Source organism: Zosterops lateralis (genome assembly GCF_965231275.1).
Source record: "Zosterops lateralis genome assembly, chromosome: 4".
Lineage (NCBI taxonomy): Eukaryota > Metazoa > Chordata > Aves > Passeriformes > Zosteropidae > Zosterops > Zosterops lateralis.
The window spans coordinates 15192424-15336602 of record NC_139765.1 but is presented as its reverse complement, the minus strand read 5'-3'; the positions used below and the strand labels follow the sequence as shown (position 1 = coordinate 15336602).

Genomic DNA, 144179 nt, shown 5'->3' with positions numbered 1-144179 from the left:
TGTCAGTGGTTAGTAGCACCAGGAACGGTCCTTCCCACTGCGTGGCGAGAGGGATTTCTTTCCAAGTTCTGATCAACACTTTGTCTCCCGGCTGAATCTGATGGATTGCAAATCCAAGAGGGGCACTTTGGGGAATGAGTCCACGCCTTCGAAGCTCCTGTAAATTTTTATTTAAAGTGATGAGATAAGGTTGCAATTGCACATCCTCGACTCGGGGATGTCCCACCGGCATTCCGTGTTTGTATGGCATCCCATACAACATTTCAAAGGGGGACAGCCCCGTATCAGAGTGGGGCATGGTTCTCACATTCAACAGAGCAAGGGGAAGGCATTTCACCCAACACATTTTTGTTTCCAGCATGAGTTTTGCCAATTGTGATTTTAGAGTTTGATTCATTCTCTCCACTTGTCCTGAACTTTGAGGGTGCCAGGGGGTGTGATATTGCCATCTGATTCCCAAAGCCTCAGTTAATTGTTTCATGATTTTTGAGGTGAAATGAGTCCCTTGGTCTGAATCTATGCAATCCACGATTCCATACCTGGGGACTATTTCTTCTAATAATACTTTGGAAACTGTTTGAGCCGTGGCTTTTGCCCTTGGGTATGCCTCTACCCAATGCGTCAATTTGTCCACTATCACCAATAAATACCTATATCTTCCGACCTTTGGTAAATCAGTGAAATCCACCTGGATCCTTTCAAACGGCCTATATGAGAGAGGACGACCTCCCCAAGCCGTTTGTCTGGATCTGGACTGGTTCACCTTCTGGCAAATCACACACCCCTGTACCTCCTGTTTTGCCAATTCAAAGATTCCCTTGCACCCGAAGAACTTCAGAAACTGGCCAGCCAATGCCCGTGTTCCCCAGTGAGTCTGTTCATGCAGACGTCTCAGGATCCCTCTGGCTGCACCTTTCGGGACCAATTCCCTCCCGTCTGGCAATTTCCACTTTCCCATCTCCAATGCCCCTCCCATCTCTTTGAATCCTTCAATGTCCTTTTCTGAGGGACATATTTGGATTTCGGAGTCCTCCTCCCCAATCACCTCGGGGATGCTCACTGTGAGCAACGCTGCCCTTTTTGTCTCCTGATCAGCCAGGTTATTACCGCGGGTTTGAAATTGCAGTCCGGTCTGATGCCCTTTCACATGCACCACCGCAATCTCTTTGGGTTCCCTGATCGCCTCCAAGATTTGCCGAATCATTTCCCCATGGACCAAACCTTTCCCCTTCGTATTTATCAAACCTCTCTCTTCCCAAATTTTTCCAAAAGTGTGAACCACCCCAAACGCATACCGAGAATCAGTGAATACGGTCCCCCTTTTTCCCTTCAACCTTTTGAGAGCCCTTAGGAGAGCATAAAGCTCACAAGCCTGGGCCGACCATTCGGGTCTCAGGGGGCCCGATTCCACCACTTTTCCCGTTCTGCCATCCACCACTGCGTACCCCGATTTTCTTTTCCCTTCCACTACTCTCGCCGACCCATCCACAAACCATTTTTCTCCCCCCTCCAATTCCTGGTCCTCCAAATCGGATCTTACTTTTGTCTGGAGTTCCACGATCTCAGCACAGTCATGCAACAGTTCCTCGGAGGGGTCTCCAAACAAGAACTGTGCAGGGTTCCGTGCCAAGGTGGTTTTTAACTCCAATCCCGAGGAGCTGATCAGAATGGCTTCATATTTCAGAAGCCTGGAGTCGGTCAACCACTTTTCTGCCTTTTGTTGTAGAATGTTTCTCACATCGTGAGGGGTGTAAACTATCAGAGAGGCCCCGAAGGTGATTTTCCTCGCCTCCTCTACCAGGAGCGCCACCGTGACTATGGCCTGCAAGCACGTAGGCCATCCCTGACTCACAGGATCTAGGATTTTAGATAAAAATCCTATGGGTTTTCTTTTGCTGGCCCATTCCTATGTCAGGACTCTCTGTGCAGTTTGCTCACTGACATCTACAAACAATTGGAACTCCTTATTCACATCTGGAAGGGTCAGTACTGGAGTCGTCATGAAGACCTCTTTCAATTTTTGAAAATCCAATTCATCCTGCTCAGTCCATTTCACTCTGTCGGTGTTCAACCTTTCATAAAGAAATTTCACCTTTTCACTGAAACCTTCAATCCATTGCCTGCAGTATCCCAGGAGCCCTAATACTTGGCGTATCTGCCTTTTAGTTTTTGGAGCGGGCAATGCTATAATTCCCGCGACCCTCTCAGGGTCTAATTTCTTTTTCCCTTGGGATAGCCAATGACTCAAATATTTCACTTCGGGCTCCGTGAACTGCAGTTTGGATTTTGAAACTTTCAGACCCTTAGCTCCAATGAAATTCAGCAATTCCACAGTACATTCCCTCACATTTCCTCAGAAGATCCAGCTATTAGCAGATCATCCACATACTGCAACAATTTTGTCCCTTCCTTCGGGGTAAATTGAGTCAAGAGGTGCTCCAGAGCCTGCCCGAACAGATTAGGGGATTCCACAAATCCTTGGGGAAGCACTGTCCATCTCAACTGCCGTTTTCTGTTGGTATCGGGGTCCTCCACTGAAAAGCAAAGTAATCTCTGCTTCTCTCATCCAAGGGGCAAGTCCAAAATGCGTCTTTTAGGTCAATCACACTATACCACACATCCTCGGGTGTGAGCCGATTCAATAAAGTATATGGATTGGCCACTACCGGAAATCTAGTCCTGGTTCAAGCATTCACTGCCCTCAAATCCTGAACTAGCCGGTAACTTCCATCTGCCTTTTTCACAGCCAGTATAGGGGTGTTATGGGGGGACATGCATGGCTCTATTGTTCCTCCCTTCAAAAGGTCATCGATTACCCGTTTCAATCCCTTTCTCCCTTCCAGGGGAATGGGATACTGTTTGACCCGTATAGGGTCCTCGGGGTTCTTGATTATGATGTGAATGGGGTCTGTTTCTAGCTTCCCCAACTCTCCTTTAGAGTGCCATACCTCCGGATCGATGTCTGCCTCATCCTTCTCGGTGAGCTTAAACATTTTCACCACAAGATCGGAACTTTTTACAACTATGCTAATTCCAAGAGCGATAATCATATCTCTCCCTAGCAAGTTGTAATCGGCTTCCTCCACCAACAACAAATTCCCCAAGCAGACTTTGTTTTCTGATTCAATTTCCACATTTTCTATCACTGGCACTCTAAAAGGATCCCCTTTTGCACCCACCACCATAACTCTCTCCTCACTGGCCGTGCGTAAAGTGATCCTTTCTGCCCCAGTATCCACCAGAAAAACGGTCTCTTGATGCTGGGGACCTACTTTCAGTTTTACCAGGGGCTTGTTAGATGTCCTGGTCCCCAAGGTGAAGAGCCCCTGACACCCCTAATCCTCCTGAAAAATCTTTTCATCTTTCATCCTTTTCTTGCAATCCCTCCGAAGGTGTCCTGCCTTCTTGCAATAGTAGCACTCAGGCAGTTCCCTTCTCGTGTCTGGGGTCGCCTTGCGGGGGCCTTGAGGCTTTCGGGGTAAGGTTTTATACTTACCCGAAGCCTGCTCCTGTCTTTGGACCTCCTTCACAGCTGCTACCAAGACCTTAGCCTGAACTTTCTGTTTTTCGTCCTCCCTCCTCATGTACACTTTCTGTGCTTCCCTCAGCAATTCTTGCAAGCTCTTATCCTGCCAGCCATCTATCTTTTCCAACTTTCTCTGAATGTCCTCCCAAGATTTCGCTACAAACTGTGTTTTGAGCAGCACTTCCCCCACAGGGGAATTAGGGTCTGTCCCAGAATATATCTGCAGACTTCACCTCAATCGCTCAATCCGTTTGGTGGGGGACTCCTCTTTCCCTTGACATTCATTGAAGGCTTTACTGATATTCTGACCCCTTGGGACAGCTTCCCGAATGCCCTGGATTATGATATTTCTCAGGTCTATCATGCTCCTTCTTCCGTCCTCTGTCTGAGCGTTCCAACTCAGGCTAGAGCTGGGCCACTTTTGATCCACAGGTGTCCTTTGTGGGTTTCTCCTGTCCCAGTCTCTGATACCCGCCTGTTTTATCATCTCTCTTTCCTCATTGTTGAACAGAGACCTCAGGATTGCCATCAGATCCTCATAGGTATAGATGCTGCTCCCTAAGAATTCATCCAACCTATCTGCCACACCAAAAGGATCATCCAACAATCGTCCCATTTCCTTTTTGAACGCTCTTACATCCCCTGTGTTGAGAGGTACATTCACAAACCCGATGACCCCAGGGGCCGTTGGTACCTCCCTCAGTGGAAGTAAACTGTGCCCCTCATTCTCACTCTCTCCCCATTCATCACCCATCATCCTTGCTTTCAAGCGGGTCCTGCTAGCAGGGGGAGAACTGGTAGCTGTGGGCTGTCTCCCTTTCCCGGACTGCGAGGGTGGAACTGCCGCTTGTGCGGCAGAGGGGAGTCTCTCCTTCACTCGGACCAACCCTGGTTGCGGCAGAAAGAGTGAACGAGAGTGCTCCCGTGCTTGCACAGACGGGATCTCAGAGGGGGCTCCCGCAGTCATGGCGTCTATCGACGGGGGCGCCGTCGACGGACCCAGGCCGGACGGAAGAGGTAAGAGAGCGGGTGGCAGCAAGGGAACTGCCAGTGGGGACAATGGATGGGAGACCTGGTTCCCTACTTGGGATGCCTGTGCCCCCAAAAGCTGGTTTTGAGGGTCCAAAGGAGCCGTGGGCACCACTTGCTCTGGAGAGGGTGGGGAATTCAGCCCATTGTAAGGAGGTGGGAGGTGATCCAGGGGGTCCCAGGGCTCGGTCCCAGTTCCGGGCCGCCCTTTCTGTTTCATCGGGAACAAACTCGCTCGGGTGTTTAGCCAGAGCCGAGCGTATTCCCTCTCCTCAGGGTCTGAGGGGCTCTTGTTTTCCACATAGCGATTCAACTCACTACATGTCCAGCTTTCAAATGATCCCATCACTGGCCACGTAAGGTGGGTCCTCAATTCTTCACCACCCCACACATCCATGCAATAGTATATCATTTTTTCCTTGGACTTCCCTTTTCTCTGAGGGCAATCTCCCCAGTGTTCCAACATCCACCCCAAGGGACTGTTTCGAGGGATTTTCATGGTTCCCTTTCCCTTACCGGAGGGGAGTTTTTCTGAGGTCTTTTTCTGGGGCTTACTCTTTCTCTGTCCCGTGTTTCACGGATTTCCTTACCAAGTCTTCAAAATTCCCTGCAAGTCGACTTTTCTGCCTGTGCGTTGTGTCTCTGGTTCCTTCTCAGGGGATGGGGGCTTTTCCGATCACTCACCCCTCCAGTGAGCTGTGCTGAGGGGCCCCTGATCGGTACTCAATCCTTTTCGGATTCTCTTTGGACCCTTACCTTGGTCCGCTGGCAAAAAGGGTTTACCAATTCCCGAGCTCAACAGGACGTATCCTTCCCCTTTTTACCCACTCTGTGATCGGTCCCTGAGACTTCCCTAGTCCCAGTTTTGACGAGCAATATGAGAGAGTTTTCACACGAAATCGCTTCCTTCGCGGCCGACCGTTCCCCTCGCGGGAAAAATGGAAATGCGACCTTGAAGTCCGCACTCGCTTCGTGATCAGATCACGTCTCACACACTCGGCCGATCACCCGCTCAACCAGCAGTACTTACAGCTCCTTTTCCTGCGTGGATGTCTTTGTGCACTTAGACGTTTTACGAGCAATTGTCAGCCACGGCTTTTTCGAAGGCCCTTTGCCTTCCCGAGCTCTCTTTGCCCCCGGATCCGTCCTCTCCCCTGTCCTATTTTGTGGTTTTCTCGTCCTAAATTTGGTTCGGAGGTTCAGGTGGAGCCGCGGGGCCTCCTCACTCACCAGGCCGCCAAAATTGGCGGGGGTACCCTCCTGGATCGCAGGTCCCCGCAGCTTCCTCCGAATCCGAGTCACGGCACCAAATCTGTTATAAATGCAATGGCAAATATCAGATTAATAAAAGACAATTTATTAATAACACAATATCGAACACCAGCAAAATGAGAAAGCCACAAAGTAGGACAATATCAGCGCTGCGCCGGGTGGGTAGGGGTCTGCACACCAGGGTACAAGACGCCCAAATCCATGCCTGTGCAGCTTTCAGTCCACCATTTTATAGGATTTTTCTGCCCTTAGGCAGTCCAGGTGTCCAGGGTGGGCTGAATAGTCCAAATTTCTTTTCGATGGCCTTCCCGGATCTTGTCAAGTCCCGTTGTTTCATTCTGGGAAGGTTCTTTCTTATGTCAATTTCACAGGTCAGTCTTATGTTGATTTCAGTTTGCATGTCATGCCAGGGCGTTGATGAAATCTGCATCATCGTCAAGAAGGAATTTCTCCTTGAATTGTCGAGGAAGTGATTCTTATCGAGGCTGGCTAGAGTCTTTGTCTAGTCTGATGATTTTTGTTCTGTTTTGCAACTGAAGCCGGCAGGCTGAGGGGGGGAACGGTTTGCTTCCTACTGGATTTTACATTTTATTAACATTGTTCTTATACATCGGATTATTCTTTCATACACTAATTTTTACCCCAAATTTATCACAGTGACTATTGATCAGACCCAAGGGAATGGCCTGAAGTTGTGTCAGAAGAGGTTTAGGTTGGATATCAGGAAAATATTCTTCATCTGGAGTGTGATTGGGCACTGGAACAGGCTACCCTGGGCAGTGCTCACAGCATCAAGCCTGACAGAGTTCAAGAAGTATTTGAACAATACTCTTGGGCACATGGTGTGACTCTAGAGGATGGTGATGTGCAAGATCAGGAGTTGGACCTGAGATTCTTGAGGGTCTTTTCCAACTTAGCTTATTCTGTGATTCTGTGGTTTCAAAGGAATTCCTGGATTTGAACTGCTCTAGGAAGAAAGAGGGATAAGTTTCATGCCTTATGCACAGCCTTGAGCAGTGGCCAACCAGAGACGTGTACCAGGCTAGAACAAGCATAAGCAGGTTTCCATAGCATTTCACAGAGAACAGGAATGACCATGATTTTTGTTCTGGGCATTCTTGGGTCGTAATCCAAAGCATAAAATCACCATGATTATGCTCTTATGAACACTTATAGAGGTGCTCCTCTAATACCAGGGACTCTGCAAAGAGGAACAAAAGGGAGGGGTATATACTTTAAAAGATACCTGCTAAAATATGTGTTAATCCCTTGGCAGACACAGTTCAGAGTTGAAAGGGCTGAAAAGTGAAAGTCAATGGTGTTTGCAAAGAACTGTGAAGCCACAGCAAGAAATGAAGATGAGGCATGTCACGCTTCATCTGTCAAAAGTAGGACACCCTCCTAGGGGCAATGTAGAAACATAATTTCCCCTTATTTAAGGAACCTTATTTAAATGGGTGGAAGACCTCTTTGGATATAGTTTTTCCTGCCTATACTGATGATGGGGAGAGCCAGGGCAACAGGCTTAGATGACCTTCTTTTGAACAGCTACAGTTAGACAAGATGCTTCTCAGTCCACATGTGCACAGCCCCAGGGTGTCACAGGTCTTATATATGCAGCTGTAACAATAATTATAATAACTGGTGTTGTGCTGGGAAAAAATGAGACAAGAAGTAGAGAGGGGAGGAAAGAAGAGAAATCCATTATGCAAAGCTGCAAACTGTATGGGGAGAAAATAAAACTGATTGATTGGTTCTTATGCTTTTGCTCTGTATTCAGGAGCATCTTTTGTTCTGGGAGAGCTTTTGGTCCTTACAGAAGCATCTGTTATGTCCAGTTTTGCATGTCCTTGAGCACAGTAGAGCCAACTTTGAGATAAGTTTCCTGAGGCACAGGAGAGCAGCCTTCCTTCCTTACCCTGGGTGCAATGGTCGTGGCTGGCATGGACCTGCCCCTCTCATCCCTCACAAAGGCTCTTCATGAGAAGTGAACAAAGCAATAAGGCAGAGAGCTCCAGCCTGGTGCAGTGCAGGCTGGAAAGAGCAGAGCAGGACTGCTCTGTTAACAGGGTCTGACATCCCCATCACGTTTTCTCTTCTCCATCCCTCCCTTTTAGCATGCACACCACAAAGGTGCCAGCAAAGCCACTTCACAATAACATTACCCCACATGAATACTAACCTGAAATGAGAGGAGCCTTACAATGGGAACTGAGAACCTGACTGCAAAGGCCCAATGTGATAATCACCCTAATGGCTAGGAAGGGACAGACAGTAGTTTACATGCATTTTTTCCATTTCCATCCACTCCTCTCTCTCTAAGTTTATATTTCGTGCAGAAGGGAAAAATAAAATAACAGATTTGGATTCAATTCCATACAAGTTCCTGCTCTTTCTGTTATGCTGGACACAGGTTGTGACTGTGATGGATAAGTAATAAATATACTGAATAAAAAAATACACCTTTGGCTGTTAATTTGCCAGGAGAAGCCTTGAGACTCTGGTTTAAAGTAATTTCTGTTGCACACCCTATCTCCTGCTCTATTGCCTTTTGCCTATTGTTCCAGGAAACCTCCTCCAAGGGGCTTTCTTTCTATTAGGTTATGGACTTAATCATGAAACAGTAATTCCTCAGGGGCCCAGACAGTGCTGATTACCTTCTAAAGAAATAAAGTACCCCTCATCTCTAGGTCACTGCCTTGAAATCATCTCTAGTTTCTCCATGGCTAGGAGTGATCCCAATCTGTTGATAACAAAATATGTTAAATGGTAGTGGGTACTGCTGCCCCAAAGCAAAGCACTTAAAGGAAGAACCTAGACAAAATGTTGAATTTAGGGGAGGAGCATTATGAGTTTTTCTTTAATTTCTGCTGGTTGTCATCAGGTCAGTAGTTTATCTGAAAATAAATTCAAAATTAACCCTCAACTCAGAGCAAATATAAGACCAGTGACCATTTGTGAATACATCTCACTCATAAATTTGTCAGTAAAATATTCTAGAGTGAAAGTGGCAAGGGGCAGGAGGGGTGTAGTTTTATACCTGTAGTGACATAAGCATCAGAAAAGCAATTCAAAACTAGAAATGAAAAGTTCAGCAAAATGAAAACTTCGTTTAACACAATTCCACCATTTATTCTTTGATTATTGCATGCATTTCTAAATGATGCTGTAATAAATCAATGAAATTCATGCACTCTATAACATAAAATTTTGAAAGCGGTTTTCAGGATTTCCCATTTCATGGAAAGTTGTAGAAACAAGCTTTTGTTCCAAGCCTAAACAAACAAAATAATAATTTCCTAGTTGTCCATGTGTTGGAAAACTGTATTTCAATGTCCCTACAATTTGTATGTCTGCCTCATGAGCATAAACAGATGTACAACTGAAAAACCTGAAGGCCAGGATGTGGACATACTAGATATCACAAAGGCAGGCACAGAAGCTGAAGTATAAATAACTACTCTCTTCTCAGTACAAATACATTTTTCAATATTTTAAATTTGTATTCAATGTAATTGTGCAGTGAGTGTGGTTTGAGTAGAGCAAAAGAAAAATCTGCTATTTTCAACCTCAAAAAAACCTGAAAAACAGTATTTTTCAAAATCTGGTGGTGTTTGCTGTCCTGTCGAGTTCCTCAGCTGGGAGGAGGTGGTGCAGCACCAGCACACAGTCTTTCATGCCTGGTACAATCACGTCTCTCCAGACACCTGGGATTGATGGACCCTTGTAAAAGTTTAGGCCTGCTGAGCAAGGGCAAGAAGTACCTTTGTAGGCAAGAGGCGAACTCTTCTCTCCCTGCACAGCTGGGTGCCAAATTCCTCTTACCCCTGTCTCAGGAGCAGAGCTCTGTGCATTGATCAGCACAACGTAGCTGTCCACCTACGTGGTTATTAATGGCTAATTAACAGCTCAAGCACCCACAAGCTGCATTTTTCTTAGCGCCAGCTTGCAATTAATTAAATAACCAGAAGGGCTGCAAAAGGTGCTATCAATTGCAGAAGTTATTACACTCTCAGGGTGTTTCACTGAAAACTCTGACACAAAGCAATGAGGTGCTGTGTCTTCATCAGGAGTTTTCAGTGGGATCGGGGCCCCTCGTGGGCACTACCTGGTGCAGTGTGGCAGTGCTGCACAGAGCCCTCAATTCCTGGGTCCCTCTGTGTTCAGCTACATGGATTGACTACTCTGTGGTCCTCAGGAATAAGAGAGGAAATTAGAACAGCTTGAAAGAAGCTTAGAGAACAAAACACAGAGAAAATTATCACCAGCTGGCTCCCATTAAGGAGCAAAGCCTGTTTGTTGGTCGGAAAGCCCCAAAATATTGGGTGCATTCCAAGGGAAATATGAGAAAACTTGAATGAAGTATCCCATTTTCAGTGGTTAACAGTTTGCTGTTGGTGTATGTGAAAAAGGCATTGTAGTAAACAAAGCAAATAAACCTGATTTTAAGGCCAGTGGGGAAAAAAAAAAAAAAAAATAAAAAAAAAAAAAAAATAAAAAAGACTTAGATAACTTAGATATAACATTTATGTTCAAAAAAAGCAAAACAAGATTTCTTGTCCTAGTTGCTTTTCCTAATAATATACATGTTATTTTACGTCATCTTGTGTTCTGGTAGTGTAAAGCAACTTCCATCCTGGCTTTATGACTTTTTTCATACTGAGACTGTAGTGAACAAAGCAGAAGAGAAAGGTGACTGACTCCAGGTCACCAGACCACAGCAAGGAGAAAAAGTGAGCTAACATCTTCAGCAGAAGTCATCAATACCTAACAGGTCTCATTTCCCCTGTGCCCACCCTTCTGACATAAGAAACAAATAGTCCAAAAGTTGCAGCAGAAGTTTGAATACAGTAAGACAACAAAACATTCCTCACATACCCAAGCTCTTAGCCATAAGGACACAGAAACAGCCATACAAAATGGCAGAGAAAAACACTTTAATGAGCTAAGAACAACTTACATAGTAGCTGAGCAAGGACTCTGAGTTTGCAAGGCTCCCTGTGCAATGACAGGAGCAGAGGTAGAGGAAAATGTAGAGAACTGGTAAAATATCCCCAGTGCCTAAAAACTGGCAGCTGCAATGCTAGATTTGCCTCTGCCTGAGGAGTGCTGACCATGGAGGGTCTCTGTTCATCCACAAGATCTACTGGGATTCAAAAACTCATAAACAAATACTCTTCTACCTGTCTGCCCTGCTTTCAACCAGGACAGAGTTAATATTCCTCTTAGTAGCTGTTACAGCGCTGTGTTTTGGATTTCGTGTGAGAATAAGGTTGTTAACACACTGAGGTTTAAGTTGTTGCTAAGTAGTGTTTACCCAAACTCAAGGACTTTTCAGAAAGCAGGTGCACAAGAAGCTGGGGAATGAGCATATCCAGGATAGCTGACCCAAAATAACCACAGGGATATTCCATACCATAGAACATCATGCTCAGGATATAAACCAGGGGGAAACTGGCTAGGGGTGGCCAATCACTGCTCAGGGATGGGATGAGCATCAGCTCGTGAACACTTCTACTGTGCCTTTCTTGGGTTTTATTTCCTCCTCTCTCCTTTCCACTACAATTATTAGCATTGTTATCATTAGTATTATTTTATCATATTTTACTGTGTTTCAATTATTAATCTGTTCTTATCTGTGAGTTTTCACTTTTTTCCCAGTTCTTCTCCCAGTCCTGTGGTCAGCAGGGGCTGTCAGCAATGTCTCCTCATATCTCCTGGCTGAACTTTTCCTACTATTCAGGAACTGTAAGTGTGGAACAAAATAATGACTCCTTACCTGCTGAGTACCTGCTGGGTACCTGCTGTTAGGACACTCATCTGTGGTAGAAGATGCCTGTGGGTGCCTCAGATATTATTTGGGACACCTATCAGCACTGACTTTCCCCCTTTTTTTTTTTTTTTTTTTTTTTCCCAGTGCTCTAAATAGAAGGTTAGGTGGTCACTCTGTTGACCATATATATATATATATATATATATATATATATATATATATATATTTAGCTGAATCTGTTGCTCTTTTGGATTTAAATGGAAATAGATGTTTCAGCTTTCTTGGACAGACATATATGAACCAAGGTTTTCTAGTGGTAGACAAGCCTTCCTGGGCTACTAAAGTACTGCTTCAAGCCTGAGAAACTGGCATCAAGCTGGGAAAAAATTGAACCTAGAAATACAAACTAGAAGAAAGTGTTCAGATTTCTCAAGCTGTCTTTTATTCCTCACTGCCTCCAGTTAACCAAAAATCCAGCTCCTTCCCAGCAAGCAGCTCTCAGGTCTTCCTCTCCAAGGCACCCAAGCTCCTTACAAAAGGAGGTTTTCAGTTCCCTGTCATTAAAGGGAAGCATACCAAAAAGTCTGGCATTGAGTCCCCAGCTCCTTATGTGACTCTGAGTTTATTCATGAGGCAGATGGATGTTTGGAAGCTTCTGCCTCTGGAGACATCCTATAAGGTCCATTCCTATTCATGACATACATTGGGAGTAATTCAAATACAACAGAATAATTACAGCAATGGGCTAGAAAAGAAAATGGCCATTTCTTTCAATGTTTGAGAAGGCAGTGTATTCCCCATAGCACATTCATCCTTACAAAGACATTTGCTGAAGATGATGGTTTCCTGCTGCTTAAGCAGAGGGAAATGCATTGGTGTGATAAATCATTCCCATGGATACAGTGTTGCTGGCTCCAGCCAGCCCTGGCACCACCGTAACACAGGGGTCTTTGAGCCAGTGAAGCAGAGTCACTACTAAGGCGCGGATGAATTGAGAGACGGGACCCTCCCTTGAGACAGCAACTGAGGTTTATTCCACCTCAGGGCCGAGGCTCCGAGAAACGAGGAGACGAGGAGATGGGGAGATGGAGAGACCTTGAGAACCTGAAGGTTACAGCATTTAAAGGGGGAAAGGAACACACAGGACGGCAGAGCATGGGGACCAATGACAGGGACTCAGGGTGTGACTCAGGGAGCATCAATCAATACAATAACCAATAATATAACTTGTAGGAGGGGGAAACCCTGACTCTAACCAATCACCCAGGACTCTTCCCAGAAGCTTCCAGACACTGGGAGAGGTCTCTGGTTGACTGGCAGGGCCAGGTGCCATGTAAACAACAAGATTGACAGATAACTGCTTTATGGTACTAAGAATAGGGAGAAAAAGGGGTAACAGGGCATGAACTATGCAACATTAACATATAACATATCAACAAAGGATAACCATTAGCACTCATCAACCCACTGCCACACATGGAGGAGCTTCACAGGTTGCTCTTCCAGCTGGGGACCCCAGGCTGTCATCCACGATGCTCTGCCACCTGTCCGATGCTCCAGGCTCTTCAAATCAGAATCCAAACAGGTTTATTCTCTCCAGCTCTGGAACTGCTCAATGCAGTAACTCACCACTTGCTGACTGATGCAAAATCCCCTTTCCCCGGGCCAGATCAGACACCCTTCTGAGTAACTCCCGCAGTTTATATACTGGGCATGACATTCTGTGGCATGGAATATCCCTCTGGTCCTTGATTTACGATAAACATGACTTAGGAAAAAAACCCAAAACATCAGTGTATTATCAGCACCATTGTCATCCAGAATCCAAAAGCTGTAACGAGAAGAAACTAACTCTGCCCTGGCTGAAACAAGGACCCATATGCAGTTCTGTAACCTGAACCAACAGCCGACCACAAACACAAAGACTAATTAGAATTACACAGAAATAGGCCTTGGAGCTGAGATGATGAATCTGCTCAGGTTTCATTGCTCAGCAGTATTTCTTGAATAAAAATCAAGCTCCTGATCACACCCAACCTTCCCCAGCCCCACCCTTCCTCTTTCCTCTCCTTCTACCTCTGAGCTGTCACCTTCAGGAAAGACCTAGTGGCAACCCTTTGCCTTGTGCTCAGGGCCACAGGCTTCTGAAATCCTGGAGATCCCTGTGGTGATGAGCTCGCTGTGCAAGAGGCTGCATTTGAACATGAACTCCTTTCCTTATAGGCAGGAATCTTACTTGAAACAAAGCTTAAGGGGTTATTGGAATCCTGTTCATTTTTAGGACTGTCTGAAAGGTGATTCTAATACAAATAAAGGTGGATTCTGAACCCTTTTTCTCTTCTGAAGTCACAACATGCAAATTTTTAAGAGTAATAAGATGAGGTAATTATTACAGTCATTCAGCTGAGACGTTTTTTAGATGTCCCTATTTCTTTTAGAAATAAAGTGATTCAGACAGACATTCAGACAATCAAAAGCACATACTGAACTTTCTTTGAAACTTAATCCATTTGCAAGCTTTTCATTTTACACTAAATGAAGGAGTGTTCAAAGAACTGTATATTTAACAGCGTGTTGGATTCACCACACAGTAAGAAAGCAAAAGGGATGCCACTTCAGAATGCCATCTCTGTGTTTTTAGGTGCACAACTTCTACATATCCCTGAGAGCTTTCCTCATCTATAGCATGCTCAGTAGAAAATGAAGAAGAGGATGTTTTGAAAACAAATCATCAAATATTCATGATTAAAATCTTCTCATAACCTTTGCCTTTCATCTCAGTGGAAACAATCATGGGCACAGGGAACTGTCCCTTAAAACAAAATTCTAGAATTCTCACAGAAAAAGAATGAAACTGGGCAGGATAATCTATTTCTTGGGCCAAAATGATCACTTATAGTGTTGAAATGCAGCATTTGTGTTCTCTTTTAGCCATCTATAGCTCTATTTAGCAACAAAGTGGTCTGACACTAATTAACCTTCATTAGCTACTTATCTGCCTTTATCATGGCATTTTGCTATTCTTTATTAAGCATAACTACTGAACATCCATATAAACAAGAATCTACAGGGTTTTTTCTCTCTAGAACTGTCATCTCTGTCATCTCTCTAGAACTAAGATTGCTACTTAACAAATCCTCAAGGGAAAAAAGTGATATGTCAGCCCAGGGCTTGCGTGCCTTTCAGTATGGGGAAATATACCAGTGTGAGCTCAGAGTCTTTTCTCAAAATCCTAACATTTCAGCTCAGATGATAAGGCATAGATTCTTTTAGTAGTGGGATAAATAAAACACATATTTGAGTCAAGCAGAGCTATTTGTCAAATATTTCTCAAAAATTGTACGTAGGAAATAAAGAAAGTAAAAAAATTAAATTAATAATTGATATATTTTCAGGAAAATGTAAAAAAGAAAGGAATATCTTTGAAAAATTGCCTACATTAATAGTTTATTAAGTGGAAAAATTATAGAAAGGAATAGAAAAACAGGCCTTATTTCATTTAAGCAGATTTTAACAGAATGTCTAGTGAGAAAATATTTTATTTGCCCTAGTACTTTTTGTTATCATTAAATTTAGATTAACTTATGGGGCAGAAAATAATTGTAAAATCTTAACTTCAATAGTCATCTACTCTGACCTTCTGCAAAGAGATACCATGAGCTACGATCAAGACATTCCTACTGCAAGTTCAGAAATTCCACTCCAATTAAAACTTGTTTTATAGAAAAACTTTCTGCTGATTCTTGAGATATTTTAAATATGATTATTTGGTTTAGTTTAGTTTTATTATTTGATTATCTGGTTTAGTGATAGCATTTGCTGGCAGGTATAATCTATTTCTCATAAAGATGCTTCAGTGATTGATTATTCTCATCCTAAATATTTGCCGTTGATTTCTGTAATGAATTTGAGTGCCTTCAACTCCCAGCCATGAGAGCCATTTGCAGATTTTTATACTTTCAGAAGGTTTAAATATTGTCTTCTAGTAAACCTGCTCCTCTCATAAGCACTTATCTACAGTGAACAGGCACCATTTACCTTTAAAGATAAATGAAAAAGACATTTTACAGTAAAAAAGATTTTCCATGACTCCAGTATTCCTTGTAGCTCTTTTCTAGACTTCTCAGTTTGTCAGTGTGCTTTTAAAAATATGAAACAGAGCTGATTGAAAATATTGTTTTATTTGAAACCCCTTTCTCAATGTAAAACAAAACTTTCCATGGAAACACATGGAAATTTACAGGAGATTGCCAAACTTTCTCAGAATTAGACCAACAATGCATGCAAATATTTTCTAGGAATGTGGCTAATACATGTGCAGGCCACCCAAATTCAAAGCAGGGATCTCAAATCTTTAATTCTGGTAATCCAAGGGATTGGCATAATCACTAAACCAGCAGTGCTCTACATTGATTATCTCAAGTTGGAGTTATTGCACTTCTTGTAACTCACTGAAGCTCTGTGGATCTAAACTGAGAACACTGTAGTTCATCACACACTGCACAAGAGCTCTCCTGGCACTGCTCCTGGCATGAAAGTCTTGAGCTCAAAACCCTGAACCAAACCCAGCAAAGCAGACACCCTCAAACCTTGCCCCATGGCCTGGTGGGACAACCACCATCTTGGGTGTCCTGAGGGACTGTCCAAAGGGACAAACATGTCCAGGCCCTGCTGCAGCACTTCCACAGGATGGGACCTCTGCTCTGGCTGGGAAAAGAGGCGTCTGTGGCTGGGGACCACCACAGAGGCTCAGATGCACCAAGTGCCAGGATGTACTCAGGGCCCAAGGCACCCCTGGAGTTCGGGACACTCAATCCAGACACTGAATTTAAGTCCACGATGTCCCAGGGGAATGAAACCACTACTTGTCACAGGCTTCTTTGAGTTCTCTAGCTTTCACACAATGAATATCAGACAACTTTGGTTTGCAGGGCTAAAAATAATGACTATGCCTTGAAACATCCTGCAAAACACAATTCCTGCTTTTCAGATCTGGTTTACTTATAAAAGCTGTATGCTAAAATTCTTGCTACATATGATGGTAACAGTGGTTCTGCTTATGGTTGATTTTTATTTACACAAACAAGACTCTTGTCTGCTAATACACCACCTCTAGAGCTCAGGTTGCAAAGATTATTCACTCTGTTCCTTCAGTCCTTTATGTCAATCATGATTTCTAAACACAGTCTTCATCTTATATAAGGCTTAAAATTTTCATTCCTAGATGAACAACCTTGCATTTACCTGTATTGAAAAAAAAGAAAAAGGTGGCTGTTGTTCAGCTGAGCCCCCTATGAAATCAGCAATGTGCAGCTTTGGCAAGTTCCCACACACCTTCATCCTTCCAGCTGGAGACAAGGTTTCCACAGCCAATGTGGCTGAGGGAACTGTGCAAAGGGAAAGGGATCAGGACAAAGAACATGTCAACAAGAAACTCAGGGACATTTGCCCTTACTTGCATATCAAAAGGCAACTCCAAAAATTGCCATGAAAAGATCTCTAGTTCTTAATCATCTACCAGCAATCATTTCAATTCAGGAAAACCAGGCCTCTGAGAAACGTGGAGCATCCCACATCTTCTGAAGTCCTCTCTTGCTCTGGAACTTGGCATTAACACTATTCATCCCTCTTACAGCTTCAGTTCCTCACTGACAGGCAGTCAGTTTTGAAAGCAGTCACAGCCTTCTCCCTCTCTCTATGACAAGAGAGGTGCACAACTTTTGTGCATAGCTGCACAAAAGCAGTCTAGACAGGGGATTTTATACCGCCTGGAAGGAGGGTCTGCCTATGTTTTCCTAAAATATAGATATAACTACTGTGCCTCGGGCAAAGAGAAAGGGGGACAGGGAAAGAATGCATGCTTATAGGCACATAGCACAGCTTAACTAGGTCCTGTACAATCCTTCTAGGTAAAGGCACTTTTCAGCTGCTGCATGCCCCAAATCACATGAGAGCCAGGTTCTTATCCGTCTCAAGCACAGGCTAGCATTTGAGGTTTGGTGTGTATTTTTTTAATGACTATCCAACTTGTGATGTTTATTTCAGTACTTGTTCCAGCCTCCTAATACAGAGCAACTTTCTCAAAAAAATGTTAGGAAGCAGTGAAGTGACTCTATATCCCAGGTAACATAGGTGTAAAAAGGAATCTCTTCTGTTTGGTGTACTTAATGAAATTCTATCCACAATTTCCTCTCTATACAGTGCAGCATTTCAAGGATGTTCACAAGTAGTCTTGTAGGATTACACCTTATGCATGCAAGTTTGTCTGTGGAGTTCTGCTTTTCAATATAGAATCCTACTGGCTCAATTGGTCAAAGCATGGTGCTAACACCAAGGTTGTGGGTTTGATCCCTGGATGGGCCATTCCCTTCAGAGCTGGACTTGATGAACCTTGTGGATCCCTTTCAAAGCAGAATATTCTGTGATACAGTAGAACACCTGTAATTTGTCAGCTTGGAGGACTCCTCTAGTCAGTGTCTCCTTTTCCTGTTTATCCCTGGATAAACAGAAGAATTACTCACACCACATTTTTTCCGAAGAAGAAAACTTCACCACTCAAGAGGGCAACCATTTATTGTGCTGTTGACTCTTGAATTATCCCTCTATTTCAAAAGACAATAACTTTCAGTATTGGGGTTTTTTTGCTTGTAGACACCCAAAATTTTTATTCTTGGAAATGCAGTCTTCTGCAAAGTTCATTTTTGCCAGCTAGCAACAAGCTGTTTATTCTCCTCTGCCTTTTGTTCATCTCCCCTAATAGATTTTGAGGGCCAACAGAGCCAGGCCAGAAGGAGCAGAGTTTATCCCTGCATGGAAAAGCTGTGAGTAAACAAGACAGTGTTTTCAATATATACAAGAGTTGTGATTATAGGTTAATCCAGACAATCCCAATCTCTACTGGTAAAACTGTTAAACTTTTCACTTAAATATGTTCCTGGTTAGCTTTAGAGATTTTAAATTTTAAAGTGATGATGTTTGGGACATTTTTTTTTTTACAAATCCCATAATTAAAATATTTCTATTCAAGCCTCCTCAACACTCTTACCCTTTAAGTGTAGTGAAAGCTCAATCTCTTGGTTTTACAGGTTTCTTAATATATGCAAATAAAATTCCCAGGAAAAACAGACAGCTTTTATGGAAGAAATATTTAAGGCAGAGAGCTAACATACCCATAAAATTGTATTTCAACAGGAAGATTCTCACTAAATATAATAGGGTTTTTTTAAAGGGATAATATGTTCTTGGTCTCACAACCCACTGCACATGCAAAAAGAAAACACAGAGAGCTGTACCTTCCCTGAGGTGGTGGTCAAAGGGAAGCACTTTGATAAAATGCCTGTAAAAGACACCTAGACAGCTTCTATCAAAGAGGAATGGTTCTCTACCCCCTATTTCACAGCCCCGGCCCTGTACCCCCAGGCCCAGCAGCCAGGGGCCATGGACCAGGGCTGCTCCTACACAGCCACAACATCATTTCATACTAGGAAAACAATCAGCATCACAGCAGATTAGCATAAACCCCCTTTCTTTCCCAGAGTGCGTAATTTCTTGATTAGCATAAGCTGTAACCTCATTAAAATATCACAAGGAAAATAAAATTTCTGACATTCACAGTGCTTTTGGTTTTTTAATTCACTCATCCTCACCAGAAGCAGTTATGGGGAGCGTGGGAGGACAACTCCTCTTAACCAGAAGCAGCCTTCAAGGGCAAACAGCTCTGATCCAGGCTCCTGAGGAAGGGGGAAGAGACAATCCCCAAAGGAAGGAAATCTTCAAAGGCTAGCATCAAAACCATTCAGGGAAAAAGCAAAGTGTGTGTTCCTCTCAAGTTTAACATCCCTTTTCCCCTCGATATTCAGCTCCTAAAACAGATAAAAACAAGATTCTTTTTTCCTTTTTTTTTTTTTTTTTTTTTTTTTTATTACTGAAGTACTCCTTTTGGACTCCTTTACAAATTAACCTTAAAACTGTTATTGGCGATGCTGCAGAAAATAAACAGTGTATGAATTGGGCTGGATACAAAACATTGGTAAAATCCTGGCAACGTTGTGAAGGGTGAGGTGGCAGCAGAGCAGTGGAAACTCACACATGCAGCTCCCAGCTCAGCAGTTTGCAGTGGTTATGATGTCCGTGGAGAGCAGCACTTCAGCTGAGTTGAACAAATGAACCCTTGCTTACTTCAGACAGCTTGTTCCAAGCTTTCACAGAAAACAGGTGGTGGCTCAGGGAGAAATGTGATGGATTTAAAGTAGGGAAACAAGTACAGGTCTCACTCCATTTAAAGTAATGCCTGGCTGCTCTTTCTAAGCACTACATAAATTATTGGGCAGACTGAGCTGAGGGGTGGAATCCAGCCTTGAGGTAGTTCATTCCCTCCAGCAATGCTCTCCTGATCAGTAGAATATGTGGGACTAGATTAATATCAAATGAATTGCATTTTTAGAAAATACCTTGTTTTCATTCTGCATTGGATTAAAGGCCAGAGCTCTGTGAGATACTCCGTAAAATCAGACAGATTGTGCTAAAAGATGTTCAGGTCCGTGCTGCGCTGGAATTTGCTTCATCTCAGGCACAAGCACCCCACAGCAAGCTATAATGTCAGTCTCCATGGGGTTATCCATTTGGCAGTGCTGCACATTCCTTGCACACACAGTAATTAAGTTTTGAGCAAAAAAGAACATGAACCAGACAGGTTCTGTTTCTCCCACATGTTGACATTAGCTGAGAACCAAGAGAGTTCAAGTAACCCACCCCAAGCAACTGTAAGAGATAAAAAGGATTTTGGTTTGAAACTGCAATGCAATGACTAAATAAATAAATAGTATCTCTTACATATCCTGTCTCACAGAGATATAAAGGGTATGCAGCCAACAATTACACTGAAAAGTGCATGTGATATGAAGGATTATACAAAGTAAATGTAAAGATTATTTCTAAAGAATTTAATTTACTAAGGCAGAAACCTTACCCAAGAAACTTAAATTCTTGAGCTAGAGTCACAGAGGTATTTTTAAGGTATTAAAAGATGAGAATCTGTTCCTCTGCTGAATGAGCACAGGTTAAGTAGAAGGACAGCATCTTCTCCATGGTGGTCTTTCTTTTATTTTTATAATTTTTATAAACTTGTATCAATAAATACCTTATTTAAGGTGGTAAAAGATCAGAGTACCCTTTTATCTTAATTTAAGCAAGTTATAAAATTTTGATCAGCTGCTTTTTGAACAGACAAAACTCTTTTGACTTTTGTCCATAAAGTCTCAGTTATCTAACTTCCTAATGTAATAAGTTATTCTGGCATAAGTGGCCCCTGTTGTTTCCCATTTATACAAAACTACTATTACCATTTTTATCTTCCATCCATAATGATTTCCACATACTATTTCCTACATGGTCCTGTAGGAAGGTCTTACACTTGGACCTGCCAAAAAGCTTAGTATTGATTGATTGATGGCTTTACTAAAGAACACATTCTCTTTGACCAGAAGCACATTCAGTCTGATGTGCCATCTTGGCGAATTTTCAGTATCCTGCAAGAAAAAAAGCAATAAACAAAAATTACTCTGTTCTGGAAGATCTATCCCAAATAACATTTATTCATATGTATTAACAAATCATTAAAATAATGTTCTCTATTCTGCTTTAGTGAGACTTTGAATTTTTAAGTAAAAGAAAAACACAGAAAGAAATAGCACAAGCTTTTTAAAACAACTTGCTAGCTTAGTGAATGCTTCTAATCAGCAGTTATGACATTTCACTTGGAATTAGTTACCACAAAGTATCCAGAAACACTAGGATCCCTTGGGGCTTTTATTGTCCTAAGTTTACATAATCAAACAAAATTGTGTGTCCCTAAGTTATTTACAAACAATTTCAGGGACAACGTGTGATTTTGCTCTTCATGCAGAATGCATTGCTGCATTAAGTGTGAATGGATAATTAGTCATATTCAAATTCCAAATAGCCCACGGGCCTTGGCTGGTTTTTCTTTGGTCTCTTCCATTAAGCAATCATGAAACTTTTAGAAGCTCAGTTTTGCATAAGTCAGCTCTTTATCAATTAATGAACTGATAATGAATCACCAAGGTACATATGTTACCTCCCTGAAAAAAACATGCATTTACATTTACACTGTCGTGGCTGAGATCCCCAGTTCATTCAGCGTAAGGACAGAGAATGCTTCAACTCTCAGTTTCCTCCAGCACACTGAACAAGGACTCATATCCTGGAAAAATAGGAGTCGTTTACCTCTGATTTAAACTGAACTTGCATCTAAGTCTGTATTAGGCAGATGTAATTCCAGTCACGTATTAAAAGGTACTTTCTGTGTCCTTTTTAAACTGCTGTAAACAAATTCTGCTTCAAGACAGAAACTCTAAGCCCAAAAAGATACATTTTACTGGCAGGGGTACATGGACTGTGGGTCACGCCCTACACTGGTGTGTCGCTGTTAAGGACACGAAAGAACCACACACTCACCGATCAGGTTGAAGTGAGAAAAGAAGGGGCAGTTTATTATGATTTAGGGTTTAAATAGAATTAGTAATTTGGTTGAGGATTGGTAGATGAGAGGAACAGCTCTCTGACCCCAGTGGTTAATTCAGAAGTCTATCATCAAGAAATATGAAAACAATCTACATTGTTTTGAGAGACTCCAGAAGAAATATGTAAACAATCATCAGAAGGCTAAAGAATCAGAGCAACACTGGGGCACCACAAAGGACTGCTGCCTGCTAACCCTTGTGGATAGCTAAGCTCCACACAGCTGCTGCCTCACATCCCAAGTGGGGTAGGGAAAAAAATGAGAATTAAAAATGAGAAAGCTTGTTGGCTGAGATAAGGACAGTTCACTTGGTAAAGCAAAAAGTTGCACACATAAGCAAAGCGAATTAAGGACTTCATTCACTACTTCCCATGTGCAGGCAGGTGTTTGGCCATGTCCAGGAAAGCAGGGCTCCTTCACACCTGAGTAGTTAGGGAAGACAAACACCATCACTCTGAATACATTTCTTCTCCTGGCTATAATTTCTGAACACAACATCATATGGCAAGGAATGTTCTTCCATGGTCAGCTGTCCCCACTGTGATCCTTCCCACCTTCTTGTGCCTCCTTACAGGTGGGCAGTGTGAGAAGCAGAAAAGGTCTTTGATTCTGTCCCTACATTCTCAACTCTGTTCTGATCACAAAACCCAAACAGCAACGTAGAAGCTGCTGTAAAGAAAATTAATTTTTTTCTATATTTTTTTCAAGCTGACTAGATGAAATGGAATGTAGAGGCACTCAAACTTGGACTCAATGGTTTTATTTTATGTTGTGGATCCCAGGCATGGTGCCTGATTCTGACTTGCCTTACATTTGCTCTCCACATGTGTGAGAGGGAAACTGATAAATTGAGATTATAAACATGAACTATTTTCCATTGGAAACAGAGGCATGTCGTAGGAAAGCACTGTGAGCAGATGGCTTTCTGAAGCCAAGCACCATGTAGATGTGAGCTGCTAAGGCTGTCCTGCACAATTCCTCCATCTCAGGCATCTCCATTTTCTGCCCCAGTACAAGACAGAGATTGACAAAAGGGCTTGACTGGGCTGCTTATGCTACAACTCATCTACTGTGTCAACACTGAGGCAGATGTAGGCAATAATTCCTTTCCAGGTTTTAATGAGAAAGATTGAAACTACCTCCACCTTCATCCCTGCCTTTCTTTTTTCCTTTACTGGTGATATGAGGGAGAAATCAAATGCTATTCTTTGCATGCAGTCAGTCACTGATTAAATGCAGTCACCTCCCTCAATGTATGTCCACAGTCTTTTAATACATTTACAAAGTGTCACACAAAACAAATATTAGCCCTAGGCAACAGAGGAAAGGCAAATAAAGTTTAGCAAAATAAATGCGCTTATACTCATGGGTCTCAAAGACTTCTCCTAGCTTATTACAAGATCCAACAAAATCTAATGAAACTTCAAGAGGATTTTAGAAAATAATCATCATGCTGTTACTCTGTGGATAGTCTCAAAAGTATGAAGCTAACAGAGAAGGCACTCGAAAAGAAAATAAAACATCTCTTTTAAACTGAGTGTGCTAAATGTCACAAAGCCAATAGGAGTATCTTATTTCCACTAAAGGCAGGAAGGATGGGAAACACATTTTTCCTGGTAAACGGCCCTGGTGATAAAGCAAGTGAGATAATTACAGGTACATTTGTCTTGGGGATGGCACATAACATGAGGGAAATTAATGGCATTCAAACATCCCAGCTCATTCACACATTCCTTCTATGTTCCTGGAGATCATAAATTACAGGAACCTACTGGGAAAGAGCTCTCTAAGCTCTTCCTTACTTTCCCTCTCTCCTTAGGACATTATCAAGTTCATACAATGCTATAACCCCTTTTAAATCCTCTCTAAATATTAGCAAGTTGCCCCTAATAACACTGACATGATAAAGTCTAGCACTTGCCTAATTGCTCATCCCTGTGTGGATATTAAGTTCAGAAGGTTAGAAAGTAATAAGATTTTATACATTTAAGGTTACAGTGAAACAGGAAAACCTTTGGTTGTTCTTACATATTGTGGGAGCATGTCTACATGTGCCTATATATGGACACAGCCTGATCCCTGGGTGAGGGTTTGAGTGTGGGTCTCTTTTCGTGGCTTACATTTCCAGCAGATTGTCTGGTGGCATCTGATAATTTATGAATCTTTATTTATTGTGCACTAAAACTTTCTTTCAAAGACTCCCATGGCCTTGTTTGGGTTCTTGCCCATAGGAATGCTGCAAGGGAAAGGCAGAGCTTGTTTCCAGTGTCAATTTATCTGCAATAAAACTGCTTTCACTGTCCCATCAGACAAATAAATCTGGAATTTGTTGTTACTATACAGGTTATTATAAAATAGGTCAGTGACACTTTGACAAATGAACTGTATTCATTCCTGCCTTGCACTAGAGCTGTGGGGAACTTCAACTTGCTTGACCTATGCAGGAAATAACAAGGTGGAATTATTTAAATATTATCAGATAAAAACATACAGTGTGGCTGAAATCAATCTTCACCTTCAGGGTCTCCTTTCATGACATCTAAATTAACTCAATTCCCCATCAATTTAGACAAGATTTTTTCTCAATGCAGAATCTAAGGATCAGTGGATACCACTCCATCAGGAATCCTTAACTTGTTGCAGTCTTTCCTGACCAGTTTCAGGAAGGGATTTCCAAAGACAGAGGGACAGACATCATTTAGGATGTTGTGACACATCCCTCTAACTCTGTCACATGCACTCAGTGTAATGACATGTCCTAACACTTGTAAGAGATCACAATCGGGGAGTACAGTAATTGTGCCAAGTATAATTAAGAGAATTTATTAAATCAGAAAATCGAAGTCATTGCAAGATTAATTCAAATTAGAAAAGTTCTAATAAAAGCTAGACTGATCTAGATGATGGATAGTTGGGTTTTTTCTCTCTCTTACAGTTTCTTATTTTATTTCCTCACTTCTGTAGTTAAAGTCTAGTTGACATAATTGAAAAAGATGTTTGTCCAACAGACTCTTAAAAATATTATTTTGAATTTCTTGGTAATTCAAATTATTCACCTCTTTGGAGGAGAAAGAGTTGTAGGTGGATCAGGGAAAAAAAAGCATGTATATGTCTATTTATCAATACAGCACTTCAAAGATAGAAACAGTGACTGGGAATTTTTGCTTTTATCCACAGCATTGTAATTTGGAAAAAACAAACAAACAAACAAAAAATTCTGCAATCATATATTGAAAAAGCAAATTTTCCATTTACCTAAGAAAAGCCATTTGGGGGGACAAAAATATTGTGAAGTGAATATGTCATGCTTTCTTTCCACTAAAGGAGACATTATATAAACCAGCATAACCATGATTTTAGTCATAGCATTTTTCACTTTGAGATTTCAGAACCTTGCCAGTATTTACTTTTCCACTGGGTTCATTCTCGAGCTCTTGCTGAATATGTATAAATAAATTCCTGCCATTTATACTCACCTTAAACAGCAACAGTTTAATTGCTCTGGTTGTAAGAGACTGTAAATCAACATTAACAAAGAAGTTATGCCTTCATTACAAACATTCCTTTTAACAAAAATACTACAAGCACGCAAGAGTAGAAGGCCAGGCAAAATTTTGAGGTATAAGAAAGAGCAAAGGAATTTCATGGACCAATTTCACCTCCAACATGAAAAGCCAAATTTTAGTCCATCCTGAGTGCCCTCTGCAGTAACTTAAAAACCAGAAGCTTTTCAACAGTCTATATAAACATTCACATATCAGCAAAAGTGTGGAGTTGGGGTTGCCCAGTGCAGAGCCAAGAGTAGGACTCAATGGTCCTTGTGGATCCCTTCCAACTCAGACTGATTGTATGAAAAGGGCTGTGTGCCTCTTTGCTCACAGACAGGGCAGAGAAAAGGTGATTACAGAATAATGACTGTTCTCTTCAAACAGTAGCATGTGAGGGAGCAGAATCAACAACAAGGATTTTGCACTATTTCAATTTGCTGCTGGTGTCAGGAACAGAATTTCAAGCTGCTCAACACTGCACTTCCTTTCCTAGCCCTTGTTCTGCTCCCATCAGCAGTTTTATCTGGAGAACAGAGAAACAAACACTTACTCTGAAAAGCTGGAACAGCAGCAAAAAGTATTCTCTCATGCTTTAAACAAGATGTGTGCGCTGCTGTTGTTTGTGGCTGTGACTGCCAGATGGAGCTGCCAAGGCTTCCAGCATGGTGAGCATCCTGAGGCATTCATCACACAATATCACACCTAACAGACTGGGATAGCCCTTGCCTACAGATTTCTGCCTCTCTCATCCACTCCTCTGACTTGCATCTAAACATCTGCACGAAGAAACGAAGACCAACTTTCTATGCTTTTCCCCTACAAATTGGTAATTATAGCTTGGGTTTGCTGCACACTGAGGAAAAAAAAGAGTTAAAGCCAGTCATCAATAAAAATTCATCAACAAGAATGAGCAGCTGATTCCTCTGTAAGCAGTGCCTCACAGATACCTCCATAAATAATCCCAGAGGGCCACAGTGGCAGTCTAGTCTAGTCAACAGTACAACACAGATTACACGATTTTAAGGACTGAATTACCTCTGTTTGGACAAGCATGTCCTCTGTGGAAGAATGATAATTTTCAATGCCACAGTTTTCAAGAACAGAGAATCCATCACAAATTAGTTGAAATTCTTCTATGCCTAAGTACATTCATGGTTAAAATGTGCTTCACATTTTAGGAATTGCCTTTCAGAAATGCCATTTGAAATGTTCAGGTTACTAAATGGCTTCAAGTCGAGAAAAAATCAAATATCCTTTTTGCAGAACAGAACATATTGTTTTTTAGAATACTTTTTATTTATTATTTTGAGCTTTTCAGTATTTCAGTAATACAAATCTCAAACTAGAAGATCTCTCTGACCTTCAGTGTGTTTGAGGTCTATTATAGAGGCCCATAGGGTTTTTGCTTTTCCTTTAGTCTTTGCACCACTTGGAACAGACAACCATATTGTGTGCTGGCTAGCACTCCCCTGAAGGAATCTGGGGTGATGGGGATATTTACCTTGCAAGACAAGCTTCCTGTAAAAGCTACTTCTTCTTCTTCTTGCTATAAGGCACCTACCCTTGTCTGACCCTGCATTTGATGTCAAGATAATATCTCGCTAAGGATTACACAAGCTCAGTGTAATTTTTCTTCTCTAGAAGCTCAGATGCAGTCAAAGGAGGAGATGGCTTCAGAGAAGGCAAGATCCAATTTAATTGTAAGTATCTATAAGATTAGTGTGAGATAAATTGGTTTATGACCTATGATTAAAAAAGAGCTGAGATTTCAGTTTCTAGTTGTTGTGGTTTGAAAGCAAAATGAATGAGAGGCTCCAAGTCAGAGATATAATTTAATAAGAAGAAAGATAAAAAGGTAAAAGTAAAATAAAATAAATGCAATAACACAAAGGATCACTGACAGAGTCAGAATACAACCTGAGCAGGATGGTGGAAACAGTCCAGGTGAGGTGCTCTTCCTGAAGCAGTGATCCTGTAGAAAGGTCTGGTAGCCCTGCTTCTCTGGGAATCCAGTGGATAAGTGCTAAGTGCACTGTCCCACATACCAGCTTATATCCAGGTGAGAATGCTTGGCTCCTCCCCCTGGGCAGAGCATCTCACAATAGTGTGAGAAGTGTGAAGTGGGTCCTTGATGGCCCATTAAACAGAGATAACCCCTGGAGGGAGTTACCTGTGACTCATAGGCCAGGCGTTAATGGGCCATTAGCAGAAGAGGCAGGGGGCTTGGGAAAACACGAGCCCACCTGGCTTCAACAGTTCATGAAGATGGTGATAGAATAAATACTTTGTGTACATCCTACACTGCAACCCAAGACATAATCCACCCCTTATTCTATTACCATCTACATCATATCCAAATCAATACATTCTTACAAAGATATGCATACACATAGAAAATAAAATGTTACACACTGTTCTCACTTAAAATTAAGTCTCCCTGTGGAACACAATGGGTTTCCCCATCTTTCTGCATTGCCCACCAAGTGTGACCAGGTCCTTGAGCAAAGACAATCCCACGGATGGGTCTGCCTTTTCCTGAGGTGGGGTTAATCCAAACAGTCTTTCCTAAAATACCTTTCATATGTACTGCAGGGACTTTATCTCCATCCACTGTGTGCAAGGGTTCAGGCTGGGCAGGACCACCTCGATTAATAGACCCTCAGGTATTGACCATCCAGGTAGCTTTGGCTAAGTTCATTTCCCAATTCTTGAAGGTCCCCCCACCAAGTGCCTTCAGGGTAGTCTTTAGTAGTCCATTGCACCGTTCAACTTTTCCGGCAGCTGGTGCGTGATAAGGAATGTGATATATCCATTCAATACCATGTTCTCTGGCCCAGGTGTTTATAAGGCTGTTTTTGAAATGGGTCCCGTTGTCCGACTCAATTCTCTCAGGGGTGCCGTGTCTCCACAGGACTTGTTTTTCCAGGTCCAGGATGGTGTTCCGGGCAGTGGCATGAGGCACAGGGTAGGTTTCCAGCCATCCAGTGGTGGCTTCCACCATGGTCAGCACATAGCGCTTTCCTTGGCGGGTTTGGGGAAGGGTGATGTAGTCAATTTGCCAGGCTTCCCCATACCTGTACTTCAGCCATCGTCCACCATACCACAGAGGCTTCACTCGCTTGGCCTGTTTGATTGCAGCACAGGTCTCACAGTTGTGGATGACCTGGGAGATGCTGTCCATAGTAAGGTCCACCCCTCAGTCACAGGCCCATCGGTATGTCGCATCTCTTCCTTGATGACCAGAGGCATCATGGGCCCAACGAGCTAAGAACAGTTCTCCCTTGTGCTGCCAGTCCAAATCCACCTGTGATACTTTCACCTTGGCAGCTTTGTCCACCTGCTCATTGTTGTGATGCTCCTCATTAGCCCGGCTCTTGGGTACGTGTGCGTCCACATGTCGAACCTTCACAGTCAGTCTCTCTACTCGGGCAGCAATGTCCTGCCAAATGTCAGCGGCCCAGATGGGTTTTCCTCTGCGCTGCCAGTTGGCCTTTTTCCAGCGATTCAGCCATCCCCACAGAGCATTAGCTACCATCCATGAGTCAGTGTAGAGATAGAGCCTCGGCCATTTCTCTCGTTCAGCAATATCTAAAGCCAGCTGGACAGCTTTGAGCTCTGCAACCATATTCGACCCACCTTGTCCCTCGGTAGCCTGTGCAACTTGTCGTGTGGGGCTCCAAACTGCAGCTTTCCATTTCCGGTTAGCGCCTACAATTCGGCAGGAGCCATCAGTGAAGAGAGCGTATCGTCTTTCAGTCTCCGGTAGCTCATTCTATGGTGGGGCTTCCTCAGCACGCATTACTTGCTTTTCTTCTTCTTCAGACGATAATCCAAAATTCTCACCTTCTGGCCAGTTTGTGATAACTTCCAGAATCCCAGGGCAATTTGGGTTTCCAATACGGGCGCGCTGTGTGATGAGAGCAATCCATTTGCTCCATGTGGTCTCAGTGGCGTGATGCGTGGAGGGAACCTTTCCTTTAAACATCCACCCCAGCACTGGTAATCGGGGTGCCAGAAGCAGCTGTGTTTCAGTACCAATCACTTCTGAGGCAGCTTGAACTCCTTCATAGGCGGCCAAGATCTCCTTCTCTGTGAGCGTGTAGTTGGCTTCGGAGCCTCTGTAACTTTGGCTCCAGAATCCCAATGGTCGGCCTCGAGTCTCCCCAGGCACCTTCTGCCACAGGCTCCAGGACAGGCCGTTGTTCCCGGCTGCAGAGTAAAGCACATTCTTCACATCTGGTCCCGTCCTGACTGGGCCAAGGGCTACTGCGTGAGCAATCTCTTGTTTGATCTGAACAAAGGCTTGTTGCTGTTCAGGGCCCCAGTGGAAATCGTTCTTCTTGCGGGTAACCAGATAGAGAGGGCTCACAATCTGACTGTACTCAGGAATGTGCATCCTCCAGAAGCCTATGGCACCTAGGAAAGCTTGTGTTTCCTTCTTGTTGGTAGGTGGGGACATGGCAGTGATCTTGTTTATTATCTCTGTGGGGATTTGGCGACGTCCATCTTGCCACTTGACTCCCAGGAACTGGATTTCTTGAGCCGGTCCCTTAACCTTACTTTGTTTAATGGCAAAACCAGCTTTCAACAGAATTTGGATAATCTTCTCTCCTTTCTTGAAGACCTCCCCTGGGGTGTTCCCCCATACGATGATGTCGTTGATGTACTGCAGATGGTCTGGAGCCTCACCTTTCTCCAGTGCAGCCTGGATCAGCTCATGGCAGATGGTGGGGCTGTGTTTCCACCCCTGGGGCAGTCAGTTCCAGGTGTACTGCACGCCCCTCCAGGTGAAAGCAAACTGGGGCCTGCACTGTGCTGCCAAAGGAATGGAGAAGAAGGCATTGGCAATGTCAATGGTCGCATACCACTTTGCTGCCTTGGACTCCAGCTCATATTGAAGCTCTAACATGTCTGGCACAGCAGCGCTCAGTGGTGGCGTGACTTCATTCAAAGCACGGTAATCCACCGTCAGTCTCCATTCTTCACTAGACTTACGCACAGGCCATATTGGGCTGTTGAAAGGTGAATGAGTCTTACTGACCACCCCTTGGCTCTCCAGTTTACGAATCATCTCATGTATGGGAATCACAGAGTCTCCGTCAGTGCGGTATTGGCGGCGGTGTACTGTTGTTGTGGCAGTTGGTACCTGTTGTTCTTCGACTCTGAGCAGTCCCACAGCAGAAGGGTCATCTGAGAGACCAGGCAAAGTATTCAACTGTCTGATGTTTTCTTTCTCAACTGCGGCTATCCCAAAAGCCCAGCGATATCCCTTCTGGTCTTTGAAATATCCATTCCTGAGATAGTCTATGCCGAGTATGCATGGGGCCTCTGAGCCAGTCACAATGGGGTGTTTTTGCCACTCATTCCCAGTTAAACTCACTTCAGCCTCTAATACAGTCAGTTCCTGGGACCCTCCTGTCACCCTAGAAATAGAGATGGATTCTGTTCCTACATACCTTGATGGCATCATGGTACATTGGGCCCCAGTGTCAACCAACGCCGTATATTTTTGTGGGTCAGATGTGCCAGGCCAATGGATCCACACAGTCCAGTAGATCCGATTATCCCTTTCCTCTTCCTGGCTAGAGGCAGGGCCCTCCTATTCCTGGTCATGGCATATATTGTTCTCCTCCTGTATGTATGTTTCTGAAGTTCCTTCAAGAGGATCAGTCATATCATCGTTCCTGTACCGTCTGGAGTTCTGAGAGACTGGGGCAACCTTGATTCTAGATGGGCTTCTTGTGGTAGGTGTTCCTCTTTTCATTTCACGTACCTGGGCTGCTAAGGAGGAGGTGGGTTTTCCATCCCACTTCTTCATGTCTTCTCCATGCTCTCGAAGAAAAGACCAGAGGTTACCTCGTGGTGTGTATCCTCTCTCCCTGGCTGGGGGACACCTGCTCCTAATGGCAGAGACTCTCATCGGCTCTGATGAAATATGATAAATTTCTTCCTTAAGTTCTTTTTTTCAGTTTCTGATGGCCTTCTTCAATCAAGCTCCGGACTTGCTCAGCCAGTCTTGTTTCCACAGACGAGACATGGGTGCGAACTGGGGCGATGACAGTGTCCTCATAAATTCTTAATTTATTAGCCAAGACACCCACCTTGTCCTCACCTTCCCTCCATTGCAGTGTTGCCAGGTAACGTGAGTGCATCTCTGGTCCAAGCCGTGCAAGTCTCAGCCATATCTGTGATGTGCACTGGACATCATCTGGGTTTTTAGGAAATCTCTCGTTTTCTGAAAAAATGATCTCCAGCACAGCCAATTCACTCAGGCATTGGATACCTTGTTCTATTGTGCTCCATTTGCCTTGGTGCACTTTGAGGTCTTCTTTACAAAGGTATCTGTCTTTCACACTTGTTAGCAGTCGCTGCCAGAGGCTGAGAGGTTCTTGGGTTTTCCCAATCCCCTGGTCAATGACCACATCCCGAGACAGCGATCCTAGTTGTCTGGCCTCAATTTCATCCAGAATGGTGTCATTGGCTGCAGCGTCCCAGATGCGGAGCAGCCAGGTCAGGATGGACTTGTTGGTCTGGCGAGTGAATTCCCTTTGCAGGTCACGCAGCTCACCCAGGGACAGAGAGCGAGTAATAATCTCTATCTCTGTCTCCTCTGCTGGCTGTGAAGGTCCTGCTGCATTCTTGTCAGTCACTACGCGGACTGATTTGCTCCTTGACTTCTTTTTCTGAGTGGTGGCAACTGCTACTGGTTTAGGTTGTTCCAGTTCAGTGACGGTTTGTGTGGAGATGCTGACGGCACCTTTGGTTCCTTTCTCCTCTGTGACCGTCTGCGTAGATGTGGACACTGTTGCCTCACTTTTGGCTTCTTTCTTCTCTGTGGTGGTCTGTGTAGATGAGGACACTGTTGCCTTCCCTTTGGTTCCCTTTTCCTCTGTGACAGTCTGTGTAGACACGGACACTGTTGATTCACTTTTGGCTTCTTTCTCCTCTGCGATGGTCTGTGTAGATGAGGACACTGTTGCCTTGCCTTTGGTTCCCTTCTCCTCTGTGACAGTCTGGGATTCTCTGGGAATCCAGTGGATAAGTGCTAAGTGCACTGTCCCACATACCAGCTTATATCCAGGTGAGAATGCTTGGCTCCTCCCCCTGGGCAGAGCATCTCACAATAGCGTGAGAAGTGTGAAGTGGGTCCTTGATGGCCCATTAAACAGAGATAACCCCTAGAGGGAGTTACCTGTGACTCATAGGCCAGGCGTTAATGGGCCATTAGCAGAAGACACCCCAAAGGCCATTAGCAGAAGAGGCAGGGGCTTGGGAAAACACAAGCCCACCTGGTTTCAACAGTTCATGAAGATGGTGATAGAGTAAATACTTTGTGTACATCCTACACTGTGGAGGTGTGCTGGTAACTTCCCACGTTTATTATTAAAGTTCATGCAGTTTATTATTATTAAAATTAATATTTACATGAATGGTTTATCCCTGTTCACCCCTTTCCTTCTCCTATGTGGGTATTTTCCTGTACTTGTTTACCAGTTATTCTTTAACTGTCAATCATTGTGTTATATAACCTTAAGTTATGTCCATCATTTGCAGGTCTCTCCTCCCTCTAGAAAGTTCGGTGAGTGGCTTGCAGTGATTGGGTGATTTTAATGTATTCCCGCTCCCTGTTCTATGTTATTGGATAATAAGTTAACTGACACTAATGGAGCCACACCCTTGTTGTACCTGATTGGTTCTTTCTTCACCCACCCCCTGTTGCCACCCCTGAAATAAAAAGTCTGTGCAAGAGCTAGTCGGGGTCTCTTTGGAGCCTTGACCAGCTGGAATAAATCTCCTCTGCGTTGAACTCTGAAGAGTCCCTTTATTCACCTGCGTCTTAGTGGGGACTCCGCTCACCGAGCTAAAAGACCCCCATGTTGCGGTGGAGGCAGGGCTGTCCTGTGCCGGAGCACTTGGGCGACAGCCACCCCTCAAGGGAGGGATGCCGGGAGCGACCGCACTACACTGCAACCCAGGACACTAGTGTGGCCCTTGATCCTGCTGTCTGGCACAGACACACACTTGTGGGCTCCTAATGTATATGATAAGTCAATGAAACAACACAATAGCAACCCTATCCATCCATTTCATAAGTATATTTCTATATCTTATGCCACATACTCTGTACAAGTATACTAAATGCAGTCAACATCAATAATTTTGACTGAAAAATGGCAGTCAACAACTACTGCATACTTTTTTTTTTTAGATTTTAAAAAAGACGATTTTTTTCATGTTTTATTTTCCATACTAAGGAAAAAAATCCCACTTTTTTACAATTACAAGTTATTTTTATTCAAGTTTAATGTTTATGTCTTTCAAACCCCATTTAAAGAGAAGTTTTGGCACGTCAAAAAATGTGAAAAATGAAGTTTTTGCAAAAATTTAAAATAAATAAAATATAGCCCCCCTATGGCAAAACTAAATAGCTTTTGCAAAACAATTGCACTAAACAGGCTTACCTCTCCCAATGCCTTTTAATATTAAAAACGTGACCCATGACAATGATTCCAACCCAAGATTATTGACAAAACATTAATTCAAACAGATAAGATAACTATCTGATGGTTGCTGAGCTTTGGTTCAGCAAAGGATCTTGTGAGAAAGTGTCTCCAGCTCAAGTGAAACAGTGCTGAGGTTTTTTTGCCTGGGGAACACAGGAGGTTAATGTCTTGTAGGATCCAGAGCAATTCAATTAATTTAAGCAAAATGACAACTGAGGCTTCTCTAAAACTTTGCCTTTGCCAGCACAAGGGCTGCAGACAAGATGCAATCACTGTGTTCTTCTTCACAGAAGAAAAAATATTGTTATCCCTAATACAAAGAACTAATAATTGTTTGGAAACCTTTCAGATAGGAGTTAGGAACATTTGCAAGTAGAATTCAGTGTAAATCAGACTGATGGTTTTCCTCTGCTCCCTCCCACTGTCATTGACAGGTGTTATTAGTGACAATGAAATCATCCAGCAGATGCTGTATTGCTTTAAACCCTCAGAGCTACAATGCTACACCATGTACTTACAACATTTTAACATCACTGACATAATTTTCATAGCTTTTCATGGCACAGTGCGCTTCCACACACCCACAAGTCAGGCAGAAATCTCACAGGTTTATTTGCCCACTGTTGTTCTTTATGTAAAGTGAGTGAAAATGTCAGCAAATGGAAGCATGGTGGCTACCGGTGACTACAAATAGTCCCAGTTAAGTCCAAAACTTGTGCAATAGAAGAATTCACCAAGGATCACATTAAAAGCATGCTTCTAACAGAAAATACTATATATTCTTGACAATATTTCCAAGTGAACTTAATTGACATCTCAAGATGCTATCTGTGTTGAAACCCAGCACTGCTCAAATCATGTCTCATTTTCTGAACCATCCTCTTAAACACTCCCATATACTCCTTAGGTATAATGTTAAAGCTCCTTGTACCAGCTCTTCTGGTGGATACCAGAAGATTACCTGTAGAGAAAAAAGTCCTCCAAAGGATAAAACAGTTGTGGTAGAACTCGAGTTTCATTTCACCTCCCAAAAGACTGATTCTTTTATTGTTTCTTTTTTATTTTTCTTCCCTAAATGAGTTCTTTGCTTTTCATCATATCTCTTGCTACTATGAAAGTTCCTTCCTTCCTTCCTTCCTTCCTTCCTTCCTTCCTTCCTTCCTTCCTTCCTTCCTTCCTTCCTTCCTTCCTTCCTTCCTTGCTTCCTTCCTTCCTTCCTTCCTTCCTTCCTTCCTTCCTTCCTTCCTTCCTTCCTTCCTTCCTTCCTTCCTTCCTTCCTATCTCACCCATCTCAGCCACATTTGGTATTGATTCAGTCTGGAGGATTTTGTGATAATGTACAACAAGGATATGACTTTGAAGGTATAAAAGGTTTATCACTATGCTCTGTGGGCCACAAGGCACTAAAAGGCATAAATGCCCGAGGCTGGGGCAGCTTATTTAGCACAAAAGACAATTCATAATAAATGATAGCCTGTTTCTAAGGATGAACCCATTTAACTTGGCTGGCTGTGAGTTTAAAGATAATTATAAATAAAAAATAAACTGACATACTGTACATCCAAATCAGAAATTGAGTAGGGAACAAAACAGCACCATATTGCCTGCACTTCCAACACTTTCTGAATTGCCTTGAGATTACTTTGTTCGAACAAACACCTTTTTTTTTTTTTTTTTTCTTTCCTTTTGGAAGTGAAATCAGGTCTCTTTGGCTGAAGTTTCTTGTCTTCCATCATTACTTTTTGCTACTATTGCAACAGCATGGAAATGCATGGCTACCAGATAATCATCACAAAACTGGGCTGAAGAGCCTGTGCCAAGAGGGAGATGAGGTATTTCCCTGTCCTGGGAGTGATGTGCTGGAGACAGGTATGCAGACAGGAAGAACCAGAACTGTTGACTGATCAGCTGAATGGGTAGAGCTGGGACATACAGGCAGAACTGCTGGCAGCAAGGGAATGTGGCTAGAAGATCTCTGGCAAAAAAAAGTGGACCAGCCTATGGGCCTGTACAAGCTCTTGGTCCAGCTCTGTTTTTTCCTGCATCGTTCTCTTTTTCATTGCAAAGGATTTATCTTCCTTTCTAAATAGACTAAAGCAAAACCTGAAAGAGAGGTTTCGATCTTAAAGTAACCGCTCCTATTCCCTGAAAGCAAGATTTAGTAAAACCAAAAATAGTTATGAAAGCAAATCAAGCCACTAATAAAAATCTGTATGGTTGCATGAATAAACATTATTTATATTGATTTGGCCAAAGTCTATATTAGTGCTTCTAAACTGTCAAAAACCACTTCATAAATTCTCTGTTGAACTTCCCTCTAGCTCCCAGAAGAAGGGCTCCTTCATTAATACCAAGTTCACAGTATTCCTGATACATTAATTCCTCCTTTTCTTTCTGTAAATATCCTGTAAAGGCTAACATCAACACAATATAACTGGGAAAGAGGATCCGCATCTATAAATTTAATTTAGGAGTAGTTAGTCTCCCAGGCATAATCATACCCTAACATAGAGGGCTTACATTTTACCTTAAGTTCAATTAACTGGACTTTCTTCTGCTGCTGCACACAGAAAATGGATTCTGACATATTTACTGTACAATTAGACCACACCTGTTAGTGTTAGTAGTGATAAAAATGAAATTTAAAATGTTTATCCTATAATGTAACACTGAAAAGCCACCTCAGTGGCACCTTTCCTCCCAGACCACCTTAAAAGAACCCGTTCCCGTCAAAGACGCCCAGCACCGTGCCCCCCCCACCCCAGGTCGGAGACGGGGCAAGGGAGCCGCAGCGGAGCCGCCCGCCTTAACGCGGCTCCAGCCGCGAAGCAGTCGGCCGTCTGGCACGGGGAAATCCCGACCTCCGCGGCCGCCGCCGCCGGAGCGGAAAAGAGAGGAGCCGGCCGCTTCCCCCCCAGGCTCAGCACAAAGAGTTCCAGCCGCGGAGCCGCCGGCTCTGCCACCGACGGAGGGAAAAGAAAGAGCCGGCCGCCCGCCCCCCCCCAGTTCAGCGCAGAGAAACCCCATCCGCCCCCCCGGTTCGCCGCGGAAAAGCCCCTCCCCAGCCCTGTCCGCGGCCGGGAGCCGGCGGGGGAAAACCCAAAGCCTGCGAAGCCTCCCGCCCCGGCCGCCCAGCTCGCGGGGCGGCCCGCCCGCGGTCAGCCGCTGCGGCCAGATGGCGTGTCCCCAAGCCGGCCGGACCGCTGCCCCGTTTCAAAAGAAAAAAACCCACGCCCGCCACGTTCCACCTCCCACCTCACAAGAAACCGGCCCAAACCCCCGCAAACGGTGCCGCCGCTGTGAAGCAGCGTGAGACCCTGAGACGCCATGACTGCAACAAAACTGCCCCACGGCCGCAAAGAGCCTCCAACACTCCACCCCGGCTGATCCCGCATGCAAATTAAAGACTCCAAGAGCGTCTCGGGATGAAGTTTAACACCAAAAAACCCTTATCAAATAAAAACCAAGTAAAATTAAAACGGATAAGAACTAATGCTCAGCCGTGTAGACCCTAAAGAATCAGAAGAGCTAATTTCTCCGGTTTTGCTTACTAGCCGTAAGTTAAAAAGACCAAACCAGAGATGAGACCACAGGAGAAAACAAAGAACTGTCAGGACTCTGGGGTTGCTCCCCAGAGAGGGTCAGTCCTCCAGCTCTGTTGAATTGCCTGCAGCAGAGCTGATAAAGCCCTCCTCCTCCATGGGGACCACGGGCAGCCAAAAACCCCTTGGGCAAATATTGAAAGAGCTGATCAATAAAGGCGTTTATGGAGATTAATATTTTCTCCGCCCATTTTTATTCATAACAGTAGGAGTACCATAGCTGTAACTTATTGCTGGTACAAATGAGTGAGCCCACAGATTTACTCCCTGGAGGAGTATTTGTTTCCCTACTGTTGCCTTTGGAGGTGGCAAGGGTTGGCGTGGGATATTTCCTTAAACCTTCCAATCTGACCCTGCAGAGTCATATTTGAAGTTGGGATTACTTTCCTATTCCAGCTGGATAAGACACCACAGTTGTTAGACCAGCAATTCAGACATTTCAGGTCACCATGAAGAAGAATGTACAACAAACCTCATTAAAACCTTAGAGCCTCCTACTGAAGTGCTGTCAAAGACCCTACCAGGATATGGTCTCATGGTTTCAAAGTAGTTCTCCAGTTTGGAAAACCCCTATTTTTTCATAATCAATTGCTGCATGCATTTATTTTTTTCCCTGCAGTGACATAAGCCCTTCTGTATTTGCCAGACTCTAATGTCAACTCTGGCTTCCATTAGCTATGGAAAGGTTGCTATCACTGATCCTACTAATAACAGCAACTTGCCAGGCCTCACTCACTTAATGGACTTGCAAAATGTACACTGCTACCGATTTCCTTCATTTGCTGTCAAAACTGAGGTCAAAAACAATCTCAGGAGACCCCAAATTTGACCTTTTCAAAATTTTATGCTTGTCAAAATTTACTGCAGAAGATGAATTATCAATGCAAGCAGTGGGAGAGAAATATCTCAATGTGTTCAAGGCCTCCCACTGATTCAGATAAAGGGATGTTTGCATGCCAGCACAAATCGGAAAAGAGGGTGATCTGTCAGTGTTGTTCACAGCAGACCTGCCAGCTTCTGTCCAAAATGGACCTATTACAATTAGCATTTCCCTGAATTCATCCTTCATTTTCCATGTGCAAGAGCAATGAGGCACACAGTAAAGTAATGCCATCCGTATTGCCTTCCATTCCTCTACTAAAGGTTTTGACTCTTACAGGCTCTATTCATTGTGGGAAAGAATTGAGAACTGCAGGAAACCTATTTCCCCTCAGGGAAGGAGTGGGACATAATTTCAGTCTTTAACATTAAAAATTACAGGAGTTTTTTTCCTGAGTTTTGTTTGTTTGTTTGTTTGAAAGGTTAGAAAATGCTGTGGAGATTAATAACATCACTGTTATTAATTATAACCCACCAAAATACGTATTTCTGCAATAAGCATCCTCAGTGGGAGATTATTCTGCTGGAGAAGAGAAGAGAAATTACTTAGGAAATAGCCATGCCTGGGTCAACGGACAGAAAGCAATTAGAGCTTTTCCCCAGGATGTAAACAACAGGCAATAGTACAATAGACTCATTGTACTTTTTGAAATAAACCAGTAAGATAATGCAAAGAAAACATAATTGTTATTACTTGTGTCAAACTAGAGTCAGATCCTGGGAAACAAAATGATAGTGAAGAAATACAGCAAGTCTGAGGCAGGTACAAAGAACCTGACATCAGTAACAGATTAGACAGCTAGACTGACAGACCACTTATAAATAATGATGCAGAGTAAATGTCCTTACCATAGCATGTGAAAATATTTCATCTTTTGACTCCACCCCTAGGTACTGCATATTCTTTTTACTCTGGGCATCTACATGCACAAGGGAAGTGACACAGGTATTTTATAAACAGTCTATACACATGGTCCATGTGATACAAGCACACCTGCAATAGAAATAGGATATAATTTCCAAAGAGTTACGTTCTATTCTGGACCTAAAAAAAAGCCCATAGATACCCATAGGGCGAGACTGTAGGGTGATGGGAATCTTTTTAGAGTTCACAGACAGTCTGGAATCCATAATGCATCTTTTCATTGTATATTCGTAGATCTAGAAAAATAATGAATGTAAATTGAGGTGTTATTTCAACAGTTTTTGTTGGCAACACCAGTGGCATCAGCCTTGGAAAGTCAGAAGGTGAGTACGTGATTTTATCCAGAAAATGTGCCAGTCAAACCAGAATTCCTTTCCTTACTACAATCATTTTATGCCCATGCTCAAGTGAGAAGAAAAAATGAGGGGAAAAAAAAAAAGGAAGCAAACACAATACAACTCCATTTGCAGCCACTGCAGTTTCATCTCAGTATATCCTTCGTGGGTTTTGACATTTAATTATATTTCTAGGGGTTTTATGATAATTTTAAAAATAATATTACAATTAAATTAAAATGTATAGTTCTACTGACTGATCTATGCTTCTTCTGTATTTTATATTTCCTGCAAAGTTTTCAGGCCAAAATAAAAATGCATTTTTTGTCACTAGTGGAACTAAGTGATGTATGGACCAGGAGACCAGTGATTTTCAATTAACATTAAATAGGAAACTGTTTAATAGCAATTGTTATTAAATGAGCAAATTAGCATTAAATTAAAGCTAATAGCACAGGCAAATTTTTCCATTAAGCAAGCTGATATTAAGTGTATTCAATCTTTTACAGTATCCAGTATTCCGTTTCCTCAGCTGAGAGATGCTTCTTGATAAATAGGCATTTATCCCATTTATGCCCTACCAACTTCATCTGATCTCTATCATAAAAATTCAGTGGCTAAGGCATTCTTGCAATTTTTTCTGTGCTTTAATTCTATGGCTCCTGCCAACTAATTGCTCTGGTTTTGAACTTGTTCTTTGAGCTTCATCTCACACATACCATTAACAATTTTTTGATGTACCACAGGATGAAATCATCATGTTTGATGCTTCTTCAGTTTAGATGAGGGCCAGCAGCTGATATTAAAGAAACGGTACAGCACAGGAAAGAAACAAATGCAGAAAAACGCTGGACATTTTAAAAAAATTCTCAGAACATATTCTTCATTATATGAGCTGGTAGCTTCTAAGATTCAGGCATCATTTTTTAAAATGAGCAGTGCGTGAATCAAAAAAATGGCCATATCATGATATTTATTTACTTTCTACTGCTGAATAATAAATAGATGTTGAGTTGCACGGTGGGAAGGTACATGCCATGAGTTTTACTCAAACAGAAAACCTAAGAGAAATATATGTGTTGGACCATATCTGAAACTTACATGTTTGGAAAGAGATGAGAGAGTACCAGACAAGTCTCTAGCTCTGAGATTCTGAAGCTCCTCTGAAAACTTGTTTTTTGGATGTGTTAGGATACATCTTGAAATCTGAATTATTCATAACCAAAGAAGCCATGGATTTTTTTTTAGTCACTAGATGGGCCTTAAATCATAGAGTGAACAAGACCTCTCGGAAGTCTGACTCCTATCTCCTGTTGTCACAGAGTTCATGTTCTTAAACTCCTTTAACAATTTTATCAAACTAACTTGAAAGTTAGCATGGGAGTCACACAAAAGAAGAAGCTGTGTCTGGCTTCTTGAGTTAGGAATTCAAATATCTTCCCAGAAGACCAGAGACATGGGTGGTATATTAATGAAATCAAAGTATGAATATATTTACATTTTAAAATAAACTTTTCCTTTTTCTCACCTAAAGATGGGGTGTTCCATAGCCTAAAATGTATTTTTCAGTGAGTTTCTGAAAGCCTCAGCCTGAATGTTCTCACATACATGAGCTGGTTTCCCTGCAATAAGAAGCAATTTTTGCCATCTAAATGTATAAACATTTAGCCTTGCTGAATTGTCTCTGGAGAGGAAACAGAACAGCATTATAGAGGAATTTTGTGCAAAACAACTTGTGTGTTTGTGAAGTGGCAGCATGTTGGAAAACTGGTGCGACAGTTTGATGGGTTTCCATGGAAACTGCTAGACTTGAATGCATGGGTGCACATGCAAGCTTGCCAGGTGCCCGTTATTGGTTCAGAGGAAGGAAAAATTACATTTCCATGACAGCCATAGATTAGCTGAGGAAAGTCCCTTTCCAAAGTGATGTACTTGCAAAAATAGATAACACACACCAAAATAAAATTTGTTTGTGCTTTATGCAGCTGTGCAATTTGATCTCCCCTTGAAAACTGCGAGATTGCAGTTTCTGCCCATTGAGTGTTTCACCCAAGAGGTTATGGTCTTCTTCTGCAAGGTAATTTTATGGAAAAAAAATAAAATTAATAACCCAGCAGGTAGGATGAAGAAACCAAAATCGAAATGGAAGAATTATTCCCTCAAAGAGAACCACACAAGCATTTTTGTCACCAGTGAGATATGTAATAGAATAAACCAAAAATAAGGCTTATTTGAAAATCCTTTACATTCACTGCATTTGTCTGCTGGGCTATTTCTAAAAATCTGAACATAACTAGGCTGCCAGCTACTGCAAATCACTATTGCTTTGATGAAATTAGTGTAATACTGAAATAGTTTTTAAACTGGAGATATAACTGAGTATTCTTCAATGGGAAGGTCTAGATAAGGACCAGGGAAAAGGCTGAATTGTACCTGGTGCCTCCTCTGTGCCTTCTCATTATAAGTCCTGCTGGCTTTTTCATTCACTCTCTGAGCACAACTTTTGACTAAGCAATGCAAATACCAGAATGTCACTGTCACACCAAGCGAGAAAGGTGATGAACAGTTCAGGACATAATGGCAAGGGGGCTTAGACCTCTGAAAAAAATTGTGGGAATATAATTTGGAATCCAACAGGTAAGAAGTCTTTCAGATGCCTCTTTAAAATGATTAATGATATCTGAACAAAATCTCACACATATCAATTCACCAGTTTCAGCTGACAAGAAATTTAGTTTTATATACTCAGAGAGTATATAAAGGCAATACTCAGGGAGGAGAAAAATGGGCTGTATAGAAGACGTGTAAGAGGAATTACAGAGATCTTGAAGCATCTGGCCTAATTCCAAAGAACACAGTGTAAGAGTAAAAACTCAGATGTTTTGCTGGTTTGCCTAGATCCATGAGTTTCTTGCACAGTTGGAAGTGAAAACCTTGCCAGTACAAAAGATTCTTCTAGTACTCAGAGTTTCTGAGAAAACCAACTTTTCAACAGATTGTGTTCAGGTATTGTGCTCTGGGAAACAGCTCTTGTGTGTCCATACACGTGGAGGATGTAATTACATCCCTGGAGCTTGCTTCTCTGAAGGGAGTCTACACTTAGGGTATTTACAAAAGGCAACAAAGACAACTCTGCAACTTACTGAGGGCAAAGAAACCTTACAACTACTTAGGCTTATTCCTACAAAAGCCAGAACAGCCTAGTAAGTCACCAAGATGTCCATAAAGGCATCACTGAACAAAAGGTAAGGACTTTTTATGAATGGACTCTCTGAGCTCCGTCATTGCCCAGAAGGACAACTCTTACACAGCTGTTAGATAATGAGATCAGATTTTGGATCACTATAACTAGCAATTAAAACCTCACCTATTACAAGTCCAACAATTTAGAACTTTTTTTAATGGATCATTAGGCATATACATAAAATGGCTTTGTACCCTCCTCAGCTGCAGTGAAGACTATTCTTCAGTCACTTAGATTATTCATTACACTCAAATTCAGATGTCTGAAATACTACCTGTATGGATTTACCTGTGGTTCAGATGTCTGAAGTTCCAACATAGTCACTGGAGGTCTAGAGCTTGTCCATTTGTCCACACACTGTTATTTCAGCTATCATATGGTTTCCCAACTTTGGTTTATGTGCTGAAGAGCACCAAGTGTTCCTTTGTGCCTTGTGTCATACCTGCCAGTGCAAAGATGATACTTCAGGTACCTTAAAAGAATTTCTGCTGGCTAGATATCTATAAAAAAGCTAAATAAAACACCAATTCTCCTGTCATTAGGATGGGTACTTGTGAACCCAACTTAGACAAATATCTCTATTTCATATTCCTATTGCAGGTGTCTACAACCTGGAGCTGAATATCATCCCCACTTCCAGCCTATCTTTCTAAACCACGCATATTCCTTATGGGTCTTTATCCTTGGCCACACATCAAATGGTATCTCCAGCACCAAGCATTCATGTCAATCATAAGTAACTGTTTAGAGGAAAAATGTATTCTACACAGTAGCCTCCTAATTTTATATGCATATGGCTTTATACTAATTCAATGATACCTGTGTAAAAAGACCAGGACTATCGAGATTGACAGCAATATTCAATGGAAGCCTCTGCCCAAACATTTTTTTTAAATCCTTATTTCCTGTTTAAAGCACAATTTCTTTCCAGAACCCATGGGTCTTTCATAAAGAAGTGGGTTACCATGAAGAAGTGGGTAGCTGCATTCACTTTAAATGTTGATCTCAGCGTCTCTGAAGGGTCCAGCCAGGAGTCCTTCAGAGGCATATCTGCTGAGACACACAGCTCCTGTTCCCAATAGGCCACTTGTGTTTTGGGAGTAGAGGAGGCACAAATGAGTGTTATTACCACACAGAGGACAGCTGGCAGAGGTACAGAGCAGCTTCTGAGCCCCAAATGTTGTCCAGTGGGCTGAAAACAGGACAATGTAACAGCTTCAGAAAAGTCACAACCAATTGTTCAGTACACAAGTCCACTATAGCACATCGTACTTTTCCATTCTTTCATTTGACTAAATCACAGCTTCAGGATAAAATGATATGACAAAGAGAACCTTGTACAAATATATTTAGTATAATGGCTGGATGAGCTGACTCTAGGAGAATCTTGCATGTTCAAGCAATTTTTTTCTGGCTTTTCTTGACACTAATTCTGTCTCTGGCTTCCTATAATACATAAATGATATGGAAATTAAAGCATGAGTGAAGATCAAACAAAAAGTCACAGTACTTGAATGCTGTTATTCTTACTTCCCTGGATGAAGTAATTTATATTAAACAATGCCAATTCAGTTACCCTAAACAAATGTCAATGTTGAAAACTAAAGACACAATATTGGACAACAAGATGCTGGCTAAAGGATTTGCAGGACATTTTTCCATTAATAAGACATATAATTTTTCCATATTTAGAAGACAAAGTTCAAATCAGGAAGCCTCAAAGTATGATACTTTTACAAGGAAGCAAATATACAAGCTGTCAGTGGCACCCCATAACTTCCCTTTTGATTACATGCTTGTAATGTTTACATTGTTCTTATGTCTCAGCTACTAAGAAGCCTTTGACAAGTAGAAGGCTCATTAATTTACCTGCTCTTAGCTGCAAATGACATCCTGAAATCCTTTAAAACTTATCAGAAAGTAGTGGACACATAATGATGTTTGAATATAGCAAGGGCTTGTTCTACACTGGGTATAATCATTCTCTCTGTGGAATAAGAGTATCATAAAAGTACACGAAAATAAAAATTATGGAAACAAGTAGAGAAACATGAAATAATTCTGGGAAAGTACATTGAACTGGGCAGTGGGCATCTGAGTTTCAAGATGTTTAAACTCACATAGCAGGCATTCTTACAAATGCACATATTATCCAACTATTGCAGTCAAATAAGAATGTCTCAATATATGTCATTCCCTCAAGTTTTGCACAGGGTTACTCAAAAATGAGCCTTAGTAAAGGCTTCCACAGGTCTGGAATACACTTTGAATTTAGGTTCTACACTTTTCACTCATACTGAAACAAGATACTGTGAAAAAAATAACTTTGGCTGTGTGACAGCAAATAAATGAGTCCTATGAATAATGCATCAAGCAAAGTGATAACACTCTTGGCTTTAGTGGAACAAGACAGGAATCTGGTGAAAAGCTAAAGCATGTCATGGACTACTTGCAAGCTCTCTTTACTTTTTAAAATGGTCTTCAGCTGTTTTGGGTGTATTTCACAAGGAACAGCAAGCACTCCCAACTGAAATAGTTATCACTTCTGCAGATGTTGGGGGATTTTCCTTCTGGGAAGAACTGAACTCATAAGGTAGGAGCAGCTTGTATTTTCATGGAAATTTCACTTGGAATGCAGATATGCTGCTTTGTGAACCAGTAACCTGAATAAGGGACACAGATGTGCTCAATGTAAAATGTATGTTCAGTTTGTTTGACCTAATTCTTCAGAGTCAGCCACAGCTGAGGTACCTCAGGAACAGAACAACCACCACACTAGGAGCCAGCTAAGGACTTGAAAATCCTCTGATTCATTATAGAATTATGCACATGGTTTTGGAGTTTAACCAAGCAACAAATAGATGTAATGGTTTAAAACAAAGTTTATAATTTGCAGTGGTTCGGCTTTTCCAATGGGTGCAGCTCCGGCCAGCCCTGCCGCCACTACATCCAGGGGGCCCCTTTGCCAGAGGCGTGGGCAAACCCGACCACGGTGCGGATAGTGCGCAGAATAGAAAGGCGGGACTCTCAGGGTGTGCAACCAAGGGGTGCGTGGTCCCCAAGGCAGCGCTCCGAGGAGAGACGCTGGCCTCGAGATGGCACGGCTCTTTATTGAGTGGGTTACAGGGGTGGGATTGCGTGGGACCAATCACAACCTTTTGCCAATGTATAATGAGGGAATGCACAACTTTTGAACCAATAATAAGTAACTTGGGGAGGAGGAATACATGATGAGGGGGTGGGGAAGTTATATAACTTGAAGATTGACACTTAACAGAAAAGTGGTAAACAACTATTATGGGATAGGGTTACCAGGACAACCAAGGTTTTGGCGGGAAAGTCTGGGGGAAGGAGAGAAGGGGAGAAGGAGAGGGAAGGAGAGAAGGAGAGGCCATCTTAAACAATAGTAATAATTACAAAATTATAAAACACAAATTATAAAACCAAACTGGAGCAGTGAAAACCCAATTGGAATTGAATTTAAGCACCACCACAATAATTACATGTCGCCAGTAAGAAAAGTTGCCCCCATCAGGGACTCATTTGCTCTGGTGCAGCTACATGGTGTAACATATGTAGCATGAGTTGGGAAAATAGATTTCCCATTATACATGAAGACACATCTGACTTTTCAGTAACACTTCATAACTGTAGGTTGTTCAATTAAAGCTTGACAACAGAATTCTTTTAGATTGGCTCACTGCATCCCTCAAATTCATACAAGCATTGGAGTGCTGGCTGAAAGAGGTCTCTGGATGCCTGTGGTCCCACATAGGAGGCACGGCTGTTGCCAGCACTAGATCAGATCAGCTGTTGCTTCGCCTAGCTGAGTCCCAGGAACTCCCAAGGACAGAAAATCCCTGACCACTCCAGGTAACCTGTCCCAGTGGTGCACCAGCCCCACAGTGAAGAAGTTTTTCCTAATGTTCAACCTGAACCTGCCAAGTTGCAATGTGTGACTTTTGTCCCTGTTTATAACACTTGCCACTGTTGAGAAGGGTTCGTCTCAGACAAGTGTCTTTAGATTGGAACTTTGCTGTTCAGCATGTTAAGCGTTCCCTCAGTTTAGCATCATCTGCGAATTTGCTGAGGGTATGTTCTGTCCCCAAAGTTGAGAAATTAATGTTAATATGAGCTACAGGAATTAGTACTGATTAGATGTTATTCTGTGGTGCACATCCCAGTCAGGATTTCTAGTTCTCAAGGAACATCCAAGTATGGAAGGCCAGAATCCCCAAAGCAGAAACATCTGCTGAAGAGTTCTTGCTCATTGCAGCACATGTACTCAGGATGAGTGCAAAATTAAGACAGAAAAGGACATGCTCAAAAAGAACTAGTGACAGCAGAACACTAAACTGGCTAATAAAATGTGGATGAGAACCAGCAGAATGGGCAGTATTTGCCATTTCCATTTGTCTATATCAATTTTATTTATCCTCACCGATGCACAACATACCTTTTGGTGCCTCAGAAGTAGAAACTGAAAACAAAAGTTTGCAGCGTCTACTATTTTAACCATAAGTTTCTACATTCATGTAAGGAATCAGTTTTTCACTACCAGAAGAATGCAGGTGAGTGACAGCTGATGATATCTTATTGGAGAAAGAGCAGATTTCTAGGGACCAGGCTCAGTCTGCACTCAGATGACAATCTGATTCAGTCTCCTTTTCTCCTGTAGAAAAGGTATCAAGCAGGCTAATTTCACTTAGCACAGGGGATTTCATTTGATTAGATTAGAAGATATCTCCATTTCGCTTCACCCTGCCTTTCACATAATTTTCCTGATGATGAGAAAGCTTCAGTGTGCAGTGTCACATCATATCTTTGGTGCAGTTTGGTCATGGCAAGGGAAAGAAATATTTGAGATCCGCAAGAGGGCAGTTCCTTTTGATAGAACTGCAAATGTAAATGTCTCCAGAAACAAACTTATGGTTCTTCCGAGCTTGTCTCCTGGCTAGCTTGCTCCTCAGATACCATATAAACAAGTTATTCTTTTGGGTCCAGATTTCAGAGACGTGATCTTGCTTGGAAGAAGGAGCGGACTCACACTTGGTGGTAATTTGGAAGGTGTTTATTCAGGGCAAAAGTCCAGGGTGCCAGAGCATGAGTGTGAGTGAGTATTTTGGCTCTCCCCTGCCCCTAAGTACAGAGGCGTTACTGATGGACATGAGGGGGAGTGACTTAGGTACAGAGGGCATTGACATTGCCATTTTGGGGCAAAAGAGGTGGGGGGATACCTAAAGCCTTGGCTGAACCATCTGGCTTTGCCAGAGCCATCAAGTACCAGGGTGTGTCAATAGATAAGGTACAACAGAAGGTACAATGGACTGGGAGAGGGCTATTGAGGGGGTACAATGGGGAGAGAGAGGCCTATTGAGGACATAACAACAGGGATTAAGGAAAGGGGGGATGAACCATTACAGAAACTCAATAACAAAAACCATACAGAACTTTAGAAAACCCAAAATGCACTTTGCAACACAAACTCACACATTTTTTCTCCTAAAAGAGGGTATTCAAACTTTAACAGGTCCTTCCACCCTGAATGAGAATTTGATGAGTGACCATGACTTTTTTTCAGGGAACATGCTGATCCTAACAGAGTAAGCCTCTCCTGTGCAAAGTCCATCAGACGACACATCTACATGGCTTTACCAAGAGGCTACCATGCATCCTTTAAAAACCTCTATGACCTGAAAATTAGTTTTCCTCACACTACATACAGAGTCCTGCCTATGACTCTGCAGGACCACTGAGGAAGGCCTGCCTGTTCTTCTAGTTACGCAACAGTGGATGTCTCTCTGGGTCCATCAACATCCACTCTGCAGTTGCATGCTCAGAGCAGTGGCATAATCAGCCCTCCTCACACTAATGAACAGTTAGTCCACATAAGTGGAATAGCTACAGCCCTTGAGATAGTTCCTCTATTCAAAGAATCTGACACATGCAGAAAAACAGTTCACTCTGATGTCAATCAGAGCTTATTTAGGCTCACACATAAATCAGCTGACTGGAGACAAACCTGAAATACCTTTTGTGAAATATCCCCACTCAAGCTATGTTAAAAGGCTCAGTGAGCACCTAGAGAGAGAAGAAACATTAAGTGATGGCAGTAATTTAGCCTCCTATGCTAAAATTTGGCCTTCAATATAAAGCCTTGACTACTCTTCAGCCCTACACATCCTCCATCAGACATAGAACTACAAAGGCATTTTATCACAAAGAACAAACCCAGCAAGAAGTATCTGTCCTCAGGATGATGTTTTTCCTTGAAATTCTGAGTCAAGGAGAACCTAAGAAATTCTCCTTTGGCACCACTGATATTTACTTTCCCAGCATATGTTATCTTCACTCATTTTTCCCCTCTCATCCCACCGTGTGGTGCTAAGCTGTGCAATCCTTCCTTGCAGTGAAGAGCATTTACTCAGGTGGGAATTACACACACAGGTGAGAACTCACTACCAAAAGTAGCTGTGGCAAAGGATTGGTTTAAATTTGTTTTCACTCTAGGCTCAGCTGGAAGAGCAGGGCACCTTGTGGACTCCAACTGAAGTGCACAGGGAAGTCACCTACCTCTTCTAGGCCTGTGGCTCACCAGCTGCTGTCAGAGCAGGCTTTGTGTGTTTGATTTGGCCTTCGCCATCAATTTGTACAAATTATTGCTCTGCTAAGTCTCTATAATACATTGCCTCACAGGTCCATTTCCTTGCAAGTGTGTGCTTATCAGAGATTGGTGTATAAAAGCTGCCATCAGCTATTGTCAAATCAGAAACAAGAAATGTTATTAGTGAGAATTGTGGTTCTTTTTTCAACCAGCTATGAATCAATGCTCTATTGCTTGCTTATTGAGTTAGAGAATATTGGCAAAATGACACCATTATACCCAAGGAATATTCTTCTTTATTTTTTATAATGACATTGCATGTACTGTCATTTTGTAACCTCACTTCCTCTTGATTAAGACAACCTGAACTGCAGGACATCTCACAGTTTAAGAACTAAAGTTATGAGAGTGTCTCAATACAATGGCCAGGCAGAAGGGAGAAATGCCCCTTGCTCTGAGATCTGCTGCAAGAACTGTTTCTTCCACAATTTCTGCCCTGCCACCAGGAGCTCTGAGCTCCTGGCAAAAGAAAACCAGAGCTCAGGAGCTGAGGGCAAGCTTAAAGAATGTAGAAGAAAGGGAAAGTACCTCATTGTTATAAATGCAAAGGCAAATTTCAGGTTAATAAATGACAATTTATTAATAACAGAATATCGAGCACCTGAAAAAGAGAAAAACCACAATAATAGGAAATTGTCAGCGCGCGCTGGGTGGATAGAGGTCCGCACCGACGTACCAGATGCCCTAGTCCACGCCGGTGCAGCTCTCAGTCCACCGTTTTATAGGAATTTTCTGCCCTTAGGCAGTCCAGGTGTCCAAGGTGGGTTGAATAGTCCGGATTTCTTTTCGATGGCCCTCCCGGATCTCATTAAGTCTAGTTGTCTCATTCCGGGAAGGCTCCTTTCTTATGTCAATTCCAAAAGTCCGTCTTATGTTGATTTCATTCCGCTTGTGGCACCAGAAGGTTGGTGAAATTGGCATCATCGTCAGGAAGGAATTTCTCCTTGCCTTGGCGAGGAAGTGATTCTTATCAGGGTTGGCCAGTGTCTTTTGTCTAAGTTGATGACCTTCGTCCTGTCTTTGCAACTGAGATTAGCAGGCTGAGAGAGAACGGTTACCCTTCTATTGGATTTTACAATTTTACTTTAGCTTTGTTTCATTATACATCAAATTATTATTTTATACACGAATTTTTACCCTATTTTTATCACACTCATCTAGACACTAACTGGGAGAAAAGGAGCTGTAGTGGATGAAGAGCCATAACAAATTCTCCTGGTGGCTGCTCATCCAGTAACATGAAGGCTGGGTAAATGTTTGCCAGAAAACTGCAAAAAAATCTCTGGAGCAAGATGGCTCCTGAGTGATTTCCTGCTCCTGAGTAGGAAATCTGCTATAACTTAGAAGAAAGAGGAGTTCCTACAGCAGCTTCTGTTTAAGAAATAGAGATTGACAGCTACTGAAAATAAGCTTGGCTCCTATCTGGCATCTAGAAAGGTACCAACTGAGAAAAAAGATAAAAGAAGAGAAATTTTTCCAGTTGTAAACTCAGTTACTGATCCAGATAGTGGCCAAAGAAAGTCCCAGTATAATCACAGTACATTTGTATCCCTGGGTGTTCTGATAATTAAATGCTACTTATTACTTGCTTCCTTTGGCAAAATAAAAGATGTCACAACCAAAGAGGCAAATAAGCTGAAATTTTGCTCTTACAAAAGCAGATTGCTTTCTGCAGATTTCTCATCTTCTCTCAGCTCCCCACCTTGGTTGCATAACCCATAAAATACTATCTTTCATCCTAAATATGCCAACAGTTGTAATTGCACCTGGCAGGGAGCTGGAGACATGCACAAGAAAATAACAAATCTGGGATGCCTCTACAAATCTCTTCAGTTAAGAATTGTCTAAATTAAATGAAAAGGTACAACTAAGAAGGCACTGTCCTGATGTAGTGCTTTCCTGATGCAATGAACGTCTGAATGACATCCCTGGTGTAAAGAGGTCCAGTTCTGCTGCTGAGAACTGACTGACAAAACTTTCCAGTTACCAGAGTTTTGCAACTCACAGGGCAAAGGGAGAAGCTCCCTTTCCTTCACACACCCTGCAATGGGAGTTTTTAGACTCAGTGAAATTTTTTTATCTTAGGAATAGAGCAGTCTGTCGTACCACCTGTTTACCAGGCAGATCCAGGCAGACGATGCAGAGGAGCAGTCCGACTGGAGCCGTGGTATTAATAGTGGTGAAGAAAAGAACATTATCATGTCTAATACACTTATGGACAGATGGCCTGCTTGTAGCACAGTAATCCTTCAATCCAGTTTCAGTCAGTAAAATAAGCCCTCTGCCTCAAAATAAAACACTCCAAATAATGACTCAAGGACCTCCTGCTTCCTTTCCAGGGACAAGTTGCAATACAAAAATAAATTTTCACTTTTTTGGCTATTTAAATCAGCAGCATTTCTTACATCGAAGTATGCAACTTACCATCATATTTTTCTATGCCTACACTGCTTTCCTGTTGAATGTGACTTCCTCTGCTCCATTTTAGCTGCCTACCGTGCCTCAGTTGCAAGGTGTCTGTGAGAAGTGCTGCAGAATGCAGCAGCTTGCAGCAAAACTCTTACAGAAACAATTCCCCTGCTTGCTCCCACCATCATTCCCCCAGTGTCTGTGAAATCTCAGCAGTTAGGACTTGTCAGACTGCACTACAGCTTTGCATAGCTCAATTTGAAAGAAGCCAGACCAGCTTAAAAAAGGAAAGATTTTACCAGGTACTCTCTTTTCTGACAAGTTGATGGTTTTATATGGGAAAGATAAGAACATAATGATTTATTTATTTTTTTTTAAGAAAGGAAGCAATAATTAGAGAGAATGTATGAGGGGAGGTAATCACATGGCAGCTGAGAGGCAGTGAATCACTGCTGTCATGTGTCATGACAGCATCTTTGGACTGTGCTAAAATGCCTTGCATTAAAAAGCTCTATGTATCCCCGAGTTGCTTGGTGATGAGCTAGGCACACTGGCCATTCTGAGACAGAGCTGAAGGCAGCTTGAATGTTTTTGGACTGCTTTTAAATCTCATTGGCTTCCTAGCAAATGTATTCACACTGCACAGTTTTAAATATGACCTTGGAAGGCAAAATTTAAAGCATGCTGTGGCAGGGTGCCCTCCTAAACTGTCACAGCTCCAAGTTCCTCCATGCATTCAAATCCAACAAACCAGACCCTGAATTCCCTGCCTTCCCTACTCCATCTCTACAATGATTAATAATAGCTGAAGTTTCTGTGCTGTCTTCTGTGCTCACACAAACTTGTATTTAGATTGTTGCTAATAGCTGTGGCTGCTGTTTCCCCAGCATCTTAGAAATCTTTGCAGCATCCAAAACGACATTGTCCTTTCTATGCCTACTGCCAAATCCCTTTATTACTGGGGGTTTTTTTGGCTGCTTCTGCACTGTAATTTAGTGACCTACTGTTTAGTGCATGCTCACACCTACATGGACTATAACGTCTCTCAGGTAATCTCCAAGCCATGTTGTTCAGGTATCAGCAGCAGCCTCATTCTTATAAATAGAGTAAATTAATCCATGCAATAGTGTAGCTGAAGAACTGCATGATTCCTTGGCCAGTCTATAAGATACTATGATTAAAATTGTCTCAGCTATCCTTATGATATTTTCAAAGTACAAAACAAATATAATCCTGGTTTACTGGGGAGCACCACACACATGTATTCCCTCCTTCCCATGTACCTTGTTTAGAAATAAAACAAACATTCAGTATGATGCTAGAGCTGAAAAGCTAAAACCCACTAAATTAGAAACAGAAGATACTCATCCCTCAGCAAGCTGTGTCCGTCTATAAGAAAAATAAAGATTTCATGTAATGAAAACTCTGTGAGACTGAACTCTGCATTAGAGTGGTTCATTTTCCTCCTTGCACCATTTCCTGGTGCATTTGGGATTCACGGCTGTGAGGGTTATAATTCCCTCACGGCTGTGAGGGTTATAATTCCCTCACGGTGTGAGGGTTATAATTCCAACCTCTTCATTTTGTGACTACCACTTCTTTAAATCCTCATCTGTGAGGCTGCACACAGCTTCACCTCAGCAAACTCCTCTGCTTAAAAGCACAGCCCTTTGCCCTCTGCCACTCACAGCAGCAGAGTGACAGCAGCGGGGATGAAAAGCAACGGCCACACAATAGGGATCAGCCCAGCCCTGTCAGGCTGCCGCGCTCAGCCAGGATGCTGCTAACAGGGCTCTGACAGAGCTGGCTGCAGCTGAGACTAGAAGGCCATTCTCTCACCTGATAAAGCAAGCAGATGTGCTGCATGTCCTTGTAATCTGTGGTGCTGGGTTCCCCATCTTTCATGATTCAATCAACTTTTGTTGCAGAGAATGGGGAGTGGAGAACAGGAGGGAAGAGCCTGGATAAAAAGCTCTTTCATTCTTCCCTTCTTTGGACAGTCTGGTTTGGTTTATTTTATCTTGGCTGTAGGAAAGGATAAAATAGCCTGCTTTGGGACTTGTGTAAACGTTAGCAGAAAAGGCTTTGTTTGCTCTTCCCTTCATGATTGATAGCTACAAGCTATTAAAATCAGCTGTCAATTTTAGAAATGCTCTTGACTGTGCATTTTAGATAAAGCTGTACCTAACAGTTGTCCCTGTTCAAAAAGCCAGGCACCAACGATAGCCTGGCCAAAGAAGGGTCCAAGACTAACACTAAGCAGCAAATAAAATATTGTCGATGTAACAGCACTCACACCACTCCTTTTCTTCGCTCTTTTCTTTGTTCCATCTGGACCTGGGCTAATTCCTCTTCTCTCCCTGGTAGCACTGAGCATCCTCTCCTCCCTAAGAGATTCCCATTTCCTTTCTCTGTTGAAAACTCTGAGCCTCACTTTTAGTTGTCACTGTGTGCTCTTTCCCAGCAAGTGGGACACAGACCTGCTTCATGCACAGCATGTTTGCTTGATTATGGATGCTGCAACCTCTATTTCTGCTCTTGTGTAAAAATCACAGGAACAAGGCACTGGATAAAGAATTACAATTATTCCAGAATAATTCCACTGATAGAATAGTTCTGGAGCATCACTTTGATCCCAGAACATTCAGTATTTAACTAAAGCAGTTTTTTCTGGAGTCAGTTTGTGCCGATGTAAACCTCTTCTCTATCCTCGAGCAGTTATTGCACAAATGCTTTTTCTCAGTAACGGTTCTTTCAGTCACCCCACACTATCATGAAATAGAAAAAAAAAAAAAAAAAAAAAAAAGAAAATTCACATGAGGGAATTATGGTCAGACCATTCCTCAGGGACGTTGGATTAATGAAGAGGCCCTGCTCCAGCTTCTTTTATATTTGCTGCCCTTTGGAGAGAACTTCCAAATCAAAAAGTGTTTTCTGGATGGCTTTCACTGCCTTGCTGCCAGGCTAGTAACTGATTCTACCACCTCATTACCTAATCCATTCCCAGATTAAATATGGACTAGTTTCAACAGCCACATATACAGGAAGGGGTAAAGTAGACAAGTGTAACAGAAGTGTAATTGGCTTTAATGAGATGTAATGTCACTAAATGCTCTGCATTAATTAGTGTTCCAGGGCAATCTGTCTGGTCTCCAACCTAACTGCTCATAGATGATGGAGCTGAGGGAGAAATACATACAGAGAAAGCTTTTTCATTATTCCCCTGGTATAAATGACAAATCAAATTACATTAGGAGGGAAAAAGGACACTAAATAAAGAAAAATGCTTAGGGTGATAGTGTGGGCCTTTTTTACATAGTCCATAAGATAGATTTGCCCTCACTTGCCTTGGTTTTCTCAGCTCAGTATGACTTGCAGCCCTTTTGTTCTCCCAACACACTCCCTCAATCTGTACTTGATTTTCCAGTAAAGATAGCAAGGAATTTTACTATGACAGTTGCAAAAATGGGATATAAGTCACCACATTACGTGATGGCAAACTCAGCAGTAAAGTCCTGAGGATGGCCAAGCAGAAGAGCTCAGCTACAAGTGCTGCCAGATTAGGGAGGACCAGAAAGGATAAAAGCAACTACGAAGTTGTCCCAGCTAAAAGTTGCCCTGAGCAGTGACCCTGCAAAGCACGGCACAATGTGGCATGGACCCTTTGGAAAAGGTCTGGGGCCTGCACAACAGGCATAGTCTGTCTGGCACCAAAACATCTTCTCTAGTCCACCTAGTAAATGATCTTTTCTAACCTTTTTTCTTCTGTGGAGGAGAAGATGGCTGTGCTGGGAGAGCTGGTCAGCCCTTGGGCTTCCTGCTGGATGCCTGGGAAATCACAGCAAATTGTCTTGGTGTCAGTGCATTTGCAAAAGGAGGCCATCTCAAACGGCAGAGACAGCTAAAAGCTGGGAATGTGTTTTCACAGCTACTGCACTAAGAGGGGATAAATTCACGGAGTTCACTCTGTCTTGAAAGTTGCATGACAATGTAAAGAATTGGAGTATTGAAAAAAAATCAGTAATGATGTATTCAAGATGGAAATAACTGAAGACCAAATAATTTGATTATAAGCTAATGATGTGTCTTTTGATCGAGTTCACTTGCGTCATAGGCCAACTGTATATTTTTTAGCCATAACTGAAGAGAAAATCTCGAAGTTATTGCCAGTCCCCTGAATTGCCTGGGTTTTCTCATTTTCCTGGAAAGCTTATAAGCTTCAGCAATATAAGGACACAATAGTACAATTTTATTGTCTGCTCATGGGGCCAGAGGACATACCAACCCATCAGCAATGGCTGGTTTGCATTCAGAGTACATGACAGCACCTTATAAACAGGTTCAAATTGCAACTACCCTACAGGAAAATAAAAATAGATAAGCACATTCCCTTTGCAGAAAGACAACTTTCCCATTTATGTTTCAGAGTATGAAAAATAATTATCTGTGCAGGAGTGCTCACCTGTTACTGAAATTTCCCAGCTTCAAATAAAGAATTTTGTAACTGTTCAAAATGAGGGCATGACGGTTCAGTTCCTCTGATTGTCAGGCTTCCATGTAGTTCAGCAAGAATTTAGCCAAAAGCAAAAAAGACATGGAGTCTCAGATAAAACCAAAAACTCTCATTAAATCAAGTGTAAAACGTCTTCCATTAATAGTAATTCAGATTATAAGTGGGTTCCCTCTGAATGCACAGATGTTTTCTGCTAGCTCTCTGGAAAAAACCCAGCAGTGTGGTTTGCTGACAAAAAACAAACAAAAAAACCCCAAACAAACAACAACAACAAAAAAGTCAGAATAAATAGCTCATCTATGTGAATTTTTGAATCTGAAAATGTTAATTTCTGCCAGCAAGGCAATTCTAATAGTTTCACTGACTCAGGTAGGGACAGAGGCTTAGTTCATGCCATACTGCTAGTGCATAGCTGAAAAGCCACCAAGAAGTCACACAACAAATCCCTGCAGGAAAATGTTTGCGAATTATTTCCAGTAATGAAAGCACTCATGTAGAACTGCATGTAGGAGCTGTTCAGGAACAACAGACTTATAGAAGAGTGAGACCAAAAAAAAAAAAAAAAAAAAAAAAAAGGCAAGAGCATTTTTCAAACAAGCAAAGAATTATTTGCTCATTTAAAAAAATATTAGCGAATATAGGATAAATATGACATCTTAAAAGAACTAATATAGGACTGATACATGACATGTCAGGCTTTCCACAATTCTTTGACAGGGTTCCAGAGTAGAGGAGGGCAGAAGACATGAAAGAATGGCAGTAACCCCCACCTTCAAGCTATGCAGCAGCAGGACACACTGCCAGGCTCCTTGGGAATGCCTCTGACTGCTGGTCCCTTGGGGCTCTGCTCTCTTTGCTCTCCTTGAGCTCTGTTTCACTGTGTTCACTGACACTAGATTGCTGTGGCAGGGAAACAGAAGGAAATGCTATTTAATAAATGTTGCGGTATGAGACTCAATGTCTTCCAGTTAAACATTGGAAGCCTTACAAAAAACACGAGGGCAAACAATGAGGTAGGTGGTGAAGTCCAGCAAGCTCTGTGTGCTGCCTCTACATGGCCAGAAAGTTTTGTGGTCTCATCCCTTTCTCTTTTTTTGGTTATTGTTCCACAACACTAGATAAACATCTGCTACTTTTCATCTTGTTTTGCCTGTTGGGGCTGGTACTGTGAGGCAGTTTTAGAGGTCAAATGTCATTCCAGCCTTAAGAGTTGTCAATACAGATAGTGGCCAGTGGCGTCAGGGGAAAGAACAAATTCAGGGCAATGAAGACAACAACAAAGACTCTTAATTAACGTGTACTGCCAACTTAACAGCTACCTCTTGGAGATTTCTTCAGTCACAGACAGCAGCTTTGTATTTATCAGTCCAGAAAGTTTTGGGGTATTTTTCCTATTAATTTTTCCAGTCACTATTTGAACCTGTTTAGATTTTTAATTATGATAGCAACCTGAATAGAAACAGTTCCACAACTAAAGCATACTGAGCTTTTCATAGAGAACCCACAAAATACACATATAAGCTTTGTAAAAATACAGTTAGATATAGGCTATATATTGAAATCTATATATGTATATTTAAAAAAGTATAACTGGAATAAACATTTTGTAAAACAGTCTTCTCCAATACATTCTTTACATGGGACAGATAGAAATTGAACTCTGCAGGGCATCATTAACACAAACAGTGGATAAAGAAATAAAGCGGGCTGAAAACATCAACTGTGTTTCTCTTCACCATCCCACCTCATTTCTTTGCAGCCCACTCTTGGGGAGAAATGGAGATAAAAGCTGTTCTATGCTTGTAAACATGATGCTTCTTGGAGAGCATCCTGCCCCTGGAATGGTGCAGTTGAGTAAAGAATATTCAAGATTAGGTCAAACACAGGCATTTCCAGAAGGCCAAGAGGGAAGATAGATATCTGAAGCAGGGTTCAGGGTTCTTCAAGTTCAGCTTTTTTGAAAATCAGCTAGTGATAGCTCTTCATTCACTATGTTTTCTTTCAGTTGCAGAGAATAAAAAGTCAAGATTTCCTTCTAAATATTTCCAACATTCAAGCAATTAAAAAAGGAGTATGGAAGGGTCTAATTAAAAGAATTCACACATAGAAAACTAATAAGTAGAGAAAAACCTTTAGCTCCATCCTATGACTGTTAAATATGTTTTATGAAGCCAGCTCTTCCGATGAGGAGATTTGAAAGCAAGTAGCTTGAAGAGGCATAATGTGCTTTGACAGAGAGCAGAGAGCCTAAGCAGAGGTCTCTCACCAGAAAGGTGAGCTGAAGTCCCTAAGCTCTTAGCAAGATATGAGCGTGGCATGTTCACATCTTGCTGGGTGTTTACAGCAATGAATGATGCTAAGCAAGAGAGTTTATTTCAGCTTCTCATTCCAAGCCAAAAGGTACCTGCAATCCATTCTCTTGCCCTTTGAAATCTCTTTATGCTGAGCTGTTGACTGTTTTGAGCAGTAGTCTGCCTGATTTTGTGAGGGCTGTTTTGCAAGCCTACCTGGCAGACTCTAAAAACAAACTTCTCTTTCCCTGGCAAGAGGCCAGGGTGTGCACTGCAAGCACTAGGTACATGTAGGAAGAAAACTTATTCTGTCATCTCTCCAATCTGCCAGGCAAAACCTCCTCCAAACTATAAACAAAGCTTAAAAGTTCAGTTTACTTCTGGCTCATGTGCACTTCACTGTGAACCTGTTACCTTTCTTATCCTGTGTTTATTCATCATTTCCCATTTTGTCCTTTCCTCGCATAGTTCAAGCTGACTTTCTGGTGTAGATAGTGGCTATCCCTTTTTGCCACTAGGGTGGAATGACTGAAAATGACCAATCGCATCCATGAATTGTCCAACTCTCTTCCTACAGCATGGCTGAGGTTCAATGTCAAAGATTTTTTTTGTGAACAGAAAGTTGTGACTTGTAGGAATGTCAGTTTAGTACTTCCTGAATTACATGCTGGTTGGCAATACAAAAATTCAGATTCTTATACACACAGTTGTTTCTTTTTCCATGGATATGTACAGAGTGTCTCCGCATGTCTAAAGGCAGCTTCTTTTAGTTTAAAATCATTCCCACTTGACCTATCACTATCTGCCTACACTATCTGTGTAAAAAGTCACTCCCTCTCTTTTTTATAAACCCACTCTAAGTATTAAAAGCATGAGGCAAATTCAGCACCTCAACTCTTTTCCTCACGGATGTGGCATTTCCAGATTAAATGGTTGGATTAAATGATATAAAAGTCTTTTCTAACCTCAATGATTCTCTGGTTCTCTGTGCTTATTCTGTTTTTCTGAAGCTCTCTGACACTGGCTGACCCTCTGGATCAATAGCATAGCCAGCCAGCTGCAGCCCCAGGCCTGCTCTTATTGGCATTCACACCTCCCAGCTGGCACTGGCACAGAGAGCTAAATATGTGATTTTGTCCTGGCTGGGGCTCCCACAAGCCAGGTATTTGGCTGAGAGCTCCTGTCAGTGCAGCTGCTGATATGGGAGCAAGGGGAAGAGCATCGGGCTGGCAACAGCTCACCCACCTCAAACAGAGAGCAAGTGAGGAACTGGAGCATGCAGAAGAGGGCCCTGTGGGTGCTGGGATAATTAAATTTAAGTTTATTTAGCCCCTTTCAACTGAAGAATTTAAAAGGTGTCCAGATGAGTTTTTCATAGAGAAAGGCAGGTAAGGTACCAGTTTGAGGTCTCTCAGGGGATGCTGATTGCCTTGTGAGATGAAGCCCTAAATCTGTCAGCGGGAAAAGCGAGATAAGGAGTGGTCCTGCAGAGCTATTCCCAAACCATCCCCATTCTCTCTCCATGGCCCCTTCCTGTGCTCGCTTGTTTCCAGGAATTACTGGCCTGCTGTTGAGAAATGTGGCTTCGCCCTGGTTCCCAGCAGGGCCGTGAAACGAACGGGGACATCCGGGTCCACTCGGCATTCACCCAGGGACAGGAGCTTCCCCTCACACCTGCTGTGCGCCACAAAGGGCCCGAGCCGGCAAGGGCACGGGCCCAGCCTCCCTCCCTCAGCTGGGGCAAAGGGAACAAAAGCGTGGACTTTGTCTCCCCTCTCCTCAACACTATCGTCAGGGTCGAGGAGGAGGCAGTGAGCTCTCCACTGTCACCTCTCTCCCACTCTCAGCTGTACTGTGGGTCCCTCTCAGCTTTGCTGTGTGGGCAGTCCTTCCATCTGGCAGGGTAGTTTTGCACTGGGACTTCAGATGAATTCACTCACTACCAAAATAGATGGCTGTAGTCCACTTGCCTTTTACATATTTGGGTCCCTGTATTCAGAGCTGTTAAGACACTTCAGTTTTTAAATTCCTAAACACTTTTGAAGCACTGGCCTCCAGTTTAGCAGCTTGCGACCTTATTGGAAGAGAAAACTACCAAGCAAAACTCCAGTCAGCCTCATACACTTCATTTCCCTAAGCTCCCTCAGCATCTAGCGAGGAAAGAGGCCCTTTCTGACATCTTTCAGATTTGCTAAATTAACCCTCTAGTCTGAATCACCTTCTGAATGGACTTGTCATGATCCATTGACTACAGAAGGAGCTTAAGGACAGCCCCTGAGATTAACCTCCGACCCACACACAGGGGTGGTGGATGCTTAGCACTGACAAACTGCATGAAAGCCTCTGAATCAAAGATGTTAACTGAGAGTGTATCACCAAACTAGAGCATGAATCACCATAATGGCTGTTACATCATTGTTGTAATTCTTGCTAATAACAACAGCAAGTAAAGTATATTTCTGGATTTAAGATTACACTGTTTTCATGTCTCTTGATGAAGCCTCTAGAGATCTGTAGCATAAATGCTACAAAGTAGGAAGGTGGCTGCCTTTTCCATTGCCTTTTTCTTACTCAGTTGTACCAGTTATTGTGACCCTTATGTGAAAGGTTGAAGGTCACCATACACTGAAAGAAAATTGACTGGTCTTTTTTCTTTGCCGGTGAGCAGAGAGCAGTAGCTTATTTAGGGAGCTTTCCTGATAAGACAGCAAGTAGCAGTTGTGCTAACTCAGGCCCAGTTCAATTTCAACTACTTACAAAACAGCCTTTATCTGAGGGAGTGTATGTTTTGTCTCTGAGACACTCAGTTACACAGGCAGGGGGTGTGATGGACCCCTGTCACAAAGGAGGACAGCAGCAAAGAGAACAAACATGGCACTTCATTCCCAGCTAAGGATAAATGGAGACCTGGTCATGACACCCCTTTTGGCACTGGAAAGTGTCCCGTTGAGTCAGTAGGACTATGTGCACAGCCCTCATGTAAATTGTTACAGGACTGAGATATTACATATTTTAGGATCTTTGTGCATTATATCATGAGTCTCAACATATTTTTCCATGCTGAAAATGGGCCAGTTCACATTTGGAATATATCCAAAATCAGGTCCTGAATTCAACATAAATCTTTTTTAGTATATCTGGTCAGACAAACTAAATATATGTGTGTGTATATATATATGTATGACCTACATATTTTTGTATGTCAGATATACTTGGCTTACCTTGCGGCCAGTTCCAGCAACCACCCAAGCAAACCTGTATTTGGGACAGGATTCTTCAGTGCTGCAGTCTGTGTCCTTTTTGTGTCTTTTTCCAATACACGTACCCAGTTTTTGTTGACCTTTACATCAAGGGATTCTATTCCCCACTTTTCAAAATCACTTCTCAGAATTTCTTCCCATATCTTCTAGCCCCACAGAAGTTTTAAGACAGTGACTCCATGTAATTGCAGACATCATGGACACGTTCCTTCTCAGGTAATCACTTAAACTCTGTATTCCAGGTCAGCAGTGTGAGTCCTAAGCCCAAGGCGAAAGTGGAATCAAGGAAGAAATTAAAAGAAATGAAGGGGAAAATTATAATAGGAATAATATTGCCTTGTGTTACATCTCTTTGGCTACTACCTCTGTCATAAATGCTTTGAGGAGAAATTGGAAGCAGTTTCACCCTCCCAGCTGGAGATTCCTATTGCATCAAGCACATAACCAGGCAGCCACTTTATCCTACTGAGCCTGACTGGGCACCCTGGAGCAGCATTTGACCAAGGTTGAACATCTAGATCCCATCAGCATCTCTGATGAATTGTAATGAGCAGTAAATTTTTTAAAAATCAATGTAATAAAAAAAAAAAAGCTTTCAGACAGGAAGCCCCCACATAATTATATAGGTACAGAATGCTTTTATTAGGAACAGCAAGGGTTTTTAAATTGCATATCAAGGGAGAAAAAGAAAATCCTGTATCTCAACATGCAAGAGTATTAAAGCTAATAATCATTATGGAAAGATCTTTGCTTTTCCCCCATTGCCAACATAAACCAGTTTTCTCTTACTCTGCCTCCAGAAATTCCAGGAAAAAACACCAGGAATAAAAATTCCTAAATAGCTTTTGATTAATTGAAAACAATCTTTTAAAGACAGATTTTTATGGTGTGTTTGGGTCTTGCAAGGCTTTATATACTGAACAGAACAAAAAAATTGTTACTGACCTTTTCAGATCCAAGATTTCATCTTTTGCTCCTGTGATAGAAATGGTGTAAAGCAGCAAATGAAAAGTGTTAACTAACAAAGCAGAGACTGAATAAACACAAACAAAAAACATTCTTTGCCAATGGAGATAATAATTGCAATGATGACTCCATAGGAACAAAGCCTTGTGTAACTCAGGGTACTCAGTAAGGATGGAGATATTCTTCTGTAAAAGATACTCTCTGTGTGTATGTATATTTATATTTATTGTCAAATCTCATTTGACCACACATTTAATAACCTTTCTTCAAAAATGTTCCCAGTGAAGATTTTATAATATAATTGTGCTTTACTATAAGATTACAGGGGGTTTTTCTTCCATCTGAGTTTTGCTGGAGACAATTAGTACCGGCTAGCTAAGAAAAACAGAGAGAATCTCATGTAGGTGACTTTCCATACCACCATAAAGTTAATAATGGACAAAACCCTGGATTACTTCATCCCAAACATGAAGAGTTCATTTTGCAAATTCTCTGTTCTCAGTGAAAATCAGGTGTTGCTGCATCATCTACAAGGCAAGGGATGGAGTGTGCCTCTGTGTCTGTGCAAGGGCAACTATCACACATTTGAGTATTAATTACAAGTCTATCCTGTGCAAGGCCAGAGGGATAATGAAGTACAAAAAGGCTTTGGACTTCAGTTGTAGTAGTGCATCAGATGAGCTCTGGGATCTTAAAGTTCTCAAAGTGGCTTTGTGCTGCTAGTAGATGCAGCACATCTCACCGTGCTCACCTCTGGCTGTCTTCCTTCCATCCAAACCCACCTAAATAAACCACCATTCCCAAAAGTTTGGAGCACCAAATGGTAACAGAACTTGGGTCTCTTCTGCATGAAGTCCTCTCCATTCATCTACTCCATACATAGCAAACAAAAAAGAGGCCATGTAATGACAGAGATGGCCTTCTAAAACCCTGTTCCAGGAAAGCAACTCAGCCAAAAGGAATAGGTGTAAAAGCTCTGTTCCATGTTTATAGCTCTTGTCAGCATCTGAGGACAGAGATGGGAAGGACATGAGAAATCCAGAGATGTGTCTCCTGCATGTTGGCTTAGGGAAGCTAACCATTACTTGACACACCTCCTGACAGGATCAGATATCTCACATGGAAGTATCAGAGCATCTTAAAACTCTCTCATTACTCCATAAGCTAAAAATGAAACTAACTGCTAAACAGCATATTAAAAAGTATTTAACATTTTTATTTTGTAATTAAATAATAGTGAGTACTTGGTCTCCTTTCCAAGGATAGGATTTAAGTTTCTGAGTCCATTAGTGATTTGAAGAATGTCAGTTTTCATACATTTCAACACTTAATTTTCTTCCAAACAATTTTAGAAGCCTATATCAATCTCTTTGTCTTGTAAAAAATGTGAAGCATCTCCCTCTTTCGTCAGTGACTGATGGAATGGCTTTCATGGAGTAATTAATTAATTATTCTAAGATTTTAACTAATAATTGGACATAAAAAGAAAAAAAAAAAAAAAACAAAAAAAGAGAAATTAGAATGTTGCTTCTTTGTTCTACTCTTGAGTCTTAATCACCTCACACCAAACACACACGCATTAAAGTCACTGTTAAACATCTGAGCATGACATGGCTAGGAATAAGGGAATACTACTGCTTACTTGATAGTGTAATTTAAAAAAAAAAATCAAACTCTTCATCTATAATCCATCATTGTGTCAATATTACATAGGTTGAAATACCTGTATACTGAAACAAGCTGCTTAAAAATCTGTAAAGTGCCAGAAATTTGTGACTGACAGACTTTAGTGTATATAAACCAAAGAAATGTTTTCTGCTAGAATCACTTTCTGGCAGACTTCTTTCTACAGACTAAAACTTTTTCTGAATTTACAAATCTGTGAAATCTGTGTGACAAGCAACACCTACAGCCCACAAACATTAGTACAATAAAGAGATACCATTAAGTACTGAGAATTAATATAAGAAACTCCAAAAACAGTTCCCACAACCAAAGGAGGACACCATATATCTGTGTATTAGTTTATTTAATTATTTATCGCCACTAAGAGCAAGTAAATTATGCTGATACAATTGGTAAACATATACATTTGCTAGAGCCCCCCACAATCCCACAGAGCTAAGGGAAACATTAAGGGATGTTACAGGATTAATGCTTTCATTCTACAATATGGATATATGGCTTTCATACAAGTCTTAAAAAATTGAAAAGGTAACACACTGCTAGCTTACAAAATCAATATACAAACTGGAAAAAAAAAAGGAAAACTAACAGGAAAAGAAAGTTACCCATAAGAAGATATCATATAGTACTGGTTTAATAGATATATACAGAATTAGAAGTCCATTGAACATGATATTCAGGCTTTGTTATTTTGACTTTCATTTCTCCTTTTGGTTTACCACTCAAACTACAAGAATTAATATGGTTTCTCTCTTCTATTTTTCCATCCCATTTTACCCATTCTCCTCACTTTTTACCGGCAGAGAAAAGACTTTTCCTGCCTGTGTTTCTATGTTCGCACCTCAGTGAAGCAGTTCATCCACTTTGAAGCTTTGAACAAAGCCCTTGTGTGTACTTGGTGTGACAGAACATCACTGTGATAATAAGTCCTTTTGCCATTTCACTGGCATGTGTTTGCATTTCCCTTGGACACAGCTGAAGAATCCTTAAACTGAAGTGCTGGCAAGTGGGAAGAAATCTAGCTCTTCATCCTACTAGTGTATCCTCACTCAAATAACAGCACAGTACAAAAAGCTCTTTAATTTCAACCACAGCTTGAAAACGTGGCAGCACTGGTTGTGATTCACATTTAGAGTTATGCATGCACCTTTCCAGAGTTTTGCTCCCCCATGTATGAATGTGTGCATATATATATATATATATATATATAGTTATGCAGTATGCATGTCTGTGTATTTAGAGAGCTTCTGTGTCTGATGCTGACATCTGCATGAGGTGGATTCTAGTTCCAAGCTGCAGCTTGTCCCTGCTTCAGGCCACCTCAGTAACCACAACACACTGGGCTAGCACAGCCATTTCCTTCAGCTGTAAAAGTCTAGATGAACTATGTAATCATAATATGGGGAGCGCAATGACTGATCTAATGAGAAAAGTTAAATAATGTCTTGTTGCCAGGTAGATTAGAGCGAGGGAGTTCAATCAGTGAAATTAATTGAATTTTGCTGTGGGCGTGACAGCCCTGCAGAGGCTACCCATTTTCCTAGCTTTCCATCTCTGAATTCAGGGTTAAAGGTTTTGTACAGTCTTTAACTTTCAATGACCTCTGAAATGGGAATACTTGTGAGCCTCTGTTTTTATCTCATCAATAAATCCACTCATTAGACATGTTTTCAGTTTTGTTGCAGGTTTTGTTTGTTATCATGGGGTTTTTTAAAAAAGGAGTCAAATCTGTAGGTACAGGTTCTTTCATATACAACTCACTCAAAAGCAAGTGATTTAAAGGCTAGGAGACACTTACAGAGTTCTTTAGCTACCTGGGATGCCAAGACATTCCATATTTAAATGGCAAACTACAGAAAGGACAAAAGGATTGTACAACCCCAGCAATGAGATAATAATAGTTGATATATATTTCAATTCTCATGCTTTCCCAGATTTTTCCTCAGTTCAGAGTGATGAGACCAAAAGACAGACAGCCAATTGTGATGAGTAGCAGAAGGGGGGCATTAACAAAACTATTAGTTTTCAGCATTGTTTAGTTTTGGTCCAAAAGCAATGTTTGATGCTGCTATGAACAAGACTACCTACATCTTCTCCAAATGCAAACATGCATGGGTGGAAGGAGCTCTCTCCCTGCTCTACATCGGCTCAGGCAAATCTTTCACTTTCCCTGAAGCTCCAAGGACCATGATAATTTGATGATAAAAGAGGACAGTGATAAAGGATACAGTTTCTTGCCACTATTTATCTAGTTAAGGTGTTTTTCTGTTTTCTGGATTTTTTTGTTTGAAGGCAGACACTCCTGTATCAATGTCTCTAATTTTTGAGATGATCATTTGATCATTTCTGTCCACTGGGAAGCTTTGACAAGGTCAAGTTATGAGGAAAGTTTTACCAGGAATTCACACTCCCAGCAAAACCAGGGACTGCCCTAGCTCATTATCATACTTTCTTGTTCACTGTCAGACAATAATTAACAAGTTGCTACTGTGTCTTTTAATTTCAGAAGACCCAGCTGGATGAAACTGATGGTATAGGCTTCCTGGTACTGTTTTTCAATGGTCCAGGAAGAAATGGAGAATATAATCTCAAGGATGAAGAAAGATCAGCAACATCCACAGAAATTTAACTGAGAAGTAAAGTGCCTTAGCAGAATTGACAGAAAACCTACAAACGCTATCAAAATTATGGATTAGTGTGGGAAGGCAGGCAAGAGGTATAATCTGTCTCTGCAAAGGAGGGAACTCCGTCAAATTCAGAGAAGTGCTGCCCTAGAGAATTAAAATAGATTGAATACAAGACACCTTATCCCTACTGATATACTGCTTTCCCTTGTTAGTAGGATTCGGGGGACATGAAAGACTGCTGTGTCATAACAAAATGGTGTACACCTCACCAATATATTGCTTTAGAAAAGTGGTGAGTTTACCTTGTTAATGTCGCTGCAGTTCCTAGACAGAGGGAAAATCAGGTGGTTGTCTCACCCTCAGCATTGACATTAGCCTATTGTCTCCTTTTGACTTTGCCTCCACTTGAACATTTTTTTTTTGAGGCTGGAGTGGGACTTTACTTCTCTGTAATACTTTACATCTGATTAGTTTTCATTAAGGCACAAATCAGGGAAAGCATAAAAACAAATATGCCAACCAGTAGTTCTGCCTTTGACATATAAGGAGCATGCAATATAAACTTGTATAAAATGCTCCTGATTTCCTATCTGTCTCTTCTTGACCAACTCTCCAAAGCTGGCTGTTTATACATTTTGTAATTGTTATTCTTTCATTTCTTCTAACTTTTCTCCTTTGAAAAACCATTCAGCCTAGAATGTCATTATGGAATTAGAAGATGAAAATCAGTAAATTACAATTTAATATCCACCTGCATGTACAACAAACATTTTCCCTTCCTGGAGCTTTACACAGAAGTTTTGCTGCATGCAACAGACTGCTAAATAGGCCAGGCTGACAAGCAATGACTCTCATTCACCATGGGCATTTCTGTCAGAAGACATGTCAGAAAACGTCCCAATCCTCAAATACTTTTTAAAATCAAGATATAGACAGGCCTGACTGAAAGTAGCATTGCTTCAGCTTAGTTAGAGAAAGGGAAGGGAGATATACCCAAATATATTCAGGTTTGAACTCACTGAAATCCAGAGTCTGGATGCAGATTCATATTCATCCTTAGCTGATGTTCAGCAACTCACCCATCTCTTTTCTAAAAGATTTGAGTGCTCAGAAAAAGGCTGTCATTTCATGGATTTTTATCACCTCCCCATACTCCATTACAGCTGTAGCAAATGAAGATGTAAACCACTCCTCGAGAGGGACATTAATGAAACAAATTTCTGTCTGTTAAACTAGGTAAGCAACACATCTATACTAAGTAATTTTTCATTGTAATAGGATAGCACCAAGAGGGTAAACATGTTTTTCACCTGCAGTAGCTGCTCCCACAGCACTGTCAGACAAGCTTGCCCGCCCAAAGAAGGGAGGGTAGAAGATAAGAAAGCAAATAAGGAGAAGTTTCAGAATGACTGAAGTAGAAACTGATCAAGATGGGTGGGATAGACGTTTTGTTCAATATCTTGCTTTCCTGATAATGTCACTAGTGAAACAAGGGCTGCTTTTAGGTACCAGGATCCTCCTTTTAGAGCTGACCTGACTGACCTATTCAATCTTCCTCTGTGTTCTGCAATGGATTGCTTTATCACCTCCTGCATAGCTAGACCTTACACTGAATGTTGTCTTCTGGATTATTGGAAATTTTCTTCATTTTAAGTTTATAAATTATTACTCCAATTGCTGTCAACAATAAGATGCCGTTATAGATCCGAACATATGTGGCTGAGTCATACATAAGGAAGGTTCCCCTACTTCACACCCTTTGCTGAATTTTCTTCTGGTCCTAACATGATATTTTTTGTTTTGTTTCCTTATTTTCTGTAAACTCTCTCCATGAAGGCCTTATGCCACCACAAGAACTTGACTGGCTTCCTTCAAAAATTATTAAGAATGTTCCTTTAACAAGCCAGACGGACAGTTAAACGAAATGACCATAAGGTGTCAGAGGAAACACAGAGAAATTTACTGTCTTTATACTGACAGAGGTGGAAATAAAAAGTCACATTTAAGGCTTGCTAAAGAACAATCAAAGTGTTGGTCTCAACATCATTCCCAATTCCTGCCAGCTCCCTATGAAACATGGATTAGATTAACCAGTGTGAGACAATGGTGCAACAGTGTTTGTACTCAAAGCTGAGCCACTTTAAGTGAACTGATGCAGCATTTAGACAGACAAACCTTTGGTGAGTGAAAAAAAGTTTCCTTCTCTTTTGCTTTTAACCAGACCTACCAAACCATTAATTAAAGTCTGAGGCACAAGCACAGGTAGACCTGATTAGACCATGAAAAACCAAATAGCACCCAGAACCACCTAAATATGAGCCTTTATGATTTTAGATTTGGTCATTGCACATCCACCATGTGTGAGGGACATTTTTAACTATACCACAGACTCAGGTATGTCTAACAGCATAGTCAAAATAACAAGGACATCAACACAGACTGGAAAACACACCCATGGGGTCTGGGTAATAATTGTGAGTCTACCTTAACTTACGTGCAGCCTTGGCTAGCAGGCTTCAGGAGTGTTTGGGAACAGAAGGACTTGCCTCACTGTGAGTCCAGATCAGCCATACCCTCCATGTGAGAAAAAAAGAGGGCAAGCTTGACAAATGTTATAATTTTTTTTTGCATAGAAAAAGGGATTGGTGAAAAAAAGACTCTCTGCTTTTCTACAAGCTAATCCCAAGAGAGAAATGTGATTTACTCAGATGAACACAGCCTGCTGAAGCTTTACTGAAGTCAGTGAGTACCATGCAGGAGCATAAGAGAGATTATTCCTCTTGATCAGCAGGCAAGCCTGCAGCCTACACAAATGGCAAAGCTTGTTTCTTGCTGTTGAACTTTAAAATTTAGAATTCCAAAGCAATGATTTTGAACTTAATTTGGGCACTGACATCCCTTATGTTTCCTCTAAAAGTTTTGGTCTCCTCGTTCTCAGCTTGTTAAACAATCCTTTACCTTGAGACAGACCAGCCATTTGTCAGATCTTTTTTCTACTTTGTGACTTTTCTCAGGATTCAGAATCATTTAAATTAGGTAAAACTGAGCAAACTGAAAAACAGCTGATTGTAATTTTTCTTTTTTTTCCCCCGCAGACTATATTAAAAAAAAATCACAACTAATTTTATGTTGACTGAGCTTTTTCCAAGATCTTCTTGTTTATATAAAAATGAAAGAAAGCAAAAGGTACTGGTTTTATATTTCCCTTCTGTTTCACTAAAAGATAAACCCAAAATAATTTCATTCCTATTGGTTTCAGGTCCCATAAATTGTCAAAAATATGAACTACCTCTGGTGGTTTCCAAACAGATTTCTCCTTTTGTTTCCCACCAGACATACTTTTATTTTTAACCAGCTAAGATCAACAGGAATATTGCTACTGATACAAAGAGGAGCTGGGTCAGGCAGAATCACAACAATGTCAACTAGATCATTTCTAAGGAAGGAATTTCTTCTAGGAAAGGATTTTCCCCCCTCTGTCACAATGAACAAATAAAATACAGCATTTTTCAGCTTTTATAGGTGAAATGGAAGACACTACCATCTACCAACACTGATATTCTGAAAAGTGGAAAGTTTTGTCATCATTCCACTTCGAAAAATCATTCTTAGAAAATCATGAAAAACTGGGACTCTTTTATGTCCAATTGTTGAAAGATTTTAGATTTACTGCCAGCATTCAAAATATAGTTGAGAAAAGGAGTGTTGCTGGCTTTTATCTGTAGATGGTGACATTTTGGAACGAACATCAAGCACATATCCAAGAAAATCCCATACTTGTAAATACTCAACAAAATGCCTCCATCCTTTTTTTAAACAGTTTCATACAGTTATGCAGATGTAATCAGATCTTAAGAAACAGGCCTCAATTTTTCAGATATAAGGTCCCAATCTTAAAAATAAATGCATCCAGCCAGAGTGCTATGTTCACACAGGGTACCACTGGCTTCAGCAGAGCTCCACACAGTCTCAGATTCTGCTTGTATGGACTAATTACAAGCTTGAGACCTATGGCAAGACTTAAGAAAAAAAAAATTAAAACCTCTACATTGTTCAATATACAACAAGCTAATTTTCTAAATGAGTTTGGAGTCCTTTATTACAGGTCTCTAAAAATTACTGTTAGGGTTATACATTAAAAATACTAAAGTAATTAAAAACAAAAAGGTGGGGGTTTTTTTGTGTTTGCTTTTTTCCTTCTATAGTACCATTAAGCTATAAATAATTTTAGGATAAAATGCCTAGGTATAAATGAAACTGTTAACTGATCATGTTTGCTGATGTCCCTTTCTCACGTTGCCCAAGTTGACTCCATTAATCCAGCATCTTCTCTTGTTTCTTGCCTTCCTTTTTCTTCTTCTTGGATTCTGTCAAGATAACAAAAACAATAAAAAATTAGTGTTTAGCAGACACTGCAATAAATTTCATTTAACACCCGTGGAAGTTCCCCTTTTTTTTTTTCTCTCCATGCACACACGAATTGTTTCCTCATTTTGAACAAAGACGACAAAAAGAGAAGGAAAAGAAGAAAAATAACAGGAAGAGCCGAGGCAGTAGAGAAGATGGAGAGGGAGTTGCATGTTCAGTTCAGAACCCTCCCTATCTGAGGGGCTGACCCTGTTTGGCATGCAAAGCATTGTCTCAGGAACTTGCTCAGAAAATAAGAAAACAGCAGGCATCTCCTGGAGAAACCGGGTCACAGCTCAGTGGAGAGCTGGAAGAAAGCATTGCACACACTACCCACACATATACTATTCCCCTGCTTCCTTTCTGTCTCATTGTTAGTCTTTGGCTTTCCCTGAATGTGTGAGCAGCTCCAGAGCATGGGGAGAAAGCTCTCTTGTTTCTGCAGCTCCTGCACTGCCAACCCTTCCCCGTTCCCCTGGGACAGACACCTATGTGCACTCAGGAGGAATTGGGAGACTGGCCTGGAGTCATGGGAGCACAGCCTGTCCAGACAGCAGAGACTGATGGGATGAGCAAAGTACTACAGAGCACCTGCTTCTCTAATTAATTTGGGGTAAATAAGGGAATGATGGGAAGGCACAAGTGAAAATTTGTGTATTGTACTACCCCCTGCACTAACTTTCGCTGTACTCTAGGGCAGTGTGGTACTCAACAGGTAAAGGAAACTCTCAGAGGGACCTTGGAAATTAAAACAAATTAAGAAGATTAGGTACTCTTGTGTCCCATGTCACCTTGTAATGGGGAAGATACCAGCTCTCATGGGGAACATGAGTAAATCCTTACTGATACCAGCACAAAACAGCACAACAGGTACCACAGAGAGATGAAAACAGAGCTTCTGTGAAGCATCTTTCCTGGAACTGCAACAGCAAGCAAGCAGACCCAGGTTTGCCTTAACCCAGATTTCATTAACCAAACCAAACAAAACTGTCATAGAATCATAGAATATGCTGAGTTAGAAAGGATCCAGAAGGACCACTAAGTCCAACTCCTGGCCCTGCAGGGGACCACCCAAAAAAAAATCCCACCATGTTGCCTGAGAGAGCTGTCCAAGCACTTCTTGAACTCTGCCAATCTAGTTGCCATTAATACCATCTCTGGTTAAATAACAACTATCACCTTGAATGAGAAGGCAAGCACTTAGCTCTTAAGGTGAGACTGCTATTTATTAATGTGATTCTTTTCTCTCTGACTCATTTACATTACATAGTCAGTTCATCAGCTTATTTCTATTAAAGCCAAGACAACTACACCAACATCTTCCAGGTATGGATAGGGCTGGGTACCTCCAGCAGAAGACAGACTATTGTATTTCTCTGATGGTTGTTTTTTCTCTTTCCTAGTGTTTCAAACCAACATTTTTTCTTCACCTGTTATAACAAGACAAAAATTGTTTCCGATAATCCTTTAAAAGCAAAATTATGTGACTTATTTAGTCATATAATCTCTTCTAAAATCTCCTTCCCTTAAAAACTTTGCTTAACTTTCAAAGAGATAATAATTTAAAAGAAAAAGTAATTTTTTTTTCATTTGAAAAAAATTTTTCCCCTGCCTTTGCACATGTCTGTGTGTGTGCACTTGCATGTGTATCTGAATGTCTGTAGTCTGGAGCTATTCACAAAATCTGACACTATTTCATAACCTGTCATACAAAAAAGTAATCTTTCATTGAGTTAGTATCTAATTTATTTTCAGCTACAGCTTTTGCATCCCCTGCAAATTTCCTGTATCCCCCCTCCACTTCTTTTATTCACATCCTCCACTTCCTCTAATTTTGCGCCTCTATAAGACTGACCCTCCTAGATTCTCTATTGATTGCACTCTCCCTCATACTTTTTATTCCTCACACAACACCACTTTCTCTGAAAGAAACGGTGGCATTTTATCAATCAGACCGGCACTGGAATCTACAAAACTTATTTAGACCCAGCACAATCAGCAGGGCACTATGCAGACTTCAACCAGATTTACTAAGAGCAAAGGAGACATATAAATGAAGGCAGACTGCCAATAGGACTCTGCTGAGGAGTTTTTTCAGCTCATGGTAGGAATGAAGTTAGCACCAGGAGAAGATTTTGGTCTGGAGTCATGTGAATGTAGGTCCCCATCCTCACTTGACTTGAGGTACCAGACAACCCATTGTTTATCCATTTACATTTAATGACTGTGGGTCCATATCTCTTCCTTTCTCAATTCTTCCCCTTCTTTCTACCTTGTGGCAATTTGCACATCATCCAAACTGCCAAACCCATCTACCTACAAAGACAAGTGTCTCTTCTTTGGGTCTCACCAGAGTAAAGCTGACATGTGCCAGATGGAATTCCTCCCTCATTAAAAGTACTCACACCACCACAGCTTCATCTTTCAGACAGCTAATCTGGATTGATGCACAGCATATTTGCTCTATGAAATGACAGGCATACACACAATTGTGAGAGTATTTAAAAAAAAAAAAGAAAAAAGAAAACTGTCCAAATATTTCCCAGCCCTTAGGCTATTTTAACATTCCTACCATAGACACCAACACCCATGTGCTGACCCACGAAAATGTTCATATGTTTATGCACAAGTCTGTTCACAGCTACACTCCACCTTTTTAGATTATGCTCAGGCTACAGACTATGGCATGTCCATGGCTAACAATGTATAAAGATGCTTTCTTTAAGATGCGCTTTGCTTATGTTCTTTCATTTATCAGCCTACTCTATGCATTTGTGTCATTCAGGCTTTTATTGGCGTCACCACTGTTCATCCTATGCTACAATTTCTGCTTTTATGACATGCTATTGGGTCAGCTCACACAGCTACCCTGGGAACCACATGATCGCCAGTACTACCCTCCCCAGAGTAACCAGGCAAGACTGGAAGGGTCACCATGCTCAAAAGGTTGATGAGTTGAGAGTACAATGCCAGTTATCTGCCAGCTCATCAGTCCCATACTCCAGCATCAGCTGTAGCCATTTGCCAGTTACGTGTGGGAAAGGTCCCCTAGGCAGACTGTGTCCAACAGTCCCCTTCATTTTCCTGTTCCATACATAAAAATGATGAAAATTCAATTCAGGTTAGCACAGATTGGATGTTAACACCTTCAGTTCAGCCATTTCCTACCAGTCATCTTAATGTGGTCCCATCAGAAATTATAGTGACCCACTTAGCAGAGGCCACTGAGACAGCCTTTATGTTGGAGAAGCCACTAAGTTGATTCCATGTCTCACTGGCTCTGCAAAGTACCATGACCCTAGCCACACTCACCACTAATGCAGAGGGAAGCAGGAAAAGCTGCCCAGTGAGCAGGGACCATCCTGAACAGAACCCTGCCATTTGCAAGAACTTTGGGCCTACAGCAGCCTCCTTCACCCCACCCGCCCCACTGAGACCAGTGTTTCCACAGGCAGAGCCACAGAACTGTGCACCAGCTGTCCTTTGCCTTCAGGAAATGTGTTTTACTGTACCAAAACCAGAGAGACACACTATGGTAAAACCACTTATTTAGGTGAAACTCAGGTTCATACCAGCCCACACAGAATTTGAATCTGAATCTACTCACTGCCCTATTTGCTTTCAAGTTAGGTGACCCAGTTGTGTCAGACACCAGTTGGAGCTACCTGTGGTAGAATTCAGGGTCCAGAGAGGCAGGAGCAAAGCAAAAGGCAGAATGATAATCCTGGATTTCAGAAGAGCAGACTTCGGTCAGTTCAGGGACCTCCTCAATCAGGCTAGGTATCCTGGACCAGGGCACAAACAAGGAGCAAATTCCAAAATGCCTGGTAGTCCCTGCAGTGTGCAACAACCAAGCATCACACAGCCACTCTGTTCCCCCCTGGAACCAATGCACTTCCAGCAAGATGAAAGACAAGCAGCCCTGCAGGAGCAAACTGTGTCAAGGCACTGGATTATCTAATCCTTCATCACCAGAATAACACTAGGAATTGTTGCAAGACCTAGAATTATTCACAGGATTAAAAACTGGTCATGGATTAGCACTGGACCCACTGGGCCCAAGATGACCAGTAACAAAAATTCCAGTCAGGGTCTTAGTGAGTAAACAAGTTAATTTGATTAGTAAAACTTTCTCTATGCAATTTGGAATTGCAGCCATCCTCTTTAAACAGTCATCTTTATTCCAGAACCTCATTCTTACTATGCAAGCAGCAAATGAAAGTAATTCTGTTGAACAGGAGCCACACACCATTTGAAGCCACTCTTAATATATAAGGCACAAAAGGGAGGTAATTACATTTTAATGGAAATCAAGCTTTGTAAGCCAAGATTTGCAGACTTTTATTTTCATTTGTTGAAAAGAAGGTAACAATTCAGGCATGGTCCTGCTGAACTCCTGTGTATAAAAGTCAAGCAGTGTCCCCAAAAACAATATAAGTAATTCAAATAGCAAAAGCTGTGCTGATGGAAGGTTAGATTTAAAAAAAAAATCCACATCAGATGTTCAGGATACAATTTTCCCAGGGCCTAGCACTTAGTCCTACTAAGATCAGAGGTATGTTTTAGAAAGGCCTCTCTACTTCTCAACTGGAGCAAATTTTCCAAAGCACCAGGTTGCTATGGTGGTAAAGGGCAATGGTACCATGGGGTGCAGGGAGCTTCTGAATTTTGGGGATGAAATGCCAGTCCCTGTGGAATGGAGAAGTCTTAACTTCGGTATAATCAAGGATTTTATACCTTGGCAAAAAAAAAAAATCTCACCTCAAAGAGATTCACATTCCTGTCCAGGAACAGAAACTGTATTTTCTTGTGATTTCCATGACTGTAAAAACAAATACTTGGATTTCTGAAAACACTTTAAATATGATATTTCTTCTTCTTGTAGAGGAAGAGAACTTTTCATGGTTATCTAAATCCTTTTCTTCCTTTTTTCTTGTACTATATACAGCATTTATATATTCCAAATTGTTTAAGAAGGAAAAACTATATTATGATAGCAACTTTGCTTCCTAACTATATTATGATAGCAACTTTGCTGAAAAACCTCTTTGAGAAACACAGTTCCACTGGATGGGGGAAAAAAAAAGCAATAATCCACTAGGTGAACAGCAGCAGGAGGCACCTTTCCAATCAATCAATAACGCTGATGTAACTTTTGCTTCATTAATAGATTACAATTGATTACACCCCTTATATTTTAGCCTGTGCTCCTTACCAGCTTTCTCTAGTCATCTGTGTCCCACAATTTCTTCATAGTTGTGCTCACTCCTCTCCATCAGGTTTGGTTCTGTTTCTCACTTTGCTACAGTTTTGTTTTGGACAGACTTTGATTTGTTCCCAGTTGAACACAAGATCAACTTGATGTAGACCTATAGGCTGCAGCTGCCCCATTTAGGTCAGAAAGTCATGCTGCAAAGTGTGTTAGAAATGGGGAATAGCCAGATTTACACTTGTAACAAACACTAACATATCTGACAAAGGAATGGAACCAAGTCACCACTCCCAGAAAATGTGTCAATAATTTTTCTTTCTCATTGGAATTGCAAGTAGAAATAAATGTAGAGGAAAAATAATCCAATTTGTTCTAAAATGAGCCACAAAACTCTGAAATCATCTTAGACAGTCAGAAGCCATTTCTTAAATCTGACATACTGATGTAAGACCTTTAAACCATTTCCTTTAACATCCCAACTTAAACTAGTCAGGAATTACAGGGAGCTTTTATTTAGGACATAATTTGCTGAAACCAAGGATTTTCATCAGAAAGGTTTCCCTTTGATGATTTTCTTCCTTCAAATATTTGGAAGAAAAAATTTCAAAACTGCCTATGCACAGGCACTCAAAAGACTGCAAAGATATACACAATTTCTGACTTTGCTAGATGGCCTAATAGCCCAAAGGCAAATAACATGAAAGTTTCATCTCATTTTCTTTACATCTACGTTAGCCCTTAGGATGTTAGATCCTAAGAGTAAGTGTTCAGAAGATTGCAATGGATAAACTTTTCAAGCCAAGGTCATTTTGCAACTGGAGTTGCTAAAGGAGTCTGGCTAACACTCTCAGAAGTAATTCACTTTGCTCCTCCAGTTGGCTTCTTATCTGCATAGAGTGCATTTGCATTGCTGCTTCTGTAGGAGAGGGACTTTCTCACTGTTCTTCTTCATGTTCTGTGCTCAGCACAAGAGGGACACAGTCCCAGCTGGCTCTTCAGCCCTCCCTCAGTCTATGATGTACACAAGGTCCCTGTTAATGCCAGCAAGACAGGTGCAGGCACAGACTGATACATTCAGGGTTTACTCGCTGCATTCATATCTGCAGGAGACTGCTGGAAACAGAAAGCTTTAATAATCCATTGGGAATTTAGTATATACCTCTACAGCAAACAGATCACATGCGTCAAACTGATATCTGTATTATATGTAAGTATATATATATTATATATATGATGTTATTTAGCAGAATGTTATTTCTGGTATAATGTGGATAGAGAAACCTTTTCATTCAGTTAGCTCTTTAAAACCAGACACATGCTCTTCTCAGCTGTGCTTTCTGCATCTGTCCCAGATGAGCTCTACCCTCAGGGCACAGGATATGGGGTTGGCTTTGATCAGCACTCCCCACTCTGCAAAGTTGCCTGCAAAAGGTTTGCAGTAAGCACAGATAGAAGGAAAGATAGATGGCAATGTGGAAAATGAGATGGAGGGATAAAGAAGGGAGGATAAAAAGAAAGCTTAAAAAGAAAGGAAGTGAAGAAATAGAAAAGGAAAAGGACAGAACAGAAAGAACAGAGCTTTCTCCCTGTGTTGCTGCTGGGAACAGTAATGAGGGTAAACATTTGATGACGGCATACATTTTATCACAGCAAATCTCATAGCTTAAGGCATTTTCATGGCTCAAGGGCGCTAACTAATGCCAAGGAGGGTAGGCTGCTCTTACAAGCCAGGAAAGTGAGGCAACGAGCACATAACAGAATTGACACGCACAAGGCTATTTAAGCTTTGACCCACAAAGGTCTGCATTAAACCCTAAAAGAAACTCCTGCAGGTATAACAATGTTAAATGAGGATTTGTCAAATCCAGTTCTTCATCTTTTGGGACAGAAAAAGAAAAAATAAGAGAAAAAACATGGATGTTTAGGTTTCTATGAAACATCCCAGTGTTTTTTCTTTTCAAAAACATCCATAAAAGCTGCAGAACAACTAAAAATTGAAAAATATTTAGTTTTTTAAAAAAATTTCTTCTCTCCCTCTCCTACACGCATTTCCTTCTCCTTGGAATTAGGGTTGTGTCAATCAGATTGATATTATGCTATGATCTGACAAGGCATTCAAATTATTCATCCAAACAGTAGAACTTTTCATAGCTACAAAAGCAGTCTCAGGGGAAACTACAGTGCAAAGCCTCCAAGAAACATAAGGAAACAGAAGCAGAAAAGCAACCATTAAAAGGCATCCAAACTTTATTAGTTATGGGCTGCACTGGCAGCTTGAGGCCGATCCACACTGTAAGCACCATTGTGTTTTGTTTTTCTTATATAGCTTATTCTCATTCCCATTGAAATGGAGAAACATCATATTTCCTCCTGCCATGGCAGCAAGGAGCCAAATGACAGTCATGTCATAGAGCCTAAAGTTTCCAGTGAGTCCTACTTCACCTTGAAACACAAGCTTTGTCCTCAGACTAGCACTGGGCACTGGGAAACACAACCAAGCATTTAGTGCCCAGTCTCACCCCTCTGGACCACTGTTTCTTCTCTTCGTTTTCACATTTCCCAGCACCATAAGGCATCAATTATTCATGGCAAAACTGCTTTCTCACAATGTTTATGCAGTGCTTAGTACAATGGCACCCTTTTTCAGCTGGGGCCTCTGGGCACTCATGCAATACAAATAATCATGATGATAGCAAAAATAATAACAGCAGCTATGCTTTTCCCACTGGGCACACACTTCCAGTGTCCTGTCCCACAGAGCTCAGATCACTGTATTTCACTACAGGCTCCTGGACAGTGCCAGAGCCCATTCTTCAATAAACCTACCTCACTCTTTAGAACAAGAGAAAAACCTTCCAATTTTGCCTTTCAGGCTTTTCTTTAACTATCACAGCTTTTTCCTAATATGAGAAAATCCCTCATTTTTATAACTAATTAGTTTGAGCAGATTCTATTATTCTGCCTCCTGTAACACTAATTATTACACAAGCTGCATGCCTGCACAACTAATGAGCTGGGGAATTCTAAAACCTACAGAGGGAGATACAGATGACTGTGAAGCCAAAACAGGAGACACCAGCATCCTTCAAACAAAAGAAAATCATAGCCCTAACAAGTCATTTCCTATCAGTCTGTGTCCCCTCCATCTGCTTTGTACTGTTGCACAAAAGCAAAGTTGAGGGAGGGCACCCCAGAAAAAGCAACTTGTCCAACATGCAAAATAAAGTGGAAGCACACTGCAAGAAAGACGTTCTCCCTACAGGTAGGAATCTGCCACTGGAGTGCTCAAAAACCACAGGTTGTTTTCTGTTCCTGCTACCACAGTAAAGACAGAGATACACCTGCTCTTTAACACAAGTCCATCTCTATGATTTGACAAGAAGCTTCCTAAGAAGACCCAAGGTAAAACGGTGCTTAACAGTGATAGGAGTCCACTGAGGTTACCGATGTAAAACCAAAAATCCTGATTAAAGATGCGCAGTTTATACACTCACCTTGAAGTCAATTGGCACATTCTGATAAATTTATTTGCATGATAAAAGGGAACAGCAGCTCCTGATAATTTTATTTGCATGATAAAAGGGAGCAAAAGCTACATGCCTGGACCTGCCACTGATACTTAGTCAATCTGGGATATCATTTAGCCTTTCTGACTTTCAGTTACTATTTTCTTTTAATTAGACTTCCTGAGCTCCAAGGAGTGTTAGCAAGATTAGCTAATTGCTGCCTGTAAAGATATACAGATAAAAGAAACAAGGGAGGGCAGGTTATTTATACTTCAGCTCTGAAGTAAAACTTTTTAAATTAAATGAAATGATTAAAAATACAGAGTGTAGTAATTTTCTCCATGCAGTAGTATGCACACCGTGCCAAACAGAGAACTGTACTGACACCTTGCTATGCTCTCAAATGCTAAAGCTAAACTTGATCTGTATTATACAAAAGAAATTATGGCCATTGACAACTCAGTTAGGTCTTGCCTTCAGGTGGGAAATCTTTCCAAACACTGCCTTTTGAAGGATGTGATCTTTGGTTGGTACCCCAATTACTAAAGACAACAGTGGTGTGAGCAGTGTTAATGTTTGCCAACCTTAGCATATTTTTCCTGTGTGGCAAGGACTGAGCTGAGCCATGACAAAGTAACTCATAGATGTGATATACTGTAAATTGATGAAGAGTTGAAAAGGAAGATTTATTAAAAAGAACTAAATACAGACAGGTGAAAAAGTTATCAGAAAGGATGAAGGGTACATTGGAGGAAGGGCAGGCAAACTGCTTATTCTATTTAATTTTATCTTAATCAGAAGAATAAATATCTGAAAGTACAACAGTTATGGGGAGAGAGAGAGAGAGAGAAAGGATGAGAGTGCTGGAAAGAGTGTAAGAAGAAAAAAAGCCCATCAGGCAACCCAGCTCAATGAAAACAAATTCCTCCTCTCTTAGCAGGTAAAGCAAAATGTTTCCTGAATCCTGACAATACTCCATTCTTCTGCTTTCCAGCTGGCTGGAACCTGAACAAGCATCAATTAAGTTTGGGTGGGTGTGAAGCAGGCCAGATGGAGGATGTCGGAAGCGTTTTGTGCTCCTCAGTGCAAGTTGGACATTAGAGAAGCCACTCGACAGAAGTGCCCAAGCCTGTCACATCTGTCAGGACAGTTTAGGGATACCTTCAACATCACCAGCCTTCCAGACACTGATTAGAATATGCAATTGTATGTGCTAGAGGAGAGGTGCCTGCCTCCACTGGGATTTTGTGATAAAAATTATCCTTTCATCCTTTCCAGATTTTGTGACAGCCTCTCTCATGACCTCATTTGTGTACTAAATACACAACAAACCGTGGTGCCTGGGACATCAGTGTCACAATTGCTGACAAACTGTCTGTCTAAATGCACAGTATGCAAGAAGGAAAGATCTTTTTCATCCTGTGTTACCTACACTTTAACTCAGGAGTCCAGGACCAAGCTACTGTGTTCCAGTCTGAGAACATATGAGCAAAGCTATGGAGAAAAGACCTTGTCAGGAAGTCAGGTAAAAATAAAATTCCTGGTTCATCCTCTGTTCTCATCTTTAAGTATAGTTATAATCCATAAGACAGCTGCCCAGAAGAAAGAAGTACTGACATAGATCACTTGCTAAGAAGAAAATATTTATTTTTTCAGTTTCCAAAATAATGGAGAGTGCTTAAAAAACAGTTCAGGCTTTTCTATGAATGCTAACTAAGTATAAAAGAAATCCATAAGAACACTTAGGTTACCATTTTATGAAGAAGACATTGATTCCCAAAGTTTATGAGTACCTTCTGCTTTAACTTAGCATAAGTTTTGTCAGAGATCATAGAAGTCCTGGAAAACCAAACCATATTTTATCAATAAATCTGTAAAATTATAAACCTTGTGAATTTTTTTTAAGCTATGATTTTCCTTTCTGTTAAGAACAAATTCAACTCCTATGAATAGCAGTCATTTTTGAAATCATTAAGTGAGAGGACGGAGACTTATCCTATCAGCAAAGCTGCCGTATGCTGATGGGCTGGAAAGGTGGATAAGCAACAGTAGAGCAGCATCTACACTTCAGATCAATCAATTGGCATTTTTCTCAGAAAACAGAGAAGGTGAGGAGGAACTTCAGATACCATATCCCATGAAAGAAATGTGCCAGGTGAAATTTGATGCACAACACTTCATTGGTCAGGCCTAGACAAGATAACCTGCCTTACCCACACAGTTTCTGGGGTTCTTAAATAATAATTTTTTTTTTTTTCTTTTTTTTTAATTAGGGAGATTTTTCAAGATCTCAGATACTCCCCATGCAAGCAATGATCAAAAGTAAAATTATATTTAGCTAAGTTAGTGGTTCTAATGAACAATAAAGGTAGTATTACAATGATATTTTCTTCTTTCAACACAGATGTGTAGAAGACATGCTTGGAACACTGTTTACAATCCAGTCTCTCCATAAGAAAAACTGTTTTGCAATAATAGAAGAAATTTAAGTTAAGTCCAGTAGTGAGCATTCTTATTGTGGATAAATTCTTAGACAAAGAAATACTTAAGTCAGAAGCTTTAAAAGATGGCAAGTGACAAAAAATAAAAGAAGATATATAAAAGTACCATTGATTGGAGAGGCTAAATAGGGGCTTTTGCTGACTTCATTTATAGTATTAAATCTAAAGGAAAACTGATATAATTGAGAAGTTACAAATACAACCTAATAGAATAAAAATTTCACCTCACTGGAAAGGGGGTTAAAGTCTGGAAAATCATGAAAACAGCACCTTGCACACCAGTGCAATATTCTCAGTCAATTCACATCTGCTTTTGGTACTCACAGCTTGTTGCTATCAGAGACACCTTCATTGGTGCACCTCTTGAAGCAAGGACCAGTCAGAAAGGCAACCACTCACAGTAAAGCAGATCCCTGAATTGCTACACCCCTGACTGACTGCTCTGTTGCCAGATCACCCAAAGGCCAGAAAGCCCCTGCCCAGCCAGGCAATCCTACTAGGAATGGACAGCCCTTGATCAGCATACACAGATTGAGTTGGATATCAGTACAGACCTTTCACACTTCAGAAAATAACCTGCGCTGCTTTCAGATAATGTATCATGGGCCTTTTTTTTTGTTACAGTCTTGAGGCACTGATGCAAAGTTAGGGGTGAAAAAGGACCCTAATATATAACTGTAGACCATTTGAGGTGCTCAGGCCATAATCCAGTTCTCATTTCCAAAGAAGGAAATTCATTAAGATTCTAGCTACAGATTGAATGCAGTTTAAATCTTTTCCTTTATCTTAGTTGTGCGTTTGGACTTTCCTCCAACCTGTAATTTCCTTCAGGAAATTTTCTTCCTCAGGAAGAAAAGAAATACTCTCATTCTAGCCAACATGCCAGCACTCCAATTTTTAACTCAGAATAAAGTTCAGTGGGGCAAAACTTTTCACACAGCACTAATCTGCTTGACCTAATTTATTCCACTAGTTCCTCCTCCTGGTGCCAACACACTGCCCAGTGTAGCTCCCGTAAAGTTATACCCACAGATCTGCAATATGGACTTAGCTCCAAGCCCAGGCAGGCTGTGTGTGCGTGACTCCCATGCCTGCTGCTCCTACTAATGCCAACAGCAGATGAGTGAGCAGGTGGCATGCAGGAACATGCTGTGAAATTTCCAACGCAGATCAGGAGAGCAGAACTGCCCACAGTTATTATGATTAAAAACCTACATTTGTACCTATTTCTCTTTTTGCATTCCTTCAAATCAAATAAAGTCAGGTTTCGTAATTAAGTCAAACCCCATAACTGGTTGCTGCAGTCAGTCCCAATCCAATTTTCAGTCCCAGCTATAACTCACTCCTAGACTCTAGAATCAGTTAAAGTTGACTCCAATCCAGCAATTTCTCAAGCTCTGCCTTTAAAAATATAACTTGAAAATGAGCCTGTACCATCCAAGAGCACTGCTCTCACAAAACAATGCTGCATCAATGCTCTGCTTTGTCCCCCTCTCCCCCTGTTGTGACAGCCATTGACAGAATGTAGATCTATGAGTCAGTGGAAGCAGCACAACACAGAGGCTCGAGGGGCACAGGCCTTCTGGCAGCACAATAGGAAGCCTCATTCAGTAAACTCCCAAAGGCTGCTTAGGCATGGAAATTTAGTGGAAAAAAAGAACACAACAGAAACCCACACACACACCAAAAAAAAAAAAAAAAAAAAAAAAAAAAAAAAAAAAAAAAAAAAAAAAAAAAAAAAGAAAGAAAGAAAAAAAATCAAAACAACCCGAACTCTGAAAACATGAAAAAAGTCCTGCCCCACAAACTGCTAAACAATAAAATCACACATCTCAAAGCCCTTCCTGCATTTCCATCCAATCACTTCAATCCCTAAATGATCTTTATTGTCACCAGCTCAACCAACTCAGGCGGTCTCTGAAAATCTAGTTTGTAGGAGTTGGCCAAACTGAAGCAACTATAGACCTAAGGCTGTGGGAAACCCCTTTCTAGCTGGGGTAAGTAGTAAAGGTTCAAAAGGAATTTGAACGTTAATGAAGTTGTTCCATATAAGTTTATGTTTTTATGATTGGCCAGTTATACTGTACAAATATGGTTACATTCCCAGTTGGAGTTTCTGATTGGATCCTTACCCTCACACCTACCCTATATATTGTCATGTTTTCCTCAGTTCTAGGTCTTTGGTTGGTTACCCCCACGGAGTTCTCCTGGAAACTGTGCATGGTTTTGGGGCACTGTCCCTGTTTTCTTTTATCTGTTATTAAAGTGTTATTTTTCTAGTGTCAACCATCATTCCCATTCCTAAATATTTTCTTGCCACCTTCTGCCTTGAAGTCAGGAGACCTAAAGGTTTGTCACAGTGACCCTCACTGTGACACTAGTTGGAACTTTGCTGCTCCACAACCTGTCACTGTCTGCACAAGTTCTAGACTCGTCTGATAACTCCATGGATAGTGTGCAAGTAAAACCAGTACATGGATGGCTGCACACATGCAATGCACACACACACAAAGTGCCTGCAACTTCTCTGGTTGCTCAAGGAGAGCAGGCCACCCTGCAGGTAGTCCTCTGATCAGTGGTGCACCACAGCCCAGAGTTTGAATATTGCTTGTCCCAGGTGCACCTGTCACTCCTAATAACATTTATTTGTATTGTTATCCAAGTATTCAGAGCCTGGAATGTGTCAAACCCTGCTGGTTTTAAGTAAACAAATGCCAAAGTAGCATAGCTTTTATAATCTATTTAAAACACATTGGTTTTGTATATCAAACAAGATCTCACAGTTTTAAAATATATATCACTATAAATATCCTATACACATAACACCTGCTACTCCAACAAAGGAGTAGATTAAAAGGCTTAAATAATTAGAAAGAAAAAAGTTTTTCTAAGGGTCACTCTATGCAGGGTATATGTCTTTCTGTGTACCAGGAATTACACTGTCAATCACACTTAAATAAGACATATACATTCTGTACTGTTCTTCCTGATATGTTTGAATAAACAGCCCCAAGGGTACGCAATATTTTCATATTTCAGTGTGTGGTGAGAAGAATCTCCTTTCAATGCTACTTGTCCAGAAGGAAAGCAGTCTTTTTTTTCAACTAGACATTATTCAACACCAAACAAAACCTATATAAAAGACGTCTTTATGAAGGGATATTTTTTTCATGTTATTATTATTATTCTGTTCCCATCAACAAGTGAGTTATGAAAAGAATCTTTACTCTGGAAATCTAGTTTTGTAAGCAAACTAGTAATAGTACAGGTGGCCTAAAGTTAAAATTGGAGCTCTAATCTTCAACTTACTTTTCAGGTGTGAGACAGCCTTGACTATCCAGCTCAGGAATATTACTTGTCTGAGCACTGACAGACAGGAGCAGTGCAGAGCTGAGGAAAGGCCATGAAAGTGCAATATCCTCTACAGCTGAGCTCCCACTGAAGCATGCAGGACATCACAAACTCAGTGATTTAAATGAGCTATCATGCAGCTTTCAGCAAATGGAATTTACCTTGAGGTTTGGGTTTGGTAAGCTTCCCACAGGGCTTTGAGATTGTGACAGTCTTCTGGCAGTCAGCATTATGAAGGGCTCTCTTTAGGTTCCCGGTCCGAGTCTTCAGGGCCGTGTTCAGGTCACATTCTCCCCAGGCCTGGAACTGGTATTTGCACTCCGCTGCAGCAAGGGAAAGAAAGCCAAATTTTAAAACACAGTGGCTGAGCGTGAAAACAAAAATGTTGTGAGTCTAATAGGATATCACAGGCTTACAGACAAAAAGGATGTGTAACTGAAGAAAAGAATCCCAAGAAAACTTTAAAGATTATTTGCAGTGGCAATTGCAGCAGTGTCATTCCCACCACCACCACCCCCCCCTCCCCCCCAGTGCTTTAAAATTTAATCCTCTTGCTTTTGCATGGATATTGCATTTTTGGCATATAAAGAGAAATAAATTCAGATATGAATTAAAAAAAAAAAAAAAAAAGAAAAAAAGAAAAAAAAGAAAAAAAGAAAAGAAACCACAGTTTGAAATGTCATTTACATTCTATTTGTGTGATGCCATTTGTGTGTTACCAAATAAAGCTTGAATGGTTTCTAGAAGGTTTGTGCACTCATAAAATTCTCAAGTCTGAAACTGCTGCACTGATTGTGTTGGTAAGGTCACACTAACTTCAAAATCATGCAAGCTGTTTACTAGGAAAAAAAAACAAATTTGCAAGAGTGATCGAATTTGAGTTTTGGACAGACTGTTACACACAAACCTTCTGAACTGAATGATAAAAATTAAATATATTGGTCTTCACTCACTCCTTTCACTGCACACACAGGTAGCCAGCCCCCCACGCTCCACATCACACATTGTAAAGCCTGTGATAGCCATCGCAGAGATTCACAGCTGTGACCTTGCACTCCTGCCCTAAACAGGGCTGAACACCACAGAGAGCAGATTTCAGCATGCAGGAAGGTAGAGTTCATAGTAAGTAGGTTTTAGGGACTCTCTGCAGAGGAGCTCTGAGGAAGCTGCCTTCTGATTCCTCACATGTTCTACCTCTGATGAACCTGAAATACAGAACTAATGCCTTCACCAAGACATCTGCACAACTAAGCAGAAAATACAGGCTTCCTGCTCCATACTCAAATTAAAAACTGAAGTAAATCCCTTAAGAGGGCAATGCTGACCTCCAAATTGCTTCTTCCAGTTGCAGGGAATCTTACACTTCTGCGTCTTGGTGGTTTGTTTGCACTCAGCTCCAGTGCGAGTGCCCTCACGTGTCCCCAGGCCGCAGTCACCACTGGTGGGCACACAGACACTCCACTGCCATTCCCCACAGTCAGACTTCTTTGCCTTTTTCTCTGGACAAAGACAAGGAACCAAGCAAGAGAAGTGGTCAGTACCCAGAGCCTATGGAGAAGTTGCCTAAACAACCAAAGTCACAGCACCTGGAAGGGTGAGTAAGGGAGACATTCGTAACACAACTGCGTTAAAAGCAAAAGATCTGACATCCTCTTCACAATTCTGCAGAGACAGGTCAGCCCCTTTGAGTCCAAAGCAGGATGATCATTCAAACCTAGTCCCACTGCCGTGTTTACTAGTCCATTTAGATATTCTCAAGTGGATTCTCATCTTCATAAATCCAAAAACCCACAGGGATCACTGACCAAAACATGCAGGAGGGCTCTCACTCAGAAAGGACACTCTTCTCTGTCTTCAGTAGCTGGTGGCATGCAAATATCCTCAGTTCCATCTGAAGCACTATACATTAAACAATGAGAAATGTATGTGCTGACATTGTATCAGAGGATTTGAGCACCTCCAGGAGGCAGCTGTGGGATGCAAACTTTTGACTTGCTATACCATATCACATTTTATATCAGAACATGAACAAAATTTCAAAGGCAAAGGAGCTACAGGGAGAAGTGTATTCAAAGTGCTGTTAATTCAAGTAGGTTTGTTGTTCAAGGAAAAAGCAAGGATCATGATTTTATTTAGATCCTTAAACTCAAGTCTTACGAGAAAAGACAGCGATGTTATCAAACCCAAAGTTTCACAAAAATAATTACTTAGGCCCCTGAAACATCACAAGTAACTGTAAATATACTGATATAAAATTATTTTTCTTCTAGGTCTTGCATGTTTATGCTAGCATTGTCTCATATTTCCACAAAGCCAAAATGGTTTAAAAGTTCCTATTTTTTACTGGGAACATTAATTCTGACAGACTCACAGTTCATATTATCTGCTGTACAGGTTGCCTGAAAATAATGAGACCTTAAGAAAAACACAAAAAAATACGTTCTTTAAAAAATGTCAAAACTGAGTTTGACCAATGTGAATTTTCCACCCTGGGCCAGTTTCTCCTGTAATGAGGTCTGAGTTCATCACTGACAGAAAGCAAGTACTGCTGGATGTCTGGCTGTCTGTGCACCAGTGAGTTAGTACAATTCTTTGTCAGAGGATTTCCACATCACACAGCATCAGTGTAGCCCCTGTCATACATAACACTGAACAAGGGACATAACTGCTCTTTCATCACTCCTGTTTGGTTCCCCCTAAGTCAAGCATGAAACTAGTCAGAGAGCACATTTTAAGCTGCTTTGCAATATCCACTGTGTGATAAACCAAGGACTCCAGTCTCTGGGGCTGTCAAGCTGCCACTTGACATGGAAACCCCTTTTTCTTTCCCTATTTAACACAGAGCAACATGTCACAGCCAAAAATCCTACCCTGATGTCAAAAGGTTAATAAATTACCTGATTTGATAACAAAACCAGAAGCATTTGACATTCTCACACACATGCAATCTATCTTGGGGATTACCTCTGGATCAGACCAGACCTTACCTGGTTTCTCTTTCTTGCCAGCCTCAGTGGTACTCACGGCTGCCAGAAGGAAAACAAGTGCCAGGAGGGCAGCTGTGAACATTCGACATTGCTGCTGTTGCTGTTGCATTCTGCAGATCAGTGACAGAGAGGAAAAAAAAAGGTTAGTGAGACTGTAAAAAGTGGGACTCGAACTAAAGCATTTTTGGGAAGCTCTGCTTCAGGACCACAAGACACAAGCAGGTCAAACATAATTAGCTATTGCCTGAATGGGCAATTATCTCCACTCCAGTGAGAATACGGAGATTTTAAACTATTTTCCAGCCTGTGTACCAAATCCCTGATGTTATTGGAGGAGCTTTGCCATGGGAAGTTCTGTAACTATTGCTTGTCTTCTAGAAACCTACTAGAGAATCAAGGATCCTGACAGGTCTGGAACTCCCCTCTTCTTTTCTGACCTCCGGCTGTGTAAAAATCAGCAAAACATACACTTCATATTTCAGTTTACCAATTCATATGAAGTAGGGAATACTCTACTGTCCACCTTGCAAGGGTTGAAGTTCTTATTAGGCTTAACTGACATCTGAAAAGAGCTTCTTTCACAAAAACTTATATAGGTGATATGTGATGCATTATCTTAATTGTCATTGGCATGTTGCTATGTACTTCTCCCTTCCTTTCCAATTAGTCTCTTCATAATATAAATTAAGATAATTGTTTGAAATGCAAAGTAGACACAGAGAAAAGACTTCCACACACTGCTAGAGGCTATCCACAGCATGCTAACAAACCCAAAAATCTGGATTTGGGAAGCAAAAATTCAAATACAAAACAGTACATTAGCTTGGGATTGAATCATCAGTTGCTAACCAGTCACCAAAAGTCATTCTGAGCTTTCCCTTTCTATAATTTCCATTGTCTCATTTTGGCACTGTTTATCAGAACAAAGGGCCTTCAATATATATGTTAAAAATCAGCAACCTCCCCCTTTCCTAGAGACACATCTCCAGTAGGCATCCAGGTACCAAGACAGTGGAGATTGCTTGGATGAAAGGAAGGTTTCTCCAATTTTTTGTTCTGTTTTGTTTTTCTTTTTCCTCAAACCAGAACCCATGGCGCTCATGTTACACCAGCCCTCAGAGGAGAAGTAATAGTGCCACTGAGACAGTCTTTAAAACTCAGCCAGACTGATATTTACAGAGAGTTTAATGGCAGCCTGATCTCATTTGCTGAGCACAGCAACCGTGGAGGAGAAATATTTCTCAACATGAACAAAGAACAAAATGTATTTGAAATTTAATTTGGCACTCCTCAGTATTCTCTGCTGGCAACCTCTTGCTCAAATGCAACATAATTATAACTGACATGGAAAACAGGAGAGGAATCCCACACATGGAGACTTTTAACTATCTGGCTTTAATATCATTCTAGAAGTCAGATGAGACAACTTAATAGGTGTGTTGAAATAAAGTTCATTTGAAGACTGCAAGAGGCCTGGCATTCAAATGTCTGGATGAGCTGTCATTAGCACGAGTTTCATTTACTTCAAAAGAAAGTATTGTTTTCCATGAAGAAGAAAGGACCACTATTGTTTCCAGCAAACTCAAACAGAGCCCAGAGTAGAGCACGTGAGTTGCCGGAGAGCTTGGATTTGTTTTTCCCTTTCTTCTGCTACACGTTTCCACTCAGAGCCTCTCATGTTTCACAGAAAATTAATAAAATAAAAAAATAGATAAATAAATACATCAAATAAGCAATTGAAAAATAAATATGCAACCTGCCTTTTAGCTCAGCTTACTTCAAATAGCTTTTCCATAATCAAATGAGCACCTCTTTTATGAGGAAAGACTGAGAGAATTGTGTTTGTGCAGCCTGAAAAACAGAAGGCTGGGGGTGACCTAATTGCAGGTTTCCAGTACCTGAAGGGAGCTCCTAAGAAAGGTGAAGATAGACTTTTTACAAGAGCATATAGTGACAGAGCGAAGATGGATGAATTAAAATTGAGAATAGGGTTAGGTTTGATATTAGGAAAAAATTCTTTACTGTGGACTGCGGTGAGGCACTGGAACAGGTTACTAAAGGAAGTTGTGGAAGTCTCATCCCTGGAAGTGCTCAAGGCTAGATTGGTGGAGTGTGGAGCAGCTAACCTACTAAAAAGGTATCCCTGCCCATGGCAGGGTTGGAATTAAATGATCCTCAAGGTCGCTTCCAATAGAAAACATTCTATGATTCAGACACGGTTGCCATACTATTGAAAAATCAAACTCCACCCTCAGTCCCTTGTTCTTTCCTTTGGGAGACCTTCCCTACCAGTAACGCTGCACATCCCTCTAACATCCCAGTTTCACTATAATTGTCTTCTCACTTCATCTCTTCCAATTAACTTTCCAGAATCCTTTGCTGAAGGAGAGAGTTAATTGATTTCATGGAAGCATGTATAGCAGGGAATACAAACACTTTCGTATCTCAAGGGACTGTCTGTGGGGTATCAGAATCTGAAGCAAAGGCAGCACTAGTGGCTTTACTCTACAGGATGCCACCAAATACAAGAGATGGTCACAGTTTTGGGGCTGCCTCCTACATCCTTGCTGCCCACTCCAGGGACCTGGGATGTGGTCACACATACCCCAGAGGCTCCCCAGTCACTAGGAGTCATGGATCACTGTTACTAGGGAAGATGCCTCATATTAAGTTGAAAGGGACTCAAATTTAAATCTGACTGACATTCTTTTTAGCAAAACAGATGGGGAAAATAGTTAGGTTCTGGAGTCTGAAACATTCCAGAAGCCCTATAAACAAAACCCCACAGAGCCTTAATATAGCATGTTTTCCTAAGACTCAAGACTCCCCTACAGCCAAAATACTTGCCAAATGTCTAATGCAAACTCTAAACCTGCAGAGATACAGATATTTTGTCTCTCTGCAGAGACTCAGGCTGCTTCCTGAAGTGCCTTTCCTATAGCTAAAAGTGAAAAGCCATGTTGTACAAATGGAGACCTTGCCTCACACCACACCAACACCTAAAATATGGTATAACCCGTACGATCACAGAAAAACATTTAACTGTTTTGCACATGATAAACAGCAAAGGTGGGCGCTCTCACAAAATTACAAACAGCCCATACGTAGTACTCACAAAATAGGAGGTATTTTTTTCAAAAGGCCAGAAAATGCCATCTACCAGCAAGTATGAGTCCAATTCTTCAGTCCATCTTTTTCTTGCAAAGATAGATTAAGATAAAAACTCCCCAGACTTGTTTCTGCAAACAATATATTCTACTGAAAATAACTGTGGTTTTTTTGGTTTACTTTTTCAAAATTCAAAGGTGACAGTCTTCCTTTTTATTAGATTCTTTGATAATGTTTTCTGTTCAACCTTTGATTTAAAGAACTGCCAGAACTAATAGCAATGAAATAAAAAGTGTTATACTGTATACAAAATGGACTCCTCCTTGATATTCTGGCTTTTGTAATGAGCCTTCTGGCTACACCAACCATAACAAGTAAATCATGTGCTTTCCTCTCATGGCATGGGAGGAAAGCATCTCTAAAATCCTGTAGGACAGCCCCTAAACCCAAGGAGGTGGCAGCATTTAAACAAATGGCAGGGGTAGTTACAACCATGCAAAGACAAAGATAAAAGTGAAAGAAAGAAAAGAGATTTTTGAGGTGTAGGTTGCTACAGGAAACTTAAGAGAGAAAAGGTAAAGAGAGAGAAAGAGAGTTCAGAACAGTTTAAATGGGAAGCTGGAACAGCATGAGGAAAAGAGAGTGAGTAATCACATAAAGAGCACCAAAACAGGAACAAGAGAAGTGGTTAATGATAGTTAATCACTAAATCAGAGAGTGTTAAAAAAACATGAAGAGAGAATTGAAGACCAGTTGAGATACACCACAGCAAGCAGCTTCTTGCAGCAAAAATAGGGCATAGGAATTACTTCAGTCTTACAGCTGATTTCACAGTCAATCTCTGCTTGAGAGCAAAAAATGAAAGGAAAATTAAAAAATGGCAGGCAATCAGAAAATTAATGACTTCATCAACCGTCCACCGTTTCAATTACATGTTGAGCCTCAGAAAGAGAATCAGGCAGAAATCACTCCATGGCTGCAGTTTAAGGGACCTTTTGAGAGAGCTTCAGCCTCCCACTCTAAATCCTGTGCTACTCCCAACCTGATTTTACAATCCCACTCAAGTGGACAGCCCAAGGCAGCGCAGGCATGTCCATGCTGTTCTACTTAGACTTCTGGATCTGTGCAAGTCAAACTTGCCAGAGTGACTCTATCTGCACCCACACAATTAACTCACACCCAGGTACTCCTAAATCTGAACAAGTCTTTCCCAAACACAAGCATTCAGAACAAAGCAGACAATTTTGGATGACACTGGATTGGTGAGGAAGTGTTTATTTTTCCAAGCCTGACTGAAGCTGGCATATGCAACACATCCCAGGATCACATTTGCCTTTTACAGGTGGTTTTTTTTGCTGTTAATAACTTTTATGCACAAGCCCTTTCCTTTCATCTGTTCTTTCCAAAGCAATTGGCAAGGTCCCAGATTATAGAGGCAAGTATTTTTATTCCATTTGAGTGCAATCTACCACTCTGAACAATCATATCTTCTCACATTATTATAACAACCTGCCCATATCCTCCAGCTCTTCCAGTATAACGTGCCAAACGCCAGCTGTGTTGATGATACTGTTAAGCTGCCCATAAAGCAATACTGAAGGTATTGCCATTTCTAATGATGGGCCACAGGCTTTGTAGTGAGTTTGCCAGGGCTCTGGACTGAGACTTGTCAAAGTTTGCTCTTTCTGAGCATTCCTCGGCCTGTCCACAGCTTTGTCATATTTGCTTTAGCTGCAACAGCATTTTTTCTAATTGACCAACCAGCTGTGGCTGATTTAATTTACTTTTCTTTGTAATTGTATGGAGCCACTCATGTTTTATGACTCTATTATGATAATATCTTGTAAAGAAATGCAGGGCTGGTATGCTAGCAAAGGCCTTGAGAGGTGGAGACACTGGATACAGTGCACAGGACTACAGACATGGAAGATATGAGATGGGGCTGACAACAGAGACACAAACACTTGCTATAAACAATTATCCCAAGGTCAGATAAAGAAACTCAGACAGAGCTGGACAAAACTGGATATAGGGGTAAAAAAGAGAAAGCAGAAGTAGTTTCTAATATACCTACAAGGTGTTATCTCCAGAAAGTTTGGTTATAACAAGACTGCAAACCAATGAGGAGCGAGAAAGGCATCAAAGCATGCTAGCAAATATTAAAAAAAACAGCCTCAGTTTCATCCTAGAGCAAGGAAAAAGAAACCAGCAACATCAACATCCTCCCAGACAAGGACCTCAGATGATGACAGGTCACCACAACCATCCCCACCACACACACAATGAAACCACCAACCTCAGCCTCACCAACCTGAGGGCTAAGAAGTGTTGGGGAAGGGTCAGCATAACATCAGGAAAAGCAGTTTAATCTAAGTGTATGTATAACAATTTTAACTGTGGTGGTGGTGTTGGCATTGTTGTTAATATTATTATAACACCTGCATAGATATAATCTTTTTCTGCAATAATTACATCCACACTAATAGCAATTTTTTTGATTAGACCATTAAGATTTATATTATATTTAACAATAAATCTTTGGCTTAATATAATTATATAAAAAAAGGTATGGTTCCTCTTTTGCAGTAAACAATTTTTTGAGCTATGACTCCCAGCTTCACACACTATTATTTTCATCCCATGACCACAAATAAAAATACATCCCAGGTGCAGACTTAAGAAATTCCTGCAACCCATTATTTTTCTTCAAAACACTGCTCATTTTGAGTCCTCTTTAAATTCCCTGTCCACATTAGAACTAAATTTTGCATTAATCCTTTTTTTTTCCTACTTAAATGAATAATTTCTCATCAAGTCCAACAACAAATACTTTAATAAATTACAGTTTGATTAGTGCCAGATTAGTCACATCTACAAAATCAGGTTTTAAATCAGCTAGTTTAGGACATCAGTCTCCTTTCAGTAAACACATGCTGGGTTTAATGAAACTTAATATTTAACTCCTGTTCTTAAATTATTCTCTTATTCAAAATGTGCTCTACTTTGCAGTCAATAGAGGGCAGGTGAATATGTCTGCAGCTACCTGGATCTGCTTTGTTTCCTCTTCTTAAATGCAAATACTTTATTTGCTAAACTCCAGTTGTACAACAACAGGAAATAAAATCTAGTCCACGGTTTAATGGTCTTAATGAATCTGAAATGTCTCATGCCATTTTTACAGTAGTCAGAGATGGAAATGCAAGTTTTCTCTGAAAAAGAGAAATTAAGAGAAGTTGGCTCCTGGGAGTTTTACCTCAGAAACTCTTGAAGAATCTTTTGCTTCTCCAGGTCTTTATCTCATTCACCATCCAGTGCATGCCCTTAATGTACTACCTGATCTCCCATACAGAAAACTGAGGCAAATACTAACGTGCTTCTGGAACCAGACCTTTATGAACCATAATCTTCCATCTGTAAAGTGTTCCCTCTTCCTTTGCCTACACACAAATTTCCTTTTATGTCTTTACTTGCACTACGAGGGATATAAAATTAAAAAGCTAGATTTGCTCTTCATTTCCCTTGCAAGATTGAAGCCAGCTTGGTTTTTGGTGAGTCTCAGCAATCTTCTACGTCTGGGCTTTCAAGAGAATACTTTATTGGATGATTAGTACCATTTTTTTAAATTTCTGCAAGCTCATAATAGCACTTCAGTGGGTTGATCTGCAGTTAGATATGGAATTCTGCTCTACAGCTTTTCCTCCACTCTTTTTCTTGAGGAAAAAAAGATATCTTTTTTCTAGTTTGATAAAAATCAATTTTAATCAGTCCTTTATTAAAAATCTTGCATCAGTCCAACACACATCACCAATTTACTTAATTTCACAAAAGTCAACTTTTAAAATTTAAAACTTGAATCAGATCTATGTTCACGCTCTTACACAACATAAAGCAATTCAGCCTGCTAACACTTTATACAAATGGTTATTTTTAGGGATAAACTCTAAGGTGAGATACAAAGTCATACTGAATCAAATTCTAAAATATCTCAATTTCTTATACTTCTATATTAGGTAGTGAAGAAATCACATCAGAAAGTATTTAGCCCCTATTACTATTAGCAGCTTTTGCCTTCTAATTAAAGATAAACTCTTCTGTTATGAAAGATCTCCTTCTATTTTACCCATGCATAACTACACAAGGGTTTCTAACTAAAGTTATCCAGACCCAACTTTGGGATGACACAAAGCTAGTAGATGTTTTTCCATACGCTTCCAAGATAAGATTCATATGATTCAAAACTGTCTTATGTATCACAAGGACAGAATATGCTGAGTTGGAAAAGACTCAGAAGGATCATCAAGTTCAACTCCTGGCCCTGCACAGGATACTCCAGGAATGACACCATGTGCCCGAGAACATTGTCCAAACACTTCTGGAGCTCTGTCAGGCTTGGTGCTGACACCGCTCCCTGGGGAGCCTGTTCAGTCCCCAACCATCCTCTGGGGGAAAAAACTTCTTCCTGATTATCCAACTTCAACATCTTCCAACCAACTGCATGCTTTTTGTTGAGTCCTGTCCCTGATCATGAGAGTGAGGAGAAGCAGAACCTGCCCCCCCTCATTGAAGACCACATTGAGGTCCCTCCTCTGTTTCTTCTCCAGGCTGAACAAAACAAGCACACCAACAGTTTGCTTCTATTTATTTATGTATTTATTTAGTGCATTTCATTCATTTCCAGCTATATTTCCTTTGCTGTGGTTTCTGTATTTTCTGAACCTTTTCTGGACCTTCAAGTCTCGGGTTTAATCTGATTGTTTCTCACCCGAGATTCCAAGGCTGGTGGTTCGTGTGGGCTCCGAGGGAGTGATTTTCCCTCTCGACCTCTGAAGGATTTAGGGTCTGCTGTCTGACTCTGTGTCTCTGTGTTCTGTGCTGAGCTCAGTGCAGCGCAAGAATGATGAGAAGTCTCAAGGTCTTGGTTTTCTTGGTTTCTCGTGTTGTTTATTAGTTCTTATCTTACAATTCTCTCTGTGTCTGGCCAAGATGTTCACAGCAGCTTGGACACAAGGTGACTCCCCTTCCCCTGTGTCCGGCCAAGATGTTCACAGCAGCCTGGACACGAGGTGACTCCCTCTGTGATGGGAGGTCGCTACCTCTTAAACAGATAACTACGCACCCATTGTTTACAAGTCTATGCCAATGTCTATCACCTATACTAACAGGGTCATGTCTACTTTGATCCAATCCACTGAAACTACTTTGTGCCCACGTCACTACAGAAGATGGATGCCAAGGGAGAAGAAGAAGAACCCAGGGCACCGCCCTAAAATCACCATCTTGTCCCTTTGCATCTACATTCTAAAAACCCAAAGTACAAAATCTTCTACACAGTGATAACTACACTACTCTCAGTAACACCTTTGTGACTTGCAATTCTTCTCTCTCTTGGATGTTTTTCTCATGGACCAAAATCAAAGATTGTGTCTTCCTGGGCTCTGTGCCAGGCAAACCCCCCTGCACAGACCCCAGACCCTCTTTTTCGGGTCCCAGGCCTCTCTACCGAGGTCTGTGACTTCCCAGGGCGCCCAGAGGGATGCCCTGGACTCCAACATTCAAGTTCTGTTAATGAGTCCTGAGCATCACTACAGAGTGTGTGGGGGCTAACCCCATAATTTTAATTTACAAGTCCTACACGTCTTTCTAGTTTATCCAATTAATTTCCCAGGCCACCTGTACTTGGTATTTCTCTCTGTTCTCACTCAAATGTATTTTATGTTCCAACTTCTTAACTGCTTTCCATCCTGACTACTGTGGTTTACAGCCTAATTTAATTACTTGTCTTGTCCACTCTGCCACTGTAGTGTCATTCCTTTATCCAATTTATTTGGATAAACGATATCCCTTCATCCTTTATTCACCTGACTTTTCCTTTCCTGAGTATGAAAAGTAGACAGACATCACATACATTTCTCAGTATACTTTCTCGAGGGTAAAGCTCACCAAACACTTCTCAGAGCACAAAACCTTCAGACTCCATCATTTTATCACACCTTCATGGACCAAAGAAATGCTGTCTTCATTTAAAACTGTTACTACAGCCTTAGTGGTCTAAGCCCAAGACTGAGCCAAGATCTAAAGAAAGAAAGAATCTTTAATTATAATAACTGACTGTTCAGACAAATGGTCTCTTTCTGGCTGAAAAACCATGTCTTAATCTCATTTATAACAATAGTGATCTTTTAGAATGATTTTGTGAAAGAAAACCTACTAGGATAATGATGAAACACTGAGTTTTCTTCTTTGGACAAATTAACTAATGAAATAATATTTTATGCTTGGGTGGTTAGGGATGGTCAGTGTATCAAAAACTTCCCCATATTAATTCAGAAACCTGCAGCCACTGCATTTCTGCCCAAACCAAAACCTGTGTGCTCATTTTCCATATGTCTGTGACTTTTCTGAGATGGCTTGGTTTCCTCTTGGCCCATAGTAATGAAATTTTGGCAGCTCCATTGCTAAAACCAAACACTGGATGCCAGTACTCTGAGCCTGTGTGCTAACAAGACAGTTCAAAGCCATGCAGGAAACTGAAAATAAGCTCCCTGCATTTCAGCCCAGGAGCAGAGCCAAGCATCCCAACAACAGCCTTCAGGTCCCGTTTTGGAACACTCAACCCAGGGCAGCTGACTGGTCATCCTGGCTGGCAAAATGATAAGAGAATCAGGGGGTTTCAACTAGCAGCCACATTTCAGCTTTTGTTTCTTCCTTCCTTTACCTTGCTTCCATCTGGGTGCAGAGAGAGGGGCCACCACACACGGAAGCAGCTCCAGCAATGCTCTCCCTCCATGCAGGAGGGGAAAAGCTGGCAAGCAGTAGCTGGCAGGGAAGAGGTAATCACTCCAAGGTGAGCCAGTGCTGGAAGGAGTTGGGTAAGCAGCAATTTTTTCTGCAGCATAGTGACAAATTTGAAAAACATAAAATTGAGTGTATGTGTTTGTGGCTACAGATCAGCCAGGGAGACATGAGAAAGCTCTAGAAGGTTGATATTACATTTGGCAAATTTTCTGTATTTTTTTAAACTAGCATTTATGCTCAGCTACAGCACAGGGTACCATAAGAACAAACAAGAATTAAACAGCTAAAAAGGAAAAAAAATCATAGCATGACCCTTCTGAAAAGCCCAAGTCAAATGCTTCATTTCAAAAAATTGCAGTGTGCAGCTCAGGACAACATTTTTTGAGATGTAACCAATTCTATGTTCTCTTTTCAACATGAACACTATTAAGGGCCAGAAAAATGAGCAGTGAGATCAGAGAACTATGCCAGTGCCATAAAAAAAGGTAAAGCACAAAGAGTTACATGCCTGAAGGAAATTATTAAAAAAAAAAAAAAAACAAAACACACTCACACCCCAGGACCTATTAACACAGCCCATCTTTTGTTCAAGTAAACAAACTAATTAGTTCAGTTGTGGATAACAGTTTCCCTAACTTTGATATTTGCTTAGCTGATTGCATATTTGTTTCTCACATAAGGCTGAGGCAAATAGAGATACTGTGAAAATTTTATATTTCTAGCTCCCCAGGCACAAATGAATAGTTCAAGTTGATAACAGGTACCCCTAGATACATGAATTCTGCTTTTAAATGCTGAGCATAATTTAGACTAGTGTAAGGAGTCAAGAAAATGGACAGTAGAAACAAATACAGATGGAATACGTCTTTCATTTTTCCAAAATGTTTCATGGGAGAATATCAGTTTTCACAGAACAGCAAGTCTTTCCTATGAATTCAAACAAATTTATGTGTGTTTTTATAAGCTCACCACTATAAGGTTTTATAAGCTTTTATAAACTTTTTAATAAGTTTTTATAAGCTCACAACTGCATTCCTTTCCATTAAAAAAAAATATTCAAGCTATGCAGAGGATCCTACTGCTTCTCACAGGCAGACTCTACAGATACTTCTGCAACACAATATCCAAACTAGAAATCTGAACCTCTGTTTGGACTTCTCATTAGCCAGCTCTCTCTCTCTCAGGGAGCACCATGAGCTGTGAAAGTCCTTTATTGCAAGTTTTAGGCACATTTTTGCCAAACCAGGCAAACTATAACCACTATAATCTTTTATCTGATCAAAGAATGAATAAGTTATAAAAGGTGTCATTTTCAGGGGTCAAAATTTAGCATTCATGCAGTACAGTTGTGAACAAGACATAATGGTAGTGAATAGCTTCTTCCTCAAAGAAAAAGTGTAAGAGGTGGAAACACAGTGCTAAGCAAACACAACAGGCAGGACTGATGGTTAAAAGACCAAAGAATTAAAAATCTGGAGTGGAAATGCTCAAAACTGTCAGGGGGATTAAAAATGTTATGCTTTTCTCTTTCCAGACCTCCAACATGAGATTTTTAAAAAGTGATTTTGATTTTTCAGAAAGCCTAAGGAACACATCTAATATTTCCAAATAGTAATAATTGAGAAGGAAAAAAGACACAACTAACAACCTAGCAACAACAACAACAACAAAAAAAACATTCAGTATCATAAGCTGATGTTAAGAAACCAGCCATGTCCATAAAGGGATGAAAAATCATGCTGTGCTTTCAAAAAAAAGCATTACATTGCTTTAATGTAAAAAGGGTGGTTGCTATTTTTTCTGTTGGTCTCCAGTGAATGTATAGAGATCATTCTCTTAGCCCTAGACTTCAAAAATTGTCTTAGAAATGAGATTTTTCAAATGGACATTGCTGTTGAAATCAGTTTCGTCTCATTCCCCAAGCTCTTACTTTATTCTCATCCACAACACACGCATTTTCTTCTTCTCTTTTGCTCTTTGTGGGTCTGAGCAAGTCTGGGCTCTGAACTGATAACTAATACAGTTCTGCAACCGCCTCTCTATTGACCTTCCACTCCCACTGCTCCAGCTGAGAGGCTGGAAAAACCAAACAAAAACCCAAACCAAACCAACTCACATTTCAGTTCATTCTACTATACTTCCAGATCTTAACTGAAAAAGACATTTTAAGCCACTTGTTACTGCAATTTTTTTCCCCTCCCTGCTCTTCCCAAAACAATCACAGCTGCTGCCTCGGTATCGACAAAATCACAGTGGGTTTCTTAGACTTTCATTTCTCTAGGACTAAAGATTAAACACTCCTGGATCTGATCACCAGGAAGACCACAGGAGACTGACCTCCATTCCCTCCAAAGGTTTTTGTTTCAGTGACAGTGAGGCCAAATTTCTGACTGAACTCTCCTGTGCATCCTCTGCATCACTGCTTCTCTCCTTGGGTTGTGGTCACCAGTACCATAACGACTGGTAAATCCTCTCTTTCTATTCCCTTTCAACTCTGCTCCTCCAAGGTACAAAAGATGATAGCAGAGGGAAAACAGGCTCCTAGAAGTTATTCTCTCTGCCTCTTTTCACACCTCAAACTACCAGTGGTTTTGCTTTATCTAGTGATCTTCTGGCTGTCTGAGACTGCTAAAACACAAAGAATTTTTTCATGATTTTTCGAAGTCTCTGATAAGTGACCAGATCCCAACTACTCCAATACCATGACACTACAAGACCAGAAAAGGGCAAATAAATACTATTACAGAGAGGCTTCTGATATAAAGAATATTGCTGACACCTCCTTGGCTATCTAATGGATTTTCATCTACCTGAGATTAATTTGGGTACCTTCTGAAAAATGTTAGAGTAAGGAGTGGCATATTCCCATCCCATTCTGAACAGAATGCAGAAAAAGTCTCTTACTGTACCTGTCTATCCAATAGAAAGTTTTCTTTACTCATATAAATTCATTTATTGGAACAGAGCAAGCTTACGAAGCCCCATTTTTTTGTCCCTTGCAGTTGTAACAATGTCATGTCCTATGGGTATAACAGCCAGGAAAAAAAAAAAAAAAAAAAAAAAAAAAAAAAAAAAAAAAAAAAAAAAGAAAAAAAAAAAGAAAAAAAAAAAAAAGGCAATCAAGGAGCAATTTTTGTAACTGGGTCCAGAGCCAAAGATTATTATTAATGTTGTGAAGACTCAAACCGTGTGCAGATATACTTTGATGTCACCACAGTCCCAGTGGTCACACCACCATGATGAATGAATCACAGTCTGAGAGCTGTTTAAGCTGTGACATGTTTTGCATAATGAACAACTCTACTGTACAAGCCAAACAGATGCCTCCACTGTATTTTCATTTTCTCCCTCTGCCCCAATGAAGACATTTTCAGCTCAATGGCAGCCAGCAAATCACAGCATCTGTCACTATCCCCACTTCTGCATCTATGGAACAGGGATAATAGCACTTGCCTCCCGTAAACGAACACTGAGAAACCCATAATAAAAATGATTATGTGAAGAGGGGATAATTTTATTAGCCAGCATCAGCTGCAGCTTGCTCTACTTTCCTGCAGCTCATGCCTCCATGGTTCCAGGTTTTGAGCAGGGTAGCCAGACTCCCTCAAGCAGAGGAGAGCAGCAGGAGCACTGTGAAACTCCCCATGGCTCAGCATGTTGCTAAAGGAAAGCTGCCAGACTCAGCAGAGCCCCCTTATCTTTGATAACTATCTTTCCTCAAAAGTAAAAAAATTTTGGCAAGTATTTGAGTTTCACTTTGCTTGAGATGACGGTCAGGTTGGAGAATCTTTACTGGTTTGGTTTTTTGGTTTTTTTAACTTCAAATCAGGCCCTGGGAAATCAGCCATACTCATAAAGAAAATAACCCATTTTATTTCTTCTTTCATTATGACTCTGTCTCCTTTGATGTTGTCCCTTCAGATGACATTCCAAAATATGCAGTACAGTCATAAAACTATCTAACCTGAAAGCACAATGCCCTCTGTTAATCTTTCCAAGGGACTCTATTTATATGGGGTTTTTTCAGAGAAATTGTCTCTTTGTTTCAAGTGACAAACATCAGGGCATTGCTACAGCTATGTAAAAATGAATTAGGAAAAAAAATTAAATAAACTGAAACAAAAGCTATCTGAAATGAAATCTCTGCTTCAGCCTTGTTGTGACACAGGGATAGAATGTGTTTTTAAATCCTTCTATTTCAAAAACAGTGAACAGAGGGCAGCAGTTGTGTGGCATGTTATCTCATCTTTGCCAGTCAGCAGATAGCATCTCCAAGGCACACGTGCCCTCCAGTGTGACACCAGTCAGCCAGTCAGCAAATAAAGCCAAAAGTCCAGACCTCACGTTCTGCAATTGATTCACATAAAATAGAATATTTTAGGTAAGAAAATACCTTTAAGATCACCAAGTTCAACCATCAACATATACTACAAAAGACCACCACTAATGCATGCTTCCCAGTGTCACATCTTCGTGTGACAGGGACAATGACTCAACCTCTTCCCTAGGCAGCCTGTTCCAGTGCTTGACACACCTTCAGTGAAGAAATATTTCATAATATTCTATCTAAACCTCCCCTAGTGCAACTTAAGGCCTTTCCTGCTCATTCTGTCACCTGGATGGGAAAAGGGACTGACTCTGACCTCACCACAGCCTCCTGTCTGGTACTTCACAGCCCTTCCCACTTAGCTAGAACTTTAGGAACTGCCTCACTTGTTCCAGTGCAATTTTAGCAACTAAGTTGGACCCTCCCTTGAATTCGGGAAAGAACGTTCATCATATAATTTAATAGTAGCAAAAATGTGTTGGGATGCACTGCCATTTCCTTTTCAGTTATTGGAGACAGGCCAATGCTCACCTTGACCTTTTCAGTGCTAGAAAGAAACTTTTTGACAGCTGCAGTGAAGCAGCTTTAGGCTGTTCACTGATGGTATCAGCACCACAAGGTAGTGCCTCCATCCATGGGAGATTTCTTGTGTCCTAGAAACAAGCAAGCCAGTGGAAGAAATGAAAGTACAAATCAACATCACTTGGCAGAGCAGAAACTGAGGTTTATAGATGTAAATCAACTTGCTTGTAATTATCAAAAAAATGTGTGTGACAGAGAGAACTTTTTTCAGAGAAAATAGTCATTCACTTTAACAAGGAAAACATCCTAAATAGAAAATCCCACTTTCAAACATGGCCAGGAAGACAGAGTTGTCCCTGTCCAGTCTCTTACCTTATTGGAATAAGTTTCATTTTTCCATCCAAGGTAAAGAAAGTCAAACTATGCTGTAACTATATCACTTCAGAGGATAGAGGATGAAGTTGCACAGCATGCGACACACCTGAGGTGAGACTTCAGCATTTTGGCTTTTGGACAATTGAGCATTTTTGTCACTTATTACTTTCCATAAAAATCTTTCCATTTTGGAAGTCAATACAGAAGTGCATACTTGCAGTATATATAAAATATTTTATAGTACAGATATTTCTGATGGCCTCCAAGGCATTTTGGAAAGTGATATTAGTATGCCCTAGGGAATATTGAAGTATTTTATACCACATGTTTAGCTTGCACAGGAGATATGGGAAACTACTACTATAAAGTGCCTCATAGGACAATATTTATGGCATTCAGATATGCCAGTTTTGGGCTGAAAAGTAAAATCTTTCCCAGCACAACAGAGAGGTAGTGTGAATCAGGACTCCCTCACTAAATATCAATATTAATAAATATCAATATATATTCAAAAGACTGCTATAAAAGGGCAAGGCAGTATGACATAGAGCAACCTCTCTTCTTCCTTGTATGAACAGCAGTCATCCCATAAACTTTTAAACTTAACCTGCAGTCATGTGTAGCTACACTCTGTAACTGCATTTCTCAGTGAGTAAAATATTTACCAAGTGTAATTCAACAGAATTTTCTTGAGATTGCATCTCCCAGCAGAGTTACAAAACAGTCCTGTTTGTCATGAGTGAAAGAAACTGCTTGCAAGCACTTCAACAATCATGGAGTCAGGATTTTTAGAAAAAAGTTCCAAATTTTTCTGCTCTCTGCATGATGCATGCAGGGATACTTAAGTGATTCAAGTGATAAAATTCCATAGCCAAATCCATGTTTTTCAGACCATGTTCCTAAAGTTGAAACCCAGGTGGTCTCTTTAGAGCTTGCTGCTGGGTGGGGCTCTAGGGATCACACTGTTTACAACATTTCTTTGGGATGTACATTTTTTTCCCTACCTCATGCAATCTGCCACTTCTCCTCTTCCCAGTCTTTTGCATTGCTAATATGCGCAGAAGTCCAGTACTGTATTTCCCCATATGAAGAACTCGGCAAGGAAAGACCGTGTGCTCTTGGCAGAAGTTTATCCTGGGATTAGTCCAATAAACAATCATTTTCTGGTTGCCACAAGCATCCCATTATTTCAGTTTAGCCATTCAGTCCACTCCAGTTCAGCTCTGTTGGTGCTTCCTTAATAGACCCTTATTATCAGGGGCTTAGGCCTCAGCCATTTGAATTCATGCTCAGCCAGAACTTGGTATTCAGAGACCCAGTCCCAATGTCCTTAAAAAAATATATATAATTAAAACCCTTACTTGGCCACAGAGCAGAGACAATGAAATTTCTTTGGCTGCAAGCTATATTTGCACGCTTAAAGACTTGAGAAAAGCTGGATATTGAGACTTGTTTTATAAACAACACTTGGAGGCTTTAGTTCTTGCTGAAGAGAAATGCCATGGCAGTCTTTTTGCCTTCATCCTTCTTTGCATCTATAGCCTGCTGTTTACTGCACAAATATATATCTTTTTCTCATCAATTTTTAACACCTGTTCTTGGGACTAGATTTGGTGGGGACTGACAGGACCCAAAACCCAAAAGCACCTTGAAGCTCTCCCTGGGGTAGGTAGAGACTGGGGAGAGCACCTGAGACAGCTCCTCCTCCTGGGAAACAATTTGGCTGCTCCACTGGTTTGGTGCCTAAGGAGGAGGTAGCTCAAGACACTTATCTGTATAGCATGGGATTTACAGCTCTGATCCAGGAACTCCAGTTCTCCTAGGAAGCAGAAGGCAGTCTGTATCACTCAGGGCACCACACACACTGAATTTGTGAGGGGACTGGCTTCAGACTTTGAATTTTAGGTCATCTTCATTTCTGCACAGATCAATTAAGAAAAACAGTTTGCCTGCAGATTCATTATAACTCCCAGATTGTAGGGCTTGGCACTGAAAAACTCACAACTACTTCCCTCATGTAATCCACTGTCCTAAACCCCTTAAAATTTAATTTGTTCTTGATTTTCTGTTCTTTACAATAATAGTGTATAAACCATCAATCCCAGTGTTTTTCTAGTCCCAGGCTGGATGTGTCTATCCAGGACAGGAGTGGGAGCATGAATCCCTCAGATAAAGCAAGGGTGGCATCTGTCTGCTCTTCTCCAGCAAGTTCTCTTCGTACAAGTTGAATCCTCCAAGACACAATATTTAAATGCAAAAAGATGTATCACCCATATTTCAAATTAGCAAGGCTTTACACTGTGTTCCTTCCCTTCCAATATGTCCTCCCTCAATATCATACTATCCTTTCCACCTTAGAGGTAAGCACCAGTGGAACAAATCCTCACCCCCTCCATCCTCTCCTCTCCTTTGCTCTCTGCAATTATAATCAAATATGCAAACCACAGAAAATGAATTCTCTGCCCTGCATCCTAATAAGCATGGCTAGTCCCCTAGAACAAACTGGCTTGCAAGGTGGAATTCACTGTTTGGCTGACTTGCTTTGGAGTTAGGAAGAGGAAAAAAAATACAAAGTGTGATGAAAGCATATACACATTTTGGATATCTAAAGTGAAATCCTTCTCTGTTTGGTGCTTCAAGCCTCTCTACAGGTTACTCCAGAGAACTGTCTAACCTGGGAGGATAGTAAAAGTACATAAGGTTTCTCAAAGAGATGCTTTACTCAAGACAGCATCCCTTGTGAACTCTTTTTGTTTCTGTTCCCATAAACTTAACTGAAACTCTTTACTGTTACTGCTGACTGAGGAATCTGGAGACTAGCAGCTCTCCAGGGACTGCACTGCTACTGTTAGCCACCATATGGGTAATAAAGACGAGTTAGTGTGTGACTGAAAGACCAATTTCATGGGCTCCTCTCTGGGCCCAGGGACCTTTGTCAGAGAAAAGAGCTCTCAAAGGCTCTGGGTTCTTCAGTTAGAGCAGAATTACACACCCAAGAACCCTGAGACAACTGGAGTGCCATCCACCTCAAATGACATCAGTGTCATATAAACCTCTGAAATTGAACCTGTCTAGAAATGCATCTTGTAAGCTTTCCACTGCTCTTTATAGTCTTCATGAGGGATTACAGAGCTGAATATATTTGTAACTCTAAATGATACTTCCCACTGATCCTTTGTTTCTAATTTCTTCCCAGAGGTTTAATAAGCAGAAAAGTGTTGTGGTATGCATGGTTTTCACAATTACTGTAAAAAAGGAATTCAGTTTCAGTGAGTCTCCCAAGAACAGTCTATTTTAACTACTGAGTTTTATCATTTTTCATTTTTGTGAATTTGCAAGAAATACCAATGGAGGCAAAAGGCCATAATAAAACAGCAATAGCTGAAGTTAACAGGCAGGTACTGAGGAGGGGTGAGGGAAGGAAAGAAAAAAAGGTGATGGATGTTAACTATTGATAGTTTTAGTGAAAACTTATGACAAGTCTTTACTGGTTATTTCTGCAGAGCTCAAACCTGCAAGATAATCAGTGCATCCTTATACTGGCAACACACCTAGCTCCAATTGGAGTGATTTTTCCAGAAATGCCTCAGGACTTTATAGAAAAATCCCAACAACAAGGTTGGTATAATCTGTCATGATTTCTCATTAGGGAAGATAACTCAAGGGTCCTCGAGGAAGACTCATTTGCAATATCTGTATAGGTGCAATACAGCATTGCCCTCTGCTGGATTTTAAGCTGTCTACTCATGTAAAAGTTGCCTCTGGCTGAGCTAGAGAGGATGATTTTTAAACAAACACTGTACTAATTACCATGAGGGAATATCTTGCCACCAAATGCAGAATAAAATAGTGAATGAATGCTTATTCCTAAGCCTTTTTAATTTTTTTTCCACATGGCTAGCACAGCTTCAGACAAGGGACAGTGTTGACTTATTCAGCCTTTCCCCAGTGCAGCAACAGACTATTATGCATTCCCCCAGAGCCCAAATATTGCAGAGTGACGTGCAGACAGATACACAACATCTAAACAAGCCAAAACTGAATTGTAGGTGAGCTCTGGCTGAATTCTGGTACCAACAAGAGTGGCCAGTCACACATGACTGTCACATCCAACTGGGTGTTACCCAACACACAGCATTCCTGCTATATACAACTTCTACCAACTTTCTGGGCATCTCCTGATGAAAACTCAAGGGCTGTTTCCAGTCTCTTCATAGCTGTGAATATGGAGACTGTGGACTGATGTAGGACGAGTGCAACAAGAATAAAGAAGGATCTCCTGCTTTTTACTAGAATAATTTTCTTCCTAGTAGTGAGTACAGTGCTATGTTTTGGGTTTAGTATGCAAATAATATTGATAACACACTGATGTTTTACTTGTTGCTAAGTAGTGTTTATAATAAGTCAAAGACTTCTCAGCTTCTCATTCCCTGCCAGCCAGCAGGCCGGAGGTGCACAAGAAGTGGTGAGGGGACACAAACAGGACCTCAGCTGACTGAAGAGCTATCCCATACCACAGAATATCATGCTCAGTACATAAGATTGGGAGAAATTGGTCAGCAGGAGCCTATCTCTGTTTAGGGTTGGTATGGGCATCAGTAAGTGGTGGTGAACTATCACTTTGTGCATCACTTGGGGATTTATTTCTTTGTTTTATTTCTCTCTTTTGTGCTGTCTCCCTTTTCATTACAATTATTATTATTGTTATATGTATTATATTCTGCTTCATTTGTTAAACTCTTTCTATCTCAACTCATGAATCTTACCTTATTTCTAATTATCCTCCCCATCTCACTAGAGAAAAGGGTGAGCTACTGGCTGCATGGTATTTAATTGGCAGCTAGAGTTAAACCATGACAAAGAGAAAACTGAATGCAGCACTACGATATAAAGCAAACTTTTTGCCCATTCCTGCTTTTCACCATCTAGCATTTGCTGACTATTCCCTGTCTTATTGACTTTCTGGTATAACCAACTAAATGCACACACATATACAGGTATATAGGCACACCTATATTTGTAAATACTTATTTGAACACAGCTGCTTGCAACAGGTTAATTGTACTCATATGACCTAGATAAAGACAACAAATCCCATTTCTGTGTTTCTTCAGCTACTATTCTTGCTGATCATGTAAAAGACACAGCAGGGCCTTTTGCATCCTGTAGCTTAATGCTGTACAAAATGGGACCCCATCCAGAGAATCAGGACATCTGCTAATATACCGGAAGATGAGAGTTAGCAAAATACTGTTTCAGATAAAAAGGAAGTGAAAAAAAAAAAAAAAAGCTCTTTTCCATTTATACTAATTTTCAGAGTCTACCCTTGCACTTCTTAAGTGGTCCTTTATTTGGATTCTTCTAACTTTGCTTTTGCCACCATTCCTTCCCCTTTTCACCCTAACTTATTCTCTCATTTCAATCTCAATTTACCATTTTACTTATTTTCCCTCTTCCACCAAAAATACATGCAATATATTTCTCTAGAATATCCAGCCTTCAAAAGCAGCTGCTTATATCCCCAGATTTCTTAGGATTCCAACTCTGTTGTGTCACTAGTGGCTGTGGGAGAAACCCACTTTTCTTCATGGGTGGTATTGTTAATAGTGACAGTGACAACAACAATAAAAACTTCAGTTTCTAAAGATACTTTCTTGCTTTGTTGCTTAATGAGAATATCTGTACTCTAACCAGCCCCCTTTAGCCTGCTTCTCCCTGCAAGGTATTCACAGTTCTCTGTGGGAGGCTTTTTCCTAAAAATAAATGTCATGTTTTGTCTTCTCTTATCTTACAGCTAATTAAATTTTCCCACCATAACACCTCACCTTTTCATTGTGCTGCATTTCCAAAGTATCAGACTGCACTTTGCCCTTTTCCTGCTTGTTTTTTTCCTCCCTGTACTGGCAAGCCAAGAGCAATGGCTGGGGTTTAACTTAAAAATTTTCAACCCCAGCCACATGAAATGAAAACAAAAAAGAAAGCCTACATTGTTTGATCTCTAGAAAGAAGTTAGCAGCACAGGTCAAGGTTTAATAATCTAGTGATTTCAGCTTACAAACCGTGCAAAGTAGAAAACTTAACACTAATTAAAGGTCTGCATTATTACACATGAAAGCATTCAGACATGAAATTACTAAGAATGTACTGAAAGAGTGACAGATGGAAGATAAGAATTATATACATAGCAAAAAAGAAAGGTGATAAGGTTCACATTATCTAGAAATCAATTCTTAAATACAAAGTCTACCTAGATGTCAAAACAGACTTTTATGGACCAGGAACACATTGAAGAACACAATTCACAGCATCAGCCCAATTTTTCACTGCTTTGTGTTTTGTTTTTAATTGTCTATCCTTGTTCAAATGTGTAGGCAAAATGATCCAATAATGTTTTATACTCACATTGAACCAATGACTGGCCAACATGCCAAATCATGAAATCTTTCTTGTAATGGGAGACACCTAAACATGCAACTACTCCAAAACGGTATCATCAATTGTTTTGGAATTATCAGTGGTCACTATGGCCAGTGATGCAGATGATCTCTCCAGTTTAAGACAGAGGGAAGAAATTACAATGCAAATATTTCAGCAAAGTGATCCAAGGTGCAAGGCAACGTATATAAAATTCTCAATGTGTCACAGTCAGGTTCATTCCCTACTTTACATTCTAAAGCACAACCATTCAAATGAAAGGGAAAAAAAAAAAAAAAAAAAAAAAAAAAAAAAAAAAAACCAAAAAAAAACACCACCTCAAACACAGTGCTGCTCAAAATGTAAGTTACAAAGACAAACTTTACTTAAGAATTTTCTTGATCTTTGGGGACCTTGTACTTCATGACTGATTGTATTTTTTATTACATTGACTTTTTTTTTTTTTTTTCCCCACAACTGTAGCTGTTCATGTTTTATACTGGAAAATGCTTGGTGATGATGACATATCAGAATACGAAAAATCTCCATGTGACCACTGCCCTGTCCTGAACAACCATGGAGGAAAAAAAGATTTTTGCAAGGCTTTAGATGGCCACAAATATAATAGTGACAGTATATCCCTGATACGTTTCATAGGAATGTCAGAAAATCAATGCAGGAAAACTAACAAATGGCTGATCTTCTTTTCTCTCCCAGGGTGTGGGTGTCCCAAAAGGTCTTGGCACATTCCAGAGCAATATGCAAAGTCTCTGGAGGACAGGACTGGAGTGGGAGGACTCTGGCAACATACAACCTCCTTTTGAGTTAAATGTTGCCAATAGGAAAAGGGGAGGAAATAGTTTGTTCTCTTTATAATTATACCATATAATTGCATTTGGAAATTATTGACAACAAGAAGGTAGAAAAAATCCAGTGTAATTTTCAAAATATCTTGCCTGAAAGAAACAATGTATTTAAGTTTTCCTGAGACTGACTTTTAGTCCCTATCAGAGAAAATACCTATTTGAGGTATTGAGTTCAAGTTACAACTGCAATAAGGCATAAGAAAGGTAGCACAGTTCAAGCAGAAGCAGAAAGACTTTTCAACTCTGACCTTGTGGCACCATGACTCCTGATGAAATTTGGAAAATTAAAGAGTAATGCTGACAGAAGGGCAAGGAACAACCTTCCAATATCAAAACTTTCAGAAAACTATGCTATTTGTTATTGTTCATCACATGCCAAGAGAAAGCAGAGCCAAAAACTGTTTCATTTACGAACAGAGCCTAAAGTAATAGAAAATTTTATGCATTCATCAGCCCTTCCCACCTCAGTTTCTACAAAAACAAAAAATAATAATAAACTTTAAAAAAAAAATCAAGCCAAAACAAAGCTCAAAATATTCAATGGACCCAGCATAGGACCTTTTGTCACATAAAAAATGGCAAGATAACGTCTTCATGTCTGTAAGACTGCATGCTTTAGAAAGTAAAAACCACATGAAGTGAACTTGCTGCCTTTAATGAATGTGTGGATCTCACAAACTCCATTTTTTTTTCTGGCAACTTACTGTGCTGATAGGGTAAATCGGGCAAGTGTTTGCATATTCAGTCCTAAGGAACTTGAGACTTTACATTGTGTGAGATACCTAGATTCACAAAATGCGTATCTTTTATACCTCTGCTCAGTGCTCAGCAAGTGCTGATCATTTCTCAGATGGCAGTGAAGTTCAAATACATCTAAATATCTCTTGAGCTCAGCTCCATCCTGAGTAGCTAGAATATTGGAAATCTCTGGGTTCACAGGGCTCATTAGAAGCTAACTTACCTCATTACCTTTTTGCATTACTGTAGCCACACAATCTTCAGCACCCAAGCTACCACTCAGTCAGCTGGCCTTTATGGATCTCAGCCATACACTCCTCATTCTCCCTGTACATCATCAATCTTAACGATTCTTAATCCCACTCCTGAACAATCAGCTCAATAAGGCTGATTGCACCTTCAGCGCACTGTGCCAGCACAGGAGGCAAGGCTCCAAACACCAAAATCCAGTCTTGCCATGTTAGCTTTTCCCTTCTGGATAGTTTGTGATACAGAGGGTATACTGAGAGACCTGCTAGCCCTTTTCTACTTTTACCTTTTGCTATGAAAAGAAAATTTGTATCTGTTTGCATAATGGATGTATGAATATGAGATTGCTTCTGAGAAGATTCCAGTCATTCCTTCTTCTAGAAATAGGAGAAACAAAATGACACAGAACACAGAAAGAAGAAAAGTTGAGGAAAGAGGATGAAGCATTACCCTGTATAAAATTCATTAATATTTATATCTTTGTATCTATGACAGAAAGGAGGAAGAACAGCTTATACTGCCAAGGATCATAACACCAGCTTTCTCATGTATGGATTCAGAGAGGCAAGAGAGAGCATTCCTGCAGGTAATTAGCCTTGACTGCTAATCACATCAGCCAAAAGTGATGAGAAAATTAGCCTGATGCTCTTCCTAGATTCCCAGAGCAGCACTGCTGGTTACTGTGATGCTCTGAGGCACAGCAACCTGCAATGCATCCTCACTACCACACGCACCAGGACTGGCTGTAACCGCAGCGTGCCCTTGGAATGGATGGAATAAAGACAGTGCCCCCTCTATCACTGCCCTGCTCTACTCCTAGGACCATGTTTCCTTGTGGGAAAGGGCAGATAGCCAGCTTCTGATTCACTCCATTGATCTGCCCTCCTAGTACGACAGCACAAACCAAAGAAGAGCAGAAATTATTTGCTTGATCTTTTCAGAGTCAACATTTGCCTGGTTTGCAGTTTTCCAGAAAAAGAGAAAAGTCATGATTCAGTGACAACAAACAAGAAGCAGACAAGGACTTGGATTTACACTTATCTTTATCCCTTGTTTACTAAGTTATCTAAATATATATTTAAAAAGCAAATATACTATATCGCTGCATTTTCACATGACCTATCAGCTGAGGTCTTATTCATTCCTGAAGGGAGAGAATAAAGTCCTAGCAGACTGATATTGCACATACACCTTATGAGAAACAGTTTCCAAAAGCTGACAGGGATGCCACATAAGTATATGTTAGATACACTGAGCACAGAAACAATCAGTCCCAACTCTGTCACTCAAGGAAAAGACCTTGAACCCTTTCAGGGTTGAGGACTGTGTCACAGATGGCAAAGGCCTAAAACAGATGGTACAAGAAAGGACTTGGAAGAAAATGACAATCAGGAATGGGATGGGCCAGAAGACACAGGGACAAGCAGGCTGTGAATTGAGGATGAAGGCTGATACAGAAATTCTCTGAATATGAAGCTCAGCCCAGCCAGCTGGGATGAGGACACTGGAACTAAGGTAGTAGCTCACCTGAGAGCACATGAGAGCAGACAACTAGTTTGTGTGCCCTGAAAATCAGCAAAGAAAATGTAGAAAAAATAAATCCTTCCAACAATTGTCTTCTCAAGCCAAGATGATGACAGCTTAATTATACTGGAACTTACTAAGGCTTAGACTTTAAGAAAAGCATCCTGTAAGATTTCAAAGGATGGAAACATAGAATTGAATAACTGTTACTACTAAACCTTATAGAATTAAAGTGAAAAACAATTACCCATAGATGTTGCTAGAAGATTGGAGTAATTTGATTCCTCCTCATATAAACATTTACATAAGCCAGAGGCTGCCAGGGGATTTAACAATGGGAGTTCTACGTCAGAAGAGGAAGATTTCCAGCATCTATTTCCAGATATGTGAGCCAGGCCACTCTATTTCCTCTCACTCCACCTCTCTCCCTGCCACAGCATAGGCTTGTTGTAAGCAGCTTTCTGCCAGAAGAAGGTTGGATGATTGGGCAACTACCTCACAAGGCTCAAGGATTATATCTTCATCTTCACTGACCCAGAAACAACCTTAGAAATAAAAAACAGGGTTCTTAGTGAAAAAGCTTGGAGACTGGGGGCAGGAAGAAACAAAATCATCCCAAGATTCAAGCCATTTCAGGAGCCAGTTGACAGCAGACCATTCCAAGGCACTCCTAACAGTTTTCCTAGCAGCAATTCATCCTCACAGGTTCCAGAAAAGCTGTATTTAAATAGTTTATGTGATCAGGACCTCTTCACACCACCCAGACTGCACAAATCATCAAACCATTCCCATGTGTATAATGAAGGTTTGGACTTTCCTCCAAAGGAAAGACAATTCTGGTTTAGATGGCTTCCTATCCAATTTAGCCCTTGGCTACTTTGGCTTCCTGGCTCCATGACCAAAGAAGAGACACAGGATGCCTAAAAAGTGTTGCAGCCTAAAGTGTTACTTTGGTATAAACCACAGCAGAGGACCAGTTTCCCTGCAGCTCCAGGCCGTCTTCCACACCAATCAGGTCCCTTTGAAGGAGCTCCTTCAGACACAAAACTTCATCAGGATGTTGGTATCTGCACATGACAGAGAGAGCAGTTGAACTGGCAATATTGCTACTCTTAGTTCCTACAAACAAAAATCTAGTTTAGTACCATTTGTCCCCTTCCCTTTTAAGATAACACACACAGTCTATGCCCTTCTCTTCACCTCCTCCATGCTAACAAGCTTTACAGTCAACATCCACCCAGCTAGGGAGGTAAAAGTCCTGTGATATAATGTTTGGCCATGTCTGGTCTTCAGCAAGACACACCTCTAAATTGAAGGAACGATTATTACAGCTTGCAAAATGCTGTATTCCTGCATTTTGATTCTCAAAATGGCTTGACAGGAAAGAAAACTGCTTGTGCTTTGCCCAGTCAGTCCTACTACAGCTTCTGCAAGGCAGTGAACTCTCATTCCTCAGATAATACACAATTAAGTCAGCTTTCTCTTAGCACTAGCTTTTCAAGGCAGACCCAACATTAACAAGTGGGTTTGCTACAGAGAGGGGAAGAATGTATTCCAAGCAGATATGAAAACAAAGAAATTTAGTAAGACTGAGCAAGGCAACACCCTTGAGGGTGAAACTATGAGACTGTCACATGAAGGAAAGTGTACCTGGAAAAGAAGGATCAAAGATAGCAGAAATAGATAAATACAGTCTCTGCAGTAAAACAAATTTCTATGCTTTCTGTCAATTGTCTTGGGTTTTTGTTTGTTTTTGGTGAGTGGACTAGAGGAATAACAGAACTGAAAATCCTGCTGGAGCAGATTTGTTCCAAACAAGCATCTCACCAACAAAAGCAGATTAAAATAGGAGACAAATCTCTTCAGAGGAAAAAGAGAATAGCCCTGGTTCACTGGCCAGTACATTGGTACAAGTGCTGCTCCTGAGGCAGCTCACAGCATCCTTTCTCTGAGATAATGCTGCATCAAACTCACCATCCTGCAGATACAGGGAGAACTCCAATCAGATGCCACAATTACAAACATGATAGTGGCTCCCCTCCTATTCATGTGCTACCAAACAGACTCTGAGTGTGCTAAAGTAGGCCAATAGCTTCTTTATTAAAAAGGAACTCTGCACTCAGTCCCTGCACTGCCTCCTTCTACACCTCATGTAAAAAGACCTCCTCTGCCTTTATTCTCCATTCACTTTATCTCTAGCCTATTTCTGGGGTCCCCTCAGCCTGAGTTTGCATACCTCTGAACCAGTGGTTGCTGTTGCAGTTTTGATCCTTTTTCTTCCCTGCCTGGTTTTGTTGCCTTTATTAGCTGCAGCATTTCTCCAAAGTTAAGGCTCTTTCTCTCAGCAGTCTCTCCTTTAGCATGGAATAATGACTATAACAGCTGATTCTCTCCCTCATTAGAGGAATTTTAGCATTTCTAGAGTTACCTTTGACTGATAGAACTCTCATTCATTCATTCATTCAGTAATGTAAGCCTCCATGCTGCCTTTCCTTGTCAGTTTAGGGTATTTCGGGCAAACCAAGCTATTCCTCCCCTATCTTCCCTAGCTCCCAAACACAAGACAAACAAAAAATGCAAATGAACGTTATTACATTTTTCTAATAATTTTTACCTCCTGTAGTTACTATATACAGCCTCAATTCTTTTACTCCATTGCAAATTCGCAGGGTTTGTGCAAATTAGTCTGAAAAGCCCAGTGTTCCATTTGCCACAAGTCCCTCATTATTGCTTTTTAAACAAGTGAAGAAATGCCTAAGGTTAAAAAATATTATGTTTCATCACTAGACCAATTACTGGCTACTACTGTCTTATATACCACATGTCAGTAAAAAAATTCCATGAAAATACAGATTTGGAAAATAAAGAATCATTAAGATTATTATTTTACAAGATTTCAGAATTCATTTTTATATAAGAAGGAATTCATAATAATAAAAAAATACAGCAGGAGTCTGTCATCATCAACTTTTAGCAAAGAACTCTAACAGCCTCCAGCAATAAAAGCCATGCGTTTTTAGCAAAATAAAAACCTCAGAATCCTCCTCTACCTTTAACAGGTTAAGCTGTTCATTACAGGGCCACAGGGAAGCTCAGGGATGCTAGTGAGTGGCAAAATAAGCAGAGAAACCATAATTACAAGAACAACCTTTCTAAGAAGTGTAAAGTACCCTGAATGAGAAGAACTGAGTCTTCCCAGACATCCCAGCTTGGTCTGGATGCTAAAGGCTTCACACCATGTATGATTCAGAATGCAGAGAAACTTTTATAAACTTTGGTTGCTGATAACACAGCAGTTTTTGAAAGCAGCATACTCAGGCCTAGCAAGAAGAATATTGCTAAGTCTAGGATCTAGATAGATTTAGCAAGCTGAGAAACAATGCTGGGGCAAGGTTTCCAAGCAGGTTCCTCAAGGAGTTTAGCACCAAACATTTGCATATTCATTTATTACAGAAAACTCAAGACAGCAAGCATGACAAATATTTTCCACTCCACAATTAGCAGGCTTTCCTGCTAGCTCATATTAGGCTCAGGTCATCATACAAGAAGAAATGGAAACTTTGGAGATGGAGGGATAACAAGTTCTGAAACTCAATAGTATCAGAAGCAAGGTCCCACACTTGGAAACTAACAGAAAATTCTGCTTTGAACCACTGCCTCATCAGGTCACACAAGTAAAAAAAGGGGAATCTTAGCACAGATTTGATTACCACTATGATGAAACCATTCAAAGAGGGGATGTGAATTCAGAATGTAACACACACAGCACAAGGTCCTGGTGCCTCCTTCCAATTCCTCCCCTGTATAATCAGCCTTCAGAGAAAAAACATCTACAAATGTCAAAATTCAGCAGGTTTTATTTTGGTTTTTGTTGTTTCATTGGGTTTTGTTGGCTCTTTTTTAATATAGAGATTGGCAAGTTTCCTAAATTAATGCATTTAAAACACCTAAATTTTGGATGTTTGGAAACAGCTTGATACACTTTGCTATTTCATATGCTGTCTTCTGGGACACAGACATTCTTCACTCAAGGACTGTTTGTATGATGCCAAGAGAACACCCCGCATCTTTGTGGGCCAAGTCCTCCAGGAACCTCTTTGAAAGAAATGAAAAAAATAACCTAGTGAAATGCCAAAGTAGCTGGGATTCTTATCTGTACTCAATTTCCCCCTCCCATGTCTCAGAGGAGAAAGGCTGTTTACTTAATCAGAAGATTACATTTGTTGATCAAAGGGTGAGGGAATCCTCCCTAGCTCACACATCCCATCCACTTGCAGATTTTGGAGCAGGGCCTCACTGAAGCAGTGTATGGCAACACAAATGAACTACCCCTATATTAAGTCACCAGATGTAATCCTGACAGCAGCTCCAAGCTCTTGGTTTCCTCCTCCTCCTCTGATCTCTCTCTTTCTCCTGCCTCTCCCTCTGTCTTTGCTTTGATGACTTTGACAGCCAAGTTCTTGGAGAGTTACTCCAGGTTACAACGTGTCACCTTTAATGGAATTCAAAGCTTTAATTCAGAAAGTGGCTACTCTTGACCTCTGGCCCCACTGCCACCCAACTCTGCCACCCCCCTCCTTTCTCCATTGCCATGGAAATGAATAGCTGAGCAAAAAAATGGGAGCAGGCAAAGTCTAAAGCTTTTCACAGAGCCCCTGAAAGAAAGATGAATGAAACTCATTCATCACTGAGCAAGGGACCCAGAGAGCAAGCCAGAGGCAGAGCAAGCAAGGGAGAGAGACAGCCTGAGATAGAAAAGGTTACCTCATGCAGGAAGTTATGTGATTTGAAAAAGAAAAGCACAGGAGGTGTGAGGGAACATAGCTCACTTGCAAAAACTACAGCTTCCACCAAGAAAGATGCTAGTTTGGGGAGCAGGGGTGATTTCCTCAGCCCCTTCCCAAGATAGAATTTCTTAGGAAAGGATTACCAGGAAAAGGATGGAAATTTGATGGGGAAAGGGAGAAATGCCTGAAAAGAAATCTCAGTGAAAGTCTGAAGGATGGACCATTCATGGAAAGGAAAAAATATAATTAGAAACAAAGCTATGTTTTTAGTGTTTAAATTCCATTCAGCAAATTTTCTACTTTAGAGAGAAGTATTTTTCTCCCAATGCATACGCCTGCCTTTCCTCCCCATTACCTCCGCATCACATAGCTGTTTTTGTCTTCATGTGTGATATCAATCAAATACCAAAGCAATTTTTAGCACTAGGCAATAAAGCACCTCAGAGGCAATAGCTTAATTCACTCAGACATAGTACTGGTTTTCTGGTGCATTCCTTCAATTTCCCCATTTCTTGCAACCTCACTACAACTGCAAAGAGCTCCTTCTTCTCAGAGCATCTGAAACAGATGCACAGTAAAACAATAATAATAAAAACAGTCAAATGACACCACATATCCCAACATCAGATGAAGGAAAACATGCATGCTGTCTTATAGAGCTGAGGGAGCTTGCTTATGCCAGAGATAGAAAGAAAGGGAGAAGGACAGAAAGGAAAGTCTGAAATGCAGCAGCTCCAAAGAGCTTAATTTGCCTGCACCACTTGAAAGAAGAGATAAGCAGGACAGAAGGAAGGCAACAAGCTGTGACAAGTGATTCCCTAAATCCAGAATCTTTTGCAAAGGTATTAGGTAAGAGTGTCATAGATTATACTAGGATATTTATATAATTGATGACTTCCCAGAATAACCAGTCAAAATTCATCTCAAGCATACCAAAATTTAGGCAGAAGCCAGCAGGGCCCTTGGGGATGGTTATGGGAGAAAAGCTGTAAAGGGCAGATCTCAGTAAGAGGCAAATTCTTACCTAAGACTGCCTTCCAGCCTTATCCCAACAGAGAAATAATAATGCAGTTCTCCTTTTCAGTGAAGGCCAGTCCAAAGCTTACCCATTAAGTACGACTCAGAAGAGAGCCTACCTAGAGATTAAGTGATAACTCCAGGAGATAGCTGCCCCTTGCAGAGCCATTACCATTTTGAACCATGAGATTCTTTTCCCTCCTCCCTAAAGCTAATCAGGCATGATTCTCTTTCATTCCTCCCATCCTTGAGCCACAATTTAATTCCCTTTTTTAGCATTCGAGTGAAAAGGTATCACCCGAGAGGCAGGAATCATTAAACTTTATTCAGTGCTAATTCAGTGAGCTGGATGCCAAGCCAAACTTCCTGGGAATGATGTTAGCACCTCTGCTGGCCAGCCAGCTCAGACCCAGAGCTCACACTTAAGCTTCAGCTTTTGGTTAATATGTATTACCCTGCATGGTGGCTCATGCCCCAGCCTGAGCTACCCTGAGGATTCCTCAGGGTGGGAACACAAGCAGAAATACTCACTTCAGTATATATACAATATACAGCCTGGGAATCACAGCAACAGTGAGCCAGTATATTCACAAAGCTTTTTGAATAAAGAAAAACAGAATTGGCAACTTGTACACAAATTAACTGAAATGAAAGCTGGCATTCTCCATGGCTTCCAAATCTCTCTTCGACAGCTATCAAAACATATCTATCAAAAATGGAAGCAGGCACAGATACCACTCTTTTTCACCTGCAGAATGCCTTCTTTTGGGGTGGTGTTTTTACCTTCATCCCCTATTGTTGGGGAGTCAACCTCTCCAAACACACAAAGGCTTGCCAAGACCACAGGTATTGCCTGTTAAAGCTAGTGAGGCACATCTCACTACAGAGGGACGCCAGCACTGAAGGCACAATGCAGAATTGCTGCTACCCCTCTGTGCCATGTCCTTCATGAGAAGCAGCTCTGCTAATGTGGAAAGCTACAAATAATGCTACAGACTCGTAGGCTGAGGACACAAGGGAGAGCACTGCAACATAGCTGAGGGGGAAAGGACCAAGAAATCCAACAGGGATGCTCCTCATATCCTCACACCTTGCCTCATCTTCCCCAGGCCTCTGACCCACAGATTTCTTCCTCTCTCCACACCTCCATGTAGCTTAGTCTATTCAAAGTTGGCTTGCAAACAGAGAGGTAACTTAAGAAAGGTTTTGCTAGTTCTTAAAAAAAATCACTGTTTATTCAGGGCATGACAAAAGTTAATGGGATGATGCTATTCCACAGAGACAGAGCAAACACACAGCTCTGGCATAACTTGTGTTACTGTTAAGAACAGATATCAGTAATACTTTAGTGAGGAGTTGCCCTCTAAATGGTTCTTCTCTCTGGTGGCCTCAGGCTAAGGCTTTGAATTGTCTTGAATGAAGATGTCTCTGGTTGATCCATGTTTAATTCTTGCTGTAGGGCAGTTCAGGTCAGTTCTGTACTGCACATCTGTTTATGTTAGACAGATTTTGGAAGCAGCAAATTGGGCCACAAATGGCTCCACAGAGGTGGGAAGCCTCATTTGGTCTTCAAAGAAACTTCCTACGGTAAATTTTAAAACTTCAGTGCTCCAAGCATGAAGGACACCTGCATGTCATTAAGTACTTACTGCTGAGCAGACAGCTTTCTGGGTCACCATCTGTTCATCAAGAGCACCAGCTCCTGGCTGCCTTTCCCCAATTCAACGTGCTCTAGGCTTTGAACTCTCAGCCTTGGCAGCTCACAATTACTCAAAAGGTAGCATGGGTGGTTCTTCTGTGTCAGCAACACAAATCAAAACACAGTGTCCCACGAGAGGACAATTCCACCAGGCACAGTTCAGTAAAGTCTGTTCAAGGATTAGAGGGCTAATCAGAATAGCTCATTATGTATATGCCTCTGTTTGTGGTATCTACTGCTGCCCTTCTAATGTCATCAAGCTACCTGCTTATCTGTAGTTATCTGGCTCTGGTAATTCTTATTATGTGTGTTGTTTAAACAAAAGTCCTCTCTTGTGCTAGAAAGTTTGCTACCTAGACAACTGCTCACAGAAAAAGTTCAAAATTAAGATCTCTTGGCCTAACCAACACAACTTGTTGAAAACACTTTTTGTAGCAAGAGGAGGAGCTACCTGCACACAGCTTGTGACTAAATATCTCATCAGCTTAAGAAATCCATATTTACTTCCCTGCTGCTCCACAGAACCCAGGCTGGCCCAATCCTGACACTTCTATCCAAAGTTTTCAGTCTAAAGTTTCAGACTTTTGAAGTTGAATCACCAGATGGTTCCACTTGATCAACGCAATCATCAAAATAGTCAAAATTAATCAGAGACATAACAAAAGGTAATAGATCCTAATGCTCACTGGGGAGAATGATCCTTGTGTAAAGCAAAGCAGGACTGTGAGAACAGACGCTGCTCTGTGGAACTGATGCAGCCTATAACCACCTTCCACATCATAGGCTTACAGCTTCTTGCCCCCTGTCCTCCCCAACCCAAGTTGTATTACACAACTTAAGACTGGCACATTTCCACATTCTCAGAGAGAGGAACAAGCAAATTTTCCCATTTGGGAAAGTCTTGCTTGGTATTTGATGTTTCGGAATCTTCTTAAATAAAGCCAGCAATTTTTTACAGCTACAGCCAGTGCTCAAATTGAACTGGAGTTCAAAGCTGCTAAGCTTCTTCGTTCTTCTCAATGAGAGGAAAATCAGCATTTCCCTTGATTCTGGAAACAGAACTGGCTTACCCACATGACCACAAGCATGTGGTGCTCCCACGAGCAAAGGAAGCCTATAAAGCTGACACCTCCTCCACCCCACCTAAACACAATCCACTTATCTCAAAAATGCATGTTTACCCTTCATTCAGATTCACCTTTCTAAGAGGCTTCATATAGGTGAGACTTGAGAGAGGAAGATAATGGTTGGATAGAGACCTTTTGTGCCTAGGACCTGGATTTCAGGGATAAGGGTGTGGCCTGCCTGTCTTCTGTCAAGAAAAACTCTCTTGATTGGAAAGGAAAGCATGCACTTAGCTAGCATTCCAAAAAGACAAGGTAAGCAGGAGAAAAAAAGAGGATGATAGAAAAAAAACACCACCAACCAAACTATGCTTAGAAAGGAAAGAGTAAGCAACTCTCTACTTTGCTGGTTAATGACTTCCTGTTAACACAGCCCTTTCAGTTTCTATGATGCATGTTTCTCTGTTACCTCTGCTTTTCACATGAAGTTTGACTCTATTTCACTAGCTTTAGAGGAGCCAAGTTACAAATTGATATGATAAAGGGCAACACAAAAGGTGTGACTTGCAACACGTCAGAGCCTTTGTAGGAAGCAAATTGGCACCTACATTACAGTATTTGCATATTACAGTTAAAAAGGGAACTCAATTACTTGCTAAAACAGGACACATTTGCTATCTTTTAAAACACAAGTTCTGCTTCACTGACCTGCCCACATTGCACCTCTGAGAAGCTGAGAAAAACTCTTCTGTCAAGACAAAATGGATGTCCTTATGCAAAAGCTCCAAGTTAGTTCCTTGTACCAATCTTGTGGTATCCACAACTCCACATTTGCCATTTACAGTTTGTAGGATGAGGGATCCACTGCCTTCTAAGGAAAGCCTTTGTGAAATTATCATCCTGCCTCCCACCATCAACACTATAATATAGTAAATTAGTTTGTAATTGAATTTTTCTTATCATAGCTTTCCCCAGGAAGTTAGAGAGGCCTTCAGTACTTGCAATTTTTCTTCCCTAGGAGATATTTATAATGTAGTTATCTGTTTTTCTTGAGTTTGTCAGGCAGACTAAGCTCTTTAAGCCACAGAGCAAACTTTTTCCAGGCACCAGTTTCCTGAAGAGATCTTCTTTTCCTTTCTTTTTTTCTCTTTTGCATCTTTTGAAAATGTTGACACCAACACAGGATGTCTTATCCTGGTATCCCTGTCATCACCATCATCACCCTGGTTTGGCCCTCTCAGGCATATGCCTAAAATTTGGTTTTAGACTTTTCACTACAGCACTACAGAGCTCCTCTGCCAATTCCTGCTTCCTGTGACCTCCTAAAATCCTTTTTAATCACTTCTTTCCAGATGTTTCCACTACATAGGTTTTATTCGTACATATGGAGATAGAAAAGACTAAAACATTCTGTGCTAAGCCACTTGCATCTTTATTTTCAGCATTGAAACACAACAGGAAAAATGTCACCCAACCCTAAGACACTGACATAGACACCAAAAGGAACAGGTAGACAGAGGCTCCCTGCCTTTTCCTGACATCTTTCCCTCTTTCCAGAACGGTAGAAAGAGGTCCTCAGCAGCCTCAGACTGTTAATTACTCCAGTGCTCAGTTAGTAATGAACTTTGCAATATTTAACATTTTCCTTATAGACTAAAGCCTAATTCTTCATTAATTTTTAAAAGAAAAAGAAAATTAAAGTGTGTTTTCAGTCTTCAGCTTTAAAGAAAATACTTGAAAGTATTGGGTTACATTAAAATAATAAAAACTAATGCAGAAGGCCAAAACAAAAAATCCCATCATTGTTTTGGATTTTCCTTCATCTAATGATTTTTAGGCAAATATCCTAACAGGAAAGGGGGAGGGAGTGGGGCTGTCAGTACCGTATTCAATGAGTATAATTACACTGAATTAGTGCTAAGGGGTTTAGAGAGAGGGGAAAATACTATTCCACAGAGTTAATATAAAGTGGGCTTTCATGTACACACAAACCCACAAGGAGCAAGCTACTGCCTGCTGAGACCTATTTGAGAGCCAAGGGATTGATCGGGCCAGCCCTCGCTGGAGAGAAAAGCTGCAGTGGTGAATTACTGTAAAGCAGCATTCACATGACTGATGGGTTTACCCCCACCATCACATTTGTTTCAAAGATCCATTTTGTCCTCCGTGGCGACGGTGTGAATTAACCACACTCACAATGGCTGGCTGGATTTTGCAAGAGCGATCCAAGGTCCTGGAGTTTGCTGAATCTTTTATCTTACACAGCCATGTCACTGGGAAAGGGGGAAGGGATGCTATTTAACACCCAGGCTTCTGAGGAGCACCATAACATCAACCTCCTCAAAAAGTCTGCAAACTTTCTGCCATCAGACCAGCCAACTCATGCCTGGAGAAGGAAGTCTTTGAAGGAGTTCTGCCTTTGATCTCTCCTGCAGGCTGACACTACACCCACTTGTCCTTACATCCAAGGGACCATAAGGTGTATTTATTTAATCTCTTGTCTTTTTTTCCCCAATATGTATTCAGCAATAGATTTTTTTTTCTCTCCTTTTTTCCAATGAAGAACAAGTGAAAGCCTGAACACTCTATCCAGTAAAAGATCTATAGACTCCACACAACATGTGATGGGATTTCTCCTCAAGGCTCAGGCACTGCAAATTTAAAGTAGTTAGCATAGCAAAGAGAATGGGAGAGAACAATCATACAAGAATCCAGATCATGACCAGCTTTTAAAAATGTCCTGAAATCTTTTGAATGGAGAGTATGACACAAGGAGCTGGAATTTTATGAAAGCCCAATCACATGCCTGCTTAGGGACTGTCCCACAGCATCCCAGGAACTGATTTTTCATCCAGGAATAAATAAATCTATGTCAACTGTAAACTGCTCTGGACTCCTGCCAGTTCTCTGGAAGGTATTATATACACGAATAACATTTTGTTTTCCTTTATGTGGTAAATACATTGCTTAAAAGAGAGGAAAAGAAAACCTCAAAAAACCAAATGATAGCATTAAATACTATTAACTACACCAAGTTTACTGCAGACAAGTGAAATGTAGTCTTCCAACATACAACTCTGCCAAAGCATTTCACAGTGCATCATTTAATTTCTCTTGCCCTGGTCTTCCATAAAGAACATGTCTTATCCTACAGCACTTCCTCTGTATTCACAGTCCTGTTCTACCCACAAGGATGAAAAAAAAAGAATAATGCATTTCTGCTGCAGTCCTTGGTGTCCCTGTTCTTGCACCATTTCTTAATCACTACCTGCAGCATCCACTGCTCCTCACAGTGTGGGAGCCACACCATCCCAAAAGCTGTCCCAAGCCTGGCCCTGGGAGAAAGGTCTAAGAGCACAACAATGCAGCTTGTTTTCCAATCAGTGTTAGGCTTGAGAGCTTCCCAGCATGTCCTGTCTAGGTTTGTCATAGCACATCAAAGTCCTCTCCTCAGGTTTAGATCACCCTGCAATCAATCCTCTTTGGTTCTTTCTTGGATGCCATCTTCATCTGTCTTTACAGCTATGGTAGATGTTCCAGGAACCATAAAGTCAAATGTTTTGAGAGGTCTCTGCCTCTTCAGGAGCCTCCCCAGCCAACCCACCCTCCAAAGAGGCAGATGCTGAAGTTGCACCAAATGGGGTCAAGCACATTTAAGCCACTATGCCCAATTCTCACTTGGAAATTTTCACACCAAAATGCGTCATAACTGAAGGCACAGAGTAACTAGGTTAGTCCCTGTGCACTAAACAACCCATACAGACCACAGTTAGAGCTCAGCTGTCCTAGAATGACTGGGTTAAAAGATGAACATTCAGCATTCTTGGCAGCAAACAGGAACTGCTACCATACATTTCCAAATTTTGTATGTGCACATTTTATTAACCCCGAAGGACAGTGTGTTCCACTTCACTGTGAAAAGCTCTCAGTTGCAGAGAAATTGATTTGTCCAGACCATTTTGACTTCTCCTAACCTTGGTTGTGGCAATTTGTCTGTTATACACACATACTGTGTGCTCCACCACACACACAGAGAGGGAGGAGAATGGGATCAGTGGTAAGTTTCACTGGGACCTCACAGAGCTTCTGGAAGCCTGCAAACCACACACATGGGAAAGCACACCATAAGACAACGTCATGGATGCTCTGTGAGCTGTGGTGAACACCAGAGCAGCAGAGAACACACTACTGCTGTGTTAACAGGGCACCAGATCTCATAGGCCAATCCCACCAGACCAAGCTGAAGGTTCACTCCAGTCCCAGGAGACTGACAGTCCTTGCTTCTACCTGTCATAGGACAAAAACATTTCCACTGAACTCTGATCACACACTTAAATTCTTCCCTCCTTCACAAATCCTCTAACCTTGGAGCTCAGTGCAGTGGCATTAGCAGCTGGATGTCAAACACAGGTGCGTTATTAAGAAAGGTCAGCCTATTTCATTTCCAAAGATTTTACACAGTGGAGCACCATTCAAATCAGGCATGTTTTTCCTCAAGTTCCACCTAAATAACGATTGACTTTAAATAAGAGCTACTTGTCACCCCTTCATTCTCCACACTCAGAGGCACAGTAGGCAAATATTCTAAAAGCTCCACCTTTAGAAGCAGGAGGTTATCTGCAACCTCAGTTGGCTTCTGTCACTCCTGGTGCTGTGTGTGTCACAGCAAAACCTGTAACGCATTTAGTGACTCACATGACGACAAGGAACACTAAGCCCTTGTGCCCATGCATAGCACCCTCCATAAAAGCCACTTGAGCTCATCAAGATTAGGAATGAGCTCTTTCTTAAGTCCAGCACAATCCAGTTAACAGGCTTATATGGAAATGCTGAGGCAGGGCTGACAAGTGGCAATTCACCTAACTTGCACACACCAGTCTGCTAAAAAGGAAGAACACGTTGGTGCTGCCTAGCTCAGGCTCACAGCTGCCTCTCTCCCTGTCATATATTTCTTTATAGATGTTTTTTCTCTAAAGTATGAATTTAAAATGGCTTGGGTGACCTTTGTGCTTACTAATCACTGTTATAAATCTTATTCCAGCAGCACAAAGAAAGAAAACCAACTGTTAAATAAAAGCCCATTTCATACTTCCTGATCAAGTAGCCTTCCCTTCCTGCTCTTGGCATATGTTTGCATAAGTTGATTTTCTTCTGCTAAAAAGATGCTGGCATGCATCAAAATAGAAAAAAAAATGCACAGAGGTGTTTCGAGACTGCTTGTTGTGACATCAGCTAGTGATAAGACACTACTGCCCCATCTCTCTCATTCCATCTGTGCACAGGAATGCAACCTGGGAAAAGGGCTGCACATGACCTTCTGTTGAGGAACAAGCGGAGGGCAGATGTCCAAGCCCTGCCCTCCCCACCACTGCTAAGCATGTGGGATAGCTCTAAAATGAAGGCTGAAATAAAAGCTTCCTCTCTTTCAAAAAAGAGTTGCTTTGGGATTCCACACTTAAAAGGTAATTACATTAAAGTACCTGCAACCTCAACTTACTAAGACTTGATTTTCCATAATAGGAATCAGAAAGGGGAAAAAGACGGAAAAATCAATTTTACAAAAATTATAAATTATTCTAGTTAAATCATCAAGGAGTTAAATGAAAGACATTTTAAAAGTATAAGTGTTACTATGAGAAGTTAACATTATAATAATTTTCTGTGAGATGCATGGAGACTAAGTTAGCATCAGATAAACTGAACACAGTCAGACTTAGGGGAAAATAGGTACTTTGCACAGGATATTTCACTTCTGACAACATATTTGTTTTCAAATAGTTATCCATTTACCACAGCTGAAAAGCATCAGGGCAACAAATTAAATGTACATGGGGGCAATTAGCTCACGTTTCTAATATCACAAACAGCTTCCTGGAGAACAGTTTGCCCAAATGTTAATTTTAAAAACAAATAAACAAACAACCCCCCCCAGCAAGGTAGGGGCACAAAAATTGTTAAATTATACAATCTAAATCACAATGAGCCTATATACATATATATATATAGTTACTTTGGTGGACCTTCAGATATTTTTGATCAGGCTTTTAACTGAAATGCTTAGAGACAATTCTTCTAAAAGGCAGAATCATACAATATTGCACACAAACCTGCTAAGGAAGAAAAAGTTAGAAGGACAAAAAGGACTTTTCAAGCTTTCCTTGCAGGGAGGTAGAGTAGGTGAGAGTTTCCAACTAGAAATTTTGAGCTACAGTTTTGAGGATGATAATATACAAGCCTCCAGTTCAGACCAGGGCTAATCAATGTGAAATAGTTGGTGATCAAACAATGACATTACCATTTTCTATAAAGGTGAAAGTACAATAATGTTTATAAATGGTTTCTTGTCAGCGTAATCAACTCACATGGTGGGAGTTAGTTGAAGATTGCAGAGGGAAAATCTACAATGATTAAGTCCCAAACAATAAAAAGGAATTGATTAAGGAATTAGGGCTGCTTCTAGACTTATTTCTAAAGTGAGGACTGCAACAGTTCAGATACATTTCCACAGGATGTAAATATAGAATTCCCTCACAGTCATTTGAAATCTTCAGACCACAATTACTGCCTGATCATGGTTTATGACTGGGAGGTCATCATCAGGGCTGAGAGAACCAGGTTTTAAAAATCACAGAATCTGGAGTGACTTCTTTCTGTTCCCTGAGGGCCATCCTTTCTAAAAGCATGTCAAAAATGAGCCCAGATATTCTGAAATGATGCCAAAGTGCAATCACTGGTGATACTTCTGGTCAGTCAGAAATAAAAGAAAACAAAATTACTTCACAAATGTAGTTTAAGAATTTATTCACTCACAGGGTATCTTTAAGAGAAAGAAAATGGAAACGCAGCCCAAGTGAAACTAATAGGAGAGAACAACTTTGGCAGGTGAGATGTAAAATGGAGATTAGGAGGTCCAAGAGCAAGGCTGAAGAACAAGGAAGCAAATGCATAGTGACAAGTAATAAGGCATTCCTGAAGCACACGGGAGCCTGGAACTCCGGAGGAGCCAGTGGGTCCTGCAGACTCTCCTGATACAAAGTCAGTGAGGGCAGAAAGAGATTGCACAGAAGTTAAATGGCTCCCCTGCTTCAGTTTTCACTTCTGAGCAGGAGAGGGAGATGCATGCCCCAGGGTTATACAAGTAAAGAACTTGAAACAGAACTGCCAGACATAGTTAGGAGAAATAAAATAAAGGAAATGGAAAAAAAAGGACCTACTTGAGAAATTCAATTGCACTAAACTGCATTTCCAGAACTGAGAAAAGTCAGTTAAAGACAAGTGTAAACCAGCTGAAATAGAAGCCACACAAACTAGAAAAGTCTAAAAAAGCACACTTTTCACAACAATAAATTATGCCTCACTAACCTACAAAGAGGCTTTAAAAACATATCCTGGCTATTTTTCACTAGATGTAAATTGTTCAGATTTTCAAAGACTTTGAAACTGTTGGGAGAGCTTTGTCATCTTGGGACAAGAGGAAAGGTCCTGTCCTTCATTCAATATTAGCCAAGGAACAGAGACTCCCAGGATAAGAACAATATTTTTTGTGTGCCAAAGGGAAGTGTTTTAGCTCCCAAAGGATCAGTATTGCAGAAGACAGTTGTGAACCACCTGAAAGAAAGAATGGAAAATAAGGCCACAAAACACTCTGCCCATATAATGCTGAGTTAATCAACAGTATGGTGGTCCTTGTTCTCACAATTATTCAGGCAACTGGACAACACAAATACCAGATAAAATTCACCACAAACATGTTGACGTCTAATAGGAAAAAAAAAAAAAAACCAACAACAAAATAACAAATATATATTTATATGCTTCCATACCACTATATACTAGTGACTACTGAACTAACTTCTAGACATCAAAAAAATTCTGGAGACCAATGATGTTGCATCCCTGTGCTTAGCAAGAGTCATTTCAGAGTAGACAAAACTTTGGAGCACTTCTAAAATTGTGAACTGAAATATGAAAAAACGTTTGACTGTGGAAATTAAAATTACAGAATGCCAGGTTAAATTTCAACTAAATGTGATTGCTAGAATAAAGGCATGAATTGTGAGCACACTTAGAAATAAAGAAACTGAAATATTCTGTTGATTTAAAATTAGGGATGTGGCTGTAAAAGGCTACTGAAAATAGGCATGAGAGAATGTGTAATATTTATGAAAGGTGACCTACTGCACCATTTAAATAGAAGACAGATTAAAGCAAAGACAAGTTGAGGTTATGAAAACAAGGACATTATAGACATATGAATTCAAAATTAAGATTCAGGAAACCTCAGCCATTCAGAGTAATGAAAGTACATCTTCAAAACCAAAACAGATTGTTTGTGGCTTATCTGCCTAGGGGAAAACCCCTTTCAGACCTGTCCACTTTTAAAGCTAAGGAAGATGAACTCTATTCGCAAAGAGTTTTAAGACATCCACATTAGCCTGGTGTTACAGAGCTCAACCCATGCTCTTCCATTCACTTTCAGATCTTTTACAATTGGACTAAAGAGAGTGGTCCATGCCTTGGGAAAAGCTAGGCCTAATTCACAGACTGACCCAGCTGCTGCTACAGAAGCACTTTCTGCCTTCAGCGGTTTAGCTCTGCAAGGCATCAAAGCTGGGACCATACAGGAGTCTGAGAAAGGAAACCAGAGTTCACCTGGGATCAGCAGCTGCAGCTTGGAAGTTCTGCTACTCCAAAAAGTATTTAGGCCTAGACCATATTTTTAAACCTGAAGGAATAGAAGGCAGATATAAATGAGATTAAAAAAATATCCCTTGCGTTTCATATCCATCACACTTTGCATCAGGCAGTGAAAACCAAGCTTATTCTCAAGTGCTAAGGGCACTGATCAAATGCTAAAATGCTTTTTGCAACTGAAGTTATGATTACACAGGGAGAATAAAAAGAAAAAAAATCAAAACACCATGTCCTGTGAAGCAATTGAAAAGGACATGTACAAGTTTTTGAGGGAAAATGAAATAAAACTATTTTTGTTCAATTCTACAATAATAGTAGTAATAACTGTAAATAACAATTACTAATTATTTCAATTGTTTGCAGTTATTTTGTAAAAAGACAATTTTATAATAACTTATAATTATCACAACTGTTTAAAATGTTTACAAATACTATATTTAGATTCTAATTCTCAAAGGTATGCTTTGAAGAATATTTTAAACAGATCAGGAAAGGATAAACTTAAGAAAATGCTCCTTGTTGCCCACTGCTGTATTCTATAGCACTTATTTCTGAGACATCATGATCTTAAAAAAGTCGTAGTGAAGAGCACAAGCAGGACATCACAGGGCATCACAAAGAGCTTATTGTAGCCAATGTGTCTATCTCATATGTAGGCTAAGTTCTTGTTTCCATTCTCTCAATGCCCATTAAGTGTTGGAGGTGTTCAGATTCAAACTAGAATTCCACTGACCTGGAACAGAAATCACGGATTCAGTAACTCAAAAATTTCCATTCTGATAAGCCTTACGCTAAATATTTCAACCTCAATTTTTCTTGACTTAAGACAGATAGTTTATACTTCACAGACTTCTTCTGAGTTTTCTGTTTGTTGCAGTTTAAATAAGACAAGAAATTCCCACTCACAATTACTTGAGAAATCTCAGTTGGTAAAATCCCAACTGGAATCAGAGCCTTATTGCACATGCTGAAAGTGTCAATGCATAAAGATGTGAACTTGTCATTTACAGTACATGTTGTACAATTGGAAAGTCTAAAGTTATCTAACACATTTTTGCTATGCATCCCTGCATTTTTTAAAGTTTCTCCAAGCAGAGACTTGTTTTTGGTGTGTGCATGTAAAGCGTGATATCAGGGCAAAGTCTCTACACCTCTCTCTCTTCTCCTCTATAAAACACTTGCCTGCCATACCCACTCATCCTACAGTTGTGGTTAGCACAGGAAAGAGGGGCTCTTATTTAAAGGACTTTCAGACTTAGTCATAAATAATTCAAACTAAAATATAGTACATAGCAATTAAATGAAAAAAGTAGACACTGTAAGATGCCACCTCTATTTTTTTAAGTCCTTTTCTTATGTGGCATTATTCAACCTACCACTTTCTCAAAAGTTCTCATCCTTTGGGAAAAGTACAGAAAAGTACAGAAGTGCTGTATTTGGGCACGGAGAAGCAGTCAAATAAAGGCCAGAACCATGCAGGACACTGTACTACCAAGTAAGAAGAGGTGCTTGTAAATGTTAACCCAGTTGCAACATACTGGAATGCTGGAGTCCAGGGCATCCCTCTGGGCGCCCTGGGAAGTCACAGACCTCGGTAGAGAGGCCTGGGACCCAAGAAAGAGGGTCTGGGGTCCCTGCAGGGGGGTTTGCCTGGCACAGAGCCCAAGAAGACACAATCTTTGATTTTGGTCCATGAGAAAAACATCTAACAGAGAGAAGAATTGCAAGTCACAAAGGTGTTACTGAGAGTAGTGTAGTTATCACTGTGCAGAAGATTTTGTAGGTTTGGGTTTTTAGAATGTAGATGCAAAAGGACAAGATGGTGATTTTAAGGCGGTGCCCTGGGTTCTTCTTCTTCTCCCTTGGCATCCATCTTCTGTAGTGACGTGGGCACAAAGTAGTTTCAGTGGATTGGATCAGAGTAGACATGACCCTGTTAGTACAGGTGATAGACATTGGCATGGAATTGTAAACAATGGGTGCGTAGTTATCTGTTTAAGAGGTAGCGACTTCCCATCACAGGGGGAGTCACTTCGTGTCCAGGCTGCTGTGAACATCTTGGCCAGACACAGGGGAATCACATCGTGTCCAGGCTGCTGTGAACATCTTAGCCGGACACAGAGAATTGTAAGATAAGAACTAATAAACAACGCGAGAAACCAGAAAACCAAGACCTTGAGACTCCTCATCATTCTCGTGCCGAACACCGAGCACCGAGCTCAGCACAGAACACAGAGACACAGAGTCAGACAGCAGACCCTAAATCCTTCAGACGTCAAGAGGGAAAATCACTCCCTTCGTGCCCACACGAACCACCAGCCAGCTTTGGAATCTCGGGTGAGGAAACAACCAGATTAAAACCCGACACTGGAAGTGCCTATAAATATTTTTGAAAGCAGCTTCAAAATAACTTTTTTTGGATCAATATTATGAGCAAGAACAGGATGTTCACATGCTTCTCCTCTCATTCCCCATCCCTTTTTGAGTTTTTGAAATTTTTTTTTCATCATGAAAACAGCAAATTTTGCAGGTAGTTATGAATAGAGAGAGAAAGTGTTCCCCTCTCTCCTACATTTCTGATTTCAGCCGACTTTACAAAATATTTCAGCTGTTAAGCCCAAAAGATTTCTCCCTTCAGAGACAAAACCAAGGGTTGATCCCAGCAGGAAGATGGCAGCCTCCACCCCTCATCAGGATAAATTCAGAACCTTCACAGTACCAGCTTGTCATTAAGGAACAGGTTTGGCCAGGAGTTATGCACAGCCCAGAGTGGGTGATGTGAAAGCACTTGCCTGTGAAGCTGTAAAAGGCCCCCATGGTAAATGTATTGCCATAAAACTTTTCACAAAAGCTTTCACACCACCCACTCACAAAGGGCATGGACCTGAACAAATACTGTGTCATCAGAGAGTTTTATTACCACTAATTATGTTAAAATTAAAAATCAAGTTTGCATGATCAAGCAAAGATTTTACACACACTTTTACATTTACTTTGTCTAAGTAAATTCCACTGTTCTCAGAGCCCATAAAGATGTTCCAACAATGCATAAGACACACAAAGACTATAGGTCAAGTTAGAAGTGATGGAAAGAAGAGAATGACACCTCTTAAAACACATATAGACCTACAATCCCAAAGACCACGAGCCCAAAACACAAACTAAAACCCATGTCCCATTTAATGACAGCCTATTGAGCTAACAAACATGAAGGGAGAGGAGCTTGTCTTTTCTTCATTATCACCCCATAAATATAATTTCCCGTGGTATTTGCAAGCACAGCAAAGACCAGATTCAATGCAGATACCCCTACTTAGGCAGCCCATAATCCCTGCAGCTCCTTACAAATCCTCTGCTGGTGGATGGTCTACTGGGGATTAGTACTAGAAGGAAAATGAGAGCAACCTTCAGGCTCCCCTGAACGCTGCAGATCTCTGGTCAAACTGGCCAGAGGATCATCATACCATAACCAGCTCCCTCATGAGTTTCTGATTTGGTTTGTGGGAGTCTTTGGTTTGGTTTGCAGGTTTGGTTTTGTTGGGGTTTTTTTGTCCTTCTGCTGCATAAATAAGCCTAGAAGAGGAGGAGGAGGCCCAGAGCATGGAACAAGTATGCTAATGCCATATCATACCAACTGCCATGCCAGCAGCAATCACACATACACGCCTGCTCACATGCTCCTGCCAAATAATCACTTAAGCAAACATCAACTACAGAGATTAGCAAAAGCATCTGACAACACGCAAATCAGACAAGAAACATGGGCTGAAGGGACAGCTTAGGAAAGTGAGGATTTAGTAAGTGAAATAACATGGAGTTTCTGAATCAAAGCTTGCAGCATTTTTGGAAGACTGCTGAAAATCCTATCTCTTGGCTAGCAGATTTTTTCCATCCATCCGTCCCTACTCCATATCAGCTGCAGCCAGACAGGCTTCTAATAAAAGCAAGTGACTCTTACACAAAGGAAAACATCTTTCTGGCCTCTGGGAAGCCAGTAATCCAAGCAAACAACTAGGCACTCAGGTGGCACAAGCTGTTGGGAAGCAACCATGACATCTCAGGGGCTTTTCAGCACCAAAAAGCAAGCTAAATCCCTTCAGTAAAAGACTGATTTTCCAGGTGAAACCATCATAGGCAGAAAAAGGACTTCAAATTGTTTCTGTTTAATGTCATGGGATGAGGACGCCACTTTTAAATGTAATTTTTATTGTTTGAACTAAAGGAACAAAGTGTTTTTCTACCAGATTTAAGGCAGAATATCAGAACAATCTATTATCTTTAATTTGCTATATGATGTTTCACTCCAAAGGCACTTCAGTGAAAGCAATGAGATTTTGCTGCAAGAAACACAAGAAGAGTCACGACCATTTAGCAGCATTATAACACATGTGTGTCTTATTTTGGAGAATTTGTTGCCAAAACAAGGGAGGGGGTACTCTTTCTAAATCTTAGACTGAATTATATATTCCTTATTCTGATGAAGCTCTTGCTGCAGCATCAACTTTGCCTGAATAATGTTTGGAGGATGTGTGCCTGGTTAAATATTAATCTCTGCTAGACAGGAAGAATATGATTTCCAGTGAGCTGAAAAAGAACTAAATATTGAAATGGAAGAGGCTTGGTTGTCGGAAGGCAAGCTGTGACTTTGTACCATTGCACAGACACCACATCAGAACTGCTATCTTTCTACCAAGTCTATTTCTAAATCACTTCCTATCTTACTTTCAAAGACAATAGATTTTTCTTAAGAGATCCATCCCTTACCATCTGAACACGTGCCTAAATGAGCATTTTGAGGCAATGCCACTCTTCCCACTGTTGCTCATATGCTGTAAACCTGCTAAGAAAAAAAAAAGGAAAAAAGAGAAGACAGAACACCTACTAAAATAGTTATCTTTAAAAACAAAGTTTTTGATACAACAAATACCCTTACACTACGTATTGAGCACACTCTGGATGCTCCTATCACAGAGGAAAAGATGCTACAGACTGTGAGCCTTCTGTTGTTGGCTACAGATGGGTGCATACATTTGCATTGCACTACTAATGTTCCTTTGCACTTCGAGATACATGATGTGTGTGGAGTAGAGCTAAAAAATAAATACATACATAAATGAATCTGTTGTTCTAGTGATCCAGCAGAAACAAGGAAGCTTTAAATGCAAGAGCCATATCATCTTTAGTTAGTTATGAAACTAATGCCACTGTCTGCATGGTTCTAAGGAGGAAAAAAAACCAAAAAAGAACAAAAAAGGTTTTGTGCCCGATATCCACTGGAACCGAATATGAGAAGTTAATTCACTTATTTCTGTGCAGGGACATTCTGGCTTCCACAGATACCCATATATTTACTGTTATTGTCAACACACAAGGAATTCCTATGTACCCATGGAGTCAAATTATCTGGTTTTTTGCCTTTTTATTCCTTAGGGACAGAAAAAGCAACAGGTAGATGAAATTAGCAAAGTTAGATGACGAAGACAAGAGCAGAGTTGTCTCTGTGCCTTAATGAGCTCAGAAGATCAAGACCAACTTTGTACTCCAGCCTAAGAAACAACCTCCCTCCACCTCATAGTCCTGTGCCTGTCTCCACTCAGCTGGACCAGCCTCCCTCAAATACCTGGGAATCAGCCCAGGTGTATAGATGAGGCTCTCAGAAGGAAAGCAGAGCCCATCCAGTCTTGTCTTCCCTCCCAACTGTTCTGTGTGGTTTTACTCTCGAGAGGAGAGTTTTTGTACAGAGAGGGAATTACTCCAAAAATATTGTTTGAAGATGGCAAAGATTCTGTTTCATTTAAGTGGTTAGCTACCTGTAGAGCAGTGTTAAAATAAGGATTTAGACTGGGGTATTAGAGAATTTCTCCTCTTTCTCTTCCCTTCCCACAGCCATTTGATGATGGTTTCATCTACAACTAAATAGGGGATGTTTACAAGGTCCAACTATGCTGAAACTGTAGAAACTAATGAGGAAGGAAGATTTTTATAATGCTCTCGTGAAACATTTAATGAGGTCTAAAATAGTGTTGGCAGGCCTCAAAGCAGAAAGGTCCAGTTTAAAACTGAACTTTGCAGTTTAATAAATGGCAGTGTGCAGGAGCTCCAAGCACTGTTTATTTTCAAAGACTTTTTTTATCAGAAAATATGCAACTCCTGTAACACTCTTCTGCTCTTTACCCCTCTGTTGCAGCTGCCATGCAATCAGTGGCACTTGCCACGCAATGTGCCAAAATAATGCATTAATACTTTTTTTCTTAATATAATTGAACTGGATTTTGCCCCAGATATAGTTGGCTCAACTCCTCACTCCCAAAGGTCACCTCCATTGAAAACAGAATGTACCATTCTGGGAAGGCAAGGAAGGGCTTTTTGGAGTGATGGTGAGGGTGAAAATCCCTGGCTTTAACAGTAATACAGCCCACTCTTTATTACATTCCCATTCCCCCTTCTCATCTCCCATCAAACTGCCTACACCTGTGTTCTCCCAACCTTCAGCCTGAAAGACATGAAAAAGCAGTCTGCAAGACGACTGCAGTTTTTCAAGTCACTCCCACACATATAGACAAGGAAGGAAATAACAAAGTTAAGAAATAAGAAAATTATCACAGTGTGCTGCAGAAGGTAGAGCCAGATGATGACACAGTGATTCTGCTCCTTGGAACAGAAGAAGGTGAGACATATTGACCAATAGAGTGTACAGTTAGGTGAAGTCCTTTCTACCATGATAAAGTGAAACACTGAAGAAACGAACAGAACTACTTTAATACCACCACCTGAAAACAGGTCCTTTTAAGTCTTCAAGGTCCTTTCTTTTTACTAGGGAAAAACCGGTAGGAGTCTGCCTGAAGAGAGTCTGAAAAATATTGACAAACTTGGCATAACAGGGCCAGTTCTTCTGGCAAGTCAGAACAAGAAAAATATTAAGAAGCAAATTCCATACTGACTGCCAGCTCTTATTTCATGGGTTGGATCAAGCTCATGTTAAAGGTAGTGGGATTAAAGAGCTCTTCAGCTGATGACCACTTCTGTTCAACCTAAAATCAACAGTTTGCAAAGCATATTTAATTTTTTTAAAAATCTATATGGTCTTTATTTAGTGCCTAATACTGCTGACACAAGTAACAAGCAGGCAGTGCCCTGGAATTTAGTGATACACAGAAGATGTACCTTTTCTCATCTGGTTTCCCTCCTGCTTTGTCAGTCTAGAGAGACACTGCCATACCATTCCTTACACAACCACTCTGCTCTGTGGGTTATTGTAGAAAAACAAAAACATCCACATTACAGAAGACATTGCTGGCTCCGCTAATTCCATTTTTCCACAGTGCTTCTGCAGAAGAAATTGATGTCAGACAACTGACTCAAATTTCCCTGAACTACCCTCAAATACACATTTAGCACTTAACAATGCCCACTTTTCTATTTTCCTCTCCACAGCTCCATTGGAGAGGACCCTCTGTGTATTCAGAGCAGCACAATGAAGAATGATTTCCAAAGCATTAACTTGGAGCCATTGAGACTTGGATGTTTTCAAAATTACTCTATTGTGCTCAAAAGATTCTAGACTACCCCAGCTACTCTAGAAGAGGGTCTTTTTCCCTTTTCTCAAAACATCCATCCCTTGAGCCATTCCTGGAGTGCATTGTTGGGGCCAACTCCTTAGTGCAGCAAGTTCCATCAGTCAAAGCTCAACAGATACAAATAATATCAGGATATGGATATAAATTAGTGCGACAGACCCTAAATAGTTTTGACAGGTTTAGTAAGTATATATAGCAACACAGAATGCTATTCCTGCTGTCAGACATCAATAAGTAGACAGAAGATTGAGGGCACCATGGAAACTCAGCAACATAAGAGTGGTATTGATTGGATAGAAAATGAGACTGCAATTTAAGCTTAAGGCTGCCAGAGATGCCAAGAATGGAGAATGACCTCCAGCAGTGAATTTTCAGCATAAGCTCCCTGTGAACAAGCCAGTCCAAGAAGGATAAATCAGGGACAAGCTCACTAGGGATATGGCTCAAGCGAGTGTCGGCTACCCTAAGCAGATGAGAATCACCCTATGTGTGCACATGTTACAGTGACCTAGTTCGTTCAAAGACAGCATTTTGTGTGGTTTATTATGGAGCCTCAGAACAAAGAGATTTCCTCAATTAAAGTCCTGAAATTAATTCTCTAAATGAAAATGCTTTTGATACACTGATCAGCAAGAGGTTGTAAATATCGAAGCAAAGCATACATTGTTAAAGACCAATTCCCACAGAAAACACCACAGTTGGGAATGTAGGTAATGAGGGGGCCTGAACAGAGCAGAAGCAATGAGCCATGCCAGCTCCATCCCTAATGCCCTAGTCTTACACTAAAACACTCGCTATACATAACACTAGATAAATTGTATTTTCCTTCACAAAAAACCCCAACACACACAAACATACACAGAGGAAAAAAAAAATAGCATGAGTTAAATGAGTGCATTTTCAGAGCTCCTGTAAAGAATTATTTTTAATTGTTATCTAAGGACTCAGGAACAACCATTCCCAGAATGATCAAGAAGAAATAGAGGACATGTCAAGGAAGTAGCTTGCCAAAGCCACGACTGCTGGAAGTTCACTAAGTAATAATATTCATATTTGTGGCAGAAAGATTAATCTACACAAAACATTCATCAGTACAGCTGTGCCAGGAATAAGATAAGCCTTCAAAGTGTCCCCAGTGTCAGGCATATGGTACTGGGATAGCAGCGCTATGTTTTGTAAGCCTATAGTAAGACAAACCTTCTGCTGGCAAGGATGCATCATCCACAGAGTGCATCTCAAATAACTGGGGATAGACATCTGGATAATTGCAAAACACCTGGTTTTTCTTAGGCCCCTTCTACACTATTATTGAATATTTACCATTCGTAAAAGAAAGATTTGTTGCTGGCTCCTCTTTTTCCCCACCCAAGAGCATGCTCCAGAGTAAAGTGGTGAGTTTCTGTCCTTCAGGTTCACCCAAAGCTTCATACACAAAAAAAAAAAAAAAAAAAAAAAAAAAAAAAAAAAAAAAAAAAAAAATCACTGGATAGTTTAGCTTAGCCTGGAGACACGAGTATATTAAATCTCCACTTTCCTTCTCTTCAGCAAAAGTCACTAAATTATGCAGCAGAAATTGTTTTTGCTGCTTTTTGGAGTCAGGGATGGGGGTTTGGGGTTCTTTGTAGTCCAATGAAGTATCCTCCTCATGCACTTCCAAATTTTCTTTCCTACAGCAAATTAACAATTAACAAATTAACAAATGCACCTGTTCCTTTTCTTTTTCCCTTCGAAGTATTTCTCATGATCAAAAGTTCAGACTTTTTTTTTGGTTTTAAGTCTTATTCCTTTGCAGGGAGAAAATCAAAACAAACAAAACAAACACACAGAAACATAAAATTTGTTTCATAATCAGCTCAAGAACACTGCTCAGAACACATAAACCCCCAAGTATTTCTTTGTAACAACTTTTACTTTCTTTCTCTCTCCATCTCTTTGTTCTTTCTCCCTAATAGAGTCAGTTACACACACAGAGTCTATTTCTTGTTTTAAAAGTTGAGCTTTACTAAAAACTAAAGAAAATCAGTGCCCAGAAGGAAAACAAGGAAAGGAAATCAACTAAAGAGCTGATGAGCCACAGGTAAAATGTTCCTCTACTATAATACAAGTCATTGCAAGCAAACAGGATCTACTTAAAACCCCACTATCCACAGCTGCAGGGTTATCTCACAGAGAAAGATTTAACTCCTGTCGCAAACACTTCCCCAGTGCTCCCAAGACCCAACCAGGCTCCCAGGTGCACATCCTAGAAGCCAGCTCCCGAGGGTACCACGAAGTTAAAGCACAGGAAAAATTCACCACCAAGGCAAAGCCACTGGCAGCGTGGAAGAGAAGTGGGACAGCCAAGTGGGAGATGTAAAAAGAGTAGATAAGCTCCCGCAGAATGAAGACTGCCTCTCCTCTACGAAAATTTGTACTTTTAAAAAGGAGAGAAGAAAGGAGGGTAAGGAGCTAGAAGCACCGAGGTTGGAGACCATGAAACATTTGCAGAATAACATATAAGTGCAACAAAGAGGAAACTGTGTTTTCACCCTTGCTAACTCAGATTTTCCCCCAGCCTATCCCTCCCGAGGAAGGAGAAGACGCAAACTAACAATGGCAGTTTTAGCTAGATCTATCAGCACTTGCTAGATTTAGTTGTTTCACCAAAAGTAAACTAGGGATAAGAAGGCAAAGTCCCAAGAAAAATATCAGCCGAAGCTCGGTCTGAAGGTCCAATTCAAACTCCCGAGTCTCAGCCGGGACATTTCCAGCACAGGGTAACCGGGACCCCAGGGGGTTTGCGGCTCCGCTGCCCTTTTGTCCTCTCGGAACGGACCTGCCCGAGCAGCGCTGCCTCCCTTCCCCGCTGGGTCACGTCACCCACCGCCACCCTGTCCCTCTCACCCTGCGCTGGCATTTAAAACGCTCCAGGGACCGAAGCACCGCGGCAGCGCTCCCCGGCAAAGCGCGGTCCCGTTCCCGCTCCTGGGCACTCCCAGACCTCACTCCCCGCCTGCCCCTCGGCCAGGTGTCTCCGGGGGCTCAGGTATCCCCCTCGGGTACAACCCTGCTCCCACCCAGCCCCACGGGCCCTCTGCGGAGTCCTGCCGGGACAAATGTCCCGGAGCCACGGCAGGGACGGGAGGCAGCGCTTCCCACTCTGCCCCGGGGGAACAAGCGCTGAAGGAACCCTCCCTCGGGCAGACCCCGGGAGTCCCCGCCGCTGCCTCGGACTTACTTCGGGCGGCAAAAAGCTCTTCTCCCGCAGCTGAAAGGGGCGAGCCGCGACCGTGCCCAGTGACCAGCGGCTGGTTCTGCCGCCGCGCGTCCCTGCGCGTCCCTGCGCGTCCCCACGGACGGGCTCGCCACCTCACGCCCAGCTCTCTCTCCCGCCGGAGCTTTCTCGCCGAGATTTTTATACTGGAGGCAGGGAACCTGATCCGCGCTTTGACTCGGCGGAGCCCGGGCTGCGGCGAGAAGAGGGAAGGCAGGCGGGCGCCGGGGCAGAGCGAACAACCGCGCTGCCCCCTCGTGTGATGCGGAGGGGCCGCGCCCGGCGGGCGGGTCACCCGCGGGGCAGCCGCGCCCCCGCCGCGGGGTGGGCGGGCGCGGGGCGGGACCGCTCCGCTCCGCCGGGAGGAGCGCACCGGTGAAAGACCGCTGAGGAGCTCTTGGGGCAGGGCTGGCCCGAGAGTCCCCGCCGGGCTTGTTAGCGTAGGCAACTCGCCCTCCTCTTCATCAGCCAGACAGAGGGAGAGGCGCCTCGCCCTACAGTCCGGTCGGTGCGGGGCTTCAGCTTGCCTTTGCAGGTACAGACGGCCACCGCAGCTTTTGCCCTTGGGTCTCAGAGTTTAGAGAGCTTTAACTCCGGCATCGCTGGCTTCCAGCTTGCAATTTTGACCATGGGAGTGATAGGCTGGATATACTGATAGGGAGTTGGAAATAAGAAAATAAATAATAAAAAATTTAAAAGCCACAGCTGATCCCTTCTCCCCCTCCTAGCCTCCTGCCCCCAGCTTTTAATTTCAACTTGGCTTAAAAGTGCTATGAGAACAATTTTGCCGTGCCATTTCAACACTTTTGGTCATAGCGGTTGCTGGAGTTGTATCAAGGCTTTCATTTAGGAGCAGGCTTTTCCAACTTTTAGGTTCATTACATCCACTGAGTAAGAGTTCCCCAATCCACAGCTTAATTTAAAACTAAGTGGACTTGTTCCAAACTCCAGGCGATTTTTGTGTAATTCCCTCTCCCCAGAGCATGTCTCTGCCTTCACTTGAAAGACTGGGCCTATTCAACGCTTAAGTCTCAGCAGGGTTTGCAGCTTGCAGCTCTTGCTCCAGGTTTGCACAGAAATCCAGTTCAGATTCCGCCCCCTGTTTCCAGAGGAATGAGCTAAAAAAGTAATTTGTCTGGCACCGTACACATTGCATCATCCAACACCTACCATCTGTGACAATGAAAAGCACTGTATAGCCAGTCCCAGCACGGGCAATTGCACTCACCTGGAGTTCTTCTTAGTAAAGTAAACTAACCCTTTCCATCCACACCTTGGCATCTTCTTTTCACCACACCGTTATGTGCTCAGTCCTGGCATGGCTGTTCAGGATTTGCACCACCAGCAGGTTTAATGACAGTGATGTAATTTAAAACAACAATTTTGATTTGTGGTGTAAAGTGATGGCTTGAGATGCAGAGAATATCCTTTCTAGCAGCTGGATAAATGAAAAGAAGCCTTCAATAGCATTCATGTTTCAGAGCATGCAAGGCTGAATGAATGTTTGCTAGCCAGCTTGCACCTTCCTGAGGTCTCCTCTGTGAAATCCCGGCAGCACAGTGCTAAGCACGACAAGCATCTAGAGAAAGAAACCTTCCATGAAAGAACACCTG

At 41.2% G+C, this 144179-nt stretch overlaps 1 protein-coding gene across 1 annotated transcript; it reads right to left on the bottom strand.

Annotated features, from left to right (window-relative positions):
* Positions 1-65294: 65294 nt before the first annotated feature.
* PTN (pleiotrophin) lies at positions 65295-142752 on the bottom strand. The gene is made up of 5 exons (XM_083858659.1): positions 142531-142752; positions 89558-89667; positions 87896-88069; positions 86732-86893; positions 65295-71960 (listed from the first exon to the last, which is right to left on the bottom strand). Exons 2-5 carry the CDS (start codon positions 89664-89666, stop codon positions 71908-71910), a joined length of 498 nt encoding a protein of 165 aa, XP_083714785.1. The 5' UTR covers position 89667; positions 142531-142752; the 3' UTR covers positions 65295-71907.
* Positions 142753-144179: the final 1427 nt, after the last annotated feature.

What these genes read in the sequence shown, in the direction of transcription:
- PTN (XM_083858659.1), bottom strand. Translation starts at nt 89,666, where the DNA reads ATGCAACAGCAACAGCAGCAATGTCGAATGTTCACAGCTGCCCTCCTG. An exon ending in TGGCAAGAAAGAGAAACCAG is followed by an intron (nt 88,070 to 89,557) that starts GTAAGGTCTGGT and finishes GTCTTTGTCCAG; the next exon opens with AGAAAAAGGCAAAGAAGTCT. An exon ending in TACCAAACCCAAACCTCAAG is followed by an intron (nt 71,961 to 86,731) that starts GTAAATTCCATT and finishes TTATCTTGACAG; the next exon opens with AATCCAAGAAGAAGAAAAAG.